This window comes from Hemiscyllium ocellatum, chromosome 9, assembly GCF_020745735.1.
Source record: "Hemiscyllium ocellatum isolate sHemOce1 chromosome 9, sHemOce1.pat.X.cur, whole genome shotgun sequence".
Lineage (NCBI taxonomy): Eukaryota > Metazoa > Chordata > Chondrichthyes > Orectolobiformes > Hemiscylliidae > Hemiscyllium > Hemiscyllium ocellatum.
The window spans coordinates 91,966,395-92,110,573 of NC_083409.1; the positions used below are offsets into that span (position 1 = coordinate 91,966,395).

The window sequence follows — 144,179 nt, forward strand, 5'->3', positions numbered from 1 at the left end:
TCACCCCATCTAAGTTATGGCATAAATTGGAAATAATCAAGATCAGAACAGTGATTTTTGCAACAGTCCGCTGGTGAACATATCCATCCTTTAATTGATCCATTTACTCATTCTACTTGTGTCCTATAGCCAATCTTAATCCATATCCATTCATTTTAATCTTGCACTGTGATACTACCAGATCAATTGCCTTCTGAAAATCAAAGGAGATATTGAGGACTGGAAAATGCTGGAGAGTCATATTTGATAAAGTGCACCACAGTAAAAAGCGCAGCAAGACAGCAGCGCCGGAGGAGCAAACAAATCGATGTTTCAGGGATGACCCTTCATCATGTCCTCATCTTCGATAATAGTGCTCTCTCACTATTGCATTGGATTGTACTAATTTCCATGCCTATGTTCTGCAGTAGTAAAGACTAGCTGTGATCCAGTTTAAGTATTTTTAATGGTACTTCCTTTCTTCTTTTTGTATGATTTGTTGTTCTAATGGTGCAAGAAGTTTGAATTACTTAATACATTTACAAAGCCGAGATAGAGGGAGGAGTGCAATTAAATGGATAGCTCCTTCAAATACCCACTATAGGCACAACAGACCAAATTCTATATGCTATTCTATGCCATAAAATATTATGACTTTCAGTACTATTCAAAACAATGTTGTCACCTCTCACAAACAAGACTCTGAAGGGGCTTGAATACAGAAGACAGGGATGGTTCCGACTGTTGGGGAAATCCAGAAAATGGGGGCAGTTTCAGGATAAGCGATTTATCATTTGGTACAGAGATGGAAAATTTCTTCAACGAATCTTTGGAATTTCACACTCCAAAGTGTTATGGACACTAGAGTGTTGATTACATTTAAGATTTTAATATTTAGACTTGAGTTTCCCAGAAATCAAGAACGTTGCAGGTCATGGTGGCTCAGTGGTCAGCACTGCTACCTCACAGGGCCAGGGACCCGGGTTCGACTCTGGTCTCGGGCGACTGTCTGTGTGGAGTTTGCACATGCTCTGCATGGGTTTCCTCTGGTTTCCTCCCACAATCCAAAGATGTGCAGGTCAGGTGAATTGACCACACTAGATTGCCCATATAGTGTTACGTGCATTAGTCAGGGGTAAATATAGAGTAGGGGAATGGGTCTGGGTGGGTCACTCTTCGGAGGGTCGATGTGGATTTGTTGGGCCGGAGGGCCTGTTTCCATATTGTAGGGAAGCTAATCTAATCTAAGAGACATTAGGAGTGGATGAGAAAATTAAGTTGAAGTCCAAGATCAGCAATAATTATATTGACCAGCAGAGCAGTCTCAACAGGCACACTGTTTACTCCTACTTCTATCTCATGCTGCTGTATAATGATTTAATAAAACATAACATAATGCTGACTCAATTGTTATTGACTTTTATTTTCCATTTATTACTTCTCCACAATAGAAATCACATTTTCATACATTGCCTCTACATTTTCAAAAATGCATTTGATAGGTTCCAATACATTAAGATAAATACAGTTAAATTGAGTCATGCGTAATACTAATCTGGAAAGTGTTTCAACCTAACCCTAATATTTATGCAGCTATTTAATTGTACTTGGAAGAAAACAAGTTTATACATTACATATAACTAATGGTTTCACAATTCTACTTCAATGAAGAACTTTCATTTACTGGTCACTCAATAAAATACCAAATCTGATTTTATAAGTTTAGATTTAATACTTTGAAATAGTTTACTTTATTTCAAAAAGCATTTAAAAATATCATACTTAAACTTGAGATCAAAGCTAATTTTGTTGAAAAATAATTTGAAAACTTCAAAAAAGGTCTATTTTCAATATTAAAAAAGATAAAACCATTCAATTTTGGTTCTTATTTGGTCCAGTATGCCACTTAAATTGTGTGCTACATTTTGTTCTACCCAATGCATGGTAAAATGCTCTTAGAAATTACAGGCCAAAATGTTTTTCAGAGAGCTTGGTCGAAGAGACACTGCATATGAATGCATAATAAAGTCCAGTTTTTTCATGATGCACTGCAATGTTCTTTAAAAGTCTAAAACCACATTTCTATCGTCAGTGGCTTAGCTATTGAGGATGAAGTGAAAAGTGAAAATTTTTATCAAATAAATGCTTTCTATTATTCTCAAAAAGGCACAAGCTGTCATGAGAAAAAGATAAGGATAACATACAGTACAATTTCCTTGAAGAACCCAGATATTTAGTTTTAAAAAATATTTGCATAAACGAATGTATAATAATTCAAACTATTAGAGACTTTACACAAATTGGACTACAGCTCATAGATACAAGGCAATGCACTCCACTACTATTAATAAGTTGAGTAGAGTGGCATATTGAAGGAATTGGTCTTTGGCAATAATACAAAATGGCGGTCAGGTCAATGGAAAATAAAGGGGGGTGAAAAGTATACATAAGAACAGAAGAAATAGCAGCCTAAACAGCACTTTGAACTTGTTCTGCCATTCAAAAAATGAATGGCTTATCTTCAGCCTCCATTTCATCTTCCTACCCGATTACTTTTGAGTCCAAAATTCTGTCTCAACTTTAAATATGCAAATTGACTGGCATTCACAGTCTTCTGTAGTACAGAATTCTAAAGATACTCATTTACCCAGGGGAAGAACTTCCTTGCCATTTCAGTCTTAAATGATCAACCCAATATCCTGTGTCTATGTTCCCTAAAGCATGCTGCATTTACACAATTAGTTGTATTGGTTAATGTGTGTTTCAGGTTACTGCCATAGCCCAACTTCATTCTAAAACATGTTTTCAAGTTAAAGAAATTAAGATCAATAAATCCAAAGTAGTGAAGAATAAACAACCTCTAGGCAAGACAAAATGATCAGATAACATGTGGCATTTGCTGCACTGATGTAATGCTATACTATTGGCACCCAAACTTTCCAACAAAATTCCCCAACTAGGGATAAGATGGGGGAGAAAAAGAATTTTATAAAACTGTCTAGAAATTGTGTTTTTTCTATCAAGACAATTTAATTAAGGCAGTTAAATTCATTTAAGTAAACACTCTTTCATTTTGTGATAAGTGTTTATTTCTGAAACATTCATGTGCATTGATAGTTGATTTTGCAAAGTCATCAACTAAGCATTACCTGAGGTTTAAAATTGGATAATTCCATTGGCCTGCTTATTCTTTGGATTGTAGAATGTTCAAATCATTAAAATAACAAAAAATGCAAACAGGGTAAATGTTCCTTCAAAAATTATAAAACAGAGTCCAGCATTCTTCTTTAATAAACACAAACAATTCTTTAGCCAGAGAACAGTAAAACCTAAATGCAGCAGTTCAGCCAAATTTCAGATATGTTATTATGCACTTTCTTTCACATTCTTGTCCACTTTCGTTTCAATCTGTTGAGAAGCCAAGAAAGACTCCCATGTAGCTAAACACTGAAATACAAAACCATTTTTTAATATTAAATTTTCAGTCTTAAGAAAGATGTCAACTTGAAACAAAAGCACCAAATCCTGCGAAACAGATCTAATATAAAAATGTGGACAGATCAAATGAAATTACATGGACCCTTTGTTATTACTAGCAAAGGAACCGTACCTGAAATGTTATTGTACCCACTCTGTCCACTGATATTGAGTAATGTGTAGAATATTACAAGATTAATTGCATATTATAACTGTATTCAAAAGAAATACTTTAAAAAGAAAAATGTTATCATACCAGATATATTTTATATACATACATGCAAGTTGGCAAGATAAACTAATCCTAAAGTCAAGCAAGATTGTAGAATAGGGCATTCAGATATTTATTTCCATTTTCAAATCATACATTTCATCTTTGTTTCTACTTGCTCATTAATATTAGGTTTCCAAATCCATATTATTAGATGTAGTAAAAGGGAAGCTAAATTAAATGTGGAGAAAGGCATAGAAAGATATATTGGTTGAACGTGATGCAAGTTGAGAGGATAAGCATGCAGACCAGAAACACCGACATAATCCTAGGTGAATTTCTGTGCAGTCATATTCTGTTTAATGTTTGAAACTGCCACAGTGAAGTGAAAATGTTGAATTTATACCCTTCCACCAATGGGGGCACTATATCACCTCCACTTGAACTTTTTCTAAATTTCACTTCCACCTTTTCACCACTTTTACCATTTGGTTATCCTTTGTGACCCCATAATGCTGATTCAGCTAGTACATCTTTTTGAACAGCGAGTTTTGAGAAGATTTGTAGCTCAGGTTGAGGTTCTGGATGAAGTTTGCTTGCTGAGCTGCAAGGTTCGTTTTCAGTCATTTTGTCACCATACTAGATTACAACATCAGTGAACCTCGGGTGAAGCGCTGGTGTTATGATCTACTTTCTGTGTTTAGCTTTTCTTGGGTTGGTGATGTCATTTCCAGTTCTTTTTCTCAGAGAGTGGTAGATGTGATCCAAATCAATGTGTTTGTTGATACAGTTCCAGTTGGAATGCCATGCTTCTAAGAATTATTGTGCTTGTCTGTTTGGCCTTTCCTAGGATGTATGTGTGTCCCAGTTAAAGTGGTGTCCTTCCTCACCCGTATGTAAGGATACTGGTGAGAGTGGGCCATGTCTTTTTGTGGCTAGTTGATGTTCATGTATCCTTGTGACTAGTTTTCTGCCTGTTTGTCCAATCTGGTGTTTGTTACAGTTCTTGTCAAGATATTTTGCAAATGATGTTTGTTTTGCTTGTTGTCTGTATTGGGTCTTTCAAGTTCTCCACCTGCTGTTTTAGTGTGTTGATAGGTTTGTGGGCTACCATGATTCCAAGGGGTTTGAGTAGTCAGGCAGTCATTTCTGAAAAGTCTTTGATATAGGGGAGAATGAGCAGAAAAAAAAGGATACGCACAATATATAAAGTATTAGGAGGACTCAAAAAGGATAGAAAGATTATCCTACCTGCAAAGGATGCTTGACAGGTCATTTTAAACCGATCAGACTACATTGAGCAAGTGCTTGCAGATATCGAGACTTACCAACAGTTGACAATAGACCAGACCTCACAAATGAAAGAATCCAATTACAGCCTTACTCTGAAGACTTCAGAAATCTGGAGAATTAAACAAGACAGACTTCCAAAAAATGAAACCAGATGGATCCAACACACCACGCTTCTATGGATTGCCCAAAATTCACAAACCAGGAGTCCCCTCAGATCCATAGTCTCGCTACCGGGAACATTAATGTAATAACTAGCCAAGGAACTACACCAAAGAGTAAAACACTTAGTAGAAAACTCATGCCATTCCATTCACTCCTCCAAAGAATTGCTGAACGTCAAAGACACCAAGATAGAAGATGACAAAATAATGGTCTCTTTTGATATAACAGCCCTGTTCACTTCCATCAACATCAATCTGGCCAAAGAAACACCGACTACACAATTAGAAGAACCAAGACACATACATCAGACACCATCAACTTTATCAGCAAGGATATCACCATCTAGCTAGTAGACCTATGCTTTACCATCCACTTCACTTTCAATATCAAAACCTACAAATAAACCAATGGAACACTGGTGGGATCTCCGATATTGGAGTTTTTTTTAGCAGAAGCAGTAAGCAGAGACTAACAAACAGCTCTGCCACCATCCAACCCAAACTTTGGGTTTGCTATGTAGATGACACTTTTGTCATTACTAAACGAAACAAATTAGTGGAAACCTTCAAGACCATCAACAATATCCTTACCAGCATAAAATTCACAAGAGGAAAACAATAGCAAACTGCCATTCTTAGATGTCACAGTGGAACAGTCAATAGGGAACTTCAAACCAGCATCTCCAGAAAACAACACATACAGACCAAATATTGAACTACAGAAACAATCACAACACCTATAAATGAAGCTGCATTAGAACACTATTTTAATGAGCCACCACATACTGCAGCAGAGAGGAACTACAAAGAGCAGAGGAAAACCACCTAAACAGCGTATTCAAAAAGAACCGATAGCCAATGAACACAGTCCACCGATTTCTCAGCAACAAACCCAAACAAGCAGACAAAACGCACTCAGAAACCTCAGCCACTCTCCCCTACATCAGACATCTCGGAAATGACTGCCAGGCTACTGAGACCCCTAAGCTTCATGGTAGCACACAAATCCACCAACACACTAAAACAGCAGCTAATGAACTTGAACGACCCAATACAGATAAAAAGCAAAACAATCATTTACAAAATACCTTTATAAGAATTGTAACAAACACCACATTGGACAAACAGGCAGAAAACTAGCCACCAGGATACATGAACATCAACTAGCCACAAAAAAGCATGACCCCCTCTTACTAGTATCCATACATACAGATGAGGAAGGACACCACTTTGACTGGGACAACACATCCATCTTAGGAAAAGTCAAACAAAGACATGCACAAGAATTCCCAGAAGCATGGCATTCCAACCGGAACGCTAACAATAAACACATCGATTTGAATGCCATCTACTATCCTATGAGAAAAAGATCTGGAAATGACATCACCAACCCAAGGAAACCTAAACACAATTAGAAAGCAGGACATAACACTAGCGCTTCACTGGAGGCTCACTGATGATGCTCCCTAATATGGTGACGAACTATCTGATTACAAACCTTCCAGCTCAGCAAGTAAATTTACATCCAGAATCTTTCTGATTACCTCCAAAGTGCCTTTGGAGTCATTTCTACATAAAAGCAGGTTGTTACTATATGGTTTATATAGCAGTTTAAGAAGAACCACAGCAAACACTAAGTAAATAATGTTTATATGAATGTTCTTCTTCTGGGAGCACTATGCTAGGGCTACTTATTGAACACCTCTTTTATGACTTTGATACTCTCAGGTCTACGTTATTTATCAAGAATCAGAAAACCGATGACCAATTGTACATAAAAGATGAATGGAAGAAGAATTTCCCTATTCTCTAACTTCAGTCTGAGTCAATAAAACAAAAAGACCTGAGCAATTTAGTGCAGAGGATTTCTCTAGTTATATGACAATCAAACTTCAAAACTGTATTTTCATTCTTCTTGAAAAGCATTGGCTATTGTACTTTTTGTCAATGAAGTATGTACTTCAGAGACTTGATCTTAAACAAAATGTTTTTCTTAGCAAAATTAGGTTCAATGCTCTTTTTTTTAAAATCACAAGCAGCAATTTTACTTTGCAGACACCTTGACTTCCACTGTCATGAAAAACAACAAAGGTTAATCACCGACACGTCTGACAGGTTTTCTTCTACTGCACATTTTATCATATCAGACATCTTCTACAGGGCATCTCAATACATTTAAAAACATTTACCTTCAAATCTAACGAGCGGCTTGCAGCTCATGACATTTACTGAAGTTTCCTTGATATTTGCTTACTTGATCACTGCAATAATTTGCTGTAGGATTTCCAATAATGCCTGAGTTTGAAAGAAAATAGAATCTGCACTTCCGCTACAGATCCAACAGCATCACATACCAATGACTGCACTTTACGAACACTTACATGTGTAACATTAACAGCTAACCAGGCATGACCTGAAATTGAAAACTTTTAAATGGAAATAATTTAAGGATGCGTCTGGAAGGTTTCACGTAATATTTAGTTGGTAGCTTGCTCCATTGTGGGATTGTCCTTGCGAAAATGATTGCCATACATTACCTTAAAAACAAAAAGATTTTGCAGTTTGCGTAGATGGTTACTTTGTATTTTGTCATTACTGGAGACCACGTACTTATTTCTCTCAATTGCTACCAGTCCACTGCATATTTATAGAACTTGGTCAGTCTATATTTCTCTCCTTTGCTGTAGTTATTCCTATTCCAAATCTTCAAATCAAGGACATGACATTGGTATATTCTTTAGAAGTGCTTCAACCTTATTTGCATATCTGAAGAGTCACACTGGACTTAAAACATTAATTCAGTTTCTCGCTCCACAGATGCTGCCAGACCTGCTGAGTTTTTCAGGCATTATATTTGCTTCAAATTCTGAGCACATGCAGTGTTTTGCTTTTATTATTTATGTATCTCACTTTGTTTAAGAAACCCATACAGTTTACATAATCCAGAATTGGAGAATTCATAAAATTCATAAAAGATTCCTCCTCAGAAATCCATTTGCTTTAGACATTTGAGCATGGAATCCCCGTTGAAAATTGTTTATAGAATGGAATCCCAGGTATAGTTGTAAATCTACTGGAAAATTTCAGCAGGTCTGGCAGCATCTGGAAGGAGAGAAAAGAGCTGATGTTTTGAGTCTAACTGACCCTTTGTCAAAGTTAACGAAAGAGAGAAATAGAGAGGTATTTATACTAGGCTGACAGAAGGTGAGTCATGGCTCCAGAAGCAAAGATAGCAATAAAGAGGTGATAATGACAGTGCATAGAGAGATTATAGGGAAATTAGGAGCTGTGAATGACCAAGGCTGTGACAAAATATGTGGGGGACAGGAGGGGATGGGTGAAGCAGAGGCAAAATGGAAAACAGGGGAGAAGGGTAGCAAAGGGGGAAGAGGAGAGGAAAATGATGATGAGAGTGTGGAGAGCGAGAGAAAAAGAGATAATCAAGAAATCAGAGGTACAAAACAGTGAAAAAATTTTTTAAAAAGAATAAATAAAATAAATGAAATAAAATTACGGAGCAGAATAAAAACAGAGGGGTCGGGATGGGATAATCACCTGAAGTTGTTGAATTCAATGTTGAGTAAAAAATGAGGTCTGCAGATGCTGGAGATCACAGCTGCAAATGTGTTGCTGGTCAAAGCACAGCAGGCCAGGCAGCATCTCAGGAATAGAGAATTCGACGTTTCAAGCATAAGCCCTTCATCAGGAAGGGCTGATGAAGGGCTTATGCTCGAAACGTCGAATTCTCTATTCCTGAGATGCTGCCTGGCCTGCAGAATTCAATGTTGAGACCAGCAGGCCGGAAGATGAGGTGCTGTTTCTCCAGTTTGCGTTGAGCTCCACTGGAATATTGCAGCAGGACAAGGACAGACATGTGGCTATGGGAGCAGGATTGTGTGCTGAAGTGGCAAGCCATGGGAAGGTCCGGGACCCGAGTGCGTACAGACCGAAGGTGGTCAGCTTCTCTCAGCCTAGTATAAATAACTCCCCAGTTATCCTTTTTTTTTAAAGCTTTGTCAAAAGGGTCAATTAGACTCGAAATATCAGCTCTTTTCTCTCCTTACAGATACTGCCAGACCTGCTGAGATTTTCCAGCATTTTCTCTTTTGGTTTCAGATTCCAGCATCCGCAGTAATTTGCTTTTATATTAGTTGTGAATCTACTTGTGGTGGATTTGATTACAGTAATTAAAGCTATCTATTGGTGGACTGCTTTTGCTTGTGACACATCAGCTATAGCATTTTTGGGTGAAATGAGCAGAATAGATTCCTCTGGATCTGCTCTAATATTAAATATTCAAAGTGAGCAACCAACCTAAACCAGCTCTGATGCTAGAAAATCACTCAATGAGGAATACAGAGAAACAGAATATTTGGTGCAAATGTAATTTTTGAAATTAATCCAATAATAATTGTTCATGATCATGATTGTCTTATGAATATGGCATCAGCAATCAACCTCAAGATCAAAAATGCTGCTTTAGGAACTAGACAAGAGGGACGTCCCTATTAATGGTGCAGAGCACCTATTCCACTTGAAAGCAATGAGTGTGTTTATGGTTCAGAGGGTTAATCCAGGTGACATGGAGTCAGAGAGATATACAGCAGGGAAACGGAGCCATCGGTCCAACTCATCCATGCTGATCAGATATCCTAAATAAATTGAGTCCTATTTGCCAGCACTTGGCATATCCCTTTAAATGCTTCCTATTCATATATCCATCCAGATGCATTTTAAATGTTATAAATGTACCAGCTCCACCACTTCCTCTGGCAGTTCATTCTATACAAGCATCACCTCTGTGTGAAGAAGTTGCCCCTTACGTCACCTTAAACCCAAGTGATTTAGTTTTGGATTCATCTGCCTCAGTGAAAGGACATTGTCTATTCATCCTATCCATGCCCCTCATGATTTTATAAACTTCTATAAGGTCACCCATCTGCCTCGGATGCTCCAGGGAAAATAGCCCCAGTCTATTCAGCCTCAAATGAGTTTGAGAAAACCTGCTAAGGCAGCACTTCCCATCATTTCTTACATAAAGCAGACGTGCAAAATCTGTACAGCAGAGCATTTCTCTTTAACCTGCTACAGCTATCTGGCTGCACACTAACCAAAGAAACAGACAAATTTTACAGCTCTTTCATAAATTCCTATATCTGCCTACAGCATAGCACAGCAAACACTTTAGCCGCAAAGTAAAATCGGAACAGTTATGGAAAGATATTGTCACATATCAATCATGATAAAATCCAAACACTGTGGGTTAAAGACCCACTTTAAAGGACAGGAGCATAGAATTGCCAACCAATATTGTGTTATATAACGTCTATTTTTTTTCTCAGATGGACTAAAAGATCCTGTGCCTTTTGAAGAGTAACACAGCTATCCTGGCCAATCAGATTACCTGGTCATTTCTCTTCATGCCATCATTGAAACCTTGCGGAGTACAAACTGACTGTTATAGTTCCTACATTTCAAAGTAACTACACTTTATAAATACAGGGTTAGGTATAAAGCACTTTGGGACATCCTCAGGTCAAGAAAGACACTACAGAAATCCAAGTATTCCATTTTCTTTTAAAAAATTGCATCCAGATATAACCAAAAGAAAAAAAAATCAAGGCAATGTTGTATTTATGCATAATACTTGCTGAAAATATAGACATTAGGGTATTAGTGATTTCTTTTGTTTTGAATGTTTGTTAGCATTCCAACACTATTTGCAGAAGTCACCCAAGACTTAGAATGAATTGAATAGGAGAACAGTTGTCATATTAAATCTACGTTACTTAAATTCCATTTAAAACCATGAGCACAGGGAGTGGGATATACTGATGGAGGCAGGATGCCACATTTGCAGCAATCACAGTAACTGTTAGAGGCGGACAGAACTGCTCATCCAGTTCTGCACTGCATTTAAATATTACAACAATTCAATATAACAAGCAGTGAAAGCCCCAGCATACGCTAACTTTCAAGCACTAAACAAATGGATTCCTGAAATAAGATACAGGAACAATTTAAACAATGCTTTCAGGCAAACAGTCCCTCTGACTAGAGTTCTGCAAATCAGTTAACAAAGCGAATCAGGACAAAGATCAACCTATAAAATCAAGAATCTCTCAAAGCTGTTTCAACTATTTATATCAATAGCCTCCACTGCAATGGTCTCAACTGCTCAATCACCTGCTCTGTGAACAATTTGGAAACTGACCAATATATGTTTCTTCTTAATCTTCACTTTTTGTACACATCTTTTATTTCTAATCTATGTGCATGTGTGATGTGTGACTAACTCTTTGCACATTAAATACATAATGAACTCGTTATGTTAATTTAAGAAAGCTTGGTTAAATTGCTCCTTGGAAAGCACATGTTCAATTTACATCTGGGAGAAAAATATCCAAAAAGGGAAGGGATCCTTTAAATAAATATGTTTTTACTAGCAGCTGAGCTAGGGGATGTGAAGAAGAAAGGGGCTTAGTCCATTCCTCCTCACCTAGGTGAACAGTTTGCAGTGTTTCCTCAAGAACCATAATGAATTGGTGAACTTCACCCAGGTTTTGATCAAAACACGATTGAGCACTGAGTCTGCAATGGGGACTGAGTGGAAACTCTCGAGTGGAACAGTCCTGGGATTAGTGCTGAAGCGGCATTAAATGAATGGGTAAAATTCATAGCTCAAGAATACTTCAGGCTTCAAAATGGCTGTGGACATAACCATTGGTTGTTGTTCAAAAATTCCTCAGCCTCTGCTCTCTCAATTTGAAATCACACCAATTTTCAAACATTAAAATTGGGTCACAAGGGGGAACATTTGGTAAGTAGTTCCATAGTCACTCACAAGAGTTCAACATTTTATTTGATTAACAATCCTAATGCATTATCAATTGATTGTTAGTGCTGAAGACTTGAGTTCCACAAACTTACCACACAACTAGCCAAATTGCTCCAGTACAACTACAACATTGGCATCTACCAGACAATGTCAAAGAGATACTATACCCAAAAAAGCAGGCCAGATCCAACCTGACTAATTACATCATCAGTCTATTCTCAATCACCAGTAGAGTGATGGAAGGTGTCATCAACAGTGCGATCAAACAGTGCCTGCTTAGCAGCAACCTGCTCAGTGATGCCCAGTTTAGTTTCTGCCAGGGCTGCTCAGTTCCTGACCACATTACAGCCTTGATTCAAACATGGATTTAAAAAAAAAGGGCTGAATTCTAGGTGAGGAGAGTGTGACAGCCCTTGGCATCAAGGTTATATTCAACTGAGTGTAGCTCCCGCAAAACTGGAATCAGAGAGATGCCAACCAACTTCCACTGGGTGGAATCATAACTGGCACACAGGAAGATGGTTGTGGTTGTAGAAGGCCTGTCATCTCAGCTTCAGCACACCTCTGCAGGAGTTCCTCAGGGTAATGTCCCAGGCCCAAACATCTTCCTTCTACCATAAGCTCAAAAGTAGGGAAGTTTGATGATGATGATCACACAAAGTTCAGCACCATTTGCAACTCAAGTACTGGAGCAGTCCATGTTCGAATCCAACAAGACCTGGATGATATCCAAGCTTAAACTGACAAATGGCAAATAACATTCATGCCACATAATAAATACCATGCAAGAACCATCGCCAATAAGAGACTATCTGACCAATGATTCTTGACAATCAACGGCATAACTAACACTGAATTTGTCACTAATAGCATCCTGGGATTTACCATTGACAAAGAACTCATTTGGAATCACCAAATAAATAGTGGATTGAAGAGCAGATTGGATGCAAGGAATACTGCAACAAGCAACTCACCACCTCATTCCACAAAGCCAGTCTACCATCTACTAGGCACATGTTAGGAGTATGATGGAATACTCCTGGATGAATACAGCTCCAGTAACACTCAAGAAGCTTGACAACGTCCAGGAAAAGGCAGCCTGCTTGACTGGCAGCACATCCATGAACATCCACTCCCTTCACCATTGGGGGTAAGTAGCAACAGCGAATTCTATCAACAAGATGCACTGCAGAAATTCACCAAAGATCCTTAGACAGCACCTTCCAAACTATAACCATTACCTAGAAGGTCAACTGCAGCAGATACATAGGAACACCACCACCTGCAAATTCCCCTACAAAACACTGACCCTCCAAAACAGTGGAAATATATCACCATTCCTTTTTAATGTAACAGGGTCAAAATCCTGGAATTGTTTCATAGAACATAAAGTACCGCACGCAACAGGCCCTTTGGCCCATGATGTTGTGCCAAGAATTAATCATAATCCAAAATAAATAACCTAACTTACGCATCCCTCAATTCACTGCTGTCAATGTGCATGTCCAGCAGTTGCTTAAATGTCCCCAATGACTCTGCTTCCACCACTAATGCTGGCAACGCATTCCTTGCATTCATAACTCAGTGTAAAGAACCTACCTCTGACGTTTCCTCGATACCTTCCTCCTAACACCTTAAAACGATGACCTCTCGTGCAAGTCAATCCTGCCCTAGGGAAGAATCTCTGGCTATTGACTCTATCCATGCCTCTCATTATCATGTTTACCTCGATCAGGTCACTTCTGTTCCTCCTTCACTGCAACGACAAAAGTCTGAGCTTAGTCAACCTCTCTTCGTAAGGCAAGCCCTCCAGTCCAGGCAGCATCCTGGTAAACCTCCTTTGCACCCTCTCCAAAGTCTCTGCATCTTTCCTATAAAGTGACCAGAACTGACACAACATTCCAAGTGTGGTCTCACCAGTGTTTTGTACAGCTGCAGCAAAACCTTGCAGCTCTTAAACTCAATCCCCTGTTAATGAAAGCCAAAACACCATATGCTTTAACAACCCTATCCACTTGGGTAGCAACTTTGAGGAATCTATGCACTTGAACACCAAGATCCCATTGTTCCTCCACACTACCAAGAATCCTGTCTTTAATCCTATATTAAGCATTTAAGTACGACCATCCAAAATTCATCACTTTGCATTTATCCAGGCTGAACTCCATCTGCCATTTCTTAGCCCAGCTTTGCATCCTGTCCATATCACGTTGCAGCCTGCAATAGCCCTCGATACTAATCGATGGCACCTCCAACCATTGTGTCATCGGCAAACTTACTAACCCACCCCTCAACCTCCTCATCCAAGTCATTTATAAAAACTACAAAGAGCAGAGGCCCAAGAACAGAGCCCTGCGGGACACCACTCAACACTGACCTCCAGACAGAATACTTTCCATCTACAACCACTCTGCCTTCTGTCAGCCAACCAATTCTGAATCCAGATAGCCAAATCTCCCTGTATCCCCTAAGGCCTGACTTTATGAATGAACCTTCCATGGAGAACCTTATCAAATGCCTTGCTGAAGTACATACACACCACACCTACTGCTTGACCTTCATCAACCTGTCTCGTCACCTCGTCAAAGAACTCAATAAGATTTGGGAGGCATGACCTGCCCCTCACAAAGCCATGCTGACTGCTTTTAATCACTCTATGCCTTTCCAAATAGTCATAAATCCTGTGCCTCAAAATTCTTTCCAAAACCTTGCTGAGCACAGATGTAAGACTGACTGGTCTGTAATTGCCAGGGATTTCCCTATTACCCTTCTTGAAAAGTGGAACAACATTCACCTCCCTCCAATTCTCCAGTACAACTCCTGTGGAGAGTGAGGAATCAAAGATATTCGGCAGCGGCTTAGCAACCTCCTTCCTCACTTCCTGGAGCAATCTAGGATAAATCTGGTCTGGCCCTGGGGACTTACCAATCTTAATGTTTTCCAAAATTTCCAGCACATCAACTTCGTCAATCTCAATCTGTTCAAGCCTGTTTCCCGGTTCCTCAAGTTCTCATTCACAACAAGGTCCCTTTCCTTAGTGAACACTGAAGCAAAAAACTCATTTAGAGCTTCCCCTATCTGCTCAGACTCCACACAAAGTCCCCTACGCTATCCCTGACAGGCCCTACCTTCTTCCTGATCATTCTCTTGTTCCTCACGCATGAGTAAAATGCCTTTGGATTCTCCCTAATCCTCCCTGTCAAGCCTTTTTTGTGTCCCTTCCTGGCTCTCCTCAGTCCATTTTTGAGCTCCTTTCTAGCAAGCCTGTAATCCTCTAAAGCTGTGCTAGATCCTTGCTTCCTCCACCTTACGTAAGCTGCCATCTTCCTTTTGACAAGAAGCTCCTCTGTTCTAGTCATCGAAGGCGCTTTAATCTTACCCCTGCTTCCCTGTCTTAGAGGAACAAATTCATGCATCACTCACAACTGTTCCTTAAACAGTCTCCATATGTCTGTTGTGCCCTTTCTGTCGAACAATTGCTCCCAATCTGTATTTCCCAATCCTGTTTGATAGCGTCATAATTTCCTTTTCCAAAAGGAAAGTATCTTCCTATGGCAACTGCTCCTTTCCTTCTCCATGGCTATGATCATATTGAATGGTGGTGCAGGCTTGAAGGGCAGAATGGCCTACTCCTGCACCTATTGTCTATTGTCTAAATGTGAGGCAATTGTGGTCACTGTCAACAAAGTGTTCTCCCACTGTGAGATCTGACACCTGTCCTGGCTCATTGCCGAGCACTAAATCCAAAATGGCCTTTCCCTCGTTGGCCTGTCTACATACTGAGTAAGGAAACCCTTCTGAACACATGATAAAAAGGGCTCTGTCCAAACCATCTGCACTAAGAGGTTCCAGTCAATATTGGAAAAGTTGAAGTTACCCATAATAACAACCCTGCTACATCTACATTTTTCCAAAATCTGCCATCCTACGAGTTCTTCAATCTCCCTACTGCTATTAGGGGGTCTGTAGAAAACCCCCAATGAGGTGGCTGCTCTCTTGCTATTCCTAACTCCCACCCATACTGACTCAATTGACAAACCTTCCTTGACAACCTTCATTTCTGTAGCTGTGATGCATTCTCTGATTAGCAATGGTCTACCCCTCCCCCCCCACCTTGCTCTTTTTAAATGTTCTAAACTCTGGAACATCTAGCAACTACTCCTGCCCCTGGTGAAACTCACATCTCAGTTATGGCCACAACATCATAGTCCTTAGCGATATCGTGGGCTTACCTACAGCACATGGACTGCAGTGATTCATGGAGGCTGCTCATCACCTTTTCAAGGGCAGCAAGGGAAGGGCAATAAATGCTAGCCAGCCAGCGATGCCTACTTCCCACAAATGAAAACAAAAAGATTGCAACTTAGCTTGTACAGGGATCAGCAATTGAAGAAACAAACAGGGTAGAAGAACTACCTTCCATAATTATCTGCGCATAAAAGGTGAAGATAATATCCTTTGCAATTAACTGCAAAACAGATCCCAAATGGATTAGAGTATTAAAAGTCTGCTGCATATTGAATCAAATGAATGCAGGATTTTCTTTCTCTTCTCCCTCAATTCAAAGCATTATTACACATTGGATTTTACATTTAATGAGTTGCTGTTACAATAATGCTCTTTTATGCTTTGTTGTAAAATAAATCTCTGAACAATTGCTTAAGTGCACAAAATTCATAGTCTAATTTTAGGGCTCGGATGATACTAAAACAGAAAAGCAAAATTCAACCACTCACAAATAAAAACAGAATATTTAGTTCAACACTTATCTCGTGGTTTTGCTTCACATTTCTCAGGTTTAACTTACAAATGAGATTTTAAATTTGTTTGCACGATAAGTTTTTCCACACTACACATTTCCCAAATTTAAAGAAAAGTAATCAGTGGCAATGTTCTACGTGATAGCAAGTGTAATTCCTTCAATCAAAAAAAAAGTCACAAAGCAGGAAACTATATGCCAGTTAGCTTAAAATCTGTCAAAGGGAAAACATTAGAAAAATTGAAGGGAATCAGACAGAGCCAATCTGTTTTATAGAACATAGAATAGCACAGCATAGTTCAGGACCTTCCGCCCTCTATGGTATGCCGACCTTTTATCCTGTATTTCCCAATCCTGTTTGATAGCGTCATAATTTCCTTTTCCAAAAGGAAAGTATCTTCCTATGGCAACTGCTCCTTTCCTTCTCCATGGCTATGATCATATTGAATGGTGGTGCAGGCTTGAAGGACAGAATGGCCTACTCCTGCACCTATTGTCTATTGTCTAAATGTGAGGCAATTGTGGTCACTGTCAACAAAGTGTTCTCCCACTGTGAGATCTGACACCTGTCCTGGCTCATTGCCGAGCACTAAATCCAAAATGGCCTTCCCCTCGTTGGCCTGTCTACATACTGAGTAAGGAAACCCTTCTGAACACATGATAAAAAGGGCTCTGTCCAAACCATCTGCAAGATTAGACTCCTCTCCATACCCATTTTTGTGCAAGGGAATCATATTTAATAAATTTATTGGAGTTCTTTGAGGTAGTAACATGTACTGTGGATGTATTCAGAATTCCAGAAAGTAACTGGAAAGTGAATGCTTATGGTGTAGGGATAAACATCTGTGTGGAGAGAAGAGTGGAAAAGTAATAGGGTACTGTGTCAGCATAAATGTTCTTTTTTCAAAGGCAAAATGTTATGCACGGCGTACCACAGGGTTCAGTGCTGGACCTCAACTTCTTACAATTTACATAAATGACTTGGATGAAAGGACTAAGATATAGTTGCTAAGGTTGCTGACAGTAAAAAAAAATGGGATAAAAGCTGTGAAGAGGATTCGAGGCAGCTATTAAGGAGGCAGGTAGACAAAGGTCTGACAAAATTCCTTGCTTTCCCCTCTTCGATGGCACGGTGGCTCAGTTGTTAGCACTGCTGCCTCACAGCATCAAGGAACAGGGTTCAATTCCACCCTCAGGCGACTGCATGGAGTTTGCACATTCTCCTTGTGCCTCTGGTTTCTTCATTGTTCAAAGATGTGTAGGTTAGGTGGACAGGCCATGCTAAATTGCCGTTGGTGTAAAGGGATGTGCAGGCTAGGTGGATAAGCTATGGGAAATGCAGGGTAACAGGATAGGATAGGGGGTGGATGCTCCTCAGAGGGTCAGTGTGGACTTGATGGGCTAAATGGCCTGCTTCCACATTGTCAGGATTCCAGGAAAAAAAAACAAAGAAAGTAGAGAACATTGTGAAATTGTTCATTTTAGCAGAATGAATCAAAGTGAAGAATATTATCTTTGGTTATTCAGCACTCGGTTGTGGGTAATACTTGCTGGGCCAACATTTATTGCCCATCTAAATGGTGAGAAATTGCTGACCTGGGATTATAAAAGGATCCAGGTGTCCTCAGATATGAATTGCAAACTGCTAGTATGCAGGTACAGCAAATAACAATGCAAGTTAATAGAATTCAATTCCTTATTGTAAAGGGAATTGAATGTGAAAGCAGGGAGGTTATCCTTCAATTCTGCAGGGTACTAATGAGACCACATCTACAGTACTGCTTAAAGAATTGATTTCCTTACTAGAAGAAACTGTGCACTTTGGAAACAATTCAGAGATTATTTCCACAATTATTGTCTGGAATGGGTGGGTTGTGTTATTAGGAAATTATATTCCTAATTGCTGGACAAGCTTAGCTTGTATCTATCAGAGTTTAGAAAAGTAATGGGCTGATTGAAACATTGAAGTCCCTTAGGTGTCTCGGCAGGGTGGATGTGAAAAGGATGTTTCCTCTTGTGGCTAAAGAAACAAGTTTAACAATAATAAGGTGTTACCCATTTAAGACAGAAATGAGGCAAAACTTATGCAGTTTTGATTCTTTGGAACTCTCTTCCTCAAAAGCAGAGGATTTTGAATATTTTTAAGGCAGAAGGGGATAGATTCTTGGCAATCAAGGGGGATGAAAGGAAATTGAAGCAGGTGGAAATGTGGAGTTGAGGTTACAATAAGCTTTAATTTTATTAAATGGTGGATCAGGCTCGGCAGACTAAGCGGCCTACTTTTGCACCCAACTTATTTTCATAAATGTATGTTACTAAATCCAAAGTTTAGCTCTCGAGGAAGCAAAAGTTGGAAATTAATTGGGAAGGCAGAACATAAGTGCAAGGATGAAGAATAATTTTAATGTACGGGTGGTCCGGTGGCTCAGTGGTTAGCACTGCTGCCTCACAGCGCCAGGGACCTGGGTTCAATTCCAGTCTCCGGTGACTGTCTGTGTGAAGTTTGCACATTCTCCGAGTGCTTGTGTGGGTTTGCTCCGAGTGCTCCGGTTTCGTCCCACAGTCCAAAGATGTGCAGGCTAGGTGAATTGGCCATGCTAAATTGCCCATAGTGTTAGGTGCATTAGTCAGAGGGAAACGGGTCTCGGTGGGTTACTCCTCGGAGGGTCAGTGTGGACTGGTTGGGCTGAAGGGCCAGTTTCTACACATTAGGGAATCTAATCTAATCTATTCAGTCCAAATGGTTTTATCTGAAGACATCATGTACTAAGATTAGCTATTCCCCAACCACTCCAGTGTAGGTAACCACATGCTTGAGGCCATTTTGCTCCTCAATTTGCTTTTCTTCATTACCAAACTGGAACATCAAATCAAATTTTTGAATTTTCTTACCCTTTCAAAATAAAGAATATTATTTTCAGCTGCATTTCGGAAAGCAGATTGCAAATCATTCCGCATGTTGATAGACCATCTTTCCCAGTCCGCTTTCAAATCGCTATTGGCACATTCAACTTTATCCTCAAGGTGTCCAATATCGGCCTGAAGCTAAAATAAAGTTAACATTCACCACATTAATGTACAAGTATAACTGAAAATTAAGCTAATGTTAATTAATACTTCACAAAAGGGCAGAAATAGGCGAATAATAATGAATAGACATGTTAAGCAGAACAGAGTACTTCTAACACCATTCGTCAATATTTTCAAAAAGGTTGAAGTATAACCCAACTGAATATGTAATGGAATGCTCGAAAAATAAAACAGACAGAGGCAAGAATCCAATGCATATATCTAAGTGCTATATACAAATTATCAGCTGCCTGGAAGGCACTATATCATGAATCTATAGTACATAGCTGAAAAAGTACCAAAGGTATTATCTGGTAAGGACGCCTAATGAAAGAAGTAATTCGTACTAATGAAATCTTGCATACATTAATGCATTTCCCTTTCATGATCATCACACATACAAGGCTGCAGTAATTGGAATGGCATGTTTATAATTGCAGCCTAACAGAGTGGCTACAATGGAAACAGCTTTGCAATAAACAAAACAGCTTTAAGTAATAACGTAGCCTCAAGGCAAGATGCATTTTGGCATAATTTTGGATACAATTTCATACTTAACGCATAAACAAAATTAATTTGTCCACTGGCAATACATATTTTTGAATGTTTTATTCAGAACTTTCAAAATGAAACTAGCTCCAATTTTAAAGTATAAACCTTTTACTCAACAGCAGGAATTAAATATCTTCCAAAATTTGACTTGAATTTTCTTCAGTCATTTTTGCCAAGATTCTTGGCAAAATCAAGTCAAATCAATTTGCATCCCATTTCTAAATCTGATCTCACTGTTGATATTTTACTTGAAATGTTAAAGTTGCATCAAGACTTCATGTTTCTCCCAGCGATACGTATTACCAGACTGATAATAGATTGGTCCATATAAAAGATGGGAATGTGGTTCTTCAATTATTAACTTGTCTCTTCCTGGGGGGAGAAAAACCAGCTGACTAAACCCATGAGTAATTAAAATATACAAGCTGGCCTTTCTTATTCTATGTTACACAGAACTAAGTTCAGTGGTCAGATCTTGGCAGAACAAACGTTTGCCAGGCACGTCCAGGAGAAAATCCTCAGAAATTTTACACCAGATTTGTACTTCAATTGGAAAAGTTGCATTGAAATTGAATAAAAAGGAGAAAAATATCAAATCCATTTTCCAGAGGTCTTCCTTACTTTGACCTTTAATTTCAATCACCAAATAAAAAAAACTGTTAGACTATTTAGCTTCACAATCCATTCTAGCATGACTTGGAAATGGTCCACAACAGTGAAATTATGCTATTCTACTGTCAGTATGAACTGCATGCCTTTTTGATCAGATGACATCTGAAGTAAGTATCAAACCCATAAAAAACTGTGGGACCTTAGCACTATGTACTTGAGACAGGAGTGGCAGTAACTAACATCCATTTCACGGTTGGCTCTAATACTGCAGTACGAATATATGCTCCATATGTTCAAGTGTGTTTCCTAAGAAAATGAGCTAACCTAGGGGTTGTTCCATTGCACCTGGTTTTAGAGCTTTACAAATCTCTTCCATATAAAATGCATGGCACATGAGCAAGACCTGTTATGCACAAAGCATTTATAGATAAAGACTACCACATATGTGACTTTGCTACAATGAACAAAACAAAAGGGATAAGTCAAAAGCATATAGCACAGAGTATGTAGTACAGCACATCTAGCACTATATGTTCTGCAGGCTCTGGTATCTTCCCATCTATGATCATAACTTCCTAATTTCAAATGTCAAATAAATCAACTATACTCATTATACATTTCAGTCAACTAGCTCTGTGAGAGCAAAGACAAAATGGCAAGTTGTCATGGAAATGGAAACTGGCTTTTTAAATTAAAGAGACTGAGCATTATCAGCAAGTATTTTAAACTGGAATAAAATGGAATAAGAATTAACTGAAAATACTAAAAATATGAATTTTCAAGTCAGCAAAGGCAATGAGGATAAACTTGTCATCCACAAAATTCATCTCACTCACCTTTAACACCTGTAATGTGGTCCTGAGTATAAGCACATGCTTTTTGTTTTAAATTATTCACCTTTGAACAAATAACAGTTTCATTGAAGCTGTTACAAAATTGTAATGGTGAGAAGTTTCTTACAAAATTAGCAAACAGATGATTTTACTCTTCACTGCTGAATACTAATGACAACATTTACTACCCACATTCAGTTCTGCCCACTGTCATTTGATATGGGTTTTGAATCTGGAATACCAGTTACATGCTAGAAACAGGTAGTGCCTAATGTACAGCAAGTAGGTTCCCAGTATAACATTAAGAATATGATGCCATTTTGGAAGTATTAACGGATGGTGCATGCACAGCATACACTTATAGGTGCCTGATACTGAAAAAAACTGCTAATGATCCAGCTTCTGATTGGCACAAACATTTTTAAAAAGCTTGCAAATTACTTTTATGGAGTCAGGTGTGGTACACCACACAGGACTCTCACTGTGTATTTCCTTCATGAGAGATTATATTTGAAATGTAAATAATTGGCTGTAAAGTGCTTTGTGACATGATGCTGTGAAAGCTCTATATAAATTCCCATTTTTATATTTTGATAATATCCACCATTTTGACAGCATTTTTCATACCTACAAACTATACCATTCAGAAGGACAAGGGCAGCACATGCACAGGAACATCACCCCATGTAAGCTCATCCCCAAAACACTCACCATACTGACTTGGAAATATATCATTATTCCTTCACTGTCACTGGGTCAATCTCCCCTAAGGACATTGGGGCTATCCTACAGCATATGGACAGCAACATTTCCAAAAAGGCAGTACACCACCAACTTCTCAAGAACAATTAGTAATGGACAATAAATGCTGGTCAGCCATCGACATCACGCCCCATAAGTGAATTTTAAAAAACACTCATGATTCCAATTCGAAACTGCATCATCATTCTTTTACAGCTACTGCATCAAAATCCTCCAGCCACCATTCTTCTAGCACTTGGGTCTACCAACACAGACAGAAATAATTCAACAAGATGACTCATTAACATCAAGGACAATCAGAAATAGGAGTAAAAGCTGACCTTTCCCGTGGTACTTGTCCCAACAAGTAAAAAAATAGGAAACTGCCTCCTCAAGGCAGGCTACAACTTCATTGCATACCATTCAATGGAAGTAATCTCAAATATGGACCCTGCGCTTCTTAAAAAAAAAAGCCCATTTATGTGGATAAGATAACACTGCAGAACTAATCATGTAATATATTTGCAATTTTAAAAATACACCAGATACAGAGTTAAATATGTCCAGGTGCGCACAGTGAAAGACTAGTGCAATAATATGCTGGAACATCAACAAGTGACTTAGGCTGCATATATTTAACTACTAAGTCAGTTATTTCATCCTAAAACAAACCAAATGTCTTTCCAAAGAAGAGGGAAAAATCAGAGGGCTGCCACCCTTTCTTTGTCTTCAAGCATCTAATAGAAGCAAATGGCAGAGAAACATCCATTTTTACAACTTGCATTGTGTGTGACTGGAGACTTGTTATTCTTTATTAAAGGAGAACGTGGTCATTAAAAATGCACCCACCTACCAAAAAAGTTCTAGAACAATTTTACGGCACACAGATTTGCATTAATTATTATGCTGCAATAGTATCAGAATAAATTCCTGGCAAATTCTGGTAAATATTTGGCATTTTGGCTAGAGTGGCAAAAAACTATTCTTGATTGGCACTAAGATAGTGTTCTGGCAAAACTGAATCAGAAATTACCCAACATCAATCCACCTTAAATGTTTCAAATTATTTAAACATTTATACAGAAACTTTTATAACCACAGGATGCCCCAAGCACCTTGGTGAATGAATACTTTTGAAGTACGGTCACTATTGTATAGCAAACTCTCACAAACAGCAGTGCGATAATGACAAGATAATCTATCCAGAGAAAGTTTTTCCCTGTCAGGGTGAAAGGGAAGGCTGGTAGGTATAGGGAATGCTGGATGACTAAAGAAATTGAGGGTTTGGTTAAGAAAAAGAAGGAAACATATGTCAGGTATAGACAGGATAGATCGAGAGAATTCTAAGAAGAGTATAAAGGAAAGAGGAGTATACTGAAGAGGGAAATCAGGAGGGCGAAAAAGGGGACATGACATAGCTTTGGCAAAGAGAATTAAGGAGAATCCAAAGGGTTTTACAAATATATTAAGGACAAAAGGGTAACTAGGGAGAGAATAGGGCCTCTCAAAGATCAGCAAGGCTGCCTTTGTGTGGAGCCACAGAAAATGGGGGAGATACTAAATGAATATTTTGCATCAGTATTTACTGTGGAAAAGGATATGGAAGATATAGACTGTAGGGAAATAGATGGTGACATCTTGCAAAATGTTCAGATTACACAGGAGGAAGTGCTGGATGTCTTGAAACTGGTAAAGGTGGATAAATCCCCAGGATCTGATCAGGTGGACCCGAGAACTCTGTGGGAAGCTAGAGAAGTGATTGCTGGGCCTCTTGAGATATTTGTATCATCAATAATCACAGGTGAGGTGCCGGAAGACTGGAGGTTGGCAAACGCAGTGCCACTGTTTAAGAAGGGCGGTAAAGACAAACCAGGGAACTATAGACCATGAGCCTGACTTCAATGGTGGGCAAGTTGTTGGAGGGAATCCTGAGAGACAGGATGTACATGTATTTGGAAAGGCAAGGACTGATTAGGAATTGTCAACATGACTTTGTGCATGGGAAATCATGTCTCACAAACTTGATTGAGTTTTTTTAAAGTAACAAAGAAGATTGATGAGGGCAGAGCAGTAGATGCGATCTATAGGGACTTCAGTAAGGCGTTCGACAAGGTTCCTCATGGGAGACTGATTAGCAAGGTTAGATCTCATGGAATACAGGGAGAACTAGCCATTTGGATACAGAACTGGCTCAAAGGTAGAAGACAGAGGGTAGTGGTGGAGGGTTGTTTTTCAGACCGGAGGCCTGTGACCAGTGGAGTGCTGGGGCTACTTTTTATCATTTACATAAATGATTTGGATACGAGCATAAGAGGTAGTTAGTAGGTTTGCAGATGACACCAAAATTGGAGGTGTAGTGGACAGCGAAGATGGTTACCTCAGATTACAACAGGATCTTGACCAGATGGGCCAATGGGCTGAGAAGTGGCAGATAAATGCAAGGTGATGCATTTTGGGAAAGCAAATCTTAGCAGGACTTATACACTTCATGGTAAGGTCCTAAGGACTGTTGTTGAACAAAGAGACATTGGAGTGCAGGTTCATAGCTCCTTGAAAGTGGAGTTGCAGGTAGTTAGGATAGTGAAGGCAGCATTTGGTATGCTTTCCGTTATTGGTCAGAGAATTGAGTACAGGAGTTGGGAGGTCATGTTGCGGCTGTAGAGGACATTGGTTAGGCCACTGTTGGAATATTGCATGCAATTCTGGTCTCCTTCCATCGGAAAGATGCTGTGAAACTTGAAAGGGTTCAAAAAAGATTTACAAGGATGTTGCCAGGGTTGGAGGATGTGAGCTATAGGGAGAGGCTGAACACGCTGTTTTCCCTGGAGGCTGAGGGGTGACCTTATAGAGGTTTACAAAATTGAGGGACATGGATAGGTTAAATAGACAAAGTCTTTTCCCTGGGGTCGGGGAGTCCAGAACTAGAGGGCATAGGTTTAGGGTGAGAGGGGAAAGATGTAAAAAAAGACCTAAGGGGCAACTTTTTCACGCAGAGGGTAGTACATGTATGAAATGAGCTGCCAGAGGATGTGGTGGAGGCTGGTACAATTGCAACATTTGAGGGGCATTTAGATGGATATATGAAGAGGAAGGGCTTGGAGGGATATGGGCCGGGGTGCTGGCAGGTGGGACTAGATTTGGTTGAGATATCTGGCCGGCATGGACAGGTTGGACCGAAGGTTCTATATCCATGCTGTATATGTCTATGACTCTATGACTTAAGTCATAAGTGTTCATTAGCACAGCATGGATAACTTTGCTTCTCCAAAATAATGTCATGGGATCATTTGCGTCCACTGAGGGGACTAAAGAGACTGCGATTTGATACTGCATCCAAATAATGGTACTTCCCTCAATGCAGCACATCTTCTCACTACTGCACTGTAGCGTCAGACTTTATTTTCTCACTCAAGTCCTGAAGTGACAGTCAAATCCACCATAGCTCAGTGGTTAGCATTGCTGCCTCAGTGCCAGGGACCTGGGTTTTATTCCACCCTTGGGTGACTGCGTGGCGTTTGCACATTTTTCTTGAATCTACATGGATTTCCTCCGGGTACTCCAGTTTCCTCCCGCAGTCCAAAAATGTTCAGGTTAGGTGGATTGGTCATGCTAAATTGTCCATAGTGTATAGGGATCTGCAGGCTAAGTGGATTAGTTGTGGGAAATGCAGGGTTACAGGGACAGGGTGGGTCAGGGTGGATGCTTTTGGAGGATCAGTGTGAACTTGAGCCAAATGGCCTGATTCCACACTGTAGGGATTGCAATTGAAACAACAAGTGTTCTAACAGAATAACAATCGGCATGTAACAATGCCAGGAAACTGGGCAAACGAATGTCACACTAGTGCAAATTTAAATAGACCCATCAAGCAAAATTGGAATTAGTTGTCTTATTGCAGGCAGAAGAAATTTAATTATCCAAACTAAAAAGTATTCAATTCTGAGACAGAATTATTTAACATGAAAGCTGCTGATAAAGTACAGCTTTGTATTGAAGCAAGAGAACTCAGCACTGCTACAAAACAACATGCATACACACAACTAGATATATTTAGAATTTTAATTGCATAAGTCAAATCTAAACAAGAAAAAACAACTGTTGAAGATTCAAGGTGGGGAAAGACAGGGTTGAGAAAGAGAAACAGAAAAAAGGAAAAGAAAGTCTCCAATACAAATCAATTTGAAGTAAAAAAGGTTCCATCACTTACGCTATGAAAAAGTGAGTTACCCTTGAATTGCCACAATGCTTTCTGTTGTCTTAAGTGAGGATGAGTGGGTAACACTAATTTAATGCATTTCAGAGCTGAGACCATTGGCAAGGACTGCTGCAGGGTATTGGTTCAAGCAGAGTGTCTGTGACAATAGATCCATATTTCCATGTTTAACATAAGGTGCGTTTTGGAAGTTTGCTGTCTGATTTACTCCATAGTGATAGTGATCAGTCTCACCATTATTACTAACCACTACAAAAGCAGTTGACCAAGGCGTCATGTGTGGTACATCACTTTGAAGACAGTGTACTAATAAGCAATCCGAGATGGCAAAACACCAGCATGCTTTGCCAATAGGTAACATTAAGCTTTCAATGCCTTATGTCCTCTTGTCTTCTGAAATTTAAAAAGTCACAGCTCTTCAAAAATAGACCAACTATCCTTTCTGTATCCAAAGCCATGAGAAAATGTTTATGGAAAACATGCTGTCTACTTTCAAAGCACTTTTCACTTTCATTATACTTTCCTTTATGCATTCGTTTCTATATTGGTATTTCTTTTCTTAAAACGTGAATTTTCTTGCTCTCTTCTTACTAAATATTTATTATTGCAACTTGTTTACCTTACTACACTCTTAATACTATTAATAAACACTGCACTTCATATGCTGCTGGAAAAGCGCAGCAGGTCAGGCAGCATCCAAAGTGTCATTGTTGGATGCTGCCTGACCTGCTGCACTTTTCCAGCAACACATTTTCAGCTCTGATCTCCAGCATCTGCAGTCCTCACTTTCTCTTCCATTGCACTTCATATATCTTACAAAAGATTCAATGATGAGCTGAACAGGAACTGACATCCAACCCCACCCTTTCCTCTGAAAGGGATATGTAACATGTTTACTTTAATTATAAGTAAAATACTGATGGCAATGAATTAGGATTTCCCTCTGAAAAGGCCACCTCTTAAAAAGATACACAAATATATAGATTAGCATTTCTGTGGAAGCCAAATTAGCAAAATATGATGCATAAAGAGGCAGTGCAAACCCTTCACTCTGACAATGTCTGTCGCTCTATTTTGGTTGGATTTGGTTATCTGCTCAATAATGGAGTAATAAGGGGCTATGCCATTTATAGAAAGAAAACCTCATTCAGATTTAATTAAAATTTAGATCATGTAACCTGATTAAAATAGCTTTTCTTACTACAATTATGCCTGGTACAAGCACATTATAAATATTTTAGGCACTATTTTGTTGTTAAGATACTATAGATTTTCAGACATAGTAATCTACTTTTCTCTCTCGGAAGTTGCAATTTAAACTGACAAAAGTATCTAAACATCTGTGAATAGTGCTGTCATTCAATGGCCACAACTATAAGACTGTTGACTTGCTAACGCATATTTAACTGAAAAAAATAGTAAGTACCTACAATCCCAGAGGTCCACAATGGTGCTCTCTCATAACAGAGCACGCAAGAGAGAGACGACAGGTGTCAACTTGAGGGTTGCCATACCTCAGGTGAGGGAAGAGGTTGAAAGGGAGGGATCTTCATGGTAAGTTTAACTGGTTCGGGAATTGAATCCTGTGTGGGATTGATTGAATGGCGTCACAGTATCACAAACCAGTCATCCAGCCAACCGAAATAACTGACATTGGAAAATACAGATGCAATGGCTTGCCAGCTAGCCAGATTTACAGTGTATCACCAATCTCACTATTGCAGGGAAATACTGAAACACTCCTCCAATACAATTAATTTATTTTTGTTCAAAACAAACCTTGGCTGAGATTGCGTGGACTGAGTCATTACTCCAATTATTGATTTTTGTGAAATTGTACAATTCTCTTGAAGTTAATTCTGAGTTTTGTTTTTATTACTTTGATGGGATATAGGTGTAGCTGGCAAAGCCAGAATTTATTATCCAACCCTAAATGCTGAAATGGCAGTGAGCCATTTCCTTGAACATAACAGAGTGGCTTTCTGGGCTATTTCAGAACTAAGTCAATTGCTATGAGGCTAGATATACAGGCTGAATCAGTTAAGGACTGAAGATTTTCTTCTCTCAAGGACATAAACAAATTATATATTTTTTCTTTAATGACAATCCAGTAGTCAGGGTCACCAGGAAGGAGAATATATACTTAACACTATTAATTTTAATTAATGTTTGAATTTATTTAATTGCTGTAGTCAGATGTGAATTCATGCTCCAGATCATTAATCCAGGCCTCTGGATTACCATTTCAATAGCATTATACCATCCTACTGTATTCTGATCCCATAAGAATTAGAAATGTTTGCAATACATAGAGGTTGCACTTGGATTCATAACTGGTATTGTGCATACATAGAAAAGCCGATTCAAAACCGATTGTTAAAATCCAAACTGTATCCAAACACCACTTTTTTTGTTGCAAAGTGATGACTACTGTCAATGTAATAACCATTCAAGTTTTCTTCATATATTAGTATTTTTTGCAGGGTACGCAAATAGCACCAGTGCTTGCATCAATATTGGAAAGTTGAATTGTTCTCTGTAACTGTGACGTTGAGAAAAATCACCAATTTTTCTTTACATTTTCCTCATTGAATAAACTATTACACACAACAAGCACCAAGAAAATCATGAAATCCAGTTTCAAACATTTTGCAATATAGTAACATTATAAATTGGAGCTGTGAAATTTACAATGGAAAAACTGGATTCTTGGATGAAGGGTTTTTGCCTGAAATGTTGACTGCTCCTCGGATGCTGTCTGATTTGTTGAACTCTTCTAGGACCACAGTCTCTACTCGATCTCCAGCATCTGCATTCCTTACTGTCGTCCACTGGAAAAACTATATGACTCAGCTTGTAGTGTTACTGAATATATGTAGTATTAATTTTAAAAAGTTAGCTGAAAAATATTTTAACAAAATGACAAATATTTGAGAAAGGATAATTGGATACTGAAGCTTGCAACTCGATGGATGAATGATGAATTTTACAAGTTGGAAATAAGAACTTCAAACCTTTTTAATAAATTTAACTTGTTCACAAAGTGATTGCCTTCATATGCACTCAATTACTATACTCTTTTTTTTAAGAACCTTATCCAGTAAGATTTATGCTTTTGCATTCTACGAGCAGGTTAGATTAGTAATTTAAGCTAAATGAAAAATTTTGGATTAAATGGGGCAAGTGGAATATTGTACTGTTTCACTCATTTCCTGATGGCGGGGAAAGAGCTCAATAGAGTCAATTTATAGGGCTATGTTCCAAAAACCTAATTCAAAGGCTATATTCAATACCATAGCAGTGAAATGACATTGTGATGTATCAAAGGCTCTCCCCCAATCACATGCTGACATGGTATCAGGCTCCTTACACATGCTAACAAGAGGACTAACAAAGGCCTCTTCCTCACCTCACCACACCACCATCCCCCCCGCCCCCCCACCGCCCCTCACTGCTGCCAAAATTAAAATTCATGGGGAACTGCCCTGGCAATGCTCTTTTGCTTTAAATAAAGTTGGAGTTATGGAAGAAAAAAATTACTGAATGAAACAGAATGTTGTCTCCTCAAGATAAAGTAAAAGTAATTCTGATTGACGCAATACTTATTACTATACCTCCTCAATTTCACGATCAATCTTCTGCTGTTTCTGTAGCTTCATTTCCTCAGCGTTTTTACCCAAGAATGCACCGAACGTAAAACTTAGGTCAGAGTGCTCCAGCTGATAATAGAAGTGATAGATTTTAATCAGAAGAACATGTCATGGGATAAGGGTTATAAATGTTTGCACAAATTTGGTTTTAGCAATTACATATTAAATATATGGAGTATTTGGTCCACAATCAAATATACAATGTTACCTTAAATTCAATTATTCAATTTTCTGATTCAGAAAACAATAAATAAAAAGAAATGCTTACCATTTCTCGATCAGCTTTTTTATTAGTTAAAGCATCGACCTGCGATTCATAATTTGCCTGAATTAAGTCTCTTCTTTTCAGGACTGACTAAGGAAAGAAGTGTTAAACATTACCTTACAACTATGCGTAATGTAGTACAACTACAGCTAAATTCTTGACTAACTTCAGTAACATATGGAGTACACATTTCCAATGCTGTTTCCTTCCACTTGCTAACACTGAGTTGCATTAAAAATCTAAACAATACAATAATTGCCAACTAATCTAGTACCTTAATTAGTTTTGGAGTCAATAAAGCTGAAATGTCATTTCCACGTTTTTTTTAATGTCACTTATGCACCCTGCATTAAAGTCTGTTCCATCGATTAAATAACGCCAAGATTACATATTAAATAAATGGGCATTTCTAATGTCCAATGATTAATTTTGATAGACAAACAGTTACGAGACATTATGCAAAAAATGATAATTTTTAGGAAGTGTATTGCATTATATTGCGCACAGAATAAAAAGCACAATAGCAAATGTATTTGAAGAAAATGTTTATAAAAACTGAAATAATCCCTGAGTTTAAGTTTGCACCTCTGTCTTACAGGAGGGAGCTTTGATATATAGCAAGAAGATAGAAACTCAGAACCAAAAAGAACTATATAGAATAGAACCTCAAATATAGCGTGTTAGTACCACAGTTAAACCTTAAAAAGTAATAAATATTATAGTGGCCTTGGAGGTTAATCTCTGACCAATTCATTCAACCACTCAAACAGAAATGACACATTACAATTATTGTCATTATTATAAATGCATGATTGAGAAAATTGTAGTTATTTAGTTAAAAGTGCTTGCCAAACTTTTTTAAATTTCCAAAATTTCATGAAAAGTTAGCCTTTTACATTTACTACAAAGTCAAATGATAAATATTCAAATTACTAATTACTCAAGGACATCACAATATGATGACAATTGTTCATATAAAACAATGAAGAAATTTAGCTTTCTTTTTAAAAGCTATAGAATACATGTTAGTATGGGACTCTTCTGTCAAACCTTGTAAAATATTTCTTCCATAATGCTTCTGCAATAGGTGCAAATCATTTCTGGCTCATCCTATTTAAATAGACCAACAAGTGATTTGCAGCAAGTCATTCAATCACTAACCTACCCTGGGTGTACCATCATCAAAAGGCCATAGCTATTGAAGGCAGCTGTTATCCTTCTTGAGGAACCTAGGGATGGATAATAACTGCAGCCTTGTCAGCATTACCCTTCCCCCAAGAATTAGAAAAAAAATCTGATGTGACACTACATCAAAACATTCCAGTACAGCCTTGATTAAATTTTTTGTTTGCAAATAACTGAGAAATTAGCAAATGAAACTTAAGTCAATTTCATTTTTGCAAAGCTAATGTCACCAATCTCTTCACAACCGTTTAAACAACTGAATTCATTAATTTTTACTAAGTGTAGAATGTGTAAGTAAATTATGAATACAAACTGTAATTCTTTTTTCTTTTTAACAAAATAACAGTCTAGTATTAAATATCACACTTCACAAGCAAATCCACTTAAAATAAGCCTATGATTTGACCAAACTTGTCCTAATCATTTTATGACCTTGGGATTTAAGTTAAAAAATACCTACCTTTAGAGTTTCTGCACATAGAACATATTCATGTAAAGCAGGAAGCAAATCCTCCGAGAGGCCTATTGTAAGTCCTTCAATAGCCTTGCAGCAGTTTTCAATAGAACTAGCTACTCCTTTCAAAGGTTCAGCCAAATCCTGTTCAGATTCTGACCACAGAGTATAAATGGGACCGTATTCCTTCATCTCAGTCAAGTGCTCTTTATAAGCAAAAAAAAATTATAGTTGATCAACCTTCTCATCAACCTCAAAAACATCACAATCAATCAAAGAATCACAATCAAGAACTGAAATGCACTTATCCAAAACAGGCTACCTATTTGGACAGATTTCATGGCAACTCTTATCTTAAGAACTGTGAACTTAAAAATGGGGAACGATATTGTGGTAGCTGTGGAAAATGCTGCTGCAGTTTTACAAATAAAATTACCAGAACATTGTTTGTACTGTATCTACAAGAGTGAGTGAGTGAGGGAGGGTGGGGGTGGGGGGTGGGGGGGAATGGAGGGAGAGAGAGAGAGTGTGTGTTGGAGGGTTAGGGAGAGAGAGTTTGGGGGGGGGGGCGTGACAGTGTGTGTGCACGCTGTTCAGGGCAATTTTCCCCAGTGAAAAACGTTTGATTGGGTTTCAACCAGGAACAGGATGACACACTAACCTCTTGAATTTAGAAAGCTTGGGACTAAGACGGTCTGGCATTCAGAACGTTACATAAATGTTAGAATGCCTAACCACAACAGAATGAATCTGATATAAAATGGGTACCAGAGACATAAATGTGACAAAACATTTTAAAGCAGTAATAAAATTTTATGTATCCAAGTACTGCATGCTAAAATTAGAAGACATATTTACCAGCAAGGTGCCAAGCAGGTCTGGAATACTTGCGCGCTAACTTGATCAATCCAGAGGTCAATGTAACCTAGTGACCACCTCAGTGCTGGAAAAACCAGCAATCTATGTACCTGACCAGGAAAAGCATGCATTGACTATAAACTTTGCTACATTTCTTTTCCTGTCTGCCTATGAGATAGTCTCCTCATCCAAAGGTTAACTGCAGGCAGTAGCTACACCAAAAAAAGGTGATAAGACACACTGATTGGTATATGTGAAGGGGAGGGGAGTGATCCAAAGTAGAGCTGATTTGTATGCCTTTGTAAATACACATCTATCCGCATACCCCTGGGTATGAATGGGGGATAGAGACTGACTTCTACAATTCATGACCAGCTGCAGTAGAAAATGGAGTACCAACCTTTCAGTTCCTTTAAAATTCTTTGGCTTATTTTATCCAAAGTTCCCATTTTCTGACGGAAAACATCCACATAGTCACTCTTTGCTGTGAATTCATCAGGTCGATTCTTAATACTTCTGACTGTATTAGCAACAGCCTTGACTGTTTCTCCCATTTTACTGATGAATCCTGGACCAAGTTTCTTGTGAGATGCTAAATCCTACATTAAAGCAAGCAAAAGTGAATAACCCAGAAAAGAAAATAATGATAGGTGACATATGAGAAATTCGAGAAGGAATGGATGAGATAAAGACATATGAATAACAGACAAACACTCTTTCGCCATTTTAAACCATTCAATTAGATTATGGACAGTCTGTATTTTCACCTGTCGACCTTATGTCCAAATTACTTTTACCGAACAAAAACCTACCAATTTTCAAATTACCTAACTGCAACAGATTTTTTGGAAGAATCCTGTGTGAAGAAATGATTCCTGTCAGTACCAATATATGCCCTCCTTCTAATGTTAGAGCTATGCCTTTTCCTGGATTACCACACCACTGGACATATGATCAACAGTTACAAAGAATTGTTAATTATATTAGATCACAGCTGACAAAAAAAAAAATCATAGGACCTAAATCCCCCTAAAGTACTTTCAGAATACCAAAACACACTGACTCTTGACTTTACTACTGGGGCCACAACGTGCCAATTAAATTGTTAGATGGAGGCACGCTTGGTGATAGATTTTAGGAAAAAGTCTATAGAAGAGGTTATATGCATTAAGTGATAAAGTTTTGATATGAGTAGAGGATCAAAGATCTTGGACTCAAGATAAAGTATTGCAAGTGGAAGAATATTGATAAAACTATTAGGGAGAAAAAAAAAGGAAATGTTGTTATACAGACTGCCAATCACTCTGCAGTTTTGGGCATGTCACTTTAGGAAAGGTATTTCAAGTCAAAGAGCATACAGAAGATGCTTCAAGAAGGTGGCGCTGGCAAAGTAGGCAGCATTCGGCCTCCTGGGCCCATTTGCTCAAATTGCACGCTTTTCTTCATTCCTGTTTCTTCCTCATCTTTCTGTTAGTAGCGACAAAGAAGGTGACATCGAAGGTCAACAGTCAGAGGGAGAACTCCAGGTATCAGCAAGGCAGCGGCAGCGTGGTATGCCCCGAGTAGGGACTCCAGGAATTGATGAGACAGCAGTGGCAATGCAGCCAGAAACTCCCAATTGCAGTCGGCCCAGAGTGGGGACTCCTGGTTATCAGTGAGGTGACGACAGCATAGTGGAACCAGAGCTTCCTGCTGCAGGGAGAATGTGGGTCCAGTAAGGGAACTGGCATCAGCGGCCTACTAAGTTGGGCCCAGATGGTGCCTGAAGAATGGGGCTCTGACTTTGGTGGGTCCAGCACAGGCAGGGAGGAGTGGTGGCGCAGGTGTCACTGATCAACTGGTTCGGGGTTCAGGGCTCATGGCGGAGGTGCTGGAACAAAAATTGACTCCATTTCAGCTCCTCCTTTTCATTCTTAAACTATTCAAAATGGTACGGGATTGTGGCAGCAGTTGAAGTTTCCACTGCGGAGTATAAGTGACAATAAACCATTCAGAAGAAATAACTAAACTCAGATGTTGTCCAAGTGTCTGAGGAGAAGCTATCAAAACTGGGCTACATTCTTTAGAACAAAGATAGTTGTATGGTTATCTGGTACAGGTGTTCAAAATTTATATTATGGTCCAGGAAAATCTATTTTCATTGGTTATTAGCTCAGTATCTAGAAAGTATAAAATGAAAATCATCAAAAGATTGACAGGAAAGTTCAACGCAGTATACAGAATGTTCCAGAAATAGGTATGGCAGAATTCTTAACGGTGTTAATCGGAGAGAATTGAATAAATATTCAAAAAAAAACTTAAAGCTTATGGAGCAAGATCTGAGAGACTGTGTACATTTAGCCCAGACTTTTAGAGCAAGAGAGCCTCTTTGTGAACTGTAAAATCCTATTATTCATATAAACTTGTAATCCTAAGGCAACAGTCTATGAATCATTGAATTTCAGAACAAAGTAAGCTACTGCATAGCTTTTATTAACATTCTTATGAAGTACATCAAACTAGTTCATGCCATTGTCCCAAATGTTTTTATTAAAGCATGTCCCATAAAATTTCCTTTTGGTTTCCTGGGAGCAGTTTGATGCATCTTGGCAGGATTGCAGAAACATTTCTTAAAAATAAACTTGCAGTAGGATTTAGTCAATTACTTTCTGGACTAAATTATGATAATAGTTTAGGAACATCCAAAATGATGGGCACAACCACAGAGTGGAATTGCAGGTTCCTATTTACTAGAAATCATAACCTCTGACGACGTATACTTCATGGATTTTCAATCTATACGCCACTATAACAAGGCAAGAGTAGCATATATAAGTGACCTGCAAATAGGCCAAGGAGAAAATACAGGGTGAGGTACACATCTTTCACTGGACATGCCATACCAAGTAAAACATTAATAGAATGTTCGTGGGCGGCACGGTGGCACAGTGGTTAGCACTGCTGCCTCACAGCACCTGAGACCCGGGTTCATTTCCCGACTCAGGTGACTGACTGTGTGGAGTTTGCACGTTCTCCCCGTGTCTGCGTGGGTTTCCTCCGGGTGCTCCGGTTTCCTCCCACAGTCCAAAGATGTGCGGGTCAGGTGAATTGGCCACGCTAAATTGCCCGTAGTGTTAGGTAAGGGGTAAATGTAGGGGTATGGGTGGGTTTCGCTTCGGCGGGTCGGTGTGGACTTGTTGGGCCGAAGGGCCTGTTTCCACACTGTAAGTCTAATCTAATCTAATCTAAAGAACTACATTGGTAGTCTTGTAGTTTTCACCATATTCTTCTATTGCTTTCAGTATCAACATTTGGTTGAGAGAATGAACAATGTGCAATAAAGGTTTGGATTAGAGGTCTTCGATCCATATGATGTGAACATGATGCTTGGATTCACGATTTACATGTCTTTTCCAAGAGTGCTAGGATTGGTTATCATTAAGGTCTCACTTTTCAACCTCGTCCTTCCCCTAAAAGCATTGTGACCCTCAAATTAAATTTACCACCAGTCTGATCAAATGACAGCGCAGCCCTACAGTCTTCTGGGACAATGGCTACTTTACCTAGGATCTACACTGCACATTTTCAATGCACTTTTGCTAAACTCAATGAGTTCAGGGTGCAAATCAGAGTTTAATTTTTAGTAGTGGATGAGAAAAGTCAGAATTTCCAGAATCTGAGCTAGTTATGATATGTGTGAAAAAGATCTGTAATCTCATCAAAAAATTGAAATTTACTGGTGCACAGTAAGTATTCTACCACATGTTCATATTCCTTTCATTAAGCATTCAACATAGATTTTTGTTCTATGTTTTCAAAACAAGTTCCAGAAAACTATTACCCTTAGATTTAATAATCGTGGATCATTCTACATGAATGAAACAAAAACATATTTTCACCTCCACATGGCTTGTGAATCAATTTTAAATTCCTAAATATCTGAAGCTCTTTATTAGTGCTTTGCATAACAAAAACCATTATCCCTCACTCGAATTTTACATACTGTTCCTCACATCGCTGAAGTTTCATATGTTACTTGGAATGGAAGATGGTTGTGGTTGTTGGAAGCTAATTATCTCATCTACAGGATGATACTACAAACGTTTCATATGGTAGTGTCCTAGCCTCATTCAGAAGGCATGTTGAGTCAGGGTCTGGGGCATGCCAGCAAGGTAAGTAGTTAAGTCATTTTAATAGTCTGACTCCTGAGTAACTATGCATTTAATAGTCAACTTTTATTGACAAAATTATTTTACTTAATTTCATCAAAATCAGCTCGAGCCTTTGATTCAGTGAAGATTTTTGTAAATTTCCAGGCGTAGTGAAACTGCCCAGCATAAAATTCAGATTCCCAGGCAATCCCTTCAGAGTGTTACAATGAGTATTCTGAGGGATCCTGATCTACACCCACATAACAATGGTATGTCCAGAGGAAAACCTACCCCAATGATATAATGAAATCCAAACAGATTAATTATTTTGAGAAACAACTACCCTTGAGAAATATCAACTCAAATATTGTTTATACTGAAAACACAAATACATATATTTTATTAGGCAATGTTTTAAAGCATGTATAGAGTCATAGAGATGTACAGCACAGAAACAGACCCTTCGATCCATGCTGACCAGATATCCTAATCCAATCTATTTCCACCTGCCAGCACCCGGTCCATATCCCTCCAAACCCTTCCTTTACATATACCATCTAAATGCCTCTTGAATGTTGCAATTGTACCAACCTCCAACACATCCTCTGGCAGCTCATTCCATACACATACCACCCTCTGCGTGAAAAAGTTGCCCCTTCAATCTCTTTTCTATCTTTCCCCTCTCATCCTCAACCTATGCCCTCTAGTTCTGGACTCCCCGACCCCAGGAAAAAGACTTTACCTATTTATCCTATCCATGCCCCTCATAATTTTGTAAACATCTATAAAGGTCATCCCTCAGCCTCCGACCCTCCAGGGAAAACAGTCCCAGCCTATTCAGCCTCTCCCTATAGCTCAAATCCTCCAACCCAGGCAACATCCTTGTAAATCTTTTCTGAACCCTTTCAAGTTTCACAGCATCTTTCCGATAGGAAGGAGATCAGAATTGCACGCAGTATTCCAACAGTGGCCTAATCAATGTCCTGTACAGTCATAACATGACCTTCCAACTCCTGTACTCAATACTCTGACCAATAAAGGAAAGCATACCAAATGCCTTCTTCACTATCCTATCTACCTGCGACTCCACTTTCAAGGAGCTATGAACTTGCACTCCAAGGTCTCTTTGTTCAGCAACACTCCCTAGGATCTTACCATTAAGTGTATAACTCCTGCTAAGATCTGCTTTCCCAAAATGCAGCACCTCGCATTTATCTGGATTAAACTCCATCTGCCACTTCTTAGCCCATTGGCACATCTGGTCCAGATCCTGTAATAATCTGAGGTAACCATCTTCGCTGTCCACTACACCTCCAATTTTGGTGTCATCTGCAAACTTACTAACTGTACCTCTTATGCTCGCACCCAAATCATTTATGTAAATGACAAAAAAAGAGAGGACCCAGCACCAATCCTTGTCGCACTCCACAGGTCACAGGCCTCCCTGCACAATTCTGTACTTTTAAAAGTCTGTTCACTTGTGGGGCATGGGCACCAACTGGGCCAGCATTTATTGTCCATTTCTAGTTGCCATTAAGTGATGGTGATTGCCTTCTTGAACCGCTGTGGTCCACGTGCTGAAGGTACACCTTCAATGCCATTTCGGAGTGGATTCTGGAATTTTGACCCAGTGATAGTGAAGGAACAGTGAAGCATTTTCAAAAGTGGTTTAGAGAGGGTACTTGCAGGTGATGGTGTTCCCATGTATCTGCTGCCCTTGCTCCATTAGATGGAAGTGTGCTGGTTTTCTAGGCACAAACCCACCAATACATTAAAACAGCAGCTAATGATTTTAAAAGACTCTATACAGACAAGAAACAAAACGAACATCATTTACAAAATACCTTGCAAGAACTGTAACAAACACGACATTGGACAAGCAGGCAGAAAACTAGGCAACAGGATACATGAACATCAGCTAGCCACAAAAAGACATGACCCACTCCCATTAGTATCCTTACATAGAAATGAGGAAGGACACCATTTTGACACATCCATTCTAGGACAAGCCAAACAAGACACACAAGAATTCCTAGAATCATGGCTTTCCAACCGGAATCCTATCAACAAACACATTGACTTGAACCCCATTTATCACCCTCTGAGAAAAAGAACAGAAATGACATCACCACAGGAAATGACACCACCAACCCAAGGAAATCTAAACACAACTATAAAGCAGGTCACTTACACCAGTGCTTCACTGGAGGTTCACTGTTGATATTATCTATTATGGTGACAAAACATCTGAAAACGAACCTTCCAGCTCAGTGAGCAAACTTCCATCCAGAACCTCAACCTGAGCTACAAATCCTTTCAAAGCTCACGGAGTGCACGTTTGTGGTTCTGGTGTTTACCAAGCAGGCTGTTGTAACCTGAATGGTATCAAGTCCAAACTGTTGTTGGGGCTGTACTCATCTGGGCAACTGGGGAGTACTCCACGACACTCCTGACTTGTTCCTTGTAGATGACAGATAGATTCTGGAGAGTCAGGAGTTACTCACTGAGGTATTCCTCGTCACTGACCTACCGTTGTAGTCACTGTATTTATATGGCAAGTCAAGCTGAGTTTCTGGTCAATGGTATCCCCCAGGATGTTGACAATTGTGGGTTCAGTGATAGTAAAACCATTAAATACCATGGGGCAATGGTTAGTTTGTCTCTTATTGGAGATGTTCATTGCCTGACATTTGTATAGCATGAATCTTACATGTCACTTTTTAGCACAAACTTGGATATTGTCCAGATCTTGCTGCACACAGACTGCTTCACTATCTGAAGGGTTGCAAATGGTGCAATCATCAGTGAACATCCCCACTTCTGACTTTATGGTGGACAGAAGGCCGTTGATGGAGCAGCTGAACATGACTGGACCTAGGACACTATCCTAAGGAACTTTTGCAAATTAATAGATAGAGAGGAAGAGTTAACCCATACCTGTACTGTTAGAAATATTTTGAAATTTTCATTAAAAGACAGAGTGGGGTGGTCAGCAATTCTGTTTAAAAATTTATGTAGTGCCTTCTGTCGCGTTGCTACAAAATCTTCATTGAAGCGTTCCACCATACCTCTCATTACAAACTTCTCTGGCAATGGCTAAGGAAAAAGAGAAAGTTAAAATATTTTTACATTCACAATTATGGAATACTCATCCACAATGAATTATCGCACCACTGCAGTTTTATTTTGACAATTTATTTCAAAATAAGACTGCTAAAATAAATGAGAAAACGTATCTTAGAGTTTCTATATAAAATCAACTGCAAAATGCATCTGAACTCCAAATGCATTGAATTTATGGGAATGACTGGCATTTTTAGCTAAAATAGCAGGAGTGTACAAAAGAATTCCTGTAATACCATTCAAAAATAGCAAGGGGTAGGTTTGATTAATTTGTTCAAGCTTGTATTTTCTGTGGTTTGAAATCTAATCAATACCAAAGGCACATTGACAATTATTAACACGGCTCACTTGAATGACAACCACTTTGATGCACAAAATTGTATTCAAGACAACGTTGTGCCTTTGAGAGGTTAAAGATGGGGAATGCAAATTATGGAGAAAACTCAAAATAACAGATTATTAGAAAGTGTACTTGTTATATTGGCAAGTTGTGTTCTTATCGCAATCATGCCCATGAAATAAACAAAATATTCCAAGAACAATCAAATAGTTATTTTGTTTGTTTGCAAGCATCAAAACTGCAAAGATACATTTATCTTAGTTGAAAAATAAGGTCTGTGATGTTATCTATCATTAGATTTTCTCTGTAGTTTCAAACACAGTAAGCACATGAACTGCACACAAGAAGTAAATCAACCATAGCGTAAATAAAACTCATGTTCCACACAAACATGCTAGACACACTTCATAAAACAAACCTGCTGAGAACATCCATTGATGACAACTGGGCTACTAAGTTGGCAATAAGTGATTGCTTTCCACTTCAGATTCCTGCTTGCATTCAAGTATCACAAAGGTTTCAATGTCATGGAAATTGAAATAGAAAACATGCAAAAATACGCCTTGGACAGCAAAAAATTTATCAAAGGCCTTTAAAGAATATATATACAGGTTCTGTTCTTTAAAAATCTATGTTCAGTAGTTGCTATATATTGGAAGTATAAAGTTTTATAACTACACACCCTGAAAACTCAATGGATAACTAGATTATATAACAGGAGTTGGAGATTCAGTTGTTGATTTGTTCTGCATGAGGTGATTTGAATCAGTGCTCACTCACGCTGCAGAAACAACAGTGCTAATTTAATCAGGACATAAAAACCCACTCAAAATCTAGTGCAGCCAGGTTAAACAAATATTCTGGAGTTTTGCTCGATCAAGGGAATGCAGCCTAGAAACAACAGCAGAAGAAAAATAAAATCACAGAACTTGTCCCATGAGATTACAGAAACTTTCTAGATTTAACAGCCAACACAGCTGATGTATGGAACAAATCAAGCTGATCAGCCACGTGAACACTATTGTGGCTCAGGTGACCAACTTCAAGCTCTCCATAGCAAAGCAGTCAGTTAAGGGTTTGAGGCTAATCTCTGCTCATGCTCCTCGACCATCTTATCAACTATTTCAACATTTTTTCCATCAAAGACTTTACTTCACTGTTATTCTATTTGAGTGTTTTCTACTCGTTTAAACATAACCAACCACCTCTGTTACTCTTTTCTTGTTAGTCTTTTGTTAATCTGTATTTCTTGATGTTGAGTGTTTTGGTTGTACTCCACCTTTTTCTCTCTGTTATAATCTTCAGACAAGGTGACTTAAGATTAGCTGGACCAATTATGAAATAAAAAAAAACAGTAGCACAACACAAGACAAGACAATGGGAGCACATATAAGGAAACACCATTTTCTGCAATTTCCTCTTCAAGCTATTCACCATCCTAATGTGGAACTATATTGCTGTTCCTTCACCTTTTCTTGATGGAGATTCCAGAACTCCTTCCCTACAAAACATTGTGGTTACACCCCACCAAATAGACTGCAGTGTTACAAGGAGGCAGCTCACCAATATGTTCCAAGGATGGTGCCAAGGTTGGAGGATTTGAGTTAAAGGGAGAGGTTGAATACGCAAGGGCTGTTTTCCCTGGAGCATCAGAGGCTGAGGAGTTACCTTACAGAGGTTTATAAAACCTGAGGTTGGGGAGTCCAGAACTAGAGGGCACAGATTTAGGGTGAGAGGGGAAAGATCTAAAAGAGACCTACGGGGCAACTTTTCCATGCAGAGGGTGGCACGTGTATGGAATGAGCTGCCAGAGGATGTGGTGGAGGCTGGTACAATTGCAACATTTAAAAGGCATCTGGATAGGTATATGAATAGGAAGGGTTTGGAGGGGTATGGGCCGGTTGCTGGCGGGGGTGAGGAGGGGAAGAGATTAGATTGGGTTGGGTTGGGATGGACAAGTTGGACTGAGGGTCTGTTTCCCTGCTGTACATCTCTATCACAGTCAGCAAAGCCCAAATTGCCTGAATAATACAAAAAGACTAAATTTGGGCTAAATCCTGTAGCATTACGATAGTCTCATATCGCTATCCATCAAGAAGGGGAAGGCCGAAAGTTTAAACTACGTTGGTGGCTAGAAAACATATTAGACAATTTCCATCATAGGACGGAGAACTTTACTAGGTTTGACACTTTTGTTCTGGTAAGTAATTATGTAATTAGTGCACAAAGTTAGAAGTTTGTTTCCAAGCATCAACAGTGAAGTGATACCAATCTATTAAGGTGCCCCTACTCCACAGAATCCATTTTTAGAAAAACAGTCTGCATTTTTGTGAATGAATCAAATCAGAAACAATACCATATTGTTGGCTCTGGAACTCTAACTTCTGGAGTCTAATTGCTTACCTTTAACCCTGGGTTCAAAGCAATGATGATAAGATTGGGTTAGTTGAAGAAATTGAACTTTTGAACAGAGATTTGATTATTTTTATGTAATAGATCACCTTCTTCCGTCCCACAACGTAACATTGAGTGCACATGCATGCAGTGAAAAATAAAAGATGCTTTTTGGAAACTTTGGTACGATCCCAGTAACCAAGTATACAATTTGCTAGAAATATTACACTTACAGGAACAATTAAAGTAGCATGTGCTTCTTCAAGTTTGTCCTTTAGCCACAAGAAATCTTGGTAACGTCTACGAACCTCATACTCACAGGAGTCAAACTCACTTCGAGTTGTCTATAAAATAAGTGGCATTATTAAGCAGAGAACAACAGTACAGATTATTTTGAAATGGTCACATACTTAAAATATATCTTCTACTACAAAAGGTGAGCTTTATTATGTGGATAAAGCACCACAAACTATTCAAAGATTCCTTCAGGGTGATTTGTTGAAAACTACAGTACTGAGAACTTGCAATACATCAAATTATTAAAAAATGTTAAATCAGATAATCAAATCACATTAATAACAAAATAGAAAACAGAATTCAAACTGGATAGTTGTGAGAAGTAGATCATGATACCAAAAGAATCAAAATCAGAAATTGCTGGAAATACTCAGCAAGTCTAACAAATCTGTGCAGAGAAAGCAGAGTTAATGTTTCGGGTACAGAGATCGTTCTTCAGAACAGCAAAGCTAATCTCTCGAAATACAGTCTACCCTTGGAGTTAACTCAAATAAAATTACTTAGCAAAACAGTATAAATTTAACCTTTCAAAATAGCAAAACAGACAATTGATTCTGCTCTTACACTCTTCTGATATTTTTATTTTTCCAGCCAATTATTACTTAATTTTTCCCATTTTTCTTGAAAATATTTTCTTCTGATACAGATGGAATTCAAGGCAGAAGCCCTCAACTGTCATGCATTATTCACATGCCTAGACAGTGAACATGTGCTTACTACACAAGACTGGCTGGTCACATTCACTTGCGAATGAAGGTGGTAAATAACCAACTATCAAAGGTTCAATGAAGAGTGCAGAAAGGGCATATCAGGAGCACCACCTGACGTACGTAAAGATAAGGTATCAACCTTGTGAAACTACAAAATTGGACTACTTGTATGGCAAGCAACATAAGCAGCAAGAGTTAGAAAAAGGCTGAGTAAGTCCACAACCAACAGATCAAATCAAAGCTCTGTAGTCCTGCCTTAGCCAGTCACGAATGGTGGTGAAAAACTGAATAGCTCACTGGAAGAGGAAACACTCAATAGTAGTTCAATAATGGGTAAGCCCAGGTCATCAATGAAAAAATAAGGCAGAAGTATTTGCAACGACATTCAGTAAGAATTGCCAAGTGAATGATCTGGCACAGCCTCCTCTGGAGAACCCCAGCATCACAGAGGGGAGTCTTTAACCAACTTGATTCACTTCACGTGACATCACAAAATGTCCGAAGACACTGGTTACTGCCAAAAGCATGGACACTGACAATATTCTAGCAATAGCATGCTCTAGAACTTTCCTTGCACTGAGGCAAATTGTTCCAGTACAGCAATAATAGAATTTACCCGAATGTGGCAAACTTCTGTGATATATCATTTGTAGGACAAATCCAAAAGAGCCAATTACTGTCCCATCAGTCTACACTAAATTATAAGTAAAGAACCGGAATGGATCTTCAACAGCACCATCAAGCAGCAGTTACTTAGCAATAACATGCTCACTGATGCTTAGTTTAAGTTCCTCCAGGACCATTCAGCTCCTGACCTTATTACAGCTTTGGTTCAAACATGGATAAAAGAGATGAAGTGCAGTGAGAAGGTGAGTGTGACAGTACCGTATATCAAGAGTACATTTTGATCAAATGTGGCATCAAGGCACCTGAACAAAACTAGAATTAAATGGGAATCGGGAGAAATCTCTGCTCATAGTAGCCATAACTAGCACAAAAAAAATAGCAATGTGTTTGTTGGAGATCAGTCAGTTCAGCTTCAGGACAGCCCTGCAGGAATTCCCCATAGTGGTGCCCTAGGATCAACCATCTTTTAGTTGCCTCATCAATAAACTCCCCTGCAACAAAAAGTCAGAAGTAGGGATGTTTGCAAATGACTGCAAAACATTCAGCACATTCACACAATACTTGGGTAACTGAGTCAAGCTTTAGCTGAAATGAACAAGTATTATTCATGCCAAACAAACAACAGGTGAATGACCACCTCCAACAAGAGAGAATCTAGCCATGTCACTGCCATCACGGAATCAGAGTCAGAGACGTACAGCATGGAAACAGACCCTTCGGTCTAACCCGTCCATGTCGACCAGATATCCCAACCCAATCTAGACCCATCTGCCAGCGCCCAGCCCATCTCCCTCTCTTTTATATCTTTCCCCTCTCACCCCAAACCTATGCCCTCTAGTTCTGGACTCCCCAACCCTTGGGAAAAGGCCTTGTCTATTCATCCTGTCCAGGGCCCTCAATTTCGTAAACCTTTGTAAGGTCACCCCTCAGCCTCCGACACTCCAGGGAAAACAGGCCCAGCCGGTTCAGCCTCTCTCTGTAGCTCAAATCCTCCAACCCTGGCAACATCCTTGTAAATCTTTTCTGAACCTTTTTAAGTTTCACAACATCTTTTTCTCACTATTAATATCTTGGAGGAACTACTGACCAGAAACTGAATTGGACTAGAATAGAAACCAGCTAGAAATCCTATAGCAAGTAACTTCTCAAATCCCCAAAGATTGCCCACCATGTACAAAATACAAGACAGGAGTGTGATGGAATACTCCACAATTGCCTGGATGAGTGCAGTGCCAACAATAGCTAAGAAGCTTGACACCATCCAGGAGAAAGCAAACCACTTGATTGGGACCACATCCATAAACATTCATTCCCTCGACCACTGACTTACAGAAGCAACGGTGTACACTGTAGAACTTCACCAAGGCTCCTACTAATCCCACCTCCATTATAATCTAGAAGGACAAGGCAGCAGATACTTGATACCATTGCTTGTAACTTCCTTTGCAAGCCACAAACCATCTTGATTTGCAAATATACTGCCATTCTTTCACTACCACTGCGTCAAAACTCAAAACACACTCCTGGTCTGATTATGGCTGTAATTATATCAAATAATCTGTAACTATTCAAGGCGGCAGCTCACCACGTCTTTATTAAAGGTGATTAATGATAAGCAATAAATGCTGGCTCAGCTATCAAAGCCCAATCCCATTGATTATTAAAAAGGAGAAAGAGTGACTGTGGAGAATGTGATCTTCAATGATGGGCAAAACCAGCATAAATGTACAAAATACGAGACTGAAGAATTTTCAACCATCTTTTGTCAGAAGTGTTGAGTGGATGATCTATTTCAACCCCTTTCCGATATCCTTACCAACACAGACGTCTTTGACATATTCAATTCACTTTGCATGACTTCAAAAAACAGCTGAGTGCAATGGAACAGCAAAGGCTATGGAGACTAATGAGATACTGGTGGTAACACTGAAAATTTCTGCCCCACAAGGACAACCATTTCGAGTCAAGCTGTTTTAGAAGTGTAACATCAACATCTACTTACAACGTAGAAAATGCTGTGGTGTGGCCCTACCACAGAAATACCAGCTAATAACAAACTCAGCTAATAACTGTCCCTTCCCCTACTCTCAAATAAGCCATAAAGCCATTGAGCAAATCACATTCAGACTATGAAGTACCATTTTCTCAGCAATATCTTTCTCATTGATTAGATCTATCAAGATCACTTGGTTGCAGACCTCATTATAACAATGGTCCTGAAACAGACAAAAGAAATATGAACCTCCAGAGGACAAGTGCAGGTGAGTGCCCTCAAAACAATATTCAACAGTATGGAATCAAAATTGAAATCTATGGAAATTACAGGGAAAACCTGCAACTGGTAGGAAGATTGCAAAAAAAAAAGTATCATTGGATTCAAAACTTTAATTCTGTTTCTCTAGCACTTTTTAAAACATATCTCCACCATTTGGAGTATTCTGCTTTTATATACAAAAAGGTTTGCAATTGTCCAAGGCCAAAAATCTCATTTCCAGGGCACCACAACAGGATTTCCTCAGAGAAGTGTCTAATGTCCAGCATTTTACAGCTGCAATAATGTGCCAACCGTCATAACATTCTGCACAAGGGAGGGGCAGAGACCACCTGCAACAAGTGAAAGCTAGCCATCTCCCTTTGACATTCAGCAGCATCACCATTACTGAATTCTCGACCATCACCCTGGGGTCACTATAAACCAGAAACTTTCCTGGACCTCTCACATAGATATCATCAATGCAAGTTTGCTCACTGAGCGAGAAGTTTAGTTTTCAGACGTTTCATCACTATACTAGGTAACATCTTTTGTGAGCCTCAGGATGAAGCACTGGTGGTGCAGCGCGCTTTCTATTTATATGTTTGGGTTTCTTTGGATCGATGTTGTCATTTCCCATGGTGATGTCAGTTCCTGTTCTTTTTTTCAGGGGGTGGTAAAGGGGATGCAAGTCAATGTGTTTTTTGATAGAGTTCTGATTGGAATGCCATGCTTCTAGGAATTGTCATGCATGTCTCTGTTTGACTTGTCCTAGGACGGATGTGCTCTCCCAGTCAAAGTAGAGTCCTCCCTCATCTATATGTAAGGATAATAGTGAGTGTGGGTTATGCCGTTTTGTGGCTAGTTTATGTTCATGTATCTTGGTGGCTAGTTTTCTGCCTATTTGTCCAATTTAGTGTTTGTTACAGTTCTTGCAAGGTATTTTGTAAATGATATTAGTTTTGCTTGTCATCTGCATAGGGTCTTTCAAGTTCATCAGCTGCTGTTTTAGTGTGATGGTGGACCAGCATGATGCCAATGGTCTTAGTAGTCTGGCAGGCATTTCCAAGATGTCTTTGATGTCGGGGAGAGTGGCTAGGGTTTCTGGATATGTTTTGTCAGCTTGTTGGGGTTTGTTGCTGAGAAGTCGGCAGACTGTGTTCATTGGGTACCATTGGAAACGTCTGAAAACGAACCTTCCAGCTCAGTGAGCAAACCTACATCCAGAACCTCAACCTGAGCTACAAATCTTCTCAAAGCTTGCTAATAGATACTAGGGCCCCAACAGCAGATCAGAAGCTGGAATGTCACTCATTTGATTGCCAAATCTAGTCTACTCATTGGAAAGGCACACGCAAGAACAGTGACAGAATATTCACCACTTGGCTACACGAGTATAGCTCCAACAAAGCAGAGGACCCTTGAGGACACACAAGAAAATGTAATTTGTTTCATTGGCACCAGTCTGAAGTATGCACACTCTTCAGAACTGTGCTATGGTTGTGGTAGGTATCATGTTCAAATTTCTGACAAATATTATTTGAGAACTTGGACTCAAGTGGAAGAAAAATACATTTACTACTTTGTGTCATATGCAGACAGGGTGGTTAAGACATTTAGCATGCTTGCCTTCATTGTTCAGTCCTTTGAGTACAGGATGGGATATCATGTTGAGGTTGTTCAGGATGATTAGATTAGATTAGATTAGACTTACAGTGTGGAAACAGGCCCTTCGGCCCAACAAGTCCACACCGACCCGCCGAAGCGAAACCCACCCATACCCCTACATTTACCCCTTACCTAACACTACGGGCAATTTAGCATGGCCAATTCACCTGACCCGCACATCTTTGGACTGTGGGAGGAAACCGGAGCACCCGGAGGAAACCCACGCAGACACGGGGAGAACGTGCAAACTCCACACAGTCAGTCGCCTGAGTCGGGAATTGAACCCGGGTCTCAGGCGCTGTGAGGCAGCCTTTTCTGGACAAGTGTGTCCAGTTCTGGTTACCCTGTTAAAGGAAGGATATTAAGTTGGAGAGGGTTCAGAAAAGATTTACCAGAATAGTGCGAAGAATGGAAGGTTTGAATTTTAAGGAGCCTGGAATTTATTTTCATTGGAGCATAGGAGGTTGGGGGGTGACCTTATAAAAGATTCATAAAGTCATGAGGGGTATCGATAATATAGATGGCATGAGTCCTTTCCCTAGGATGAGGGATTTCAAGACTAGGAGACATAATTTTAAGGTGAGAGGACAAAGGTTTAAAAAAAAAATACGAGTGGCAACTTTTAAAAAACAATATAGACAGAACGGTTCGCTTGTGGAATAAAATTCTAGATGAAGTGATGGATGCAGGTACAGATATAAGGCATAAAAAACCTTTGGATAAGTAGATGAAAATCAAATGTTGGGAGGGATATGGGCGAAGTGCAAGGAGATGGGACTAGTTTAGTTGGGATTATGGTTGGCATGGACTGAACTGTCTGTTTCCATGCAATCTGACTCTAAGACTCTCTGATCTTTTTTGAAAGTGACTTTCAAAACAGCATGACAAGAAAGCCATCTGAGATAATTGCTAAGGCATTTTTTGTCTTGAGCAGATAGAGAAATAAAGGGTCAAAAGCAGGTTCATGAAGGATTACATGGCATACAGCCACAGAGGTGCTTTATTTGCAGTCTCCAAACAGCCAGGGCTGGGGAGAAGGCCAGAGTGGTTTAGCAGTAAATGAAAGGTGGTTGTGGAGTTGTTACAGAGGAAGATATCCTACAAGTCTGTTGAAGATGTGTTTAGTGAACCCATGTTAAATAACAAATTTGTTAAGTTAGCAGTTTGTTTTAAGGGTCCCACTTAGAGATGTAACTGGAAAAAAAACAGCATTGAACGAATGAACAAACTGCTGCACAAAAGAAAACAATTCCAATTGCACTAGCTGAATAAGAAGCTTCAGCACTGAGACTGGGGGTGACTTTTCATTAAAGTTTGAAAGTCTAAGAGTATTGCTGGGATAAAAAGAAGACGAATCTTTTTAATGTTTTAATCTTTTTAATTAGGTTGTTCTCATAGTTCATGCAAAGTATATTACATAAAATGCTAATTATATGCTCTTTTGTTAAAAATTCACAAGAGCTTGTCAATGTATATTTTCAGTGACTGACCTCGATGTTTAACAAAAATAAAAACAAAACTGATGGTCTACCAAGCCAGGTTTCACTCTAGAATCCGATTTGTCGATTATTACTATTGGCTGAAGTCATAACATACATTGCATCAGCTCAATAATCGATGACACATTTTCAGCAGCATCTTCCAAATCTGAAATTTTTATTATCAAGAATTACAAAATTATGAGGGACATGGACAGGATAAATAGGCAAAGTCTTTTCCCTGGGGTGGGGGGAGAACTAGAGGGCATAGGTTTAGGGTGAGAGGGGCAAGATATAAAAGAGACCTAAGGGGCAACTTTTTCACGCAGAGGGTGGTACGTGAATGGAATGAGCTGCCAGAGGATGTGATGGAGGCTGGTACAATTGCAATATTTAAGAGGCATTTGGATGGGTCTATTAATAGGAAGGGTTTGGATGGATGTGGGCCAGGTGCTGGTAGGTGGGACTAGTTGGTTTGGGATATCTGGTCGGCATGGATGGGTTGGACTAAAGTGTCTGCTTCCATGCTGTACATTTCTATGACTTTAAGTAGAAGAGCATCAAATAGATGGTAACACCACAATTTCAAAGATCTTCATAGTCACACCAGTCTTATAAATATTTCCTTTTTTCCTTCAATGTAGCCAAGTAAAAATCTTGGAACAGCAACATTAGCAACACTCTAAAAATAGGTTCAACATATGGACTGCTGCAGCTTAAAATCACAGTTCATTGCTGGCATCTCAATTCCAATTAGGGATTGGAAGATGGATAATCAGTGTGGGCATCAATGGCCAGAATAAATAATATGGTATCAAAAGATAAGACTTCTACTGTTCTCAATGGGCAAACTTTTGTTGGGGGAGCTTTGGGGAGTCAAATAAGAAATGTGTACAATACTTGCTAGTCCAAAAGTTAATGAAATCAATTGAACTGCTTTTTCATCACAAATCTGACTCATTGAAAATGGAAGTTCAGGGAAAAAAAAAATCAACCGGCTATAAATTCTAATAGTTATTTGTGTATGAGCCAACTGCTTCAAACTCTGTTCCTGTTCAATACCAAACCTCAAATACTGGTCAACATATTTATTGACTGAAATAAGTTTGGCAAATAAGGAACTCAGAACAATGCTCACGCAGCTTCAGTTACTCTAATAATCAACACCAGATTGGGCCTTACCATAGCTCAGCAAGTAATTCTCGATAGTCCCTCCACTCAGTCAAACATTTGCAGCAGAGAGTAGGAAAAATACTTAGGTTTCTCTATTTTTTTCTTGACATATTCATCTGGACTTTTCAAATTGTCAATTTTTAGAATAACTGTCACCACTAATAATGAAGCCCCGTCACAACATCAGCAAATTTTCAAGTTTCCACTGCCTTATTTTCAGGCAAGCCTATCTCACTATCCATGATCCAACACTGAAAAATCACTGTTTCTAGATTGTGGAGGTGAAAAATAAAATGAATAATCTAGATTAAGTAAGATAGCTGGAATACTTTCAAAATTTACTATCCATTATGCAGTTATGCATGGAATGATATGTTTGGGATTAGAGAGATATGGCTGCAGGGTGACCAGGAATAAGAAAAGAATATCCAGCAACAGTTTTTAAGGACAGACAAAAAAGAAAAATGAGGTGGAGAGGCATTGCTGGTTAAAGAGAAAATTAACACATTAGTGAGGAAGGATATTAGTTCCAATGATGTGGAATCTGTACGGATAGAGCCAACAAACCCCAGAGACATTAAAACAACACTGGGGTTGTATATATGGTCCCATACTGTACTGGTAACATTGGGAATGCATTAAACTAGAGATCCAACTAATGAAGGTAAAACTATAATTATGGGTGACTTTAATCTGCATATAGATTGGGCAAAGCAAATCTATAATAATGCCACAGGGGAGGAATTCCTGGAGTGTGTATGAGATAGTTTTCTGGAATAACATGTTGAGAAACCAACAAGAGAACAGGTGATTTTAGGCTACAAGTGGTGAAATAAGAAAGGAATAATTGGCTGTTTAACTGTGCAAGGCCCTTTGGGGAACAGTGGCCACAATATGATAGAACTTTTCATTAATATAGAGTGACATAATTGATTGAGAATCAAGTCCTGAATCTAAATAAAGGAAATCATGATGCTCCAGCAGGCTACGATAAATTAAGGGATGTTACTTAAAGGGATATAGTGGATAGGCACTGGCAAACAATTAAAGAATGTCACCGGGAAATGCAACAATTGTGCTCATCTGACAAAACCAAAACAGGAAAATGGCTCAACTATGGCTAACAGGGAAATCATGGATAGTATTTGATCCAAGAAAGGGGCTCACAAATGGGTCAAAAAAAAAGCAACATACTTGAGAATTTGAAGAAAGTTAGACTTTAAAGAATGACAAAGGGATTAAGAAACAGGAAGAGACTACAAAAGAAAGTTTTCAGGGAACATATGAATAGATTGTAAAAGCTTCTATGTACATGAAGAGAATAAAACAGGGTAAATCATAAGAGAGAACAAAAAGATGGTTCACAAACTAAATATATATTTTGCTTCAGTCTTCAACAAAGGAACACACACACAACGTGCGGGTGAGGTGAATTGGCCATGCTAAATTGCCCGTAGTGTTAGGTAAGGGGTAAATGTAGGGGTATGGGTGGGTTGCGCTTCGGCGGGTCGGTGTGGACTTGTTGGGCCGAAGGGCCTGTTTCCACACTGTAAGTCTAATCTAATCTAAACGTCCCAAAAAGAATTGGGAAAAACAGTCTAATGAGAGGGATAGAAATCAGCATTTGCTGAGAAATGGTGTTGGGAAATCACTGGGATGGAAATCTAGTAAATCTCCAGAGCCTGACAACTTACAACCCCAAGTACAAATTGAAGTGGCCCTAGAAATTGTGGATGCACTAGTAGTCACCTTTGAAGATTCCATGGACTCTTGTCAGTTCCGATAGTTGGAGAGTAGCTAGTGTTATTATACTATTAAATTAAAAAAAGGAGGTAGAGAGAGAAAAAAAGGGAATTACAGACTGGCTAGCCTGACATCCATAATGGGGAATTTATAGAATAGATTATAAAAGGGAAAACAATAACAGAGGACTTGAAAAACAGTGATAAGATCAGACAGAGTCTGCATGGATTTAAAAAAGGGAAATCAAACTCGATATATTTCCCGAAATGTTTTAAGGATTTAACTGGTATAGTTGATAAAGGGGAGTCAATGGATGTGGTTTACCTGGATTTTCAGAAGTCTTTTGATAAGGTCTCACAGAAAAGATTAACATGAAAAATTGAAGCACGCGATATTGGAGGTAGTGTACTAATACCAATAAAGAACTAGTTGACGGATAGGGAACAAAGACTAGGAGTAAAATAGGTCTTCCCTCCCCACCCCCTGAGTAGCAGCCAGTTACTACTGGGGTTTTGCAGGGATCAGGTTTTGGATCCCAGCTATTCACAATTATTAAAAATGATTCAGGTGAGGGAACCAAATGCAATTCCAAGTTTGTAGATGATACAAATCCGAGTGAGAGGATGAGCTGTGAGAACACAGATGCTTCAGTGTGTTTTGAACAAGTTGAGGTGAGTGGGAAAAGCAGTATAACATGAATAAATTAGGTTATCCACTTCGGTAGCAAAAACAGGGTAACTGATCATTATCTGAATATTGAACAGGCGACTAATTGGGAAAGCGGGAGGTGCAATAAGACCTTTTATACACCAATTGCTGCAAGTAACCATGCAGGTGCAGCAGGTGGTGAAAAACACAAATGGTATATTGGCTTTTATAGTGAAAGGATTTCAATACAGGAGCAGAAACATCTTGCTGCAATTATACTAAGTCTTGGTGAGATCACACTCTCTTACTGTATGCAGTTATGATCTCCTTGCCTTAGGAAAGATGTTTTGAGTATTGAGGGAGTGCAACAAAGGTTTCCCCAGACTGACTCAGGGATGACAGGACTGATGTTTGAAGAGAGACAGAATTGGTTAGGACTATATTCACTGGAGTTTAGAAGAATGAGGGAATATTGCAGACACCAATAAAATTTGAATCGGACTGAACACAGTAAACACAGGAAGGACATTTCTGATGACCTGGTTGTCCAGAACCAGAGGTCACAGTCCAAGGTTACGGGATAGGCCATTTAGGACTAAGATAAATGTCTATATGCAGATAGTGGTGAGTCTGGAAGCAGTTACACCAAAACATGGAACATTTTCAAAGAGGAAGTAGACATAATTTTTTGGGCTAAAGGGATAAAAACGTACTGTGAGAAACTGGAAACAGAACTGGGTTGGATAATCAGCTGTGATCATTTTAAAGGTGGGACAAGCTCAAAATGTCTGAATGGCCTACTCCTGCTACTATTTTCTTTATTTCAGATAAAATCTTAAATTCTCATTAGAACAGGCCATTACTTTAACCAAATATCAAAATTTAAAAAGTGATGGTATTCATGCCATAAAACTAGCTACTTCTCACTCCCAAATTACATTCATTTTGGAGAAACATTATTGTTTAGCAATGCTTAGTTTCTTTTTATATTAGATAAATTTTTGGCAAATTAACTGGATTTAGGATGCACTGTCTGGTCATCCCGTTGGCAAACTCCAGTAACTATAGTCCTACGGAATCCATGATTTTGCACATCAATTCCCAGGAACACATGAACTGTCATAATATTCAAGGGTCTGGACGAAGTACTGAAAAGTGGGATTAATGTTAATTAGTGTAACCCTTTTTCCCACCTCTAATTTACCTAACCTGCACATTCCAAGATTATGGGTCATTCCACCTAACCTGCACATTTTTGTACTGTGAGAGCACCCAGAGGAAACACATACAGATACAGGGAACATGGAAATTCCACATAGACAGTTGAGGGTGGAGTTGAACCCAGGTCCCTAGCACTGAGGCAGTAGTGCTAACCACCGAACCACTGTGGCAACCCTTTTTTTTGTGTCCGTGCAGACTTGACGGACTGATGGGCCACTTCTGTAATATATGACTTTATATTTCTAAGTCAAGACAATGAGTGGCTTGGAGAGGTACTTGCAAGTGGCAGCGTTTCCATGCATCCCCTTCCCTGGTCTTTCTCTATGGCAGTTATTGACAGTTTGGAAGATGCTGTGCCTCTTGTACTGGGTGCATGGTTACTGGCAAATGTCTGAGATGAAAGGATGAAATGTTTGTGAAGGTGGTGCCAATCAAACTGGCTGCTTAGTCCTGGATGGTATAAAGCTTCTTGACTGTTGTTGGAGCTGCATGCATCCAGGGAAGTATTGCACCACAGTCCTGACTTGTTCATCATCTAAATCACATATTTTGGCAAGTCAGGTGCTGAGTTATTTGCTGCAGGATACACACTGATCTGCTCCTGTAGTCACAGCCATTACAGAGGAACCTTAATTTTCTGAATACCAACTATCCGAAAATCGGATTATCCAAAGGAGATCTTGAGGTCCCTATAGAAACATAACATCAAAGACATGTTTGCAACAGTGATCGCATCTTTTTGTTTAGTGATTAAACAGGCATCGTCTCCAAATGACTGATGACCTGCCCGCTCTCTCTCCCCACATTTTCACTGGAGTTCTACACGGGGGTGTACCCTAAGCTGCTGTCCACAATACTGTCTGTGTGCGCGCGTGGCGGGGTTGGCCGGGGAGCAGTGCTGGGGGCAGGTCTCGCGCACTGTGTGCTCCTGCAGCCTCCTGAATGGGGAGCAGATTTTAAAAGTTCCAAGCCCCAGAGGAAAGATATTTAATAAATTAACCAAATAAATCGATTATTCAAAGAAAATTGTGCCCGCCCATCTCATTCGATGAATCGAGGTTCCCCTGTATATTGCCAGTCCTATTCAGATTCTGGCCAATGGCTGTTGGCAATGAAGGGGTCAGTCATGGCAATGCTATTGAGTGAAAAGGGCTGATGGTTAGATAACGATAAATCTTAAATACAGCAAAAATTCTACTTTTATCAAATCCAGGGAATTGTTAAAAAGGTTCCCCAAAAATAGGATATTGTCATAATCACAGCAGATGGTATTACTAGGCAAGTCAAATCCCAGAGTAGGATCTGGCTTGATAGACAATAAGTTTTACTTTATTTGATTTCTACTTTGTATACATAATACCAGGTCGTAGTCCAACAGGTATATTTGGAGACACTAGCTTTCAGAGTGTTGCACCTTTGTCAGATAGCTAGTGGGGTAGGATCATAGGGCACAGAATTTATAGAAAAAGATCAAAGTATGTGATATATTGAACAAACTTAGTTTGCTGTTAAGTCTTAATCACTTTGATCTTTTACTATAAATTCTGTGTCCTATGACCCTGCCCCACTAGCTACCTGATGAAAGAGCAGTGCTCTGAAAGCTTGTACTTCCAAATAAACCTGTTGGACTATAACCTGTTCTATGATTTTTAACTTTGTCCACCCCAGTCTAACACTGGCATCTCCACATAAGTATACAAAACAGGTCAGTTATGAAAAAATTCGCAAGAACCTGTCAATAAGAAAGCTTAAGTTATTTTCCCAAAATGAAAAAATAATTATATTACAGCATACAACTACTATTGGAATGAAGAAAGAACGCTTCAACCCTTGACTTCTAATAACAACTTTACAGGCACTCAAATCTCAGTGAAGGGTCAACCCTGTCTCCCCACCAAAGCTCCTTTTTCAAGTAACTAATCAATTTCATTTTCAGTAAAGTTCTGTACATTCACTCAACACTAATATCATTAGTGTCTTCACTAATATCATCCCCTGAGATCCTCAAAAAATTAACTTTTCCATTATTTGTGGACATGGTTTTTTTTTTAAACCCCAGCTGTCTTTGACACCGCAGTAGGATTTCACCCTCTCAGACATCTCCATAGCTTTTTGCCTCAGTAGTTTTCTTCCAAGCAAGTCGAGACCTCTTCTATCATGTCCGAACTGTTTTAGAGGCTGCTAAACCAAAAAGCACCTCTGCTGTTATAGATCTTTTCTCCCTGAAACAATCCTGCTTTATTAGCCCCTCTCTCTTGGATTGTAAAACTCTAGCCAGCAAATACCCTAGCAATATCTCCGTTGGTTCACTAATCATTTAGCTAAACTTTCACGATTTTTTAGAAACAGTCTTTAATTCACTCAATAGCTTTGTGACCTCTTATTAAAAAAAGGTTCATATCTTCACAGAGTTGAAAATTAAAACCTATTTCCCTCCAGCTTAGAACCTACATTTCCAGAAAATGATAAAATATGAAGAACCTTCACAATATGTCAATTTAAACGGATGACTGAAGATGAATTCTCTGTAACTGAAATAAAATCTTCCTTTGCTACCAGGAAACAACATGCTACATTTATCAGTTTTCACATGGAGGTTAGTTTCTGAGGAAACTGTCAATAAAGATGGAATCAAGTGAAAGGAGCAATTTTATTGTCTAATTTTCATGAAGACTTATAATTGGATAAAGTCTGGATAAGTCATTTTTTTGAGCTTTTTAAAATCATACAGTTCATCACCAATTTCCTTATAAGTTGACTACTACTGCACATTGGTGAAAGAAACTGAAAAACTTTCTCAGCAATGTTATCTCGATTTCTATTCATTATTAGTTACTGGAACTTGCTTCTCCTAAGTTGAAAATTGTGGTGCTGGAAAAACATAGCAGGCCAGGCAGCATCTGAGGAGCAGGAGAATCAACGTTTCATGCATTAGCCCTTCTTCAGGAATGAGGCTGGTGTGCCAAGTGGGCTGAGAGAATTTGGGGGAGGGGTGCTGGGAATACGATAGGTGGAAGGAGGTGAAGGTGAGGATGATAGGCTGGAGATGGGGTGGGGGTGGAGAGGTCAGGAAGAAAATTGCAGGTCAAGAGGGCGGTGCTGAATCCAACTTTCTCCAGCTTCATTTCTCCTACCCCCACCTAATCTCAGTCCCAACCCCCGGATTCAGCACTGCCCTCTTGACCTGCAATCTTCTTCCCAACCTCTCCGGCCTATCACCCTCACCTCCTTCCACCTTTCGTATTCCCAGCACCCCTCCCCCAAATTCCCTCCCCCCTACCTTTTATCTCAGCCCGCTTGGCACGCCAGCCTCATTCCTGAAAAAGGGCTTATGCCCAAAAGGTCGATTCTCCTGCTCCTTGGATGCTGCCTGGCCTGCTGTGTTTTTCCAGCACCACATTTTTCAACTCTGGTCTCCAGCATCTGCAGTCCTCACTTTCTCCTTGCTTTTCCTAAGAAAACCAACTCTAAAACCAAAATCAATACAAGACTTTTAAATGGCATTTGCAAATTCTCAATCATTTAAAACTGTTTTTTAAATATTATTTGAAATTTCGATTAGTTTAAAAAAAAAGATAAATTTTTGCATTAACATCCAGCATCCGATAAAATCCATTTTGCAAAGTGACCATGTGTACTAGTGAATGGCATTGAGAAGTTTGTGGAGTTACCTGGCCATAACAAAGGCATGTTTAAGGCTCAGAACAATTCTAAAAGCTTGTTTAGCAATAGTGTCTGATTGTCAGGCAATCACCTTTGGGTGGAAAGCATCTAAAACTAAAATAATAAAGGATTAAGAAGTCATGAAAGATTTGACACCAGATTTCATGTCAGAAATCAAAAGAATATTGAGTCACCATGGAATACTGATGAGCTGATCACATTGAGTTAACATGGCAAGCTGGATTTTAAGATTGGGGATTGCTGGGTATCTTCAATCGCTCATAATAAACTTCAATTTACTTGCACCATTGTGTTATAAAGAAATGTTAACAAAATGAAGTTAATCAATCTTTGGAATTAAGTACTGGAAGCACATTCAACAGTAATTTGTTTTTACCTTTGTAATAATTCTGTAAGTGACAAATGTTTCAAGTGTTGTAACATGATTTGCTGGGTCGTCAACCGTGACAAAAATATCTTTGCTGTCAGGTTCATCATCCAAAGTATGCTGATTAATCATAGAAGATGGAGAAGTCTGCATGGAGATACTGAACGAACTGGCATCAGTGAAGCTAGCATCCTGTTGGAAAACAGATCACAATATTCCTTATTTATCTAAAAAGAAATGTTGTTAGCACAAGAGGGCATTGGAATAGTTGCATAAAACCAGATATGGAATTTAAGCATATTGCAATTTGGCTTTGAAAAGGTCTCAATCTTATACACTCACCAAACAGATGTTCTTTTTTTCTAATGTTGTGTTTCAAATAAAAGTACAACCCAAGTGCATCATGTTGTGAAGTTTTGAATTCAAATTTTCTAACAGAAACTCACACATAATGTGATCAAACCTCAAATACAACAGCGTATTCAAAAACAAAATCAGAAAATAAACAGAAAACACTGGAGGTTCTCAGCTGATCAAGCAGCATCTGTTAAGGGGTAAACTGAGTTAACGGAGTGAATTTGTATCAGAAATCAACTGCCAATTTCATAAAATTTCATTGAGGGCTCCTCTCAGTGAGACCCAGCAATATTTCTTATATGATAATTTCAAATACACCTTGTCAACTGTAAACCTATGGTGCCTCACTCATCCTACTTTCCCTCACCCAACAAGTGGATGTACTTACCACTGCTGGAACCTCCTGAGATTTCTGACATCAGTGCCATCTTTAAAGACCAGCTAGGCACCCAGTCAAGCACTGCTAGATAGGAACTGCCTTTCACTGAATATGCAATGGGTGAATAATGAGAAACAAATGCTTCTCAAGGCATACAGATAGCACAGCTGACACTTAATTGGACATAGAATTAAAACATTTGTGCATATATTGCTACTGAACAACCAAGCTACATTACATAGGTTACCTGTCCTTAGTTTCATCCCATTTTTTAATTCTACCTAAACGAGTGTTCTCTTTAACTGGGTGACCACTGTAGCCCAACATTCTCTCATTGCTCAGCAACAGGGAGAGGGGAATATGATTGCACATTTAAAAGACATATGGACAGGAACATGGATAGGAGGGGTTTAGAAAGATCTGGAACCAAATGTAGGCATTTGGGACTAGTTCAGTTCAGGAAACCTGTCTGGCATGGACGAGTTGGACCAAAAGGCTTGTTTCTATGCTCTATACCTCTGATTTTATAATAGCCAAAGAGAATAATAAGACAAACTAAAGGTTTTTATGGGAAAATACAAGGACTTTTTGCCTTTCAGCTAACAACAAATGTACACAGTCAGTCAACGAGTAATGACTGCATCCAGCTCATTGCAGCTGGCTCCAACAGCTATTAAATCTGGTCTGGCTTATTGTGCTCCACTCTGCAGTGCTCTATCCAGCAGAAAAAATAATATCCCTCTTACTTGATGTCATCTTCCTTCTTGGAAGATTGATGCTATTCTTCCAGCTCCTCAGAGTCCATCAATAACTTTCTCACCTCCTGCAATTGTGCAAAGCATAGCATACTAAGATTACAAAGGCTCCCCAGACTGATCCAAGCAAGACAATCTTACCATCAGCACATGCATCTTCTGTTCCATGATTGATTCCCCTGGTTGAATAATGGGTTACACGGTGTCTTTGCTCAGCCTCAGACCAGAGGTTGTATAACAGCAAGCATGGTTACAGAAGGTAGCCCTGGTATCCCAGTAACCACTCTTGTAAGACATGCAACCTCGAATGGTTTAGCACTCTCCTCCATACATGGATATAAAAGTTACAATAAGGAAGGCCACTTCATGGATCTCTGACATTGGGATCTTATTCCAATGAATGCAACTAACCGTTGTAGGATTACAGATACCCTGTCTTCAGAAATATAATACTACATCAAATGTGTTGGCAAACACAGTTCAAAGGAAGAAGAAACCAGTTCTGTGCCCTTTTCAGCCTATGAGATCTTGAACTATCTTTGCGAATTGTGGCCCGCAAGCCCCATTTCTAAGGTAGTTGGTAAAATGTGGAGCTGGAAATGCACAGCAGGTCAGACAGCATCAGAGTAGGAAAGTCGACATTTCGAGTCAGTACCCTTCATCATTTTATTAACTCTGACTTCCAGCATCTGGAGTCCTTACTATCTCTAAGATAGCTGGAATTGCTTGTGCTTTACAGAGAGACTATCTACAACGAGCAGCTTTCAATCACATGGTCAAGACTGTTTGAGACCATGTGTACCAACACAGTTCGATGCTGCACGCATTTCACATGAAAGGTGGAATGATTATAGCTACTGTCAACCTGTATTGTGAAAATGCCTGATTAATGCAATTGCCTCAAGTGCATGGTGTCATTCACAAGTGGAGTCCACACGCTCAGACAGAAAAAAATTAGTTGTTATGCCACCCACCCCAGGTGGGGTCACAACCATTTTACCTTTCCACTGTGGATTTACAAGTTGAGAGATTATGGAAGGCAATGCAGATTATGCTCGGCACAATAAGTTACAGGGTCAGGCTGCTAATGAAGGCCCATCCCCTCCCCACATTCCTTTACTCCTGGCATCACTTATTGGCAGCATGACTAAATTAATCATGCCAGACCCACGCTCACTTCCAGCATCCATGAGTTTATTGCTTTACAAAGGGGAAGAAAACCTCTTTGCAATCCAGGGGCTTCAACAAATAAAGGCGAAGATACCCTTTTTATATACTTGCTCTAAAGCCACTTTTGGCTGTTGTAAACCAATGATTGATTACATGCACATTCGATTATGTGATTGCATGATCAATTTTAGATCCTCTCATGATGTTTACAACAATCCCCTAATTACATAACCTTGAGCCTTCATAACATCTCACATCGGTGACATTCCAGACTTTAGGCTACTGCAATAATCTCTGATCATAGGAAGGGGCCCTTCTCTAGCTCCCTTTGACTGAATAACCACAGGAATGCAGTTAAATTTCTTAATGCCTGTATACTTTATATATCATAAAACATGCAGCAATAATTGCCCAGGGTTCTTAGCAGTCCCTTTCTTTTTAATACATACTAAATATCAAACTCTGAACTAGCCTGAAAAGGGGGCTTCGATCAGGATTTCTCAAGGATGTTCCGTATCAAACTGTCTTGACACAATCAGCTGCATTTGTTTCTGTTTCAACAGCATCCATTGTGTGAATTGCATAAAACTGTTATTTTAATCTTGTTACCTTGGGTACACTATGAAGGCTACAATTATTCTAGTTTATAGTTTAACTTTAAACAGCAGACGATAGAAGCTGCAGTTTAAACTAAAAATCTTCCTCAGCCATTTGATGTCAACTGAGAACCACACTCAGCCATCTTATGTTGCTTCAGCCATGGGTTCCCTAACACCCTGTACAGTCCATCAGTACTTAGCTTCCACACATTCCCATATACCTGTAAATTAAAATTGCATCTCTCAGCATTGTCCAAAGCTTCAGCCCAATAGGTTAGCCATGCTATCATGCTGCATTATCCCTGTGCCAAGACAAAGATTGTGATGACCAACAATCCCTCCCTCCTGCACTGACCCACATCCTCAAATGCACTATTCTCTTCCGCTATCCCTTAAATGTTGAGTTTTCCTCTTCACAAATATCGTTCCCTCTGCACCCAAGCATGCTGCCTCCAGGCCCCGCAATTGAGTTCCCCTGACTGAAGGGTGTCACTCTTGACCTGATGGAGGGGAATAGTCTTCCAACTTTGAGGCTTGGCTATTTGGTTGAAGCACATCATACAGACTTGTGATACCACACAACAACAATGTCCAAACCCTTGACTGATTACTACTGACAATGACCAGGTGCCAGACTTTGTACCTGCACTAAAAGTAGGATTGACATATTCTACGCTTTTAAGTTCTGACTGAGGGGCAAAGGGTCAAAAGCCACAAGCCACAGTAATGACAACATGCTGAGAGTATTCAAGTACTTGTGAAGTGATTGAGTGCTAAGACAGCAAGCGAGGAGCCATGAAATGCATTCTGGTCCAATCCCAAAAAGTTGATGGCTCAGTGGTATTATCACCAGATTGTTAACCCAGAGACCCAGGTAATATTCTGGGGACCCAGGCTCAGCAGACAGCAGGACTTGAATTCAATAAAAGTCTTGAATTAAAAAGAGAGAGTCTAACGATGACAATGAATCTCTTGTCGATTGACAGACAAGCCCATCTAGTTCACTAATGTCCTATAGGGAAGGAAACGGTCATCTCTATATATGACTCCAGACCCTCAGCAATGTGGTTGCCTCTTAGCTGCCTGTTAGGCTGGGTAATCAGGGATAGGTAATATATGCTGGTTAGCCAGCAACACCCTCATACCGAAAATGAATAAATAAGTTCATGAATTGTGTGCCTGTTGCAGTGTGCAAAGTGCCCTGGCAGTATCATTTCTACATCCATCATGCTTCGAAATACAGCAATGAAATGCAGAAAAGTATTTCAGATGGATCAGAAATCCACCGACAGGGCTGGGCCGTCACTGCCTGTAAAATCTGCCCTAAAATGTTAGTGAGGGCTGCCAAGATGAAGGACTGAGGAGAAAGTTGTGAACTGAGTTGCCAGTCTTTGGCTTTATAGTCAAGAATAGTCAGTCTATTTTCTGTCTGGTAGCTGGGAATCTATAATAACAGGGCAGCACAGTGGCTCAGTGGTTAGCACTGTTGCATCACAGCACCAGGGTCCCAGGTTCGATTCCAGCCTTGGGCAACTGTCTGTGTGGAGTTTGCACATTCTCCCTTGTCTGCGTGGGTTTCCCGAGTGCTGCGGTTTCCTCCCACACTCCAAAGATGAGCAGGTCAGGTGAATTGGCCAAGCTAAATTACCCATTGTGTTCGGTGCATTAGTCAGAAGGAAATGGTTCTGGGTGGATTACTCTTTGGAGGGTCTGTGTGGACTTGTTGGGCCAAAGGGTCTGTTTCTACACTATAGGGAATCTAAGTAACAAATTAGGGCAGATTAACTAATTACAACATGTTCATGCATGCAAATCATTATTTCACTACTCACTAGGAAGACTCTCATCTTGCTATTCAACATTTGGTTGGAGAACTGAACGTTTTGCTTGACATTGAAAAATTCCTTATTTTTAATCTCACCTTATATTCTCAACTTTCTCATCAACGCCCAGGTTGTTTAGGAGCTAGGAAAATTCAGCACAACATTTTACATCTGTGACCTCACATCAGAACTGCCCTATATGTAGATCCAAATGTTATTGATGCAGTGTATTTGGGTTTCCAAAAGAAAAATGGGAAGTACCGCATAAATCTGTCTGCAAAGTTAATGTCCATGGAATAAAAGGGTCAATTGCAGCATGGATACAAGTTAACTGAGAGACAGAAAACAGTAGTAATTGTTGGGTTTTCTGGCCAAAGTAAGTGGCACTCTAGAACCATTCCTGATGAAGGGCTCTGGCCTGAAACGTCGAATTTCCTGTTCCTTGGATGCTGCCTGACCTGCTGTGCTTTAACCAGCAACACATTTTCAGCTCTGATCTCCAGCATCTGCAGACTTCACTTTTTACTCTAGAATCATTGCACTTCATGAGAGGGGGAAGAGTGACCAACTTCATGATGACAGGCAAGCTGGTGGAAGGACATATCACAGGTGACTTTTAATATGGAAAATCATAGAGATATTCCGTACTTTGGTTGGAAGAACAAAGGGAAGCAATCTAAACTAAGGGCACAATTCTGAAGGGGATGAAGAACATAAACATCTGGGAATACTTATACACAAGTCACGGCAGGTGACACACTGATCGAGAAAATGGTTAAAAAGAAATAGGAGTTCCTGGGCTTTATAAGAAAGGTGAGGCACAGTGCAAGAGTATGCATGATGAACCTTTATAAAACACTGGCTTGTCTCAACTAGCATATTATGTCAAATTCTGATCATTACACTATGAAACATGAAAACTTTAGAGAGGTCACAGTAAAGGTTGGAGCAAACTTCCACAGCTGAGGAACTTCAGTTACATGGATATAAGGGAGAAGCTGCTCTACTGTGAGATAAGTAAGTTGAAAGAAGATTTGTTAGGCCTTCTCAAATTACTAGGGGTTTAGATAGATTAGATAGTAGAGAAACATTCTGTTTAACTGAGGGGTTAAAGTAAAACAGAGGCGCCCTAACTTAAGTTGACATGCAAAATAATCAAAGGCATCATTTTCAGTGAGAGGGGTTTGGATCTGGAAAGCACTGACTGAGGAGGATGGTGGAGGGAAGATCAATTACCGTTTTCAAAAGAGGACTGAATAAGCAACTAAAGATAAAGGCAAATCTTGTGATTGCTACAGCATGGAACTCATTATACCTTGAGAAAGCCAGTGTGGATTCAATTGGCATAATATTCTCCTCATGCATTGTAATCATTTTGTAATTCTATTCTTTAAATTCTGGTGCTACATATGCTTATTTTAAAAAGCAGTTGAATCTACTATTTGCTATGAAGTCAGTAAAGTCTTCATGACACAACAGGGTTCTTATAGTCTCTTTACAACTAAGTTCAAAAGACAATTTTCTCTCCTTACAGCAAGACAATATCACTTCTTCATGCACATACCACAGTATTTGTCCCTTTCTCTTCAATCCTTTTCACAATACAGCACGACGAAGTACAACATATTATTTTAGTACTGTTAGAAAATAACTAATACGTCAATGTAACATAACTTTGCAAACATATGCTAGGAATAACCAAGTAAATGAAGACCATCAAGGTAAGAAAACCCACTGGATACTGATGTTCCACACTATATGTTGCCACAAGGTTTAAAGAGTAAGAGTCTGTCCAATGAACCCTGAAAGAGTACTTTTTTGAACATTTTGTTTTTATTGTTTGTCAGGATTCTTGCCTTCCAGCATTGTACTTTTTGCTCCTGCTTATTTTAGATCTGTACATTTATCAGCAACATTTAAGATTTTGGTGGCTTTTAACCACTTCGAGCAGCTTACAATTCTTAACTTCAGACACACAGAAAACTATATTACAAACTCAAAAACCCAATCCAAAGTAAATTACAGCTTACATTACAATGTCAGCGACAACAATTGAATGAATGAGGATGAAGAGAAGCCGTGAATGGAATGTATGGATGGGGCATCCTGATGGCCTACACAGAACACAGCTGACTCGTGTTGAGTCACGTTCAAGCCCTATATTATTTGATGATATCAAAAGGCACATGCAAAGATAACCAAACTGCAGTTACACCCAGAGTCAAACATTTCTTGTTCAACCTTTGGATGTGTGAGCTTCAACAAGCCATTTAAGCATCTGTTGCATGCTGAATGGGTGAGGAGGATGATAACAACAATAAAAATAACATACGCAAGACATCCCATTTGATATTCTGTGATCTCACCAACAAACAAGTATACCAAGTCCATCAGATCGTTCATAAAAATTGAGGCTTGCTTAGTTCAATAGATGAAAATGATTTATGTGGAGGGTTATTATGAAACTGAAAACATACCTGATGAGCAGCCAGATTCTTACAAAAAATGCCACAGCCACTTGAATAAACTAATTTGACATGCTTTAAGACACCTTTTAATTATCCTAATAGAATACATTAATAGACAATTAACCACACTGACTTAAGATGCATTACTGTCTTTTTTTCAGATTTCAAAATAGGAACCATACATTGGTTCACATTTTATATTTTGTACACCAAGTCGACCTCCATTTTCAGGTAGATGTTAGGTGGTTTCAAGGTGTAATATATATGAGCTGTAATACTTAATAAAATATACTGGAGTGAATATAGTATAAACATATTAAGTTTTAAAGAAATAATCAGTTTATTTTTATGAAATAATTCTTGGAATCATACAGCATGGAAACAGACCCTTCAGACCAACTCGCCCATGCCAACCAAGTTTCCGAAACTGAACAAGTCCCATTTATCTGCATTTGGTCCATATCCCTCTAAATTTTGCTTATTCCTGTGCCTGCCCAAATGACTTTTAAATGTTGTAACTGTTCCTGGATCTCCCACTTCCTCTGGCCATTCATTCCAAGTAATGATCATGCTGCATGAAAACGCTGCCTCTTAGGTCCCTTTTAAATCTTTCTCTTTTCACTTTAAAATTATGCCCACTCGTTTTGAATTCATCAAGCATAGGAAAAAGACCTTAGCTATTTCATCCTATCCTTGCCCCTTATGATTTTATAAACCTCTAATAAAAACACTCCTCAGTCTCCTACACTCTAGGGAAAGAAGTCCCAGCTTATTAAGCCTTTCCTGTAACTCAAATCCTCCTATCCCAGTAACATCTTTTAAAATCATTTCAGCACTCTCTCCAATTTAATAAAATCCATCCCATAGCAAGAGGACCGAACTATAGTCAGTACTCCAAACGTAGCCTCACCAATATGCTGTACAACTACAACATGACATCCCAACTCCTTTACTCAATGCTCTGAGCAATGAAGGCAAGCATACTAAAAGCCTTCTTTGTCACTGTTTACCTGTGAAGCAACTTTCAATGAACTATGTACCTCAACCCCCAGGTGTCTCTGTTCGGCAACACTCCCCAAGGTTATGCCATTAACCTGTCTATGTCCTGCCCTTGTTCATCTTACCAAAAATGCAATAATTTGCATTCATATAAAATTAACCTTGATCTGCCACTCCTGAGCCCTTTAGCCCAAGTGATCAAGATCCCTTTTGTGATTTTAGATAACCTTTCTCAGTGTCTACTATACCACAAATTTTGGTGTCACCCACAAACTTATGAACCATGCTTCTTACATTCTCATCCAACTATTTGTACAAATGACAAACAGTGGACGCGGCAACGATTCCTGCAGAACAATGTAATGTGTCCAGCGGAGATTCACGCGGATGATCCCTGGAATGGTTGGTCTAACATACGAGGAATGGCTGAGGATCCTGGGATTGTAATCATTGGAGTTTAGAAGATTGAGGGGAGACTTAATAGAAACTTACAAGATAATATATGGCTTGGAAAGGGTGGACGCTAGGAAATTGTTTCCATTAGGCGAGGAGACTAGGACCCGTGGACAGCCTTAGAATTAGAGGGGGTCAATTCAGAACAGAAATGCGGAGACATGTCTTCAGCCAGAGAGTGGTGAGCCTGTGGAATTCATTGCCGCAGAGTGCAGTGGAGGCCGGTACGCTAAATGTCTTCAAGGCACAGATTGATAGATTCTTGATGTCACGAGGAATTAAGGGCTACGGGGAGAATGCTGGTAAGTGGAGTTGAAATGACCATCAGCCATGATTGAATGGCGGAGTGGACTCAATGGGCTGAATGGCCTTACTTCCACTCCTATGTCTTATGCTCTTATAATGGTGCCAGTAAATACAACAAAGATTGACAAATTTGGTGGGTTGAAAGCTGGTGGTGTTTGAAAATCAGCCATTTTTAGAAATTTCAATGGAGTAAAATTTAAAAACTTATGTGGCTGATTCTGTCAGGCACTGCACAAGCACAGTGCAATTCTAGATGAGTTACAGACTTTGTCATTTCATGTTGACAGTCCAAGAATCCTTGACTCCATCCAACAGTCTGATCTGACTGCCCAGGGCTCAAAATGTCTGATTCAACTCTGGAGATATCCAAAATTTGGACGAGCATCCATTCTGAGGGTGCCAGATTTAAAATAGTATACCCATCATGGATTTTTTGGGAAGATTCAACATCATTGACTTTCCTTTACGGAGCAAAAAGTTTGGGCCACTAATTATTTTCCGATTCAATGCATTGACAAAAAAATGCAGTATCTACCTATCTCTCGAACTGAGGCAACTTTCAGCTCTGGCATATCTTCATATACATTCTCTGTAGCTGTTTCTTTCTTAGAAAAGGATTTCTGCAGTTATCAGTATCATTCATTGAGACTGTAAGACTGGGTGCTGTCTAACTCAACCTACTCAACTCATCCTTACTGCTTTATTGTGGCAAGCTGGTCTCATTTTCTCGTAGAATAGGTATCATTTGGTGCTTTGAAGCTTTTTCCACCGTTCATTGGAAAGTTGATTAGTTTTCATAAGCAGTGTTTTCTGGGGTCTTTAGATCAAGTTGCCTGTGCAACATGTCATCATCATCAGCAGCCACCTTACATTCACATTTATTTTATAGCTCAGTCCTCAGATCTTTCTCAGTCCTTCAGAATGTCTACTTTTTTGTTCAGTAATTTGAATTACCTAGATTCAGTAATGTCACAATTCTGAGAAACTAATCTCAAATATGAAATTCCTTCAAAGTGACATAAACATTAATTTGCTCTTGTAGTCTCACATCAGCATTTTGCAAGATATTGAGAAATTCAATTTTGACTCTTCCCAAATTACATTAATTCAAGTAAAATAGAGTCTTAGCCACATTTAGCAGTGAAACTTTCTGACTCTAAAGTGACAGTTCTTAAAGTGGTATTTCTGCGTATAATCAGGAATAAGAATAAATGCATTTCAGTAACACAAACATATCACAACCAGAAGGTTATAAAACACTAAAAATCAGCTGTGCTGAAATGGGCCAGCGTAAATGAACCAAGTGTACCCAAATAACCCCTAAATAAAGAAATCAGCTAAAGGATTTTGCTTTTCCTTTATCATGAATCAGAACCAATGCACATCAATTAACAGGCAAATGATAACTGAAATAAAATTAAGACAGTCAATATAAGAAAGATGTATCTTACAAAACCAAAATTTGTTTGGGATTATGGTCAGCACCGACTGGTTGGACCAAAGGGTCTGTTTCCATGCAGAATGACTCTATAAAAGCACCCAGAAATGTGTGGTGCCATATGCAGTTCCCAAGTTGTTGAATTTGCATTCTGGTATATAGGATCTGTTACTTCACAACTCAATCAATTTGCCCTTCGGAATACTTCACTAGCAACTATATTCTGCAAGAGTTTTCTGAAGATAATCATCAGTCAAAGACACAATCCCAGAACTTCCTTACCTACATTAACAGCAGTTAGGGTACAAATTCCCTAAAGACTCCTTTGTATGATCCCCGTTTTAAATAAAAGCTAAATTAAGCAAACAGTCTGCTTTGTTCTAGCAAAATGAATGCCTTACAGCAGAACTGTTTAATTCCCCATCCCTGCTCTTAGACTGTCTTCAGCTTTAGAGCTGAAGGACAAGGGGCAAGAGGCAATTCAGTCCAAGCCTGCTCCATCATTCTTCTAAACTCCAGGAAGTCTGTGCCTAAAGTGCTCAATCTCTGTTTATTAGTCAAATCCCCCAGTTGAGATATATCTAGTGAACCTCCTCTGAACTGCCTCCAAAGTAATTATATCCATTCTCAAGTAAGAGAACCAAAATTTTATGCAATACCCCAGGTGCGATTTCATTATTGCCTTGTACAAATGCAGCAACATGTCCCTACTTTTCTATTCCTTTAGCAATAAATATTAAAATTTCATTTGTCTTCCTTGTTACCTACATAGGAGTTTTCTATGATCATGCATGAGGACATCCAGATCCCCATGCATTGAAGCACTCTGCTATTTCTCTCCATGTGGATAAGTTGCCTTTCTATTCCTCTGACCAAAATGGATAACCTCATACTTATCCAATTTAAACTTCACCAGCTAAATCTGGGTCCATTCATCTAATCTATCCCTATTCATTTGTAAATTTCTAATTCTTCATTGCAATTTAGCTTACGACCTACTTTAGTGTTATCTGAAAATTTGGCTATAGTACCTTCTCTCCCTACATGCAAGTCATGAATGTAGAGTGCGATTAGTCAAGACCAGATGACTGAAACCTGTAGCATCCTATTAGTTACATCTTAGAATGAGAAAAAAACCTATTTATTTCAACTTTCTTTGGCTAGCCAATCCTCCATCCAAACTAACGAATTTGATCTTACCCTGTGTGTTAACCTTTTGTGCAGCACCTTATCAAATGCCTTCTGGAGGCCCAGATATACTCCATCTACAGGACCTCCATTATCCACCGCGACATTTTCAAAGAACTCTGGCAAATTAGTCAAACGTGATTTATTCTTCATAAAATGATGTTAACATTGATGGATTGAGTTTTGCTTTTCCATCTTTATTGGGCGCGCACACACACACACAAACACAACACCTTGTAAATATGCCTTCTCTGTTCCTCAAAGAAGCTACAGATTGTGTGTCTTTGGCCCCACTACATCCTTCAGCTTAATCTATTTCCTGCTGGTATTGCTCCCAGGTCAATGGTTGCCAAGTCACCAACCAGCACCTATTATGAAAGAAAAGTAGTGGATCCATAAGAAGGAAATAAATAGAAGAAAAAGACCTTAAGATTCATTATCTTTGCTCCACCTATAATATCATACGTGACGTTAGACTTTAATTCTGTTTCCCTGCCTGCTTCCCATATTTCTTGAGTCCATGAGACATCCAAAATCAAGTTCATTACCCAAACCATTAAATAATGATTAGGAAAACCATGGCCTAAGGCTTTTCATTGCCCGATCATCAGAGATGGAAAACACATCGGGAGAAAAGAAATCAGGGCCCCGCAGATAACGTGAAGCACAAATATACAGGAGGTCGTCAATTTGCGAATGTCTGCTTTATGAACACATACACTTATGAACTCAATCTCATACATGGTCATAATTTAAAAGACACAATATACAAACAATTCAAGGTGGCCTCTGGCACGAAATATCAATTTTCCTGTTCCTCGGATGCTGCCCAACCTGGTGTGCTTTTCTAGCACCACAGTGTCAATATAAACAATTCACGTACTCATGAACAGCGGTTTTCCATGTACTGCATTGTGTTTTGATATGCATACAAATTGACTTGCAAATGGAATTCAGAACAGAACACATTCTCAACCTAAGGACTGTGCGTATGTGAAAACAATCCAAGAAGTCTGAACTTCCAATCAGCTGACTTCATTCTGCAACACCCTTGACCCAAACCTTAGAGCAACAACTTGGGTTAGACAAGTGAAACTCACCTGCATTCTTACTTGAGAAATGTTAGGATGTTAAACAGAGTAACGTATCAGTTATCCAGGGTAACTGACCGGAGTATCATCACTGACTATTCACCCACTCCAAAACACAATCCATCCCAACCACTTCAGCATAACACCATACCCTCCAACAGATCTCTTTACAAATGTATGAGAGCCTAAAGCTCATTTCGAACAATGATTCTTAAAAACAGGTTCAAAATTAAATTTAAAAATTTGCTTACTGCATTGTTTCCAGGTCAAAGATCATCACATTAAATAAAACACTAGCTAATCTCAGTTCTAATAACAGTTGAGAATCAACAACTGTTCCCAAGATACAAGAAATAGGATGAAAATAAAATAGCAGGGCGCCTCATAAATATTATCCAGTCACTCTGACCAATAACATGTTGAAAGAATTTAGCTTCATGTAAGCTTTTAAAAGGAAGAAAGTAAGCTGGAAAGGTGGAGGGTTTAATGAAGAAATTAAAGTGTGTAAGCAGGGCAGCAAATGAAGTGAAGAGCTATACGAAACACCAGGAGTCACAGAGATGGCGGCTTGGGGAGAAGATATGAATATAATCGAAAAGATTGCAAAAGTGAAGGGAGATAGAACATGAAAACTGTCTAATTCACCTATGTACAGAGGAAACTTGATTATCCAAATACTAATTATCCGAAAATGGGATTATCTGAAGTTGGTCTCGATTGAAACATTACATCAAAGATGTGTTTCCAACAGTGATTGTGTCTTTTTTTTAAAAAACAGTGATTTAACAGGCACCATCTCCACATGACTGACCTACCACCCTCTCTCTCCAGCCACACTTTCCCTGGAGTTCTTCAGAGGGGTGTACCCTAACCACACACCCTCCTCCCCCACCCTCGCTTCCCCAGATAATCTTGCCAACATTGTCCTACACAGGGCAAAAGTGGAACCTGTCAAAAAAGTAGAAGTAAAAAGTTGCGCACATGCACAATTTGAGACTTACTTCACAAAAGCAGTAGCAGCCGCCTTATTATTGGTGTCCAGTCCGGCTGCCCTAGAGAGGGGGCAGGGTTGGAGGGTACACGACAGAGGCAGCGTTGGACAGGGTTCGACGGGGTCGAGGGGGCTGTGTTGGAAAGGGTCGGGAGCAGAGTCAGGCAGGGGGACAGGGCTGGACGGGGTCGAGGAGTGGAGGCAAGTGGGGGGTGGTGTTTGACGGGGTTGGGGGGCTATGTTGGCCATGGGGGGAGGGGAGAGGTGGCGTTGGGGAAGTGTTGGACAGGGCTGGGGGCCGGTGTTGGGGGCTGGTGTTGAATGGGATTGGGGAGTGGAGGTAGGCGGGGGGTGGTGGGGTGGGCAGGGGCGTTGTGAGCAGGGTCTCGCATGTTGTGTCCCACTGCAGTCTCCTTAAAAGGGGAGCAGACCAAGCTCCAGAGGAAAGGCATTTAATCAATTAACCAAAATAGTGCCCGCCCATCTCACTCGGATAAAATCGAGGTTCCCCTGTAGTTCAGGAAACAAATATGCCATTCTAGTTTGGCCTTCATGCAACACTAGACTCATTGCAATGTGGTTGATTCTTAACTGTCCTCTGCAATAGCCTAGCAAGTCACTCAATCATAGAATCCCTCCAAATGTGAAACGAGGTCATTCAACCAAACAAGTCTACACCAACCCTTGAAAGAACATTCTACCTAGATTCAGCCCCCTACCTATTACCTGTAATTACCGTGCTAATCCACCTAGCCTGGCCATCCCCAAACATTACAGACAATTTCACATACTTAATCCACCTAACCTGCACATCTCTGGATTGTGGGAAGAAACTGCAGCAACAGGCAGATACCCATGCAAACATAGGGAATGTAAACTCTACACACACAGTCACCTAAACTGGAATTGCACCTAGTTTCCTGGCACTGTGAGACAACAGTGCTAACCACTAAGTCACCATGCCACCCTCAGCTCAAATGTAACAGGGTATGAGCAACAAATGCAGACCTTACCAACAATGCTGATTTCCCATGAAAGAATAACGAATAAAAACCTGATTGGAATGGCTGAAAAAAAGTGAAGTTCCTCATCAATATGAAGAGGGTTTGAAAATCATAAAAGTAAATTACTGTAACAATACTCTGTATGTCTGCCAAAGACTTTCCAGTCTTATCTGCAAAAGCAAATGATTGACAAATCATTTATTCATCCTTCTGACATTCATCTGGATAACAGGCTTAACATACAAAAATTTATTTTCACTATGAGGAGATAACAGTGCTAAGCTCAGCAGAATCGCATGGAATTTGATCATTAGCAGGAATGACATAATTGGCATGGCAGAACTTGGGCCAGCAACAGTAAAACTTTTAAGTATATCATACAATGTCAGTGAATTAGATTGAAAAAAAATGACTTAGCAGCTTAAAAAATTACGAACTGATTTGTTCCACATTTGCTTTACATTTCATAACTGCAGCTTAATTTTTACATTAAATAAGAGAAAATGTCAGCATATTTTGTGCAATGCTATGAGGCTAAACTATAGTCTCCTGAACTCAAGACTGTGTGAAAATGGCAGTACAGTCACTTAAAGTAAACTAAAAACTCAAGGCCACTGGTTCCATGAAGCGATAGAAAAATCCCATGAGCAACGAACCAGACTGAACCTAAATGTCAATTAAAGACTCAATTGACAGCTTCATCTTAATTTTGCAATATTCATATGAAAAATAGCAATTAAATGCTGTCGTACTGAAAACAATTTCAACACCAACCCAAACTTAGTACAACATTGCTCTATTTGGAATACAAAGCAGTAAAAACGTATCTTCTGCAAAGAATGTGGGAAAATGCTTCATGAATTTTTGAATAACTAGTTTTTTTGCTTGAAATCAAGTTTCCTTCCTAATTCTAAATTCATTTGTTTTCAAAAACAAATGAAGTTTGATATCAAACAGAGTATCTCGAAAGAATCCATTGTAACGACATGGAATAAACCCCTCTGCTAATTTAAACCCAACGCACAGAGAAGTTCAGCTCATGCCATAATCTGTTAAATTTTGCGAGGCAAAGAACTATTCCAGATGTCATTATTTAAAGTAAAAATTAACAGTTTTATTCTTTAAGTCCAAATAAGAATGTGGGACAACTATTTACAACTCCTTTCTCTTAAACCTATTTTTTACCTCTCACTCAATTGGGTATTTTTATCAGACCAGTAAAGATTTACAAAAACAAAAGAATCACGTTTCAAAACCAGTCAGCTTTGTTAATTCTCCTTTGTAGATTTTTCTCTGTATTTACCTGGGTCATCTGTATGCTACCAGCAACACAACCTGGTGCACTTCGGCCCATTTCTTCTCTGCACTAACCTGCTGTGGTCTCAATTTTTGTCTTAGGATTCTATCTTTTAGATAATAACGCTCAGGAATGTTCTCCGCATCCTTTTCGGGGTACGCATCCACACATATATCTTTCAATTGTTTTGTCTTTCTGGTGCAAGTCTTTTAGCCCGTCAGGACTAAACACGGCTGTCTGAGCCCCTGCTTGTTCAGGTTTTTCCTGCACCATAACGTCAAACCAGATGTCTGCTAACTGAACCTCACTTCATCTTTCTCTTTAGTTTTTGCTTTGTGCTGTGATTTATGACAGTGGGATCTTGTTACTGTACAGTCTGGGAAAATACCAAGATGTTTTTCTTTTGACTCCTCACTTTCTCGATCTTCCTTGGGTTTTTCCACAACCACTCCCACCTTTGACCCTTCTACATCATTCCCAAAAGCAACCTGAATTCCTGGAACTGACACCCTTGTCAATCACCCCCACTGTTACTTCTCTAGTCTTGAGTTGGCACTCCAACCTGGTCGTACATAGGGAAATGCTAAAATTCTGTCCATCTATGCTACAAAGTACTACACTCTCAGGTAACAGATCAGAAAGCATGCAAACACACAATCTTAAGACTGGTTAGATTCTGTATCTCTCAAAATTATAACTTCTTGCCCTTCTCTCCTTGTTCTAAGTAAACTTTACACAGAGGCGAATTCTTTAGAGTGGTGAGGCACTAACTCCATACCCAGCCCCTGCCTAGGCTGTGCACTCTCCTGCAGCTCCTCGGCTCTTCATGGAGTTTCCTTTACTACATTCACTAATGCCACTGGCTTAGCGTGTTTTATCACATCTTTTCCCACAGTGCCTTTCTTTAACGACCTGCACTGTGATTTTACGTGTCCCACTTTACCACAGTGGAAATACCTTTTCCTAGTGCCCTTCATCAACCATCAGCGTTGTAATTTTGTGTCTCACTTCATTACAGTGAAAAAAACCTGAGGCCGTTCACCTCCTTTCCACCCTCTTGGACTTCTTTAACTGGTGGTAGACACTTAACAGTGTTCTCTACTCTGATTCGTAGTAGAGGATCTGCTCTTCTCCCAACTTCTATCCCCCACAGGATGAAATTCTGGCCGGAAGCCTGTCTTATGCACCAACATGCATCCTTCTGCTAACTCTGCTGCCCTTCTACTTCCTGAACATTCTGTTCATCCACGGGAATTCTTATCTCAGGAAGTGAGTTTTTAAACCCATCCAGCAGAATCATTTCTTGTACAGCGTCAAAAGGTCCTATCTTTAAAGCCCGCAGCCTTCGATCAAAATGACTATGTTTAATTCTTTCAAACTCAACACAAGTCTGACCTGGTTTCTCCTTTATGTTACTAAAGCACTATCTATACAATTGTGGTACCAATTCATAAACCTCTGATCTCTTCATAGTCTCTTGACCCTTTATCTGACAGTGTGGCAAATACCTCACTAGCTCTGCCCACCAGTTTAAGCTGAACTAGCATTACCCATAAATCCTCAGGCCACCACATCTGCTTAGCCAAATTTTCAAATGAAATAAGGAAGGCTTCGATATCTTTCTCAAACGTGGCAGTTTTGACATATTTGTATATATCATGACCTTCTCTGTTAATCTCCATCCTGTTAACATGATTTTGCTGACTAAGTTGCAACTTCAAGTTCCAAGTCTCTCTCTCTTTTTGGTCAGCTAAGAACCTTCTTTCTCTTTCCTCTCTTTCTTCTTTCCCTTTGCTCAGCTAAGAATCTTCCTCTCTTTCCCCTCTCTCTTCCTCCCCCCTTGCTTTTTGTTGATCTTTTAACTCCATTTTCCTCAACTGCAACTTAAGTTTTTCTAACTCTACTGCACTTGTCTGTTTCTCTGACATACCTAAGTGTTTGAGTAATCCCCATAAAATTTCAGCTTTACTTTTGTCCTTGGTCAAACCAAATTCTAACCTCTTTGCTAATTTTAAGCAAAATCTTTTTTTTCCCTCAGCTTTCTTGGCAAATCTGGGAATCATCTTCAAAACCTAGGACCTGTTTAGCCACTTTAAGAGCCATTTCTCTCACTTTTAATTTAACCAACCACAAGTAAACAAATTGTCTCACCTTCATTTTACTTTAAGATCTAGGACATTAACCTGCAAGTGTTTAAATCTACTGGGCTTTTTTCCCTCATACCCCAAATCATTAAAATCTGTTCATAAAACATAGAAAAATACAGCGCAGTACAGGCCCTTTGGCCCTCGATGTTGCGCTGATTCAAGCCCACTTTCCTCCATATGCCTATCCAATGCCCGTTTAAATGCCCATAAAGAGGGAGAGTCCACCACTGCTACTGGCAGGGCATTCCATGAACTCACGACTGGCTGAGTAAATAATCTACCCCTAACATCTGTCCTATGCCTACCACCCCTTAATTTAAAGCTATGCCCCCTCGTAACAGCTGACTCCATATGTGGAAAATGATTCTCATGGTCAACCCTATCTAAACCCCTAATCATCTTGTACACCTCTATCAAGTCACCCCTAAACCTTCTTTACTCCAATGAAAACAGCCCCAAGTGCCTCAGCCTTTCCTCATACGATCTTCCTATCATACCAGGCAACATCCTGGTAAACCTCCTCTGCACTCGTTCCAGTGCCTCCACATCCTTCCTAGAGTATGGCGACCAAAACTGCACACAATACTCCAGATGCGGCCGCACCAGAGTCTTATACAATTGCAACATGACCTCAGGACTCCGGAACTCAATTCCTCTACCAATAAAAGCCAGTACACCACATGCCTTCTTCACAGCACTATTTACCTGGGTGGCAACTTTCAGAGATCTGTGTACATGGACACCAAGATCCCTCTGCTCATCCACACTACCAAGTATCCGACATTAGCCCAGTACCCCATCTTCTTGTTACTCTTATCAAAGTGAATCACTTCACACTTAACTACATTGAACTCCATTTGCCACCTTTCTGCCCAGCTCTGCAGCTTATCTATATCCCGCTGTAACCTGCCACATCCTTCCTCACTGTCAACAACTCCACCGACTTTCGTATCATCCGCAAACTTGCTCATCCAACCTTCTAGCCCCTCCTCCAGGTCATTTATAAAAATGACAAACAGCAATGGTCCCAAAACAGATCCTTGCAGAACACTGCTAGTAACTGTACTCCAAGATGAACCTTTACCATCAACTACTACCTTCTGTCTTCTTCCAGCCAGCCAATTTCTAATCCAAACCGCCATGCCATACCTCCGTATTTTTTGCAGTAGCCTACCATGGGGAACCTTATCAAACGCCTTACTAAAATCCATATACACCACATCTACCGCTTTACCCTCGTCCACCTTCTTAGTCACCTTCTCAAAGAATTCAATAATGTTTGTAACACTATACAAATGCAGAGTGGGGAAGTGATTAAAAAAAAACATGATTGGAGTGTTACAACTTACTTTCCTATAGCAAATGATTAAAATATGGAGAAAGAATAACTGGAGAATTCTGGGTGAGATGAATGATTATAAAGCAACATTTTCTTTGCAACTATATATTTAACCTCTAACCAAAAAGCTTAGGATAGTAAATGCAGCAGAGGGGAAAAATATGAGAAAACGAACAGGTGGAGGATAAGTGGGAACAAAGTGCGAGGGTAAAGCAACTGGGATAAGCAGAGTTTGGGGGGGGGGGGGGGGGGGGGGTGAAGAGAAATTTCCCGATGACTACAATTTCAAAGAATGCAACATCCAAAATAAAAATCTGCAATGCTTGATGACTTGTTTTAACAGCAAAAAGTGGTAAGGACTCAAACATGGAAAAGAACGTCAGAAACAGAAAAAGAGACAAAGCATGAAGCAATAACATAAGGACAAAGGAAGATAGAGTTAGGAGATTCTGACTGGTCATTGAATACACTTTCTATTATCTTATAATTTAATAAATTCAACTTCAGTTGGCACTTGACACTAAATTTCCTGTGTGCAATTTTAGAACAGAAGCAACATAATTTTGCCATGCTTTAATCAAACAAATTTCAAATACTGCAGTGCCATCAGTGGCAAGATTTTGTAATTTCAGTGTGACAGGAACACTCTAACTGAGGGAATGATCAGAATAAGAACAAAATGCATGACTTTAAAATAAAATAAAGAATGATTCATCTCTTTATATGCTCTTGTTCAGTTATTCCAACGCTGCTTCAAGACTAATTTGGCCATGACTCTTAGTAGAACAGCTTCCAGGGTCTGATTGGCAAAGGACACTGGCACTCAGTGTGCAGAGCCAGTGAGTCTGTTACCTTTGGGCTTTGCCCGTTTACAGGGCTGAGCCAGTTGGACTGAGTGCCACTATTACTCCAAGGGAGAAGGCTTTGGCTCACTACCTCAGCATGGGCCATGGTTACTGCTGCTGATTGGAACATAAAACATTACAGGCCTTACAGCCCTCGATGTTGCGCCAACCTATGAAACCAATCTGAAGCCCATCTATCCTACACTATTCTATTCTCCTCCATATGCCTATCCAACGACCATTGAAATGCCCTTCAGGTTGTCGAGTCTACTACAGCTGCATGCAGGTTATTCCACACCCCTACTACTCAGTGACAAAACTACCTTTGACATCAATCCTATATCTATCACCCCTCAATTTAAAGCTAATGTCTCCTCATGCAAGTCATCACCATCCAAAGAAAAATCCAACCTATCTAACCCTCTGATTATTTTATATATCTCAACCACCTTCTCTCTCATAAAAACAGCCTCAATTCCCTCAGCCTTTCCTCGTAAGACTGTCCCTCCATACCAGGTAACAGCCTAGTAAATCTCCTCTGAATCCTTTCCAAAGCTTCCACATCCTTCCTATAATGCGGTGACCAGAACTGTACGCAATACTCAGAGTGTGGCCGCACTAAAGTTTTGCAGAGCTGCAGCATGATCTCGTGACTCCGAAACTCAATCCCCCTACTAAAAAAAGCTTAAACACTGTATGCTTTCTTAACCTGGGTGCCAACTTTCAAAGATGTACGTACATAGACACCGAGATCTCTCCGTTCATCTACACTATCAAGAATCTCACCATTAGCCTAGGACTCAGCATGCATGTTAATCCTTCCAAAGTGAATCACCTCACTTTTCTGCATTAAACTCCATTTGCCACCTCTCAGCCCAGCTCTGCAGCTTATTTATGTACCTCTGTAACCACCAACATCCTTCGGCACTATCCACAGCTCTAGTGACCTTCGTGTCATCTGCAAGTTTACTAACCCATCCTTCTAAAGATGACAAACAGCAGTGGCCTGAAAACACATCCTTGCGATATAACAATAGTAATTGAACTTCAGGATGAATATTTTCCCCATCAACCACCCCCTCTGTCTTCTTTCAGCTAGTCAATTTCTGATCCAAACTAAATCACCATCAATTCTATGCTTCTGTATTTTGTAAAATAGCCTACCATGGGGAACATTATCAAATGCCTTACTGAAAGCCATATACACCACATCAACCACTTATCCTCATCCACCTGTTTGGTCACCTTCTCAATAAGGTTTGTGAGGCATGACCTACCTTTCACAAAACCGTGTTGACTATCCCCAATCAACCTATTCCTTTCTCGATGATTATAAATCCTCTTATAACCTTTTCCAAAAGATGAAATTTGCTGATGACTACAGTTTTCAAGAATGTATCATCCAAAAAAAAAATCTGCAGTGTTTGATGACTTGTTTTAGCAGCAAAAAGTGGTAAAAGACTCAAAAGTGGAAAAGAACATCAGAAGTAAGGTTCACTGGTCTACAATTATCAGAGTTGTCTCTACTTCCCAAGGGAACATCTTTTGCTTTCCGCCAGCCTTCTGGCACTATTCCTGTAGACAATGACAACATAAAAGATCAAAGCCAAAAGGCTCTGCAATCTCTTTCCTGGCTGCCCAGAGAATTCTAGGATAAATCCCATCCGGCTTATTAGGCTTCCTCTTCTTGACTAGGCCAGATGATTTCGCCAAGGTTGCCATATATTGAGAAAGGTGGTTGGATGAATGGTGGGCAGGGAATGAGGACCCCACAGGGAAGTCTCAAATCACTTGATGCTTTGATTCTTACTATGGTGTAGTAAATGCAAGTAAATGTAATGCGCATGAGCAATCAATTGAGGTGAAAGAAATGGCTGGGCCATTGAATGATTTGTCTCACTGAAGTGTATCTTGATATTAAAAAGGCTTGGAATGATTTTCTAGACTAACCCAGTGTAAAAGAGGAGAAAGTGAGGACTGCAGATGCTGAAGATCAGAGCTGAAAATGTGTTGCTGGAAAAGCGCAGCAGATCAGGCAGCATCCAAGAAACAGGAGAATCGACGTTTTGGGCATAAGCCCTTCTTCATTTCCTGAAGAAGGGCTTATGCCCGAAACGTCGATTCTCCTGCTCCTTGGATGCTGCCTGACCTGCCGCGCTTTTCCAGCAACACATTTTCAGCTCTAACCCAGTGTAATACCAGACTAGACCCCAAAATATATTAAGAAGGTGGCCTAGATCCTAACTTCTTATTTTAAAAGAAAATGTGAGGTGCTACGTCCCAGATGTAATTCAATTAGTCAAAATATTCGACATTAAGCAAAGTATAAATTTATTCTAATACTACAGTTAAAATACAAAAACAAACTTGGAACAATTCAGTTTGCAAGAATAGTAGATAATTTTACTACTAAACAGTACCTGTTCCAATATAGTAACAACCCATAAACACACCCTTGGCAAAAGGCAAATTCAGAAAACAGCACTGTCTCACATGCAATTCCAGCAGCCCAGGAGAGAAAACCCAGAGTGAGCGCATGCGAGAGAGAAGCAACTGGGAGAGACTCACTGTCTTCCAACCGTGCTGAGACCCCAGCAACAGCTGCTGCTGAAATAACTACAAATCCTGGCTCTATACAAGCTCGATCCCACCCAGATTGCTTCTATTGCTACAACCTTGAAACAAAAAAACCCAAGCCCTCAAACTGTTTGCTCTGATGGTTTTGGTAGACTGCTTGACACCTCTGCTTTAAAATCTCTCCAAAATAAGAGAGATAAAATAACCTCAAAGCAACAGGACCGTCATTCCAGTGTAGCCAGCACTATGCCACTGCCTCGTCTTTAAAAGAAATTGTGGTGCAGTACATTGTCTGTTCAATGCAAGGCATTCTTTTCTGCTGTAGTTTAACTTTAATGGAAGGAACCTATTGTTTCAATTTTCTTTATAGTTTGGCTAGTCTGGCCAATCAATTTAAAAAGAAACAAAACCAGAGGTTGCTGGAATAGCTTTACAGGTCTGGCTGCAAATGTGTTGGTCAAAGCACAGCAGGCCAGGCAGCATCTCAGGAATAGAGAATTCGACGTTTCGAGCATAAGCCCTTCATGCCAACATCCATGAAGAGAGATTAGAGTTAACGTTTTGGAGCCAGTGACCCTTCCTCACAAACATAATTTACCTCAGAACTTTCACTAATCACTCCTTTGACAGCTTCTAATGGCTTTGCACCTCCATATTTTAAATGCAAGACGGAAGATGAACATTTCATGGTAAAAGAGCACTTTTGACAGGTTTGCTCGAGGACAGGACTACAATAGTCAGGTATATTTGTCAAGGTTTAACCACATGACTTTTCACTTCTGTTGCTGCATCCTGTTAGAGAGCCTTTCTTCCCCCATCTCCGATTTTGCATTAATAATATTCCAAATGTTTGAACAGGATATAAAAACATTTCAGAGTATATTTTCAATTCCAGTCTCAAACTTTTCTTCCAGGTTGCTTACAACAACGTTCAGAGAATTCACTTCTGAATGCTCAGATTGTACATGAAGACTAAGAGATGGAAAACAATAGCAAAAGGGATGGAATCAGTGTGGAATGAGAATGGCCACTGCCAGTGAGAAAGATGTTGCAGTGGAGACAGAAGAACAATGGTATGGGTGGTGGTGGTAGTGAACATTCTGAGGATCTAGAGAATCCAGAATTTCCAGAAAAATTGGTGGTAGGTGAATTGAGCAGTACAGCAAGAGAAAATAAAAGTAAAATGTCTAAGGAGGCATGGGCACATTTTCTAAATTAGAATACAAAGCCAGCAACATTTTAAAAAATTGAAAAGGATTCTGAGAAAAAAAAGAGGAGAATCATGGTTCCCTTTCCGAGAGTCAGAAAAAAAATTAAAGAAATCATCAGCCTGAATTAGACTAGAAAATAGTTACTGCAAATTAGCATTGTATTTTAAAAAACACCAGAATGGAAGAAAAGAAACACCAGGAACATTTAATTAAAAGAGGCAGAGTTATATTTTAAAAGAAAGTGCATCAACGTGAATTTAAAAAACTATACTTAGAATGAGAAACAACAGGAGAGACACTGAAAAAATATAAACATCAGGAAACTGAATAAGTTAAAGTAACAAACTGCTGAGTGCTACGATTCATATCTCTGCCAGCACTGCACATTCCACTCCCAATTTGGCTCAGCATTGAAAATTTTGGAAAAAGCAGCGCAGTATGAGGATGATCAGAAGCAGACTCCATAATTCGGGTTCTTTTGAAAGTTTCAAGGAGGTTTAAATGTCAAAACTAGAATCACAAGGTGGAGTAAGGCAAAAGAAATTGCACAAAATACAGAATCAAGGGGAAAAAAAGTGAACCAGATGAAAAACCTTAAAGTATATGCACAGATGAAACAGCCAGAAGAAATTGAGAGAGAGACTTAATGGATCAAGGTTTATAAATGTTAGAGTGGGGCTGAGAAGTGGGTGACCCTTTAAGAAATGTTTCTCAAGACTGTCATAGCCATGCTGTTGTTTCTTGTTCTATTATATCTTCTGTCAGATTGGCTTAGTATCATCTTAGTCACTGATCAGAAGGTCACAGGTTCAAGCCATGCTCCAGAAAATGAATAATTCATTTAGGTTAACGCTTCAGTACAACTGGAGAATGCTGTAATTTAGCATTGCCTGGATAAGATGTTAAAACAAATGATGGTTCAAATAAATTTGAAAGGCACTATTTCACAGATTATTCATCTTTGCAAGGAGAGAGACTATTGAAAAAGATCAACATGACTTTTAACAAAACATGATTTGGAGATGCCGGTGTGAGACGGGGGTGTACAAAGTTAAAAATCACAACACCAGGTTATAGTCCAAAAGGTTTCATTGGAAGCACACTAGCTTTCGGAGCACTGCTCCTTCATCAGGTGGTTGGTGAAGGAGCGGCGCTCCGAAAGCTAGTGTGCTTCCAATTAAGTCTGTTGGACTATAACCTGGTGTGTGATTTTTAACTTGTAATAAAACAGCCAGTCATTCAAGGTTCCACAAACAATGGAATACTATGAACTTGCTTCAATGACAACAGGAAGGAGTTCATTCAGTCACTGAGAAACACTTTGTTAGGTCTGCAGCATAGAAACTATGCTGTATATCTTCTGTGTTACCAAGTTATCTGCTGAGGAAGCAATATAGCAATTCCTCTCGTTAGGTCAAAAACCTTCAACACTCAAGAAGTTCACAACCTAAGAAAAAGCAACCTGCTTAATAGACATACCATCCCCCACTTTGAAGGCTCCTTCAACTGTCCCTTCCAAATCTTCACACACTATCTCCCAGAAAGAGGACAGCAGCAAACACATGGAAACTTCACCACCTGTTTCACTCAACATATACCATTCTTACTTGGAAGTATAGTGCTGTTGCTTCACTGTGTCTAGGTCAAAGTCCCGAGGCTCCTTCCCCAATAGCACTTAGGATGCTCTTACATCACATGGGATTATAGCAAGAGCCCATCACCACCTTCAAGGGTAATTAGGGAAAGGTTGGCCTCAGTGACGACAAACAAATAGAACAAGCAGAGGACTGTAACAACGCTGATTGGCTGTCGGGGTGAAGATTTGTATTGGTGTAGTCACCACTTCGACAGTGGTTTGTGGAAGGGGTGTTGTCAAGGGGCAATTCAATCCCAAACAGTACTTCAGTGTTTCCTTCCCTCCCTTCTTCTCTACTGTCAAAGTAATTTGGCAGAATGCCTTATCGCCAGAACTTTCAAACAAGCACTAGGACATCACTTGGCTGGTGGTGAGAAGGGCTCTGCTTGCGAGATCCTTAATGTATCCCCAGATTGGCTGCGCCACCGCATGCTGCCCTCGAAGCGGCTAAGGAGGGGATGACACTGTCACACACTCCCTTCTGGAATGTGCTTATGCAAAGGAAACCTGGAGAAGAATGCAGTGGTATTTGTCAAGGTGTTCATTCAGTCAGTGAGAAACAAGGCTCATGCCGAGCAGCTCCGTGACGTGGGATGTCACAGTCTACGGTCTGTTCTCTGGGACACACAGACGAACATCAACTGTGCCTGGAGGACCATCAACTCAGTGAAAGATGCTTTTTGGTCTGCCCAAAACATGCTGGTCTTTCAGTTGAAGGAGTTGACCCCGACTGAGTGTTGCAGACTGGCACATTCCAAGTTCCAGGACTACATGCTAAGGGATACATTGGATCTTGGAGCATCTGCCACCAAGGCACGGTGGGGAAATAAAGCCACCGTATAAGGTCCCTCTGCCAAAAAAATAACAGGGTTACATTCAGTAACCGGGCCCTGCCAACACCTCAGCTAAATGCCAAGAAGTTGATGGTGAATATCAGCGACTCAAATTGTTCTCTGGAAGTAAAGACTGTATACAGTAGAATCTCAATTATCCAAATGTGACTGGTAGGGAGTATTTTGTTTGGATAATTGATCCGATTGTAAACAAGCAGTAATTTATGAGTGCCGGTTATCTGCCAAAGAACATCAATGTCGTTTAACCGATAACAGAGTGCTGAGTTGCCTAATGCTGTTTTTGTGGGACCGGAGATCTTGTTCAGATGTTTGAATAATCAAAGTTGTACTGTACATCTGAACGGTTTCATCAACTGTACACGTACCAAAGATTTCATGAATAAAGTACATTTTTGAAATAGGGAAAAAAAAACAAAAAAGAAGTTTGAGGACCACAAGCAAGGGAAAGTGTGTGATCTTGCCCTGCTACAAATGACAACAAGGAAGACAGCTGATTGGTGAATAGTGGATAAGGCAGCTAAGTCCTTACAACTTCTATCACTTATGGTACTTTTTTTGGCTCCTAATCTTCAAGGGTAGTACAGGCACCAGGAAAGAATGGCCACAGATAATTAGATTTAATCTAATATATACTCTTCAAAGTTTAATTTGAAGAAGTCAATCATGGCAAGATAGCTCAAAGTCTTGGTTTGTTCCTCTTGCTCCATGTGGCAGGCAGAGGACAGTTTCAGTCCCCTGGGTCAGCACGTGTACAGGAAGCATCTCCAGCTGCAGCTTCTGGACGCTCAAGTTCCAGAGCTGGAGCGGTGGCTGGAGGCACTGTGGTGCATCAATGAGGCAGAGAATATTGAGGATAGCACTCAGAGGGGGTCAGACCGCAGGCTCAGACTCTGCAGGCAAGAAGGGAATGGGTGACCACCTGACAAAGTGAGAGAGAAAGGCAGGTACTGCAGGAATCGTCTGTGCCCATTCCCCTGCAATTGAGATATACCGTTTCAGATACTGTTGAGGGGAATGACCTCTCAGAAAGCAGCAGCAGCCAAACTCTTGTTGCACCATGGTTGGCTCTGCTGCAGAGGGGAGGTGTTAAAAAAGTGTACCGGGCAATAGTTATAGGGAACAAACTGTAAAGGGAATACACAGGCTTTTGTGTGGTCACAAACAAGACCCCAGGATGGTATGCTGCCTCTCTGGTGATAATGTCAAGGATGTCTCAAAGTGGATGCAGCACATAATGGATGGGGAAGGTGAACAGCCAGTAATTGTGGTACACATCGGTAATATCAGTGATAAAGGTCCTAAAAGCAGAATACAGGGAGCTGGGAAGATAGTTAAGGAATCAGACCTCAAAAGGTAATCTCAGGATTACTACTGATGCCATGCTAGTCAGAGTAGGAATGACAGGATGGATCTGATGAATACATGGCTGAAATGATGATGTCGGGTGAGGGTTTTGGATTCCTGGAGCACTGGAATCGGTTCTGACGGACGTGGGACCTGAACAAATTGGACAGGTCATATCTGGGCACAACCGAGACTCATGTCCCAAGGGGAGTGTTCTCTACAACGGTTGGGGAGGGTTTAAACTAATATGCCAGGGACTGGGAATCTTTGTAAGGAATCAGAAGGAGGGAGCGAGAACAAAAATGAAAGGTAGAAAAGGGAATAAGAAAAGTGATAGACAGAGAAACAAGGACAAAATTCAAACAGAGAAAAATATTGTAGCAAGACAAAATGTTCAAAAGACAAGCTTAAAGGCTTTATGCTTTAACACAGAGCATTTGCAATAAAATGGATGAACTAACCATGCAGATAAATGTAAACAGGTGTGATAATAATTGAGATTAAGGAGACGTGGCTGCAGGGTGACCCAGGATGAGAACTGAATGTCCCAGGGTATTTGCTATTCCGAAAGGACAGGCAAAAAAAGAAAAAGGTGGTGTAATGGCATTGCTGTTTAAAAAGAAAATTAACACAATAATGAGAAAGGATATTAGCTCTGACAATGTGGAGTCTGTATGGGTAGAGTTGAGAAATACCAAGGAGCAAAAAACATTTAGTCGGTGTCATATATAGGCTCCTAAACTGCAGTGGTGATGTTGGGAATGGTATTGAACAGAAAATTAGAAATGCATGTGGTAAAGGAATATCGGTGATCATGGGTGACTTTAATCTGGACAGAGACTAGGCAAATCAAATTAGCCACAATGTCGCAGAGAAGGAACTCCTGTAGTTTGTACGGGATGGTTTTCTTGACCAATATATGGAGGAACCAACTAGAGAACAGGCCATCTTAGGCTGGATACTGTGCAATAAGGAGGGAATCATTGCCAGTCTAGCTGTGCGAGACCATAACACGAGAGAATTTTTTTTTAAAGATGGAGAGTGAGATAGTTGATTCGGAGACTTGAGTGCCGCATCTTAAAAAGGAAGCTATGAAGATATGAGGCATGAGTTGGTCTTGATAGATTGGGGAGAGTTACTTAAAGGGATGACAGTGGATAGGCAATGGCAAATGTTCAAGGAACACATGGGGGGAAACTGCAACAACTATTTATTCCTGTCTGACACAAAAGCAAAATGGGTAAGAGAGCCAATCCATGGCTTACTGAGGAAATTAGAGATAGTATCCTATCCAAGGAAGAAGCATACAGATTGGCCAAGACACAAAAATAGGTCTGAGGTTGGGAGCAGTTCAGAATTCAAAGAAGGACCAATGGATTGATTAAAAAGAAGAAAATACAGTACAAAAGCAAGCTGCAGGGAACATAAAGACTGACACTGAGTTTCAATAGGTATGTGAAGGAGAGGGAGATTGGTGAAGACAAATGTGTCCCCAACAGACAGAAACAGGGGAATGTATAATAGGGGACAAAGAAATGGCTGAGCAACTGAATATATACTTTTGTCCTCTTTTGTGAAGACAGAACTAATCAGAAACCAGAAATATTGGAGAATACAAGATTTACTGAGAAGGAAAAATTGAGTGAGATCAATATTAGTAGAGAAGTGATACTGGGAAAATTGAAGACATTGAAAGCGGATAAATCTCTAGGGCCTGATAATCTATGTCCCAGAATACTTAAGGAGTGATTCTAGAAAGAGCTGATGCACTGGTGGTCATCTTCCAGGATTCTACCGACTTTGGTACAGTTCCTGCAGATTCGAAGGTAGCTGATGTCACTCCAATATTCAAAAAGGGAGGCAGAAAGAAACCAGAGAATTGCAGAGCAGTAAGCCTAAAATCGGTAGTGGGGAAAATTCTTGAATCATTATCAAAGACTTTATAGCGGAGGAATTAGAAAGCAGTGGCAGGATCAAACAGAGTCAGCATGGATTTACACAGGGGAAATCAAGTTTGACAAATCTGTTAGAATTCTATGAAGATGTAACTAGTAGATTTGACAAGGGGGAGCCAGTCTACATGGTATATTTGGACTTTCAGAAAACATTTCAAAGTCCTGCATAAGAGATTATTGTGCAAGATTAAAGTGCATGGGATTGGGGGAAGATGGATAGAAAACTGATTGGCAAAAAAGAAATAAAAAGAGTAGGAATTAATAGATCCTTTTCAAATTGGAAGGCAGTAACTCGTGTGTTGCCACAAGGATTGGTGCTCGGACCTCAACTAAACACAATATACATTAATGGTTTGGATGAAGGAACAAAATGTAATATCTCAAAGTTTGTACTTGGGTGGAAGGGTGAACTGTGACGAGGATGCAGAGATTCTTCAGCATGATCTGGACCAGTTGGGTAAGTGGGCAAATCAACGGGAGAAGCAGTATTATTTGGATAAACATGAGATTATTCACTTTGGAAGCAAAAACAAGGCAGCAGATTACTATCTGAATGGCTGTGAACTGGGAGAGAGGAGTGTTCAGCGGGACCTGGGTGTCCTTGTGCACCACTCACTGAAGGTAAGCATGGTACAGCAGCAGGTGGTCAAGGCGGCAAATGGTATGTTGGCCTTCAATGTGAGAGATTTCGAGTACAGGAGCAGGGGTATGTTATTGCAGTTACACAGGGCAAGGCCACACCTAGAATATCGTGTGCAGTTTTAGACTCCATTTCTGAGAAAGATGCTCTTGCTTTCGAGGGAGTGCAGTGAAAGTTTACCAGGCTGATTCTGGGGATGAAAATGTGTTGCTGGAAAAGCACAGCAGGTCAGGCAGCATCCAAGGAGCAAGAGAATCAATGTTTCCGGCATGAGCCCTTCTTCAGGGGATTCCGGGGATGGTGGGACTCACTTGTGAGAAGAGGTTGACTCGGTTAGGATTGTTTTTGCTGGAATTCAGATGAGTGAGGGGGTATCTCAGAGAATTAGAAAATTATAACAGGACGAGACAGGGTAGATGCAGGATGTTCCCAATGGTCGGTGTGTCTAGAACCAGGGATCACAGTCCGAGGATTCGGGGTGGACATTTAAGACTGAGATGAGGAGACACTTCTTCATCCAAAGAGTGGCGAGCCTGTGGAAATTCCTTACTCCCGGAAGCAGCTGATGCCAAAACATTGAATGTATTCTCAAGAGGTGGCTAGACATTGAACTTGGGGTAAATGTTTAAAATCTGATTGGGGTAAATGGGATCAAAGCTTCTAGGGAGAAAGCAGGATTAGGCTATTGAGTTGAACAATCAGCCACAATAGTGATAAACAGCAGAACAGGCTCGAAGGGCTAAACGGCCTCCTCCTGCTCCTATCTTCTATGTTTCTATTAATCACTGAATCATTAAGGTGCAGAAAGAGCCCAGTACACATATTATGCCTGTATTGGTTTTCTGCTAATTTTAACATTCCTGCCATCCTGCATTTTCCCCAACACCCTGCACACTGGAAGATTATTTAAATGGAGACAATGTAACTTTTAATGCCTCAGTTGAACCTGCTTCCACTACAATTCCAGACAGTGAGTTCTACATTCTAATTATTCTACATGCAAAGAATTTTTTCTTTTGTCACCTTCCTTCTTTTGCAAAAATACTTTTGAGCTGTGCCCTGTTGAAGAGGAGACAGAGATAGACTGCTGTAGTTAACTGTACAGCTAAGAAGATACACAACTCGTGTAGGGACCTCAGTAAGGAGCCAAGTGCAGGTGGATAGATCTAAGCTATTTCAACTCAGCAGGAAGTTCGAGGAATTGATATATGGCTAAGTATTAGAGTCAGGACCCAAGGAAAGTTCTCGAGCTGAAAAACTGGGAATGTTGCTAAATCTTTGTTGGGCGAAGCTGTGAGGTACTTGTAAAGAGTCTATGAATATTAATACAGCTGCTGAGAGGATGAGAGTTGAAAAACGTGATAAATGTGAGGTGTTGCACTTTGGCAAAGCAAACCATGGTAGGAATTATACACTTAATGGTAGGGTCCTGGGCAGTACTACTGATTAAAGAGACCTAGGGTTACAGGTCCATAGGAGCGTTCATTGGTCAGAACAATCAGTGTGGGAATTGGGACATTATATTGTGACTGTACATGACATTTGCAAAGCCACTTCTAGAGTACTGAGTACAATTCTGATAGCCCATCAATTGGAAGTGTGTTGTTAAACTTGAGAGGGTACAGATAAGATTTACAAAGATGTTGCCAAGAATGGAGGATTTGAGTTAATGGGAATGGCTTAATAGGCTTGGGCTTCCCCTTCCCTCCTCCTCCTTCTCCCACACCACCACCCCCCCGCCCCACCCCCCCCACACCCAAAATCTATACTGACTATTCCAAATTATTCTTTTTTTAAAAACTAGTTACCATTCATTTCATCCAAATGAATTGTTCCTAGAGGTTTCCCTATTTAAGTAAAACTGGTCTGTAATTGCTGGCCAATCTTGGCAAGCGTTTACAAACAGAGTAATGTTTGCGGTTCTTCAACCCTCCAACACCACTACCAGAATTTTACAATATTATTGAGGTCAACAATGAATAAGGTACACAGAGATTAAAGGTAAGTGTAAAAGTAGAGTCACCATAGTCCTACCAGATCTTGAACTCTCAGAGGGAGATGGGCAATTAGTGATGATTTAACCTAAAAGTCACCACACCTCAAGTGAAGGGAGAGCTTGAGAAGGACAGTGCTTCGTGGTAACTGAACCCACACTGTTGGCATCACTGCACTGCAAACCAGCCAGACAATTAACTGAGCTAACTGACCCCTATACGAAGAATATAACCCAAACAAAACAGCAGCTCAACATATGTCCTTCCTTAAAATAAAACCTTATGATATACAGATTAAACTTTAAAGAATAAATCACAAGCATTTAAGTATTGTTACTGCTCAAAACTACACTGGTAATATTCAGAAGTACAAGGTGGCTTCACGAAGCACTTAATTGTTCTTGGTCCTCATCTTTCTGGCATTTAGTTGTACCACTAATATTCAAAGACACCCCTGCTATTTATGCTGTAAAATAATTGAGCAAATTACTTTAAATGAATATTTGCAATTAATCTATTTTGTAAGATAATCTGTCACAAAATATTTCAAAATTGAACTTTTCAGTTTTTTTTTAATTTTAAGACTACTTACCTGAAGTTGGAGATGTTTTTAATATCAGGATGACTTTAAAATAATGATAAATCACACTTTACAAATGAATTAATGAAACTGTCTATAACCCCACTTCCAACATCTATTACTGTAGTAGACTTTCCTGTCAGACTAAAATCAGAGAATACATCTGTAAAAAGGTTTTACTCAAACTTTCAGGTTTTCTTCATTCTAGTTTTAGAAGCCCAAACCAAGTGTAGAAATCAATAAAGATGCCAATAATTCTCTACCACTCAATCAGAAGATAAATTTGTTTCCAATTCTATAAAACTGCAAAAATAATAACTGCTTATATGAATTCTTTCCAATCGAATTAAGAAACTTCAGCTAGTGCAATTGTAAACTGGCAAAATTATTCTTGTAAATGCTTCTGCTCTGCAGCCAACTGAAAGACAGAAAAAAATGACATCAACATCATTTCTTTTTGCATTCATAGATGGGTTTATGGAGTTACTGAGAATTAGGTCAACATTTATTGCTCATCCCTAATTGCCCTCAGCAAGATGGTGCTGAGGCTTCTTCTCAAACCACAGCATTCTCACAGTGGTGGGCTGGGGAATAGATACATCCATAGTTAGGATACCTTTAAAAAGGGAATGCAGAATTTTGACCTAACAGTGAAAGAATAGCAATTCAGTTCCAAGAGAGGATGGCGTGGGCATTGAAGGGAAACTGCAAGTATTACACCCATTCCATGCTGGCAAAATGGGAATAATACCTGCATGGAAAATAGTGTTGCCTTTTTAATTTCACCTTTTATATGTACCAACTACAACAAAGTTGGAGGGTAAAAAAAATGATAATTTCCTGAAAAACCTTAGTTCCATTCTTCAGAACTGAAAGCACAAGGTTCCTACAAAGAATAAGGCTACTGACTCCACTCATTCTTTGCCAATTGACTGAAACCAGACTAGACCACTCAAGCTTCTGGCCCCAGTCATCACCAAGGCATTGACTTGTGGTTTCATAATAGCACTAATGCTGATCCTGCCTTAATTTATCAGTTGCTAGAAACCATTATCTGTAAAGTGTGAGCTATAGATTTGAATATTCCAATGCTTGCCAGGCTGGTCTCCCATCTTGGTCTGAACTTGGGCTCTTCCAAACTCTGCAGACCATACTTACATCAAGTTCATTCGTGTTTCAACCTCTGCTGCATAGCCTAGACCAACTTCTGCTCAGTCTAAACTCTGTTTAAAATTGTTAATCTGCTTTTCAATTCCCTCTTCGTCTATGTCCTCCCATCTCAAACCTCCTCCAGTATATCTATACTCCTCCAGTTCTAGTTTCCTCACACCCATACTTTCTAGCTCTATTGTTGGTAAATGTACCTTCAGTTTGCATAACTCTTAGCTTTGGAATCCTCTCCTGAAACCACAACTTTTTTCTCCTCCTTTAAGATATTACTTAACATTCACCAGTTTGACCAAGCTACCCCAATATCCCATATAGCTCAGAGTCATCTCTGCTAATGCACCTGTGAAGCACCCCAGATGTAAATGCGGATGCATTACTGACAAGAGACAGATTTTATTTTTAAGCAGATTTAAGTTAACCAGCTTCTGTGCATTTAGAATTTAGCTGCTTGACAACAGTAAATATTGATTCCAGCCAGCAACCACTTCAGGTACAGGGCACAGCTTAAACCACAATGCTTTCAACCACAACTTGTGGTGCAGAATTCCAAATGCACTGGTTAAAAGCATAATGTGCACTGGTGGAACCATTTATTTAACAATTTTAACAAAGTGACATTGTGATCTAGAATTTTGCTTCTAGTCATAATCAACTAAATTATTGCCAGGTAGGCTTAAAAGGAACTACTCAAATATTTTTGAATCCATATTTAAAATTGGCACAGCACTAGAATTCCACATCAGGCCATTGTGAAGTATGTTCCTCCACATCATTTCTGATGGAGTTGGGTTGTGCCTCGATTCCAGTGTGACGCTTGAATTGCTATTAAATAAAAAGTTACTCCAACCTTACATTTCAACAGAAATTTACCCTTATGTACACAATACAGAGGCAAGACAATGTCAGATCTCAACTTAATACAAACAAATATTTACAAAAATAATCAGCCCAAATCAAAAATACAATACAGCAAATTTGTTACAGTCTGAAAATTACTCCCAAACATGACCTGGCTTGCCTAACGCATTTTCAAAACAGGAGTTTAAGATTAGGTAGATTATTTTGTACATGCCTAGGCACTTACAAAAAACAATTTATGTAGTTAAGAAAGTTTTTAAAAAACACATCTCAATTATCTAGTTATGAACAAATCTAATTACCAAAACTAAAAATACTTTATAGGGGTGGGAACCTTTCCACTCTCCCTCACAATCCAAATAATCAGACAACTGTAGGAACGCAGTCTGCATTTGAATTCACTCAAGGTGGGGGTGTGTGTGTCAAATGTTGACAACAAGTCTCCCCGCAACTGCAGGAGAATACTCCAAATCCCCCGCCTGCGGCAGTTAAACAACAAACTCGACTAATTGGTTTATTTTTTTTGCAAACACAATAAAACAATAAAGATTGGCTCCGCCTGGGAAGGGAAAGGCAGATTCCTTTCAGTGGAAAACCGAGAGTGTGAGTAAAGATGTATTTTTTAAAATCACTGCTTTTAAAACAAGGGCCGCAGTGAACTCGCTCCTGGGACAGTTTTCACATTCACCTTGCAGCAGGGCGGCGGGGGGACCAGCCCCAGGGGCCGGGCTGTGGGGGCTCGGCGGTACCGGAGCTCGCATTAAACTTTAACCGGGGAGTTGGAGCGGGCTCCGGCACATGAAGGGAAGGGCGGATAAACTGACCTTGCTGAACACCTCCAAGTCATCGTCGTCATCGTCTTCCTCAAAACCCAACACATCCTTCGACAGCGGGTGGGGAACGGCCGCTTTGGCGCTTCTGCCGGTACCTTCCATCGCCCCGTCCTCCAACGGTCGCTGATGTGTCAGCCCGACCTCCGCACCGGCCCCTCCCCCCACACACACACACACACACACACACACACAGGGGCTGGCCCCAAACACCCCGCCTCCACACCCAACCCCAATCAAAACCCGCGCCCACACTAACCCCGCCCCCCCACACCCAACCCCAATCAAAACCCGCGCCCACACTAACCCCGCCCCCCCACACCCAACCCCAATCAAAACCCGCACCCACACTGACCCCGCCCCCCACACCTAACCCCAATCAAAACCCGCACCCACACTGACCCCGCCCCCCCACACCTAACCCCAATCAAAACCCGCACCCACACTGACCCCGCCCCCACACCTAACCCCAATCAAAACCCGCACCCACACTGACCCCGCCCCCACACCCAATCAAAACCCACACCCACACTGACCCCGCCCCCCTCTACCCGACCCCAATCAAAACCCGCACCCACAATGACCCCGCCCCCACACCCAAGCCCAATCAAAACCCGCACCCACACTGACCCCGCCCCCCTCTACCCAACCCCAATCAAAACCCCGCCCCCACAATGACCCCGCCCCCACACCCAGCCCCAATCAAAACCCGCACCCACATTGACCCCGCCCCCACACCCAACCCCAATCAAAACCCGCACCCACTCTGACCCCGCCCCCCACACCCGACACCAATCAAAACCCGCACCCACAATGACCCCGCCCCCCCACACCTAACCCCAATCAAAACCGGCACCCACACTGACCCCGCCCCCAGACCCAACCCCAATCAAAACCCGCGCCCACACTGACCCCGCCCCCAGACCCAACCCCAATCAAAACCCGCACCCACACTGACCCCGCCCCCACCCCAACCAAAACCCGCACCCACAATGACCCCGCCCCCACACCCAACCCCAATCAAAACCCGCACCCACAATGACCCCGCCCCCACACCCAACCCCCAATCAAAACCCGCACCCACACTGACCCCGCCCCCACTCCCAACCCCAATCAAAACCCGCACCCACACTGACCCCGCCCCCACACCCAACCCCCAATCAAAACCCGCGCCCACACTGACCCCGCCCCCCCACACCTAATCCCAATCAAAACCCGCACCCACAGTGACAAAGTGGTTAGCACTGCTGCCTCACAGCACCAGAGACCTGGGTTCAATTCCCCCCTCAGGCGACTGACTGTGTGGAGTTTGCACGTTCTCCCCGTGTCTGTGTGGGTTTTCTCCGGGTGCTCCGGTTCCCTCCCACAGTCACAAAGATGTGCGGGTCAGGTGAATTGGCCATTCTAAATTGCCTGTAGTGTTAGGTAAGGGGTATATGTAAAGGTATGGGTGGGTTGTGGGTCAGTGTGGACTTGTTGGGCCGAAGGGCAACACTGTAAGTAATCTAATCTAATCAACACCTGCCCCCACCCCAATCAAAACCTGCACCCACTCTGACCCCGCCTCCACACTGACCCATTGATGACTGCATTGGCGCCAGCTCATGCTGCAGGAGGTTGAGCAATTCATCAATTTCACCAATACATTCCACCCTGACCTTAAATTTACCTGGACCATCGCTGACATCGCCCTCCCCTTCCTGGAACTCTCCATCTCGATTGATGACGACCAACTTCACACTGACATTTTTTACAAACCCCCCAAGTCCCACAGCTAGCTGGATTACACCTCTTCCCACCCTACCTCCTGCAAAAATGCCATCCTGTATTCCCAATTCCTCCGCCTCCACTGTATCTGCTCCCAGGAGGACCAGTTCCACCACAGAACACACCAGATGGCGTCCTTCTTTAGAGACCGCTATTTCCCTTCCCATGTGGTTAAAGATGTCCTCCAATGCATCTCGTCCACGTCCCACCCCTCCGCCCTCAGACCCTAGCCTTCCAACCGTAACAAGGACAGAATGCCCCTGGAGCTCACATTCCACCCTACCAATCTTCGCATAAACCAAATCATCAGCCGACATTTCCGCCACCTCCAAACAGACCCACCACCAGGGATATATTTCCCTCCCCACCCCTTTCCGTCTTCTGCTAAGACCGTTCCCTCCGTGACTACCTGGTCAGGTCCACGCCGCCCATCAACCCACCCTTCCGTCCTGGCACCTTCGCCTGCCACCGTGGGAACTGTAAAACCTGCGCCCACACCTCCTCTCTCACCTCCATCCAAGGCCCCAAAGGAGCCTTCCACATCCATCAAAAGTTTTACCTGCACATCCTTCAATAGCATTTATTTTATCAGTTGCTCCCGATGCGGTCTCCTCTACATTGGGGAGACCGGATGCCTCCTAGCAGAGCACTTTAGGAAATATCTCTGGGACACCCTCACCAATCAACCACACCGCCCTGTGGCCCAACATTTCAACTCCCCGTCCCACCCCAGCTGAGGACATGGAGAACCTGGGCCTCCTTCACCGCCGCTCCCTCACCACCCAATGCCTGGAGTAAGAACGTCTCATCTTCCGCCTCGGAACACTTCAACTCCAGGGCATCAATGTGGGCTTCACCAGTTTCCTCATTTCCCCTTCCCCCACCTCACTCCAGCTCCAAACTTCCAGCTCAGCACTTGTCCCCATGACTTGTCCTATCTGTCTATCTTCCTTTCCACCTATCCACTCCACCCTCCTCTCTGACCTATCACCTTCATCCCTACCTCCATTCATCTATTGTACTCTTTGCTACTTTCTCCTCACCCCCACCCTCCTCTCATTTATCTCTCCACCCTGCAGGCACTCTGCCCGTATTCCTGATGAAGGGCTTTTGCATGAAACAACGATTTTTCTGCTCTTCGGATGCTGCCCGAACTGCTGTGCTTTTCCAGCACCATTCTAGTCTAGAATCTGGTTTCCAGCATCTGCAGCCCTTGTTTTTACCTGAGAGAAGGTGAGTCATTGCTCCAGAAGCAAAGGTAGTAATAAAGAGGTGATGATGACAGCGCATAGAGAGATTATAGGGAAATTAGGAGCTGTGAATGACCAAGGCTGAAGCCAGTGCTATGTGACAAAATAAGTGGGGGATAGGGGAGACTCCGCTGCCAAACCCAAACTAACCCCGCCTCAACTCTAACCTTGCCCTCAAATCCAAACTTAATCTAACCACGCCCCCACACTGACTCCACCATCAAACGCAACCCCAATCTAACCCTGCCCCCACGCTCACTCCACCCCAAACCCAAACCCCATCAAAACCCGCCCCCATACTGACCCCACCCCAGCACCTAACACCAATCAAAACCCGCACCACAATGATCCCGCCCCGACACCCAACCCAATCTAACCCCAAACCAATGACATCTCTCCCCACCCAAACCCATTCTAACCCAGCTCCAACTCTGACTCCGCCCCAAATCCATCCCCATCCCCGCTCTCAAACCAAACCCCAATCTAACTCTGCCCCCAAACTCAAACCCAATATAACCCCGCTCCCAAACCAATCCTTACACTGACCCCACCCCCAAAATCAACTCCAATCTAACACTGCCCCCATACTCACCCTGCCCCCATGACCCCCAGTCTAACCCCACCTCTAATCTAACCCTGCCCTCAAACCCAAACTTAAACTAACCCTGCCCCCACACTGACTCCGCCATCAAATGTAACCCCAATCCTACCCTGCCCCCATGCTCACTCCGCCCCCAAAACCAACACCAATCTAACCCCGCCCCAATCTAACCCCACCCTCAAACCCAACCCACTCTGACCACATCCCCAAACTAAACCCAATCTCTATCAAAACCCGCACATACACTAGCCCCGCCCCATGCTAACCATACCCCTATCCTAACCCCACCCCTATCCTAACCCCGCCCCCATAATCTATTTAGTTCGACCCTACTCGAGTCCAGAACGAAAAGGCAGAGCATTGAAAGACTTAAAAGCGACCCAATTGACAACTTCCATGCATGGGGTGGTGCGTGTGTGGAATGGGCTGTCAGAGGATGGGGGGGGTGGTTGGTACAATTACAGCATTTACAGGACATCTGGATGGATATATTAATAGGAAGTGTTTGGTGGTATATGGTGCTGGTGCTGGCAAATGGGACTAGATTGGATTGGGATATGTGATCAGCATGGACGAGATGGAATGTAGGCGGAGATTAGAGTCAAGATTACACTAGTGCTGGAAAAGCACAGCAGGTCAGGCAGCATCTGAGGCGCAGGTAATTTGACATTTTGGGCAAAAGCCCTTCATCAGGAAGGATGGAACGAATGGTCTGTTTCTGTGCTGTACATCTCTGAGACGATATGAAATGAGGAAGTATGGAGAGAAAGTGGGAATGGACTACTGAGATTGTGCTATCATGCATGATTATGCTGAATGGTGGTGCAGGCTTGAAGGGCTGAATGGCCTACTCCTGCACCTATTTTGTATGTTTCTATGTTGTGGGTTGTTGTTTCCCCAATGATTCTTCACAGGACACAATTAATTAGCCCTTTTCCATTGCACAACATCAAACTCAAAATGGAGAAGGGTTCTGAAGAAGAGTCTCTGGTCCCAAAATATCAACTCTGCTCTCTCTCTCTCTCTCTCTCTCTAAAGGTGCTACTAGACACACCGAAGTTCTCCAGCAATTCTTCGTTTTTGTGCCGAACATAAAATAACCTCACTCAAACGATGAAAGGTTCCAGGAGTTCAACCATCTTGGATCTAACTTGGTTCTGTGTGAAAGGCAGCAACATTGACACTACCCTGAGGCGCTCTGTCTAAAATCCCACATGAACAAGAAGGGCCAAGTGGCTTCAATGATAAATTTGATAGTCTATAGAAGTTTGCATAAAGTCTGAAATCGTTATTGAGGCCATTATGATTGATGGGTTTAACATTGTCCTCCGGATGCATTGGTGAACTATAGTACCAACTTTACACCTTCAGTGCATTTCCATGGCCAATCTCCTGAAGCATTGCTGTAAGAGAGTTTGAGTACTATTCACCCAAAGGCAGTCACAAATTGTATATGATCCCAGAGTTGCAAAAAATATGCTTTATTCATAAATAATCTTTATATACATAGAGCTGCTGAAGCATATTTGTACAGTGCTTGCACATGAGTAACAAACATTGGAATTTGGCATACCCTGCAGTTTCAAAAAACCCAAAGTATTTCTTACATGTATTTATGGATATTTGAGACACTGGAAGGGTCTGATAACTAAATGGACACCTCTTGTATTTTGGCAGTAACACCTTAAAAGTGGTGGTCTTTCTCCACCGTACCTTCCCGGTAGCCGCCCAGGCTTTAGAGTATCTCTCAACATGTAGTCCTGGACCTTGGAATGTGCCAGTCTGCATCACTTGATCAAGGTTAACTCATTGCACTGAAAGACCAGCAAAGTTTCTGGCAAACCAAAGAGCATCTTTCACAAAATTGATAGCCCTTCAGGCACAGTCAATATTTGTCCCGGTGTGCATCTCAGGGAACAGACCAATAGGCCACAGAGTCCTGCATCATGAAGCTGCTCAGGGCAACCCTTAACAAAAACCATTCCATCTCTTTACAAAGAACTTCTTTGCAAAGGCATGATCCAGAAGAAGATGTCTGAGAGTCCCTCCCCATTTCGAGGGCAGCAGCGGTGGTGGAGAGTCCAGATATATATAAAAGATCTCACAGGTAATGCCGTTCTCACCACCAGCAAAGTGACGCATTGATGCTTGTTGGAAAGTTTTGGTGAAAAGGCATTCTGCTAAGTTACTTTGACAGTCTGATCCAGGAACCACCAGACAGGATCACTTTTCTTGAAGTGTCTCAAGGACGTTAGATGCTGACCACAGCCTGATAGACTTATGGTAAGAGGTATTTATAGTTTGATCCCAGAGTTGACAGAAGCAGTCCTGAATTGAGTTTCAGCCTGTAATGGCCAGGTGAGAAAAGGTAATTTAATATCCCAATTTGTTATTCCCTCTCGGTCAATTGCAACCAAGTATCCCACTTCAATTACAACAGCACATTTGTCAAAATTAAGGTTTTCTTGTTTGAAAAGAGAGAAATTTTCTGATTTACTAACCCTGAGAAATAAGTGAATAATATGCAAAATCAATGACAGACAACACATGATAATTTAAATAAAGAGAGCATCTGGTGCATACAGGAAGAGTAAAGACTATCTGCTTTAAATGTTCTTAGAGATCTTGAGATGTTAAAGTTTTAACATGAGACCACTCTCAAATTCATTGTTGCTTCACTCTGCAGCTTAAAACCAACTACTGAAATATGGTTCATTGCTTTATAACTATGTCAGTGAACTGTTGCCTAATGTCTGCATTTATCATTCAAATTTGAATTAAAACAGGAGATGCAAATTCCTTAAATGCTAACTTGAGTTCAAATGGTTTTATTCCATATGGGTGTCTTGGACGAGCCTCAATCAGTGATCAGGTGATTACAGCAGCAATGTTATGGCAGTTATTTCCCTTTTTGGTAAAATGATTTTAGTCCATTAAAAGTCTCCGGTACAAAAGTTGTAAGGTGGGCAAAAGAAAGTTTTTTTGAAAATTTTCAAGCAGAGAACATGAAAAGTAAGAAAAACACTTATAGCTCATATTGAGTGTCACTACCAGATTAAATGGATTGACCATGCTAAGATGCCCATTGTGTCCAGGGATGTGCAGGCTAGATGAAAATGCAGGGTTACAGGATAGCAAGGTGGATCTGGGAGGGATCCTCTTAGGAGGATCAGTGTGGATTCAATGGGCCAAATAGCCTGCGTCCACACTGTCGGGATTCTATGATTCCATGACCATGATGAATGAGCATTGCAAGGTTAAGCTTCAAGACACAAAGCAATTTTAAGTGGGGTCGTAAACCTGGGAACTTTGTAAAGCCAGAATATAAAGTAATAAAGGGTTCTTTTAAAGTCTGTTTGGACAAGGCCTAACAGAAGAAGAATGTTAGGAGACCATTGAGGATTTGGAAAAGGCAGGAAACCCTTTTTTAACTTGTGGTAAAGGCAGGAAGCAAGTATGTAACAGCAAATAAATTAGAAACAGCAGGAATCAAAGAAATACTTAAAAATGTGTGGCTGGAAAAGTGCAACAGGTCAGGCAGCATCAAAGGAGCAGGAGAATCAACGTTTTGGGCATAAGCCCTTCTTCAGGAAGCCTTTCTCCAGCCACACATTTTTAAGCTCTGACCTCCAGCATCTGCAGTCCTCACTTTCTCCCATCAAAGAAATACTGTCAAAAGAACAGGATTATTCTTGTAAAGACCGGAATAATGGCTGACTCCACCAAATATGACAGGAGCAGAAATGTGACCAAGATTCATTGGTATTGTGTGGACACTTGGCCAGACCAACGGGTCCAGTTGGTAGGCAAGAGCATGCTTGAAATGTTGACAGCCTTTCACAATCATAGACAACATGAGTACTGCTGAACAAAAAGTTGTCAAAGCCTTTTTTCTGCACTTACTGGGAATGTCCACAAGCTGGTAAATACAATGGTTGGAGAACTGGAGAAGATATGAGGGCATCAGATTTTTTTCTTGCATTGGGAACTGCTCTGGGGCAGAGACCACAATCAGTGAGCATAGGTAACTGCACCTCCTCCACAATAACACTCAACAGGGGAGCCCCCCAAGGATGTGCCCTCAGCCTCTTACTGTACTCCCTTTACACCCATGACTCTGTTGCCAAATTCCAAATGAATGCCATCTTCAAGTTTGCTGACAACACCACCATAGTTGAATGGATATCTAACAATGACGAGTCAAAATACAGCAAGTAGATCGAAGGTTTGATGTTGTGGTGCAATGAGAACAACCTCTCTCTCAACATCAGCAGAGCTAAAGAACTGATCATTAACTTCAAAAAGAAAGGAAGAGAACTTGGCCCCAGCTACATCAACGGAACTGAGGTGGATAGGGTGGAGAACGTCAAGTTCCTCGGAGTGATGATAACCGTCAACCTGTCCTGGATTTCCCGTGTAGATGCAATGGTCAAGAAGGCACGTCAATGCCTCTTCTTCCCCTGATGGCTCAAGAAATTTGGCACGTCTGTAAGGACCCTCACAAACTTCTACTGATGCAATGTTGAACGCATACTGTCCAGGTGCATAACAGTTTGGTATGGTAACTGCTCTGCCTGGGACTGTAAGAAACTACAGAAGATGGTGTGCACAGCCCAGACTATCAAGGAAACCAACCTTCTATCCATGGACTCCATTAACATGGCTTGCTGCCATGGAAAGGTTGCCAACATCATCAAGGACCCAAAGCACCCTGGTAATGCTCTCCTACAACCTCTATCATCAGGCAGAAAATACAGAAGCCTGAACATACGCACCAGCTGTTATTGGACTGAGGAATGAAGTTCCTAGCCTCAAATAATGCTGATCTTGTAAACATTGATCAAACAAACATCGCTGGCACACCCACACCCAACAACACCACCGCACCGTGGCTGAACACTTCAACTCCCCCTCCCACTCTGTCAAGGGCATGCAAGTCCTGGGCCCCCTCCACCACAAAACTGCTTGGAGAAGGAACACTTCATATTCTGCCTTGGACCCCTGCAACCACATGGGATAAATGTGGATTTCAACAGCTTCCTCATTTCCTCTCCCTCCAACTTAACCCAGTGCCAAGCCTCCAACTCGGCACCGCCCTCCGGACCTGTCCATCATTCCATCCTCTGACTTATCACCTTCTCCCTCACCTTCATCCACCTATCACTTTCTTAGCTACATTTCCCCAAACCCACCCCCTCTCATTTATCTCTCAGCCTCGACCCACAAGCCTCATTCCTGATGAAGGGCTTATGCCCAAACTGTCAATTCTCCTGCTCCTAAAATGTTGCCTGGCCTGCTGTGCTTTTCTAGCACTACACTCTTAACTCCGATCTCCAGCACCTGTAGTCCTCACTTTCTCCTAACAATGATCTTGCCTAGCACACGCTCTGTGCAATGTAACCCCTATGCCTCTGTCTAAATCTCTTTGATCTGTACATCCTTGCTTGTTATGGTCTGCCTGTACTTCAGTACACATGACTATAAATAAATCAATCAATATTGCAAATGATTCTTCTACAAGCTGGATGGGTTACAACTTCATAAGATTGGGACTGACAGCCTTGCAGACAGATTTGCCAGTGCTGTTGGGGTGGATTTCAATCCGCTTGTCAGGTGATGAATCCTAAGGGTAACTCAAATGCTCAGGAGTAAATTTGGTGACAGGAAATAGAAAAGCTAGTCGGGAGGCAAGAAGAAAGAGAAACAAAGCCAAGCCTTGAGTATGCCTCACATGTGGAATTGTATCAAAACAACAAACTTGAAGGCAGCTTACAGATGATATTAAGGTGCAAATAAAGGTAAATTGTCATTAAAGAAACATGATTACCAAGATTGGGAACTAAATATTCAAGAATGTTTGGTGATTAGGAAAGACAGACAAGAAGAAAAGGGAGATGGAGTTGCACTGATAATATGGAATGGCATTAGTAAATTAGTAAAGGAAAATCATAGATTGGAAGAAAAATATGTGGAAGCTGTTTGAATGGAGCTGACAACAATCCAGGAACATCAGACATTGGTTCAAGTTATTTATAGGCCACCAAACAGTAATTGTAATATAGGGCATGGTATTAATCAGGAAATAAGAGAAGTAGGTAGCATGCACACTACAGCAATCATGGGTGCTTCAATTTGCATATATACTGGATGAACTAAATGAATACTAAAGCTGTGGAAAACTAGTTTCCGGAATGTGGTTGGAATGGTTTTCTTGAGTAATATGTTGAGCTAGGAGAAAGTGAGGACTGCAGATGCTGGAGATCAGAGCTGAAAATGTGTTGCTGGAAAAGCACAGCAGGTCAGGCAGCATCCTGCTCCTTGGATGCTGCCCGACCTGCTGCGCTTTCCCAGCAACACATTTTCAGCTCTAATATGTTGAGCTGACTAGAAGACAAACTATTTTAGCACTAGCATTATGTACGAAAAAGGGGTTAATTAATAATTTTATTGTAAAATATCCTTTAGGAATGACTGACCACAATATGATAAAACCTTACATTATGTTGAAAGTGAGGTAGTTCAATCTGAAGCAAAGGCATTAAATTTGAACAAGGGAACTTTGAAGGCATAAGGCACAAATTGTCTGAGTTGGTTTGGGAAATATATTGATAGGCATGACCAAACAAAGACAATGGACAGTATTTAAAGAACTATTATGTGACTGACAGCCAGGGTGCAAAAATAACGAATTAACAATGACATAGAGCTTAAACAATTTATATAAAATTAAAGCAAATGGATTATAAAATTTTCATAAATAGTAATTAATCTGAGGAATGGGAGTTTTTAAAAATATACAAGACAGGACCAATAAACTGATAAGGAAATGTTGAATAGAATATTGTTGTAAACTAGCGAAGACATACAATAGACTGTAAATCCTTCCACAGATATAGAAAAATGAAACATTTGGCTTAAGCTAATGTGGGTCCTTTACAGACAGGCTCAATTGAATTCATATAACTTTGATTATATAATGGTTAACACAGTTGGGCTTTAGACAATAGGTATAGATATGGGATCTTAACAGGAACATACAATTATTCAAGGATTTGCAAACCAGCAACGGTCATATATTGTTGATATAACTGTTGAAGTTTTACAAAAAAACCACAGGAATCATCATTCCATTTTAGATCATCACTGCTGATTAGGATGAATTCAGGGAGGAATATCAGAATGAAAATAACTCACAAACCTCGCACTGACAGGAATAGAATCAAAATCACCAGGTTTCAACCAGAAACCTACCAGTCTTCCACATCCAAAGTGAACATGTTGTAGGAGAACAATGAAATTTCCAGGCTGCCTGAATTTATGAAGTCAGTAAAATGTGGGAGATGGGTTGATAATAAAAGTAATTATACATAAATATATAATAATGAAAAAGCAGCTTGTAGGTGTTGTATAAGGATGAAAGGATCTGAAAAAGTTAATGCTGAGAGATGTCATAAGCCACCACCCACTATGATGATGACAAACAGACTTGCTGGGAGAACAGTTTAATGTCTCAACAGAGTAATTCTAATGATCTGGGTCTTTCTTGTGGTCTCTGTAATTATATCTATGATGTTAGTTTTATTTTTACGTAGTTCTTATCATACCATGAACATCATCTTGTTTAAGACAAGACCCTATTCTCTTTAAAATATCAAATAGTTTTTCTTGATCATACTAGATTAAGCAGGCCCTGTTGATCCCTACCCTGAAAGAGGATGGTGACAGCGAAGCTACCTTAAGGTGAACAATAGTGTGGCGAACCCATATAACGATATGAACACTGGTACAAATTGCCAACATAACACTTAAAATAGAATTTTATGACTAACGAAACACTTCCCAATCAAAGCACAGCTATGTAATTTCTTGGGCAAAACAAGATAATAATAGACGAAGTGGCCTTGAAATTTCCTAAGAGTCACTCACTGCTATGACTCAGGCAGTCAAGAACCAACTGACGCAATTGCATGGGCTAAAGTGTTATTTTCCATATGATATGAAGAATATGGCTGTGGATTCCAGAAACTACCTTCTCTATATGAATTTAAGATCAATCTGATATCCAATTTGGTCCTACTCTTGCAAATTTTAATCTCATGTATCCTGGTCATCTCCAGTCTGTTGAACTGGAATAATCTCTCCATGGTGATCCAGCTTCATTGCACAACATAAGTTGGATCCAAGACTCACTAATTCTGGCTTGGAAATGTAAACTCTTGAAAATAACTACCTGGGGTTAAAACCAACATTTCTTCATGACATTCAATGGCATCGCAATCACCAAATCCTCCATTGTCAATATCTTGCGTGTTACCATTGAATAGAAGATTAACTGGGTTACCCATATGAATATGGCGATGGCAAGAGCTTGGAAGTTGGAAATAATGGGGCAAATAACTCACCTCCTGATTCCCAGTACTTACCCACCATATTTAAGCACAAATTATCTCCATGTGAGATATTTTACTTTACCAGTATTAATGCAAATGCATCAATATGCAACAAATTCAGGTGAAAAACTTCAGCCAATTTGATTTACTCCACGTGATATCAACAAAGATGTTGGATAATGTAAAGACTACATAGTCTGACAATGCTCTGGTTTTAGGACTCAAGACTTCTGCTACAGAAATGGCTGTGCCTTCGCCAAGCTGTTCCATGGAAAAATTAAATGAACTTTATCTGAATGCATGCAGCATTTGCAACCAGATTTGAAATAATGGCACAAATGATACAAAATGAGTCTGTTCTAATATGGCTGTGGGGTAACTAAGGCTGGGAATCGGATATTTAAAGATATTCAATATTTAGGAAGGATATGCAACATGGAAAATGAGATGGGACAGAGCTGATAATAAGGGATACGAACAGTACTTTGGTGTAAAGAAGATAGTTCAGAAGAACAATCTATTTGGGTGGAGCTAAGAAAACTCATGGGCAGTAACATTGGTGGGAGTTGTTCATAGACCACCAAAGGTGGTGGTCAAGTAGGACATGGTTTAAATCAGGAAATACAAGATAACTATGACAGAATAATGCAGTAATGTGGGTGACTTATGTGGAACAGTCCATCTTCCGCAACTACACTGGCACCACCCCCCACCTTATCCTCCGCTACATCGATGACTGTATCAGCGCTGCCTCGTGCTCCCACGAGGAGGTTGAACAGTTCATCAACTTTACTAACACCTTCCATCCCGACCTGAAATTCACCTGGACTGTCTCAGACTCCTCCCTCCCCTTCCTAGACCTTTCCATTTCTATCTCGGGCGACCGACTCAACACAGGCATCTATTATAAACCGACTGACTCCCACAGCTACCTGGACTACACCTCCTCCCACCCTGCCCCCTGTAAAAACGCCATCCCATATTCCCAATTCCTTCGTCTCCGCCGCATCTGCTCCCAGGAGGATCAATTCCAACACCGCACAGCCCAGATGGCCTCCTTCTTCAAGGACCGCAGATTCCCCCCAGACGTGATCGACGATGCCCTCCACCGCATCTCCTCCACTTCCCGCTCCTCCGCCCTTGAGCCCCGCTCCTCCAACCGCCACCAAGACAGAACCCCACTGGTTCTCACCTACCACCCCACCAACCTCCGCATACAACGTATCATCCGCCGCCATTTCCGCCACCTCCAAACGGACCCCACCACCAAGGATATATTTCCCTCCCCTCCCCTATCAGCGTTCCGCAAGGACCACTCCCTTCGTGACTCCCTCGTCAGATCCACACCCCCCACCAACCCAACCTCCACCCCCGGCACCTTCCCCTGCAACCGCAGGAAATGTAAAACTTGCGCCCACACCTCCACACTCACTTCCCTCCAAGGCCCCAAGGGATCCTTCCATATCCGCCACAAGTTCACCTGTACCTCCACACACATCATCTATTGCATCTGCTGCACCCGATGTGGCCTCCTCTATATTGGTGAGACAGGCCGCTTACTTGCGGAACGCTTCAGAGAACACCTCCGGGCCGCCCGAACCAACCAACCCAATCACCCCGTGGCTCAACACTTTAACTCCCCCTCCCACTCCACCGAGGACATGCAGGTCCTTGGACTCCTCCACCGGCAGAACACAACTACACGACGGCTGGAGGAGGAGCGCCTCATCTTCCGCCTGGGAACCCTCCAACCACAAGGTATGAATTCAGATTTCTCCAGTTTCCTCATTTCCCCTCCCCCCACCTTGTCTCAGTCGGTTCCCTCAACTCAGCACCGCCCTCCTAACCTGCAATCCTCTTCCTGACCTCTCCGCCCCCATCCCACTCCGGCCTATCACCCTCACCTTGACCTCCTTCCACCTATCCCACCTCCATCGCCCCTCCCCCTAGTCCCTCCTCCCTACCTTTTATCTTAGCCTGCTTGGCTCTCTCTCTCTTATTCCTGATGAAGGGCTTATGCTCGAAACGTCGAATTCTCTATTCCTGAGATGCTGCCTGGCCTGCTGTGCTTTGACCAGCAACACATTTGCAGCTGTGATCTCCAGCATCTGCAGACCTCATTTTTTACTCAATCTACATATAGACTGGGCCACTCTAATGAGGATCAATGCTGTGGTGGACAAAATCCTGGAATATATTAGTTTGATTTCTTTAGATTAGATTACTTACAGTGTGGAAACAGGCCCTTCGGCCCAACAAGTCCACACCGACCCGCCGAAGCGCAACCCACCCATACCCCTACATTTACCCCTTACCTAACACTACGGACAATTTAGCATGGCCAATTCACCTGACCCGCACATCTTTGGACTGTGGGAGGAAACCGGAGCACCCGGAGGAAACCCACGCAGACACGGGGAGAACGTGCAAACTCCACACAGTCAGTCGCCTGAGTCGGGAATTGAACCCGGGTCTCAGGCGCTGTGAGGTAGCAGTGCTAACCACTGTACCATCGTGCCGCCCACTAAATGAACTATATGAATTATATATGAACTAAATTTCTAAAGCAGTATTTTAAGAAATTAACTGGGGAACTATTTACTTAGATCAAGTATTATGCAATGAGAAGGACCTAATTAATAACCTAGATGTAAGACAACCCTTAAGAAAAGGTATGGTTAGTAAGTTTGCAGATGACACCAAAATTGGAGGTGTAGTGGACAGTGAATAAGGTTATCTCTGAGTACAATGGGATCTTGATCAGATGGTCCAGTGGGCTGAGGAGTTTAATTTAGGTAATTGTGAGTTGCTGCATTTTGGAGTCAAGGCAGGACTTATAAACTTACTAATAAGGTCCAGGGGAGTGTTACTGAACAAAGAGACCTTGGAGTGCACATTCATATTTTCATGAAAGTGGAGTTGTAGGTATATATGACAGCGAAGTAGGCATTTGGTATGCTTGCCTTTATTGGTCAGTGCATTGAGCACAGGGGTTGGGATATAATGTTGCAGCTGTACCGGACATCGGTTAGGCCACTTTTGGAATACTGCATGCAATTCTGGTCTCCCTATTATAGGAAGGATATTGTGAACCTTGAAAGTGTTCAAAAAGATTCACAAGGATGTTGCCAGGGTTGGAGGATTTGAGGTATAGGGAGAAGCTAAATAGGTTGGAGCTGTTTTTCCTGGAGCATTCGAGGCTGAGGGGTGACCTTACAGAAGGTTACAAAATCACGAAGGGCACGGAAAGGGTGAATAGACAAGGTTTTTTCCCTAGGGTGGGGGAATCCAGAACAAGTGAGCATAGGTTTAAGATGAGCAGGGAAAGATTTAAAAGGGATCTAAGGGGCAAATTTTCCACGGAGAGAGTGGTGTGTGTATGGAATGAGCTTCCAGAGGAAGTGATGGAGGTTGGTAACATTGCAACATTTAAAAGGCATCTGGATGAGTATATGAATAGGAAAGGTTTAGAGGGATATGGGCCAAATGCTGGCAAACAGGACTTGATTAATTTAGGATACCTGGTTGGCATGGACAAGTTGGACCTAAGGGTCTGTTTCAGAGAACACCTCTGGGACACCCACACCAACCAACCCAACCGCCCCGTGGCTGAACACTTTAACTCCCCCTCATACTCCGCCAAGGACATGCAGGTCCTTGGCCTCCTCCATCACCAGACCATGGCAACACGCTGCCTGAAGGAAGAGCGCCTCATCTTCCACCTAGGAACCCTCTAACCACAAGGGATGAATGCAGATTTCTCCACCTTCCTCATTTCCCCTCCCCCCACCTTATCTCAGTCTCAACCCTCGGACTCAGCATCGCCTTCTTGACTTGCAATCTTCTTCCCGACCTCTCCGCCCCCACCCCCTCTCCGGCCTATCACCCGCACCTTAACCTCCTTCCACCTATTGCATTCCCAAAGCCCCTCCCCCAAGTCTCTCCTCCCTACCTTTTATCTTAGCCTGCTTGGCTCACCTTCCTCATTCCTGAAGAAGGGTTTATGCCCGAAACGTCGATTCTCCTGCCCCTTGGATGCTGCCTGACCTGCTGCGCTTTTCCAGCAACACATTTTTCAGCTCTGATCTCCAGCATCTGCAGTCCTCACTTTCTCCGAAGGGTCTGTTTCCATGCTGTACATCTCTATGATACTATGACTCTAAAAGTGAACATAATATGTAAGAATATGGTCCATTAAGTTTGAAAATGATGTGATTCAATCTGAAAATACATTCTTAAATGTAAAAAAAAGAAACAATGTGGTGTGGAAGCATATTGGCTTTGGTGGTCTTGGAAAATAAACTGGAAGATATGATGGTAGACAGACAATGGATTGAATTTAAATAATTAATACACAGTCTATAACAAGCATATGTACCTTAAAGACACATAAAGTTAACAGAAAAATATTGAATTATAGCTATCAACAAAAGTTAAATAATAAATTAAAGAAGTAGGTTATAAAGTTGTTAAGGAGTAAACGTGGATTGAGAGATTTTATTAATCAAAAAAGGAGAAATACAAAACTGATAAAGAGATGGAGAGAAGGTGGATTTAAACAGCAAGAAATGTATTTTTAAAAAGCTTCTATGGATATGTAAGATGGAGAAGACAAATGTTGCTCTACAGCAGGCAGTGACAGGAGAATTTATAATGGGAAAAAGGGAAGAGAAGCTAAATAATTACTTAAGGTAGATATTACCTGTTGTTGCCGGGTGGCAACCTATAGTGTTGTTCTATTCCTTTTACTGGATAAAATTTTAGCATTCTTTTCCAGCCAGTACTGTGAAAACACCTAGATCACATAGGCTGTAATGTTTTGAGAAGGAGGCTCGCCACAATGATTCCATAACACTTCGGAGTCAGCAACAAATATTGGTCTCGTGAACAAGAAGAAAGTCTGTTTTTGAAGGGGAAAAACAATCAACATTTTGGTCCTGTCCAGAAGAAAGTAATGAAATCTAAATTGTGCCTGTATGTAGATGCACATAGTCGAGTGAATAGGACTGGGGAGTTACATCAGCAGTTTGCCATGTGGAAATATGATGTTGTGGTGAAATCAAAAACCTGTCTGAAAGAAGGCAGGAGGTAAATGTTCCTGGGTGCAATGTTTTCAGAATAGATAGGAAAGGAGGAGGGGTGGTGGATTTGGTTGAAAGCTTTGTGGTGCTGGAGCAAATAGGGCATCCCAGAGGATGCAAGGACAGAATCAATCTGGCTACTGGCAAGGAACAAAAAGTGAGGAATTACATTGCTCAGTGCGGTATATATGCCACAACTAGGTCAGATGTCACAACTCACCAGGTTATAGTCCAACAGGTTTACTTGAAATCACAAGCTTTTGGAGCGCAGCTGGTCAAACCACTTGGCTTTAAGCAAAACAGTGCGTTTTTACACACTACTCTTGAAACACAAACAAAATAAAACAGAATTTAAAGTGTCTTAACTATTTGGAAACTGAATCAACTTGAAGTCGCAACTTAACGAAGGAGCTGTTCCAATACCCACATCACCCCAAAAACACACCGCTTGGCCAATGGTAAATTCAAACACAGGTTCTTCCTAGCAGGAAAGATTGCAGAGAGAAGAATCAGGCAAGAAACTTCTGTTGAAATATGGAACCCTTTTTCACAGCTGCAGTTTCTGACTTCTTGTTCAAACAAATGAAACCAGCAAACAAATCTGAACTAGGAGAACTAGACACTCCTTGCCATTGTTTAACGTAGCCACTTCCAGACAAATCGGCACCTCTGCCTGTAGGATCCCTCTTGAAAAAAAAGGATAAAATCACCTTGTTAAAGGGGCTGCATCATCACATTAGTATGAGGAATTTCATTAAGAGGATAGATTGGCGAATTTGGGACTGTTCTCTTTGGAGAAGAAAAGACTCAGAGGAACTCTGATGGAAGTTTTAAAGACCATGAAAGATCTAGACAGAGTAAAGAGGAAGAAACAATTACTGTTTTTAACAGGGTTAAGAACATGAAGGCCTATATTTAAAGTGACTTGCAAACATAATGAGAAAAAAAATCTTTTTCACTCAACTGGTTCAGGTCTGGAGTCCAAAGATATGCAAGTTAGGTGGATTGACCATGCTGAAATTACCCATCATGTTTAGGGATGTGTAGGTTACATGCATTAGCCATGGGAAATGCAGGGCTACAGGGATAAGGTAGTAGGATTGATCTCGGTGGGATGCTCTTCAGAGGATTGAAGTGGACTTGTTGCCCAGTTTCCACACTGTAGAGATTCGAAGTATGGCAGAAGCAGCGTTAATTGAGTCATTCAAGAAGGTTTTAGATGGTCATTTGAATAGAATTATACTGAGGGTATGGGGAAAAGGCAAGCAGATAGCCATTGCAGACATGATGAGCTGAATAGCTTCCTTCTGCACTATGACATTTCTGTAATTCTGTGATTAGGTTAAGCATTACTAACACAATGCATACAGATGCAATTCTTGGGTCCAAACATATATTTATCAACACAAGTGCAAGGTTTGTCAAAAGACCTTCATGAAAATAATTTAAATTATCACTATCTATTGCTGTTTTATGAGAGTTCTTTACAGTTAAGTAGAAGAATTTTAAGTTCAATATAAATCTGGTTTAGTGACTACAACAGTGGGCTTCTCGACTCCTCACATACTGAAGTAGTCCATGTTCAAATGCAACAAGATCTGGACAATATCCAGGCTTGGGCCAACAAGTGCCAACCATTCAAGCAACACAAATGCCAGGCTATGACCACCATCAATTATAGAGTCATAGAGATGAACAGCATGGAAGCAGACCCTTTGGTCCAACCCGTCCATGCCGACCAGATATACCAACCCAATCTAGCCCCACCTGCCAGCACCTGACCCATATCTCTCCAAATCCTTCCTATTCATATACCCATCCAAATGCCTCTTAAATGTTGCAATTGTACCAGCCTCAACCACTACGTCTGGCAGCTCATTCCATACACGTACCACCCTCTTTGTGAAAAAGTTGTCCTGTAGGTCTCTTTTATATCTTTCCCCTCTCACCCTAGACCTATGTCTTCTAGTTCTGAACTCCCTGACCCCAAGGAAAAGACTTTGCCTATTTACCCTTTCCATGCCCCTCATAATTATGTAAACCTCTATGTGGTCACCCCTCAGCCTCTGACACTCCAGGGAAAACAGCCCCAACCTGTTTAACCTCTCCCTATAGCTCAAATCCTCTAACCATGGCAACATTCTTGTAAATCTTTCCTGAACCCTTTCAAGTTTCACAACATCTTTCCGATAGGAAGGAGACCAGAATTGCATGCAATATTCTGACAGTTGCCTAACCAATGTCCCATACAGCCGCAACATGACATCCCAATCCCTTTACTCAATACTCTGACAAATAAAGGAAAGCATACCAAATGCCTTCCTCACTATCCTATCTACCTGTGACTCCACTTTCAAGAAGCAATGAACCTGCACTCCAAGGTCTCTTTGTTCAGCTACATTCCCCAGGACCTTACCATTAAGTGTATAAGTCCTGCTAAAATTTTCTTTCCCAAAATGCAGCATTTATCTGAATTAAACTCCATCTGACACTTCTCAGCCCATTGGCCCATCTGGTCAAGATCCTTTTGTAATCTGAGGTAACCCTCTTCGTTGTCCACTACACCTCCAATTTTGGTGTCCTCTGTAAACTTACTAACTGTACCTCTTATGCACGCATCCAAATCATTTATGTAAATGACAAAAAGTAGAGGACCCAGCACCGATTCTTGTGGCACTCCACTGGTCACAAGCCTTCAGTCTAAAAAACAACCCTCCACCACCACCTTTGAGCCAGTTCTGTATCCAATCTAACCAACACTGCTTGACATTCAATAGTGTTAACATCACTAAATCCCCCACTGTCAACATCCTTTGGTTATCACTGATTAAACCTCAAATAGACATCACATAAACACAGTGGCCACAACAGCAAATCAGAGACTAGGAATACTGCAGTGATTAACTCACCTCCTGACTCCCCAAAGTCTGTCCACAAGTCAAGACACAAGTCGGGAGTGAGATGGAATACTTCCCATTTGGCTGGATGAGTGTAGCTCCAACATCAGTCAAGAAGCTCGACACCATCCAGGACAAAGCACAACTTTGATTGGCACAACATCCACAAACATCTATTCCCTCCACCACTGATGCTCAATAGCTGCAGTGTGTACTATCTGCAAGATGCAATGCAAAAATTCACCTTAGATCCTCAGGCTCCACCTTCCAAACCCATGATCGCTTCCATTTAGAAGGACAAGATTAATGGTAATGCCACACTTACAAATTCCCCTCCACTACCACTGGCTCAAAATCCTGGAACTGCCTCCCTAATGGAATTGTGGGTCAACCCACAGCAGGTGGACTGCAGTGGTTCAAGAAGGCAGCTCACCACCATCTTCTCAAGGGCAACTAGGGACAGGCAATAAATGCTGGCCAGCCAGTGGTGACCATATCCTAGAAATGAATAAACAAAAGCATTAGAGGGCCATTTTTTAAGTTTAATATTGGGATGAATTGGTTTTCACTTCACACCAGTGACAAAATTATCTATTGTAAAATGAGAGTTGCACCAACTTGACTTTTCAGAAAAACAATAAATCAACGTTTCTTAATCTGCATTGTCTAGTGCTGGGATTATCTTGGATACTAAAATTATGTTGGATTTATACCAAGGACATAATTGTACAAACCTGCTCACAGAAGTTTCCTTCTATAGTTAAGTTAATAGAGGGGAAATCTGTGGGAGAATATTAAGGGGCTCAGATGTTCCAAGTCCTTTCATCTTTCCAAAATTGTGGATTCAAGCATTATTCAATATAGTAACTCATTGCTATTCTAAATTGGTGGAATGCTATATTTTTGGATGTGCTATTCTTCAGATGAGATGTTAATCCAAGGCCTGCCAGTCGACTGAGATCTTAATGATTCAACAGCAACTACTTGCCATTGTCAATTCTTTCCCTTAGCTAACATGGACAAAACATGGTGACTCATCTTAAAGCTATTGTGCTATTTTGCTGCACATAAATTGACTTCTTTTTCTGTGTTATATTCACTAATTCAATGTATGTATGCAAAGGTATTTCTGAGTGACATAAAGCAAGTCTGTTATTAAATTAGCTTATAATTATTAATTTAATGGCAATTTTCTAGCATTATCTAATGTAAGTGAAATTTTGAAACTTTCCATTATTTGAAATTGGTCACATAAACTTAGCTTCTCAACAAAGAAGAATTCATATTCATTAATTCATTACTATAATGAACTTGACCATCTCTGTTGCTATACAATGTGTCATTAAGTTGATATATTCTTATTTCATGCTTCCTTCTACAAAACAAATATAGATTTATTGAGAATTTACAACTAGCCTTCCTCTAACAACTTGTAAAACAATAAACATACTTTAAAAACATTATTCACTATAGTCACCACTGTCAATCCTCAGGAAACCTAAATGCAGGTCGGGGTGAAATTCTGGTTAATTGTCTTGATCATTCTATAATAACTTGCTAGGGCATCTATCTACTAAAATTACAATTTTTTTGTAGATTTCTTTAATAACAAAGGTATTTGAAATGGTTGTTACTGCACAAAAGAAAATTAGATGGAATAATTATGGTCCTATTAAGAGATAAATGTTGCAGCTAATCAGCAAACAGTTTATTGCTTCATGCACACTCCTAAAACACCACAGTATATCCATTGTATCAATTGGCATTCCTTTACAATTAGAATGTAATTTTAGTAGGATGCCAGTTTCTTTCATGTTTGTTGCTAAGTGACAGCACAGTATATTTAACTGTAGTAGAATACAACTAAAGGATTTTGACATTTTCCAACTGAAGAAATTATTTTTAATGTTTTATTTTCTTAATCATGGTTTAGCATATTTCTTGTTAGTCTGCTCCTAAGTTTTTAAGAACATTCCTCACAGACACATTTTCTTGATAATATACTAGAAACGGTACATTGATTATGTAGCTTTTCCTAATGCATTTGAAAATCATCTTTCTTAAACCAGTGGCTGATGGGATCCTTCTCTGCAATCCTACTCTAAAGTGGATAATAAGGCCTATCTCCACCTCACTGCCTTGGCTGATACTCCCCTCCCAATGTCCAAATATACCCACCATACAACCATTTGTCCCCACACTCTGCTAACACATGACCATTGGCCAATCATTCTTTCCCCTTGTTATGTCACAGCAACGAACCCCTCTGTTAATTAAACCAAAAACCCAGAAAGCCTTACCTCGTTTCATAATCTGTTAAAACATTAGTGACAGAGAACTTCAAAATTCCGCTATTTAAAGAAATAACATCAATTTACTTTTTAACTCTAAAAGTTAACATTAGAAAACAACTATTCATAACTCTAAGTCTCCCCACTTTCTCTTAACTGCTTATTATCTGCCTCCAGCTCCATAACAATATGCTGTTCCAATAAGACATTTATTAAAATTACGTCAACTTAATGTCAAAACCACACAGCTGCTGTTATCTTCTGTACCCTGTCTTCTTCTGGCTGAAGATCTCCCTGGGTTGTGTTCTTTCTTTTTACTGCGAATATGTTTCCTATGAAGAGATACCTTTGATAGAGTGTTTCCTAATTTCTTGGTTCTCTCTCGATGGCAGTTGCTCTCTCTGCAATTTTCAAAATGTCTGCATTTTTATATCCCCTACTTTGGATCACCTCATTGGTTCAAGGTAGGTAAAACAATAATTTCAAGCTCGATTGGATTTTAGTGTCCTGGGGCATAATTTAAACTGATTGATTAAATTCTAATTGTTGTCAAAATAGCAACCAAAACTCAAGTCTCCATTTCACAGCCAATTGTTACATATTTTCAATTTTTCAGTACACTCTGAGACTGCCATCTAGTCATGTAAGCAGATGCTTGTAATCTCTCAGTTCAGAACAGCATTCACTCTTTGTCAAAGGTACAGTACATGCCTTCAACTTCTTAATACCCTCCATCTGGAAGGAAACACCAGCATGTGAAGCATAGGTGCCCAGTTGGTTTTCCTTATGAAATGCCCTATTTACCAGAATAATTCAAATCTGTCATGTTATAATTGGCAGTAGAAAGCAGTGGTAAGGAGTCTATGGTCTCCCAATGGAACCTTACGGCAGTACCCTCTTTATTTATCTTGTCCCCAAACTTACTTACTTGCATAGTACTCTTTGTTGACTCTGTTTGTCATCCACTTTTCTGTCCACAGATTTAAAGACATTCAAGGTAGACAATTGGCACAAACCTTCTAATCTGATTTGACTTCCACAAGTTATGCTAAACCTGTTTTACAAATGAGTAAGTAATATAGGAGTCATTGAAACTTATAAATTTTATTCACGAATTCCTTCATTCTGAGTACAACAGAAACGAGCTTAAAATCCTTCCGTTGTTAATTTATCGGTAAAACATTATTAATTTTCTGAGCCTTATTTGAGCACACATGATGAATATTTCAATTTTATGTTCCATATCCTTCGGAAAAGATTGCACACTTTTGGCAATTTTCAGATTATCCAGCTTCAGGAGCATAATCTGAGGCCTGTGCACATAAAAGAAAGTGAATTTTGCTAAAGGATAGCTTGCTGTGCAATATACAGACTCATGAGAATTATGATTCTTTGTCACTTGATGGGTCATGTTGATTATAAATTGACAAGCCCTTAAGATTGGAAAATCCTAGATAAGAACTGAGGCAATTCTGAATTCTAAACCTGTCCCAAAACCTACTCAGATGAACTATCGAGCAGGCCTCAGCATCCATCTGTCCTGCTCAGGATATTTGGTAGCATAATTTAAATATTTAATCTCAGACCTGTAATAGGACCTGACTCAATTTTTAGGTAACAATGGCAGGGCAGGTTGTGCCCAGTTCTTCCAGTGTCACCAAGGGACCTTGCCTGTGCTTCTTATTGAGTGACTACAAACTACAATGAGAGTGGATTCATAAACCATAGCATCACTGATTGTTCCTTATAACCCCTTAAGAAGTTTTCTTCCCTGACTGTCCTGTGGGATTGCCTGTCCTGACCTCTAGAGTCATAAAAGTCTACAGCACAGAAAGGTGCCCTTCAGCCCATCAAGTCTGTGCCAGTCAAAAACAAGCACCAAACTATTTTTATCCTATTTTCCAGTGCTTAGTCCATATAACAAGCCTTGGCATCACAATTGCACGTCCACATACTTCATAAATATTATGAGGGTTTTTGCCTCTATCACTCTTTGAGGCAGTGAGTTCCAGTTTCCCAACACCTTCTGGGTAAAACGATTTTTCATCACATCACCTCTAAACCTCCTGCTAACCTTAGATTCCTGTCCCTAATTACTGAACTGAAAATGTGTTGCTGGAAAAGCGCTGCAGGTCAGGCAGCATCCAAGGAACAGGAGATTCGACGTTTCAGGCATAAGCCCTTCATCATTCCTGAAGAAGAGCTTATGCCCGAAACGTCGAATCTCCTGTTCCTTGGATGCTGCCTGACCTGCTGCGCTTTTCCAGCAACACATTTTCAGCTCTGATCTCCAGCATCTGCAAACCTCACTTTCTCCTCCCTAATTACTGATCCCTCCATCAAGAGAAAAAGGCTCTTCCTATTTATCTATACTCCCCATAATTTTTAAACATTTCAATCAGTCTCCTCAACCCCAGTCTATTCAATCTCCAACTCTAGTTAGACTCCACTTGGAATATTATGAGTGAATCTGGGAATCACACTGTAGGAAGGATATATTGACCTTGGAATGAGTACCATGTAGCTTTACAAGAATGATAACTTTTGAGGTTAAGTTATGAGAGAAATTATAAAAATTTGGCCCATTTTCTCCATAAGATTAAAGTGTGATCTGATTCAAGTCTTCAAGATATTAGCAGGAAGTCAGGATAGATAAAGAAACTATCTTCATTGGTTATAGATTCTGGAACTAGGAGACATGATTTAAAAATTAAGGTCATTCAGGAGAGATGTTAGCAACTATTTCTACACACAAAGGGTAATAGAGGTTTGGAAGTCTCTTCAACAAATAGCAGCTGATGCTAGATCAGCTGTTTATTTTAAATCTGAGGTGGATAAATATTTGTTAAGCAAAGGTATTAAGGGAGATCAATCAAAGGCAGGTACATAGAATTAGACCACAGATCAGTCCATGATCTCATTGAATGGTAGAACTGGTTCGAGAGGCTGAATGGCCTATTCCCATTCCTATACTCTCCCTAACTGAAACTCTCCAGTCCAGCGAATGTCCTGGTAAATCTGCTCTGCACTCCCTCTGGTGCAATCACATTCCTCCTATACCTTTACCATTTAAGTTGTAGCAAGGCTGCGTGGAAGAGCTGCTCAATTGTTACCCCACACTTCATTCCACCATTGTTATTACTTGGACTTTTATCTATTTGCAGCCTGCTGTTCAGAAATCCTTCTTTAATGTACCCACCTCCTCATTCAGCTTCAAGACTTAAAAAAATCTTTCAAATCATCTCTATGCCCCATCTATTTAAACCAAGAACTGTTCACTTATCCTTATGTTTCCTTTGCTCAATGTCTATTTTTCAGTGAAGTGCCTTAGGCCATTTTTTACGTTAGATGTATTACTTAAATTCAAGTTCTTTTTGTCGGTATGATTGTACTGAACAAATTGAAAATGCTGTGAGCCATGTCAAATACTGCACTCAATTCTAATAAATGTCCTATTTTTGAAGGTTTGCATTTTTGCTCCCATGTTGGAAGCAGCTACCTCTGGACTCTACAAACCCGATCCGAGTGAAAGGAGATTCAGATTTTGGTTCTGAGTTGGTTGAAAATTGGACTTGAGATGGTTGGTTCTGGAAAGAGGTCAGACCCTGCTGGGTGAGGAGGCAGACTTAGTGGAATGCCTGTCTTAGTATACTTTGTCAAAGATATGAATGAAAGTGATAAAACAAAAAACAACATTCAAGCCCTCAACCTCACATTCCTTTTGGCCCCTCCTCCTCAAATATGTTCCATGCCTCATCAGTGCCAACTCATCCCACATTATGCTATCCATCCGCCCTCATGCACCTTCATATCTTGCAATCTATGCCTATCTATTGTACCCAAATGCCTCTATTTCTCTCAATATCACCTATACCTGCACACATCCCATGACCTGTTAAAACTCCAATGCCAACTTAGTGCCAATTCATGCCAACCCAATCCCACCAGCATTCTTGATCTTTACATCTACCTCATGAACTCAGGATAGTGTTCAGGATCAATCTGGAGATAAGATAAAATAAAATTCTTAAGTGTCTATTGAAAAGATTATTGTTGTTAAAAGAAGTCTCTGATAAAAGTGCATTCACTTGATTAATCTTCATTTAATTTCACATAAAACAATGTGATGTAAACTATTTGGTAATATTATATATTTGACAACATATTGTAAGGTTGAATGTTTTGGTTTCTCAATTAATAACATTTAGCTTTTCAGTATGTCTGAAGCTAATGAACATGAAATTATTTCTTTAACCACAGAGAGTTATTTTAAAACAAGTTTTGAGGTAGAGCTTTAGATTTGATGCATTTTTGTACATTGGTTCACCAAACAAGATAAACAAGCTTCAATTTAGGTCATATTTAAAGAAATCACCCATAGTTTAGAAAAAATTAATATTTTATATATTACTCTGAGTTTTTGGCAGTCTTCTGATGTCCTTAGATGAAAATACCTATGTAGAACAGTATTCCTGATTGCTTTAAGTGAAGAGTTAGTGATAAATGCAGACCAGAAGCGATAGGATAAAACCTTGGAGAGTTTACTTAATGCTAAGTACATTTAAAATCAAGTGTATAATGACTCCAAGAGGAAGGTATCTGGAGTTCCAATCAATAAATTAAAATCACAAGTGAATTAAACCCATCAAGGTGTTAAAAATAGGGACCCTGTGTGAGAACTGCACAAGTGCTGTTTTGGGGTAATGTGCCAGTAGTGTGTTTGAGCTACTATACAAATGCTAATATTTTTCTTTTCAATTTATGAAGTAGCGTTTTGGGATTAATCAAATTATGCTTTTACAATATGTTAAAAGTTTTTGAATTTATGTTACCAATAGACAGATTTGTTATTCTATTTTACCTTAATTTCTTTTATAATTAAGTTGTTTATTATTTAGTGCAGTAAAATCTGTAGTATTGCGTGCTTATATTTCAGTGTGATATATTTTTCAGAGTTACTAAGACAAAAACAAAAAAAAAAGATCTATCACTTGGTCTCTGACTTGTCCAATAATAATAACATCACAAGTATTGAAATTCATAGTCTCACTTCAAAGCATCTACATCGACTTGAAGCTGTTGATCAGTCAAAGCTGAGAGACACCTCACTCTGATAATGGGAGGATGTGAAATCATTCATGCAACTCTAATCCATTAATGATAGCCTGAACACTTGTGACAGCAGACAGAGTGAAGTAGTGAGCATGGAAAGAGCAACAGTTTTAAATGCCTTGACAGCTTTACATATCATTTTACAGTTCCTTTCAACAGCTCTATTGACTGCTGCTTTTGAACATGTTGATGATGATACCTATTTTTGACAGTTCCAATGAGTTGATTTGTCCCATTGAGTTTATACACTTCATACACACATTTATGTCTACTCCTATCAATCCCTAATAGCAGCTTATCTTTTCCAATAAGCAGCTGAACCTCCTACAAGTGTCCCAAGAGCACATAAAAAAGGGCATCTTACCTCTCCAAAGGGTACATCTGCATCCATGCAAATCTGTAAAGTTTCGACTTGCTCCAACTATGTCTATCTGCACACGGTTCCCATTCCAGACTGAGGAAAATCAAACTCAACTGCATACATCAACTGTTTTCTACCAGCAACTGCCTTTGTGAATTATAGTTATGCCATTGGCATCTTGCCTCCATTCCCCTTCCCCCTGTGAAAATAGTAAAAAACAAGGTCAGGGTTGTGACATGCAAATCCAGGCTTTCAGAGCCTTCCAATAGAAATCTCGAGATCTAGGAGAAGGTCGACTTAGATCTGCTAGAAGAAAACACAAAGGGATTTCATACTACTTAAGATTACACCTTGCAAAAGCAGAAGTATCTGATGCAGCAAAACTTATTTAGCATCAATCACTTCATTGACTTGGAAATTAACATTTTGAAGAGATCTATTCAACAGATTGTTCATTTTCAATGTTCATGGATTACTGTGTCACCATTATCCACATTACACTCACAGATATAATGTAATCAATCCTTAAAAATAGGATTTTGTGCAATGTAAGAATTTAGATGATATTATACATACATATAAAAATAGAGAGGGACTGTTAATTCAATTCAAACTCAAAATATCAGTCTCTGACATAGCTACATTATGGAAAGGTAATTTAGCCTAACATGAAGAAGCGCAAATGAAACAGAGAATACAAAAACCATCACCCTTTTTCCCAATTGAGTCTGAAAATGTCATGGTGCATATTTTAATATGTACAGCCAATAAGGAGACATAAATAGATATTATTCATAAAAACTGCCCTTGTTCTGTACTTGAAAGGTAAAACCTTTTTCTCAATGCAGAGAATTAGGATATTCAAATATGACCATTGCCAAAGGTGATTATATTTGTGAATAAATAAATGGTGTATAACATACATACCTCTTTAGTATAATTGGGTCAATTATAGCTTTATTTGCATAACATCTTAATTTACCTTTAACTTATTTAACTTTACATTTGTGAAAATGGCAAACTTGAAAAGTTGAAGATTTAGTGGAATATTTACAGTATAGCGCTTCCATTAAGAATGTTATTTGGATTTATTATTGCAATGCATTCAACATTCGTCAAAATGTTAGAAGATAGATATGTCATTCTTATGTTCTGTTATATCCTCTCACCACTAGATGTTGCTGTTGTATAGGCTTGCCTTTCCCAACAGCCACTTTCAACACATGCTATAAACTATGACTCTTCAAACTGGGCCAATGAAAAAACAATTAATTTTTCAAGTGCATTTCCCTTGCGTTTATTTTTCGGAAATATACTCACATAAGTAAATAATACCTTATTCGAATTTATTGAAGTAATAATACAAAATATTTGTTTAGTAAAATTCAGCTAGAATAAAGCATCAATGTAGGACGGCCCAGAAACTAGATGAATGATTCCACATTTATTGAAAGTGGAGAATGCTTTCTAATGGAAAAATTCTCCAATAAGTGAACAATATATCTGCAGAATGACAGTAATGAAATAAACTGAACATATTTCGCAAATATTATTTTTACAAGTGTATTAGTGAAACAAAATGTGGTTCAAACTGGAGAATGGCAAAAGTCTTTAGCCAATTTAATGGCTTCCCTTGAAGATCACAAAAGAATAAAAGTAAGTATTTTCCACAATGTATTGAAAGAACAAAAATAATAAAATTTTATGGTTTTATAGGCATAACTACATTCAATTTGTTGCTCAGTCATGACATTGATAAGTACAGAAACTTTCCTCAGAACATAATTCAGATATGTTTTGAATCTTTAAATAATCTATCTGAACTCCTAATTATATTTTATCAATTTCTATTTTACAAAATCAGGTAACCAAACTTTATGAAATAATGATAAAATACACGTTTCAGAAACAGAAATCAAAAGAAAATCACTTTTTTTAGTTATAATTTAATATCAGATATGAACATTTGATTAAAGTATGCTTTATGGCATGTTTTCACAGGCTTTATAGACAATAATTATTCAATCAGACTTGCTACAATTGACACTGGAAGTGAATTCAAGTATTCCTGAAAGATGGTAAAATGTGACTCACTGTTTCATTGAACTTAAATTTTTAAGGTGCTCAAGACAACTGAAATTTCAGAGGTTTGTAATCACCATGGCAATATCCTTCTTAAACTATAATTTTGATGTAAGTTATTTATTTACAATACATAAATATGAAATTGGAATATAGGCTGTATGTTGGACAAACATAATCAAGGTTATTCATGTGAACTTTTTCACTGTGTTAGCTTCAATAGAACTAAATGTGACAGAGCATAAAAGAGTGCTGCATTTCTTTAAAAAAAATAGATTGTCAACTGCTTCTACATTCAATCTCTTTCCAGGATGGATACTATTAACAAGTGAGGGGGCAAGCAGGAGTCCTAGACTCTGATTACAATAAAATAGCTCTGTATCTGTCAAGAACCAGTATGCAATGGCAGCCTTGGCTATCTCTTAACATTTTTTTTCCCAAATTAATTTAGGTAAAGTTCCTGGATTTAAGAGATTAAACATGCTTCTGTTACTCTGATGCTAGAGCTTGGTGTTCCAAAATACAACTTCACGGAGCTAAGTGTTAATCAATATCTTTAATATACAATCCCTTTTGTCATTTATCATTCCTGGCTTTCACTCTAACAGACCTTCTATTTCTCCTATCCTCACTCTTCTTTCCATCCACCCAGTTTCTCTGTCTCTATAATTGTTTAAAGCAGGTTACATCTCTAAATTTTTCCAGTTCTGACACAGGCAACTAATTTACATAATCCGAGGCCCAATTAGGAACCATAACATTGCTGTCAGTATTTGCTAACTAGATTTCCATTAGCATAACTTACTGAGAAAGATGCAAACTCAGTGAGGCCAGGACTACTGTAGAAGTGCTGTTGGTCAATAAGAAATTATAGAGGTAAAAACAATGACTGCAGATGCTGGAAACCAGATTCTGGATCAGTGGTGCTGGAAGAGCACAGCAGTTCAGGCAGCATCCAATGAGCAGCGAAATCAACGTTTCGGGCAAAAGCCCTTCATCAGGAATAGATGCTCGTTGGATGCTGCCTGAACTGCTGTGCTCTTCCAGCACCACTGATCCAGAATAAGGAATTATAGTTTGATTCTTGCAAATCTAATAGTTCCAAGTTGGTGAACTGATGGATGGAGCTCCCCAGGTTAGGAATTCATGCTTTTCTAGCTCAGAAGAGCCTTGGTGCATTAGTGGATGTTAATATGTTAAGAAGGATGAGGCATATTGTCCTACAGTGGAATGACCATTATCCCAAAATGATTAAGTGATCTTTCTCTGCTGGAAGTTATAAATGGGCCTACTTATACAAGGAGGTGAGGGATTGTCTAACCTTCTTGTAATATACTCTTTACATTATTGGAAGTTGAAAATGCAGAGCGAAAATCAGTGCTGTCCAAACAATGAGCCTACTAATATAGTTAGTAAATACTAGATAGTTTATTGTGTACTCTTGCGCTCAAATGTTGGAGACTGCCTTCAAATAGCGGTGATTGTAAATGATTCTGAGTTTTCTGATGCTGCAATGCCACAAATTTCACTCGTCCACACAAGATATTTTCGTGGATCAATATCATCAGTTACTTGATAAATTTGCAGCGTATGTTCAGAAGTTTACCCTTGCCATCAGTTAAAGAAATTACAGCCAAAATTATTGTTGTTTGTTTTGGATGCTTTCTCTTCTTGAGTTCTTTTCCCAAAGACAGAACTGACGCAGCACAATAGGTAGGGCAAAGACGTACTTCCAAAGTCCACCCAGCCTGGAATCGGGATTGTTGGTATCAATCTGATCTGCAGCATCCAATTACGTCAACTACAATGCACACCCACTCCCCTTCACCTGATAAAGGAGCAGTGCTCTGAAAGCTTGTCATTTTAAACAAAGCTGGTGGAGTATATCTGGTATGTGCAACTTCTGACTTTGTTGAACTGTTGTTCTCTCTTTCTATGAGGTCCATCTCCACGTTTTACTTATCCCTCTCCCACTCCATAAGTAGCATATATACCAACCTTTCTCCAGCTATGATCAGTTCTGAAGAAGGGTAATTGGAACTGAAATGTTATCTCCGCTTCCTCTCCAAAGATGCTGCCAGACCTGTTGGATTTTTCAATAATTTCAGTTTTTGTTTCTGATTTCCAGCATCCTAAGTCATAGAGATGTATAGTACAGAAACAGAACCTTCAGTCCAATTCCTCCATGCTGATCAGATATCCTAATCTAGTCCCATTTATTAGCACTTGGGCATATCACTCTAAACCCTTCCTATTCATATACATCTTTGCTTGTTTTCTTGTTTTGCACCTCTGCATCATGTTTGGGGTCAGTGTTATGGATAATGATGAGTTTCTTCCATCACATGGCTAATTAGAGATCTGCCTCAGTCTTACTGCTTGCCATTGAACCTGTTTGGTAGCATTATGAATACACCTAACTTGATTATCAATTCCTTGCCTTGGACTTTTACTTTATTCATTCATTGGATGTTGTCATTGATGGCTGGGCAGGCATTTATCGTCCATTCCTGCAACTGAATAGCTTGCCAGGGTCATTTGAGAGAACAGTTATTGAGTCAATCATACTGTTGTAAGCAGGTAAGGATGGTAGATTTCCTTTTCTTAAAGAACATTAGTAACCCAGATTGATAATTGTTACATGGTCCCCACTAAGTGAGCTTTTTTAAATTCTTTTTTTATTATTGATTACAAATTCTAATTCAAATTTATATCTTTAGAATATTAGATTGGGACTCTGGATTGCTAGCCAAATATTTCACCACTATGTCGCTGACTCCCTTAACCTGGCCCTGAGCTTCATGCTCCAAAGGAGAAACATCACATTCTCTGTCAAAAGGCCTCCTCACTGGATGCTATATTTATTTGTTTACCTCTCCTCTAATACTCCGTACTCCACAACCACCTGATGAAGGAGCAGTGCTCTGAAAGCTAGTGCTTTCAATTAAACCTGTTGCACTTTAACCTGGTGTTGTGTAATTTTTAACTTCCTACACCCCAGTCCAACACCTTAAGCTCCAAATCTCTTTTTTAATGCAGTGTGGATTAAAACTTATTTTAGAAAGATTGCATGAATAGTTTATTTTGCACACAGTACTTTTTGAGTCAGATATTTTATTTTCTTACTTTTCTTATATGATCAATACAATGACAATATAAGATGCTACTCTAATACTATTCTAGACACAACTCAGTTGCACTTTTATTTTATCCTTAAGCTAATTGAATGCGGCTGCCTCGGTTAATATTGTATCCATTTATACCTAGCCCTCATTCTGTCTCAATTACTGTCTCAGACTGTTTGAATAAGGAAGATCAAGAATTACAAAACTGACCCCTTTATCCTTTCCACAAATGTATTTGCTAACGATTGGCCTGCCAAGTTTTCAATAAGTGTAAACAACTTAAGCTGATGTGGGTCATTGTCAGCAATCACTCAATAATGAGTACGATTGTCATCTTGGAAATTCAGTGTCACTGGCAATGGGTTCTGTAGGTACATATGTGGCTGATAAACCTGACACTAGAGTCACATCACTGTCTACACATTTGGCAGGTATTTCTTGGAGGTGGAAATGGTTCTTGACTGTGAGAGCATTGGCATTCCTTTCTGTGGTTCCCTTTCTATATTTCCTCTTGCTGCTGGGTGTTCCCAAAGGATTCTGTCCCTTCATAGAGGAGATTTCCCCGATTCAGTTTTCTGTGAACAAGGGTCTCCAATGTATTGATATCCATGTTGCATTTCTTGAGGGAATTCTTTAGAGAATCTTTGAAATGTTTGCTTTTTCCTCCTCCATTCAAGTGCCTTCCTTCAGTTGTGCAAAGACCTTCTTTGCGAATTAGAACTCTGGCATCTTAAGCATGTGACCAGCCCAGCACAATTGATTTTAGATGATCATGACTTCGTTGATGCTTGTGCTGTTAGCTGCTCCAAGGATGTTAGGTGGGCTTGGATCGGCGCAACATCGAGGGCCAAAGGGCCTGTACTGCGCTGTATTTTTCTATGTTCTATGTTCTATGATGCGGATATTAGTACATTTGTTTACGCAGCTGGTAGGAGAATCCATCTCCAATAGTGTTGATGGTACTTCAAGAGTTTTGAGGTGGTGTCTATACATAGTCCAAATTTCAGAGCCATATGGAAGAGTTGGAAGGATGACTACTTTATACACAAGAGTCTTGATTTCAAAATGGTTGCCACAGTCATTGAAGACTCTCATCCTTAGGTGTCCAAAAATGACACTCATAGATTGGATGTGATGTTAAATCTCTACTTTGATGTCAGCCTTAGATGACAGGTAGCTTCCCAGGTAGGGGAAATGTTCTACGTTTGGGAGGGAGAAGAGGGCATTATCATCCCCATACTGAAGTTCCACAAATGAGATCAGTGTCGTTTCTTCTTGGATTTCAATTGTTTGAGGTTAAAATGTTTTCTGCCCATCCTGCAGACAACACAGACACTGGGAAGCTTGTTCTTGACAAGGTGAAGAATAGTGATTATGAAGATGGAGAATAGAGTAGGGGTTAGGACATATTCCTACTTGAACCCTGTGTTGATCTTAAAGGATTCTGCCATAGTACTGTCAAAAGACTGCACCTTGTTGTGGAGGATACACATGATATTGATGAATTTCACTGGACAGTTTGTGTTGTTTCTGGAATGTCTTTGGAGTTACCAAGCAGTGAAAATCATTGCTTTAGTTCCACAGTTTGGTTAGAAGCCACTGGCTTTCAAGAAGGATTTCCTCAGAGACTGGAAGAAGGCACCTAGTGAGATTCAAGCAATGATCTTCCCAGTGATAAAAAGTAAGAAATTTCCTCAGTAGTTCCCATAGCCCATTTTGTCTCCTTTCTTGAAAATGGTGGCGATGGCAATGTCCCTGAGGTCAGAATGGATTTCTTCTTTGTCCTGTATTTTCAGGAACAGTTGATGGAGATGGGTAAGCTCTGCTCTTTAAAGTTTTAAAATCTCCTCTTGATTCCCATCTCCCTCTGCAACGTTTCCATTCTTCATGTGCCTAATCGAGTCTTCAACTTTTACAACATAGGTGGAAGTCCAAGATCATCTTTAATGGGGAGTTGGGGGACTTCCTCAATAACATCTTCATTGATGTTTGTATCAAGATGTAGGATTTTTTTAAAGTGTTCTCTCCATCAGAGGCTGATGTTTTTCCTGTCTGTGAACAACCTTAATTTATGTGGGTATGCTCCCACCTATGCATCTATTTTAGTCAAATCACTGCCAAATATGGTAACTCCAGTGGTATGCAATAGAATGTGCTCCATGCTTCCTATTACATTCCTAATAAAAGAGATCTAATTTTATCATGAACGTGACCACATTTTCTCAAACTAAAACTTACTTATCAAACCAGATCAGATCGTTCAAATATTCTACCATCCATTTATGTTGAAGGAGAGATTCTGGAATGTGTTGACCATTTTACATACTTTAACAGTCAATTCTCTTAGAATTGACAAAGTTATCTAAACACAAGTTCTTTTACATGACCTCAATCTTATACAAACGATGCCAATTGGTTTTTGAAAGCAACAACTTTTGTAAATCAACAAAAGTCTCAGCACACATTGTAATTTTTGTCACTACAAGCCTGCATTTGTGTGGGGTCTGGACTGTGAATCAGAGCCCGAGTGAAATTCTGTCAGCAATGCACCCACTGCATTCTTCAGGTGCAATAGGAGGATGGTTGGACAAATGCTCGTGTTCTTCTTGAAGTCAGCTGCGCAAGCATTCAGGTAAAATTCCTGCAAACCCCACTATGATATACTGGATACCATGCCCCATTGGCTGTAAGGCCTGGTCCCTGTCAGGTCCTGTTTCCTTAACTCTCAATGGTTCTTCCAGGGTAAGAAAGTGTTACTGAATAATCTGAATTTCTCCTTGAAAAGTGGCAGCTTTGGCATTAATGACTGGGATTTGTCCAATTAAATAATATTGCACTTTGGGTCCAAATCACTTAATGATGAGGGAGAGCAATGGCAGAGAAGGCAAGGAGAGAAAGCAAATCCTGTATACCAGATCCCATTGCCCTGTGAGATATCCTGCCCCATCCACCCGATGATCTTCAGGTCAAAGACATTGTTTAATCACATGAAGACACAAAAGAAACTTCTGAACTTGAGTCAATGTCATCCATGAATCGAGGGACAGCTGATGATTGTCTCAAGGCTGTTGTAAATGCCACATCTTTGAAACACAAAGAGTATGCATGTGTGACGAGCCCACTACATAATAAAGAAACAACAGAGGAGGGAAGGCCAGTCTTAAAGTTGGCACTGCCCAACTTTCAGCCAGAAGTGATCCAAGACTCAGAGAAGCTGGGACTGAGGAAAAGGAGCCACCCCTACCAGATGTATGCACATGTCAGAAAAGATCTGAATTGAGTTGACATGCGATGCCACCAAAGTCAATTGTCATATCCTTATTGTTCGCTTTCAAAAGTCAAGGTCTCAGGTAAGCTGCATCTGTGAGCCGCAGCCCAATAAATGGGCATGTGCTATTCAGCTCTGACTAACCGCAGTGCTGCCCTTCCTTGAGGAAGGAAGCCTTGTCTGAGGACTGAGGCTACTGCTGCACCATGTCATTTCCTTCTCCAGGTTCCAGGCATGCATCAGCAGCTGGGCGTAGTCTCCCACCTTAGGAAAGGACAGTGTAAATACGGTGAGGGGGCAGCAGCTGAGGACCCCTGGGAAAGAGAAACAATATCTTCAGAATGTCAGTGTGTTGTGCAGTTGCAGTGGCTTTGGTTGCACAGTAAACTGTACGACCAGCAATGCTTGTGCAGGCACTTCTGCGGCTTACCATTGGTTCACTGGTGTCATGGTCTGTGTCTGTACATGTGCAGAGGTTATTTTGGCCACATTAGTATTGCAATTTGCCATTTTGCATCATGACTATTCAGTCAGTTGTCTCAAAGCTGGCATTACAGTGCAAAAGTACAGAAGCTGACAGCTGATCTGTCAGGTGCATCCATGTCTCAGCCACATCACAGAAATTTATTTTCAATACTGAACCAGAACCAAATATACCATTGTGATTCACAGTATAGAGCAGGTGGCTATGTGTCTTTTTATAGTACTGTTTTCAAGCTTTGAAATTGTCAGCTGCACTCAATAGGAATCTTAGCAAGTAACTCCCATAAAACTATTTGCATGAAAGTTGTTTGTGGACCATTGTGTAAAGTGATCAGTAAAATTAATCTACACCAATTAGGTGCAAACAGGAATAACAATTATATTTTGAACATTTTTATTTGTGTGTTACAGCCATATGCTTATTAACAGAATATTCTAAAATACTTTATCATTGTGTTAAAAATCATTAAAGGCATATTTTATTTCTTTATAATCTTTAAAAAAGAGCAGGACAAATATTGAATTATAAAATTTGCTAAACACACCTGCCATACTTTTGAAAAAGCTGATGATAGCTGTGCCAGAGCAATTTATTGATGAATACACTTACAATCAATATTATCCTTTAGACGTAGATTACTGAGGCTATTTTATTTCAACTGGGTTTATTGTTAATTAATTCAATGCATCTATATTTAAATGCCTACTTTCTTTGATTACAATCATTCACTTGCCATTCCTTATGGTTAATAACTTTAATACAAAAATTGTATCAGAAAAAAAAAGCATTTATTAGTTTGTCAACCAATCTGGAATTCAAGAGGTTATTAAAAATTTAGAAGAGACATAGATTGCTCTTGTTGCCACAAGAAAAAAAATACACATAAAATAAATAATATTAACAGTCAATAAGTTAAATTTGAATGTATGATAGACATGAATTCAGAATTACCTTCTTGTATTGATACATCACCAATCAACTGACGACATGGACATTGTCGTGCAATTCAACAACATATTCCGTAGTTTCAAAATTTCTTCCAGGCACGGAATGTAAAGAAAAACAAAATGGCTTTTTACACAGCCAACCAACTTAATAAACTGAAATCAATATAACTTGCAAAAAATTTGTAGAGATTGTAGAAAGAATGGCATATATATTTGAATGCACTTTAAAACTATAGTATTTGCCAATTTAGAACTCTATAGAGATTATGCTTCATGCTTTTTGAGGTCATTATCCATACAAAAGTCATTTTTTTACCTGATGTATCACGGAAAGTTCTTAGGACAAAAATCAAACAATTTAGCCACTTCAGTTTAAATTCCTTAGGCACTTACAACATAATTAGAATTATTTACATACACAGTATCTAAAACAATTCAAAATTCTGAAAATACTGCAAATTTTTGGACTATTGTATATTAGAACAAAAACAATAAATAAAGTTGATTATAACCATATATATTTTAATGCATTTCATTACAAGTGTAATTTATGATTGAAATCATAATTCCAATCGCTGAAATTCAATTACAAACTAAATAAGGTTTACATGTTAGAAATAGTAATTGGGACTGAGAAGACCAATTGATCCAGACTGTAGTATTCCTCTTTGCAGTACCATCCTTTCTCCCTCAAATTCACATACAGATACTGATTCTCTGATTTTGTCATGCATCCTCAGTATTACATTATCACATTTTGGATGCTTTTTAATTAGCATCCAGGGTCAAAAGGAAACAAATCTGTAGGATTTCCAATACTGCCATTTCCTAATAGTCACGTAGCAAACCAGCTCCCTGTTGAGAGAGAAGAATTGAACTGGAAAATCTCCAGAGAGATGGAAAAGAACAATATCATGACAAATATTTCTTAAGCAGTGATATTCTTATCATTACCCCTTTAGGAGGGTCATTGTACATTAAAATCTTTTCACATATAATAGCATTTTTAAATGTGTTACTGTTTTAATATTTTACCCATTACAGCTTTAACATTTTACTTTCAGGTGAATAAAATAATAAACTGCTCTGAATGTTATTTTTACTGCTGGAAATGATATTTTTTGTTCATAGTTTTTTAATTATTTTGCTGTAAATTAATTTATGTACATTAATCTGTTGGAAGGGTAATATAACTTGGAAAGTAGCTGCTTTCCTGAAGAAGGGCTCATGCCCGAAACGTCGATTTTCCTGCTCCTTGGATGCTGTCTGACCTGCTGCGCTTTTCCAGCAACACATTTTCAGCAAGTAGCTGCTTTAGCCATATTCTGCAAGTGGAGCTGTTATTTTGCACGAGAATTGGGAATGCATGTAGCATTAACAGGTCACTTCAGAAACAAATCTTGGATTAGAATGCCACTGTAATTCCAATTACATCTTAGCTTTCACCTCTCTATCAACTATGAAAGACTTGAATGAAATGTTTTGGATAATGTTTGATATTATACAGATGCTAATGCAGACAAAATGTTCTGTATACATTGAGGTTATTAATTATTCTCATTCTCCAGTACTATCTAGCACTAACCTAATACTTCATGCATACATTTTTGGGAAATTTCTAATTCTAACATGAAAACCAGATTTGCCAATGCTTTTCACAATCACTCAGTCTTAATTTGGCAAGGATGTTGTTCACAATATCACAAAAATATCAGAGGTTCAGATTTTTAAGTTTGAGATTTGGCTGAAGGATGCATAGAACCAAAGAGAATGTGACATAAAATCAAGCAGAAACAGCAACAAAAGAACAGAATAAGTTGAAACAAAGGGAGAAACAAAGAGAGGACCATTATTAGTGTTCAATGTGTATCCACCCATACCTGGATAATTAAAGGATAACATGCATGTTCCACTAAAACCAGCAAAGCCACTTTGACCCTGGCCATTTACAAGCCTGTTTATTTGCAACTATCTTTTTGGATTAATGGTACTGGCAGTTCAGGCAGCATCCAAGGAGCAACGAAATCGATGTTTCGGGCAAAAGCCCTTCATCAGGAATAAAGGCAGTAAGCCTGAAGCGTGGAGAGATAAGCTAGAGGAGGGTGGGGGAGGGGACAAAGTAGCATAGAGTACAATAGGTGAGTGGGGGAGGGGATGAAGGTGATAGGTCAGGGAGGAAAGGGCGGATTGGATAGGGGGAAAAGGAGATAGGGGGGTAAATGACCTGGGAGTTGCAGTGGGTGAGGGACTCCCTGAGATTCTTGTAGAGAGATGAGGAAAACTTCTTCAAGGCAGGCATCCTTGCAAGAGGGTACATATTTGCAACTATTGCCTGTTACATTTTATGTATGTTATTCTGAGGTCAGAGCTCAGTTAAAGCAATTATGTCCCAAACTCCAAGTGATTGATATACATAAAAGAAAGCTATGGTTTCCAAATAACCATCAATCAAATTCAATCTTTATATATACAAGCTGTATGAGGTAAAATATCGCTTGAATTCTGTCAGCATGCAGACAATCGTATATTGCTAGTGTGCAAACTGAAGGCCTTGTCTAGCCTGATCTGTCATTACTGCAATTGCTAGAGGCTCTTGTACTAAGATAAATAATAATGGTGATAACAGACAGTCCAGTCTAGTGTCTGTTCGCAATTGAAAGTGTGTCAAAATCATGACATGTATTACTGATGCTAGAGGGGCTAAGTATAGAGTGAGGATTCATTTAATAAAACTGGAGCCAAATTGGTCATCCCTTCATTAAATCATCCAATAACTCTGTGACAGGGATGGTGAAATTACCAATTGCAGCGGAACTTGCAATTTGTTAACATGAGTATTGCACACCGATGACAACATACTGGACTGTTATATATTGAAATCCCATATGTTTGGGGCAATAAATTAATGCCTTGGATTCAGCATTCCCATATCTAGTGGGCTTACACAATTGGAAACATTTTGTTTCTTCAATTGTGCATGCAAGAGAACGTTAAGTCAGACGGTATCTAAATAGTTTATTGCTCCAGTTCAGTTGGCCTATTACTTAACACTTCATGCCTGTTGCTGAAGAGTTAGGTTGTAAATTGACAGTGCTTTGGCAATGAGTTGTATATTCTGATGATATTTCAAACCATAAATACTGAAAAGAGATATTGTGTAAATCAGAAGAAATCAAAAATTTAATTAACACTGTGGTTGAATTTCAAATTGAATTTCAAAAATAATTCTTTTGAATTTACATTTTTCATCTTCAATATTTTCTTGCTCTTGACACAGAATTCTGACACCTTTTGCCATTGAGTCCCATTAGCCTTGCTAATGATCCCTACACGGAGTGCTGCAGGTCCCCAGAGAACTATTGCGGATCATACATAGTGCAACCTGATTTCAGTCCTTCTGTAATAAAATGTAATACAGCTGTATGAGTGACTGAACAATAAAAAGTGTGGCTTCACATCAGCAGAAATAAAGTAATAACTGTGCTACCAATATACCTATTTCTGGAGGAGCTGTTTGCAAATCTGCAAAGAAATCACCTTAGACAAGATTTATATATGATTGTACAAATACTTCTGTGCCAATTGCTTGACAGATTTTAGCCTATCAAATCTTACAACACTTCAAAATTCACATAATGACACCAGCATTTTAGCATTGATTCCTTCATCTAGAATGGAGCTCATCATACTTTATCTTCAATTCAATGGTTTGAAGGCAACTTTGGGCAGAAGTTAGTCAAATGCTGAAGGAAGTTGGCAGTGATGAGACAGATGTGAAAGGACAGCATGAATCAAAAAGTTAGACTCCCCATATTGAGAAAAAATTTCAATTTGCCACATAAATTTTCAATAGTTAAATAAGAATCTCCCCAATGAGCAGCAAGGAACCTACTTGCATGCAATATCATTTAATTATTAGCAAATCTCACATAATTTAAATGCAGGTTGCTATTTTCCGAGGCAGTAGAGAGAACCTAGATGGTAACAAATGCTGTTGTGAAAGTCAGAGTGGTTACCTGTTGGCTGCAACTCATTAGCTTCTTCTCTGGGCATCTATCTTGGCCAGCATTCTGACATCTCAGAGCATGCAAGATAGGCAGCAATAGGTTGCACCCTCCATCCATAAAGGTTGGCATCAGTCATGCACCAGCCTCACCACATCATCATATCACTTCACTGACTCACCTGTAATGTGGTTCACCACTTCAGTACTACACTTTGGAGCTCACCAATACTTTTGATTGCACTCTGCAGTCAGGCTGCTTTGTGCACAGGGTCACATTAGACCAATGAGCATTTCACGTCTCTTAACATGCTTTCTTAGTGCTCACTCATATTGAGCCTATTTGCACCGTCTGCATCTCTCTTGCCTTTTCACACATTTCCACTTTATCCAGAGTTCACAGACTCAAAATATCTCAATCTTGCCTGACAGTTTAGCATAGATACAAAGCCAAGCAGCCTCAGTCAAGAGGTCAGACATGTTGGTTTATGACAGTGTGCTGCGTCAATATCACTATTGCAACACATGTCACCAATGTATGCTGCAAATGCACTACATGTGCCTCAACCAAATGACCAGTGCTAAAAAAAACCAAGGGATTTTTCCTCAGGGAAGTCAAAGAGGATCTTTCAAGGTGACAGAGCACTTACACAGCAAGTTAAGTGCATTGTTCATTTTCTGTTCAGATAATGGTCAGTTGATTGCCTGGGGGATTCAGGATCTGGAGTTCCATATCATTCAAGCCTGGGAAGTGACCACAACAGTCCTTCATGTCTGAAGCAACCAGTCCAGGTCTTAGGGGTAAGTAATTTGGAGACTTACATGGATATCAGTCAGGGATCTGGCCAGCGACCAGTTATTCCAAATCAATCAGTGTGGTTAAACACGGTCAGTACTGGTCTCTGTTCATTGAAAGCTTAGGGGTTATCGGGAGCCACTAAAGTTGGGAAATCAACTGTTGATCAAGGCAGTATGTTGGGATGCAGAGGGAACAGTAATTGTGAGGATGGGGGTGGGGGCAACTCAACATACAATGTGGAGGGGATCTCTGATGGTCATCATCACCAGCTGGAAAGGACATCATGACATTTGGCTTAATTAAGCTGCAGGACTCTGAAGTTCAGGGGTCAAGTGGAGAGATAAAGAGTAAATAAAAAGGAGTCTCAAACTTGAGAAGTTTGACAGGGATGGCAAGGAATAAACAAAATGCTCCAGGATGTGTCAGTCCCTGGCAGCTGCCAAGGTAACAAACACACACCACCCCGAAGTGGTAATGGTGATGGCAGATGATCTAAACATTAAAGCAATGAAACACCTTCCTGTTAATGACTTTCAGCATTGTGATACAATTCTGATGCTCAGGCCTCCAGTACTGTGTCTATCCCAGTTAGCTAATCAACTTGGAAGATTCACCACTGAATACCCCAGACTATACTGGGCTAGATCCCCTGGCCATGAGTATCTCAAACAAATGGCAATCTTTGGAGTGTGTGTGGATGGTATTGGTAGTCCCCTAAATAGCCCAAACTCCTCCTCATGTGAACTGAGGACCAGACCGCACCAGTTTCCGACATGGCCTTTCAGTTAAATGTGTTTCTGGACAGGCAGCTGACATATACTGTGGGCATTGGATTGACATCACCATATACCATACAGCAAGATATCACCCGCAGCCATCCCCACCCAATCTTGTCCCCTCATCCCTCCCAAACATGATGCACTTCCAATCCCCAGACAGATCCCCACTGACAAGCATGAGAAGCAACCTGTCTGTGTGTCTGCTTTAAAGGCAGCACAGGTAGATATTGACCCTGGGTGAAGCACCAATGCAATAACAAACATGTTATGAGAAGACAGTGCATACTGCGAGCACGCAAGTCGAGGTTAAGTGTGCAAATGTGAAGAGAGGAAGCAAGCAGCCCTGAGATGCAACTTAGTCTAGTCCTTGAGGCAAGTACCTCCTTGGGCACAATGAGTCCCCATTGCAACCTTTCAATGCTAGTTATTGGTGCAGCCTGCAATGCAAGTCTGTGCTTCTTCAACAGCTAGCAAATGTATTAGAGATGCCACAATGGTCATGATTAGTTGACAGATGCTGGAAACCAATGGACAATGGGTACATGCAGCTGCTGCCTGTAGAACATGCTTTAGCCTGCAATTTGATCGTCAGCAACATGGATGTAATTTGAAGCAAGCAGTGAGCTGAATCCACCAGATACCTGCTCTACTTTCCAGATCTAATTTTCGTGACATCTAGCTGGTTTGATAAGTTCTGGTAAGATAGGCAGCTGAATATTAATGGTGCGAGTTGTGCGCTTACTAAGGTTAACAATGAAGAATAATCCCCTTAACTGGCAAGTCGTTGTTGACTTGTAAGAAACTTGCCACATTGCTTGCAAAAAGCATAAGATGCTCCCAACATCGAGTTAAACCTTGTTGGATTTCTCATCTGATCCTGCCACACGGAATCACAGAGTTATTTTGGTGCAAAGGTGACCATTCAGCCCCTCATGCCTGCACTGGCTCCATTATCTCATCTGACTCTATTATTTAGTGCCAATCTCCTCCCCCTTCCTTATATTCCTGCACACGCTTACTACTCACTGTGTGAAAATGTTTTTTCTCATACCACCTCTTGGTTTGTTGGGACCTATGCTTCCTTGTTGCTGTTTGAGCAGAAACAATGTACCATATTATTCATTTCATCCCGCCCACTCCTGAATTTGAAAACCTCAATCAGATCTCTATTCAGTCCTCTAGTCTCCTTGGGGAACAGTTCCAATTTTTTGAATCTATCCTCAAAGGTGAAGTTTTTCATAACTGGAACCATTTTAGTAAATTGCTTCTGCATTCTCCCCATTTCTCCCCATTCTCTTATCTCTATAATGTGATGCCCACAACTATATACAATAATGCAGTTGAGATCAAGCAAGTGTCTTGTATAAGTTCAATATTACCTACATATTCTTGTACTCTATGCTCCTATTAATAATGACCCTCCCTTCATCATAAGGTCAGAAGTGGGGATGTTTGCCAATGATTGCACATTCGCGATTCCTCAGATACTGAAACAGTCCATGTTCAAATGAACAAGATTTTGACAAGTGGCAAGTAACAGTTGTGCCACACAAATGCTAGGCAATGACCATCTCCAATAAAAGACAGTTTAACCCATGCCCCTTGACATTTAATAGTGTTACAATTACTGAGTCCCTCACTATAAGCATCCTGGGGACTACCATTGACCCGAACCTCAACTGGACTCACCATTATAAATACAGGGTCTACAACAACAGGTCAGAGGCTAGCAAGGCTGCAGTAATTAACTTATTTCCTGACTCCGCAAAGCTTGTCCACCATCTACAAAACACAAGTCGGAAATGTGATTGAATACTATCCACTTGCTGCTGAATATGCTAAAAAAAATCAGTTCTCCAAATGGACATTTCTCTTCTTTCTTCTTGATATAACTATGCAGAGGGCAGTATCCCAGCACTGAGTCACTCGTAATTTATTTGTGGACAGGACACTGGCTGTGGACAGCCAGCTCACAGTCAATCCCCTGAACTGAGGACATTCTAAATCTCTTGGTTACAGTCATAGTATCATAGAGAAGTGCAGCATGGAAACAGACCCTTCAGTCTAACTCATCTTTGCTGACCGGATATCCTAAATAAATCTAGTCCCATTGCCAGCATTTGGCCCATATTCCTCCAAACCCTTCCAATTTATATACCCATTCAGATGTCTTTTAAATGTTGTAATTGTACCGGCCTCTACCACTTCCTCAGGCAACTTGTTCCATACATGCACCCCACTCTGCGTGAAAATTTGCCCCTTTGGTTCTTTTTAAATCTTTTCCCTCTCATCTTAAACCTATGCCTTCTAATTTTGGAACCTTCCATCCTTGTGAAAAGACCTTGTCTATTTACTCAATCCATCTCCCTCATGACTTTATAAATCTCTGTATAACCTCAGCCACTGATGATCCAGGGAAAACAACCCCAGTCTATTCAGCATCTCTTTGTAGCTCAAACCTTCCAACCTTGGCAACATCCTTACTTATGTTGGTCAGCTAGGGCTTTCCTGATTGGCCCAGGTGAACAACCCCAATCCAGGAACTAGTAGTCAGCAAGGTCTAGCTGGTTCCAATCACTACACTTCTCAAATTTTTGAAGATACTGTAGTTTTTTCAGGATATCACCATTCTTAGTTTATGAGACAATATATTGTTGCTAGCATCTGGTAATGTAGATAATTGAAATTTTCAGACATCCTCTGTTGTCACTATTTTGTATAGTACACCTAAAGGATACCTTCATTTGCTCAATGTTGTCACCATCTTGTATGTGTGATAATGATGCCCACGATTGCTCCTGTTCATGCTGATGACATCTGCAATGCTTTCTGTAGATTAACTGTTACCAACACTTCCTGTTGATTTGAATCCACATTCATGTATTGGCACAAAATCGCCTCAATATTGATGAGCAATAAATAGCTTTGTTATATATTACTTAGCAACCAGTCACATTACAACTGAGGTACACAATCGTCTCTTGTGAGAATCAGGCTTAAATTAAGATTAGGTTCTGCTACCCAAATACGATATTAGCTGCATGCTGCAAGCAATCACTGAAGCACCATTCACCCTCAGGGAGAACTGGTAGGGCATACACAAAACTTTAGTCAGCTCTTCCCAGGAACAACCCTTTACATCGTGATGATCAGACTTTAGTTTGCAATGGCAGGTAACCCATTCCAGGATGAACTACTTCATGCAATAAACCATTGTTACATTTAATTGCTTGTACCCAAGACATGTGTGTTTTAAGGGCTCTTGTACTGCAGTGGTAGTGTCCGTACTTCTGAGCCAGAAGGCTTGGGTTTAAGTTCCACCTGCTCCAGAAGTGTGTCTGCACACGTTGATTAAAAATATGTCCAAGGCAAGTGTCTGTTAAAGCAAATACTGTGAAAAAACCCGAGTTTTCAGAAGTGGACTGATACTTATGTATTCATCTGCAGACTGCCATCAGTAAGGATAGGCAACAACACATCTTCCACATTAATCCTCAATATCAGTACCCTGCATGGCTGCACACTCATCCCCTTATTATACCCCTCATACACTCACCACAGTGTAACCAAATTCAGTGTCTTGTGATGAGCTTTAGGTTTCAAGAGGTCGGTAACTGATTCAATTTGATTTGCTTTATTATCACATTTACTGAGATACAGTGAAAAGTATTGTTTTGCGTGCTAACCAGACAAATCATACCTTACATAAGTACTTCAGGATAAGAGAACAGAATGTGTTATAGGTCCACAGAGCATGCAGAGGAAGATCAACTCTGATATATAATAGATACATTCATAAGTCTGATAAGAGCGGGAAACAAGTTGTCCTTAAATCTATTGGTATGTGTTTTCAAACTTTTACATATTATTACTGATGGAAGAGGATGGAATAAAGTATAACTGGGTGGGAGAGATGTGTGGTTATATTGGCTGCTAACCAAGGCAGCGGGAGGTATAGATGAAACCTATACTAAAGCCTGGCTTTCTTGATGGATGGAACTGCGTACCCAACTCTCTGTAATTTCTTGCAGACTTGGGCAGAGCAGATGCCATACCACGCTGTGATGCATCCTGATAGCAGATGGGAACCACCCATCATAATAAGGAGAAATTAAAGCTGTCTTCCAATATTCCCATGAGATGGTCTGTGTAGGATCTGAATGCATGGTCAGGGACTTGATCCGGGCCAGTTGCTTTCCGTGGGTTCACCCTCAAGATGACTGATCTAACGTCTGAGAGGGTGACCGTGGTAGCTACAGGTGTACCCGAGGCTGTCGGGACAGGTGACATCATTTCACTGACCTTCTGCTCAAAACAAGCATAGAATGCATTGAGTTCATTGTCAGCAATTCTACCTGACTCTCCTGCTCCTCAGATGCTGCCTGACCTGATGCGTTTTTCCAGCTCCATACTTCTCGACTCTGTCTCTCCAGCATCTACAGTCCTCACTTTCTCCTGTTGTATCATGTAAGCCTTGCCACAGTTGTCATGTGTTTACACAGTTGGTCTGGGACTCTAGTTTAGTCTGGTATTGTCTCTTGGCATCCCTGACAGTTTTGCAAAGATTGTGCCTAGATCTATATAGGTCACCCAAATCGAACGCCTCAGGCCTGGACTTCAATAGGGAGGGGATCTTGCAGTTCATTCATTGTTTCTGTTTGGGGAACACTTGAACTAATTCCTTTAGCATGCAGTCCTCTACACACTTACTGATGAAATCTGTGATAGTAGTGGCACATTCACTTAGGTTGGCCAGTGCGTTCTTAAATGTCGATCAGTCCATTGACTCCAAGCAGTCACGTAGGAGCTCGTCCATTACCTCAGACCAGCACTATACAGCTCTCTGTACTGGATCCTCAAGGTTCAATTTCTGTTTGTAAGCTGGAAGAAGGCCTTATGGTCTGATTTTTCAAACTGCGGTTGGGGGGTGGAGCAGGAGGTATCTTTGATGGCTGTGTATCAATGGCCAAAGATGTTTGGCCCTCTTGTGGGACAGGAGACATGTTAGTGGTACCTTGGTAGCACACTCTTGAGATAGAATTGGTTAAAGTCACCGACTATGATGAACAAGACATTCGGGTATTTGTCCCAAGGCTATTTATTGTGGTGCATATTTCATGAAGTGTGCTTTTCACTTCCAAATGGGGTGGGATGTATATTATTGTCAGGATAGCAGAAGTAAATTCTTGCGGTAGGTAGTAGGGACAGCACTTCACTGTTCGATATTCTAGGTTCGGGGAGCAGTAATGCCGGGATCATCACGTCCAAACACCAAGAGGTCTTGATCAGGAGGTAGACTCCTCCATCCTTTTCCTTGCCCCAAAGATGCCATTGCATCCATCTGGTGAATTGAGGTACCATCAGGTTGCCAGGCACAGACAGGTGAAGCAGGCGTGAGCCATATCTCTGTAAAACAGAGCACACAGTAGTTTCTCAATTCCCTTTGATAGGTGAGTCTAGCTTTAAGTTTATCCAGCTTGTTTTCAGGAGCTTGGACATTTGCCAGGTGTATGTTGGGCAGTGGGGAACTTGAACCCATGTTGTTTCATTCTCACCTGCAGGTCAGTGCATCTACCACATACCCTGGGTGAGTGGCTGCTTCAGGCCTGCGAGTCGGAGTGGATAGTCTACCATTCCAGA

The 144,179-nt window shown here is 40.2% G+C and overlaps 1 protein-coding gene across 1 annotated transcript; it reads right to left on the bottom strand.

The window, feature by feature from the left end:
- Positions 1–1,382: 1,382 nt before the first annotated feature.
- Positions 1,383–95,471, bottom strand: snx7 (sorting nexin 7). Its single transcript, XM_060830571.1, has 10 exons — positions 95,297–95,471; positions 59,014–59,196; positions 43,371–43,481; positions 40,218–40,376; positions 33,551–33,749; positions 32,299–32,498; positions 30,657–30,743; positions 30,353–30,457; positions 19,611–19,763; positions 1,383–3,426 (listed from the first exon to the last, which is right to left on the bottom strand). The coding sequence occupies exons 1-10, from the start codon at positions 95,405–95,407 to the stop codon at positions 3,346–3,348; spliced, it is 1,389 nt and encodes a 462-aa protein (XP_060686554.1). The 5' UTR covers positions 95,408–95,471; the 3' UTR covers positions 1,383–3,345.
- Between the last annotated feature and the right edge of the window lie 48,708 nt (positions 95,472–144,179).

What these genes read in the sequence shown, in the direction of transcription:
- snx7 (XM_060830571.1), bottom strand. Translation starts at nt 95,407, where the DNA reads ATGGAAGGTACCGGCAGAAGCGCCAAAGCGGCCGTTCCCCACCCGCTG. An exon ending in AATTTTAAAGGAACTGAAAG is followed by an intron (nt 32,499 to 33,550) that starts GTTGGTACTCCA and finishes TTGCTTATAAAG; the next exon opens with AGCACTTGACTGAGATGAAG. An exon ending in ATATTCTTTATTTTGAAAGG is followed by an intron (nt 3,427 to 19,610) that starts GTAAGAAAATTC and finishes TTTGTATTTCAG; the next exon opens with TGTTTAGCTACATGGGAGTC.